Genomic DNA, 144179 nt, shown 5'->3' with positions numbered 1-144179 from the left:
GATGTATGGGTTTGATCCCCATTGTCCATCCATTTTTCTGAACCATTTTGTGGTAAGTACCCAAAAATGAAGTAGATCAAAGGCTCAAGTGGACCACAAAGTGGGGATTAAAAGCCTACCATTATAAACTTTTTGGAAGTTGCAAAAGTTTTAAATCAAACTGATATTTGTGTTGTCCCTTCATGACCATATGAACAATTTGTATTGCAAACATCAAGGTGGCCCTAAGAAATGTTTCAATGGTGGGTGTCGTTATCACCATTGCTTCCTATGTTTGGTCCACTTGAGCTTTGGATCTGCCTCATTTCTTAGCTCATACCTTGAAATGATCTAGAAAGATGGATGGCTGGTATGGATAAAGTCCATACATTATGGTGGGCCCCACATAGTCATTCCCTACATGGGTTATTGTCTAAGGTGAGACTAGGACGCAACTCACTTCCCCACCAGTGCAAGCCGGGGCTAAAAAATCATGAAAAATAATGGCATATTTGGATATCGCCGAATAAGTTACTCTTGTCTACTTACATCAATAGATAAATAACTTATTTGAGATAAGTGAATTTGGTTTATGATTAGTTATAAGTAACTTTTTATTTAAACTTATTAAATTACTTCAGCTAATTTTATAGCTTTTACACTTTTCAAAAGTTATTAAGTGGAGAATTATGACGGATGAAAGAGAGGAGAAGCTGATAAGTACATTGAAAATTAAGATAAACTAGTTAAGGCATAAGTAGCTTATCTTAAGTAACTTATGTTGTATTTTAAGTTATTTAAAAATAATTTAGTGTTTCAAAATATCCGTTGGGACAGGCCATGGCAGTGGCCATAGGTGTGCACGTGCCCTACGGATGTGTCTTTTCACTTAAGTCTGAAAGGTTGCATCCTTTCATATTTTTTTTTGAAAAATTGTCTTTTGAAGCCTAAGTGTTGCACCAATTGGGTTTAAATTCAATAGTCACAACCCTTTGTGAAAGGGTGTCGCTACACCCTTAAGGGTGTCTTCACGGAGTCTATAAATAGACTTCTGATTTTAAGTTTTAGAATGGATTAGAAAATTAGTTTTCTCTTTAAAAATTTTGTTTAAATATTTTCTAGTTCGGGTTAAAACTACAAGTGGTTCGAGCCTATGTACAGTGAATGTACCACTGGGACCGGGTCATAGTCGTTGTATCCTATAGGTCGATTGCTCTGGAAACCTGTTGCACTTAGGACGCTGTTCAAGGGGAGCAAATTCGATTTCAAGTCGAGAGACTCACGTCACGCCTCGACTTCTATAAACCAATAAATTTTCTCTTTTTCTCAATTTAAATTTATTTTATTTAAATAGTTTTTCAAACTTCATATCCCAACAATCTTGAAATCGAATATGTTTGAAAATCTATTTAAGAATTACGGTTGCATCTATCTGCTTGGAATAACTCAAAATGAAACCACACCAACCCGATTTGTGAGCCATGACCCATATAATATAGAGTTGTCATATCCCACCTAATGGTCAAGATCTTGTAGATACTTGCTATGTAAGTTCTTTAGACTACATGTACAAAAGTGAACGTATGTATTGACTGAGAACGGTTAGAGTACTTTAGATCTTGATATATATAAATGAGAATGGTTAGACTATATATGATCAAACATATAAGAGGCCTGAATTCCTGAACAATTGGCCGGCTTCGTTGTAACCCCTATTAGCATAAAGTATGATCCTCAAGTTGTCAGATGGGTCAGGCTAAGGCCATCTTGGGTACTAGAGTTATAACTTACATATGATCTTTATGTCCCAAACACAAGTCATTCTATCACACACATGTAAAATCCAAAAAATCTATAGTGCCTACCTCTTAGATAATGTCAGGCCCTGTTTACATGTAAGAAAGCCTGCATTTAGTAGGTTTTCTCAAAATCATGATATGACATTAATAAGTGTTTCTTTTTAGATCTCAAAATTTGTAATTTATTTTCTCATAGCTTGAGCCAAAAGTAACTTTTAGATGAAAATAAATTAAATTGTTGAACCATACTAAGTAGGATATACACTAAATTCAATATCCATGTACAATGAAGATCAACCTAAAATGAATTTCAAAATGGGATTTTGTGTTGGGATTTCTATAATATTAAGAATTCTTCTTTGTAGACCACCATGCATGGTTAAAGAAAAAATTTTGAAAAGAAAAATGTGAAAGAAACTCGAGAATGCAATCTTCCAAAATGGGCCTGATAGGTCGATACTATGGGCACTATCCCATAAGTCTGCTAGTTGCTCACATGCGGATGGATAATATTCATTGTACAGTCAAACGGATGAATGATCTAAATTCGTCACGTACGTGCCATAAATAGAATTCTTGGTATTGGCGAATGTAGTTGTTAATTATGTGCATTCCCGTCATTTTCAAGTTGGTGCAACCCTTAAGAAGGGTTCTAAAAAGGAGTATCTGCTGGTTATCACCATTTTATCTGAACTTGATATGTTGCATGAGAGCAAACGACATTCCGATGACCCTTAATCTAGTCCACTGATCTGATGGACCTTACATGGGAACAAAATCGTCAAATATGGAAGGAGTTGAATGTCCCAATAACGAGATTTCTTAGACAATCTCATTAAATAAATAAATAAAAAGGTGGTGAGACTCAAATCCAAAGGGGTGTAAATGAAAAAAAAAAACAAGTAATAATGAACTGATAATCTAACCACTTATTCAGTGGGAATAAAGTGGATAGTTAGAATCATCTATCCTAATTGTTGTTTATTCTCTTGTGAGTTTGCTCTCCTAGGCAACCTTTTAATACTTTAACAAAGCACTGTGGTTCATACACATGCCATTTATAATTCTATATGATATATTTCTTTGGATAATCTAATCCGGGCCCAATTTTGATGATCAAGACTATTCAACTAATGTGCTGGACCATGTACAATATGTGTCACCAAAAATATTCTTCCATTGGACAATTTCACATGTCCAACTTATGAACTGTAAGTGGATGATTACTGTCTACTTTATAACAAAAAATTTTGGTAAGATATTTGATGGCGACTAATGGTGGGTGACACAAAGGTGCATGGTCTGAATCGTGAAAAGATGGAGCCTATATATTATTAGTGCTAGATCAAATATAACTTGTCATTTTCATCAAGTGCATGTTAAGGAGTTGATTTTTGTGTGATTGATGTGCATAAAATGAATAGTTATATTGATGTTAATCTTTAAAAATGCAGTAAAATGCACAGTTATACATTAAAGTGTCACTGCACACGTTTGTAACATGAGTAACTCATTAGTGGGTCCTTGTTTGTATTTATAGTGACCTAAAAATTAAGTTATAATGTGGACCAACTATTGGTATAAATGACCTTTATGATAATGAGTACACACAAGGAATAAATGAGTATATTATATTGAACTTGATCAGATTAATGACCAAGTCTATTAAACCATGGGCTCACTTATCACTATGTATTTATAGACAACACATAATATTTATTTTATGTCATTGCATGTATCTTGTGGTCTTTAATCCATCCTATGTGGGTTGATGATTGATATGTTCAAGTCTTGTATTCATGTGTTACATGTATAAAATATATTATTCTCATTATAATATGAAACATCAAACAATATATGACTCTTGATACATAAACACTCAGAAATTGTACATATGTGGAAAAGATCTCATTTATAAAGATTTTAAATTGTGGGGGTTATGTACTTAGATTCACTACAATGTTCCAAAGTTATAAATTCATACAAATATTATATTGGCCCATGTGGGATTATTGGGCTGGTGTATTTTTAAAATATTACCTTTTGCAAACCCGGTAGATGAAATGTCTAGATCTTGCATGTGCGTTACATTTATGAATATTAAGTACTTGATAACTCACATTATATGAATGTTTGTCTCTTTAGAGTTTCACTTACCATAAAGCAAATGGTGACTTGAGTTTCTCAAGTGAACTAGTAGTGAATGTGCCTTCATTCAAAGTTAATTTTGACTTACATTTTATTATATAGAAAGTAATATAGAATATTGGGTCTAATAACAGACGGACCATCGGCACATATCACTTAACTGTTTGACACACTTATCGATGTTTTTCTATAAATGGTTCATATTATTAATCTTAAACATAAAGTTGTTGATAGGGTGACGAGTGCACATGCCTAACTTATGAGACGAGTTACATTCACCATTGGCATCGTTTACCATATTTTCTAAACAAAATGTTATTTTCATCCAATCATTTGTCAACGTAGGACACGTGTTAGATCTAGTTAATTCATATGATAGTTCCTACGAAAGATTTTCTTAACTCTTGGTTAATAGATATATCAGGTGGGCCATAAATATATCTATCGAGGCTAAATATGAAATTGTGGGGGTGTACTTGGATGCATCTAGATAAACCACTTAACCTATGAAGTATAAGTTTAGTCAATAAGTATTTGATAAATGGGTTCACATAAAATTTAAGATTTGCACTTAGGAAACTATATGTTAAATGTTATGGATCAATATGCACATGTTTTATATTGATATGTACATCTTTGAGAGAAGGTGTCTGGAATTAAACATATTACATGTTTTAATAATTAAATTGGTAGCCATCAAATAAATGGTTAGCAAGAATATTGCTAGCAGTTTGAATTCATAAGATGATTGTTGGATCAATGAAATTTTTAGTCTATATTCTATTTTCATTGAAAATTAGATTTTGACATTTGAGATTGGTATTCATATGAGAATATAAGTTCATTTGATGAACTATGTTGTTTTACCATCAACAAATGTATCTAATGGGCAAATTTATGCACCTATGGAGCCCATTATTCAATTCATCGATCAAGATACTTGATAATGAACTTGGACATTTCTCTTCCATATCCAGTTGCCAAATATCCATTGATTATATTGAATTCTAATCACTAATTGATAAATTGCCTAACATTTCATGTGTTAGGAAACATGTGATAACATGATAATGTTGCAATATGATTACATGAAAGTTATATTTTGTTTTAGTTGTCATATGTCTATACATGATAGATTACTCTAGACTCTTTGTACTGTAGATACAATAAGTTCTACCAGTTCGTTGAATGGTGGGCTAGTGAAGTTGGTTGAATAATAAAAGTACATTAAGGGCTAAGAAAGTTGGTTGTATTTAGAGCTGGTGATACAACAACTATCATAATAAAAGTGATGCTCGATATCTGTTGCTTGATGAAATCGTAATTATTGACTTTATGATATTAGAAATGAGTTCAGTATGCTTCGACTTAAGATATAAATAGTCAAAGATGTTACAACTGACTGCGAAAGACTTGACTGAGGAGCAAAATGAGGAATCCGCCTAAATAGAGACTCGTTTCTAAGTAGCTAATTGGTGAGGCAATAGCTTGCCAATATGATGATCCCTAGCTGATCTAAAAGGATGATTAGTCATAATGGGACTAAGACATGGCCAAACTCGTATAAGAGGTAACAATGGTAAATTTTTCGTAATAAGCGAAAGCCTAACGGATCAATGATGAGTGGAGGTAAAAGGCATACGGGTCATAAATCCTCGGATTAAATGACTATTTAAAAGATTAGTCAATGATACATCGAAGGGAATGAGGCTAAGCCTAATATATAAGCTACCAGTGTTGGTAACCCAACCTATACAAGTAGAGATCCTATGTGATAGGTTCAATGGGTAAACAACAAGACACGAGGTAGACGATTGCACTGATATAAATGAGCCCCTTCTATGGTGTACAGTGCGAGCAGCAATGAAGAATGATGAGTTTTTGAACTCTTAATGAATCCATAGCCATGTATTTGGTGGTGTAGCCAATTGCTGCATACACTTGATGAAATTCACCTATATGGGTGTAAAGGTGGATGCCGCTTCGTATGAGAATCTAAACGAATTCTCTATATCACTTATGAAATCCAGGTAATGGTGCATGACCGAAATGCATCGAACTGCAGAATCACTTATAGTGGAAAAGTTGTGTGAGTGACATGTACTTATGATCTACATCAAAAGGAATCAGGTTCAAGACTATGGTGTCATCTGATTCCTGCAGACCTATTATGCTTACTCTAATGTCGGTTCAAGTCTATGGTGACACCGACACCATTGCATAATTCTTCCATCTTAACCCGAAATGTCAAAAATTTTGAAACATATGGGGGATTGTTGTATTTTAAATTATTTAAAAATAATTTAGTGTTTCAAAATATCCGGTGGGACAGGCCATGGCCGTGGTCATAAGTGTGCACGTCCTACGGATGTGTCTTTTCGCTTTAGTCTGAAAGGTTGCATCCTTTCATATTTTGTTTTGAAAAGTTGTATCTTTTGGAGCCTAAGGGTCGCACCAATTGAGTTTAAACCCAATAGTCATAATTCTTTGTGAAAGGGTGTCTCTACACCCTTAAGGGTGTCTTCACAAAGTCTATAAATAGACTTCTGATTTTAAGTTTTGGAATGGATTAAAAAAATAGTTTTCTCTTTAAAAATTTTATCTAAGTATTTTCTAGTTCGGGTTAAGATTACAAGTGGTTCGAGCCTGTGTACAGTGAGTGCACTGCTGAGACCAGGTCATAGTCGTTATATACTGGAGGTCGATTGCTTTAGAAACCCGTTGCACTTGGGACGCTATCAAAGGGGAGTAAATTCGATTTTAAGCCGAATGACTCATGTCACGCCTCGACTTCTATAAACTGATAAGTTTTCTCTTTTTCTCAATTTAAATTTATTTTATTTAAATAGTTTTTCAAACTCTATATCCCAACAACTTAAGATCTAAACACCCTCAATGACATTATTGTGATATTTTCAAAATATCAATATAGTTTAAAACATTATATCTTATCTCATTATTAAAGCCATCTTACCCAAAAAATAATAAAAAACTTTGAGAATTTGTTATATAAACATTTATTTTATTTTTAAATATATTTATGAATCAAATATAATTATTTTAAATATTTTTATTTACAGGCTTTTTCATATAATTTTCCGAGAAAAACCTGAAAATGAAAAAATCTCCCGAAATTGCTGAGAACGAGATTTGTCACTATGCAAATATGCAGGAGGTTTGCTAAACTGACGTACCTGCATGCAATGGCACCATTGACCCACCAAGACAGATACCCATATGGCAAATGGCTGCAATATCCAGACCATTCACGAGTGGCTCTGGACTTTATTATGTCTTGACCTAGAATCATCAAGTTGGCCAAAATGTTAGAAAACAGGTGTATGGCTTGAAACTCTTTGCCCAAGTTTTAATTGTACATTTTAAAAATATTTTCTGCTTAATCAGTTTCTGGCCATCAGATCATGTTTTTAGTAAATCTACATGGTGAGATCCCCTTGATGAATGGCTTGGATCTTCCACACATATGTCATTCCGGCAAATATGGTACCATGTAGGGTTGTACACCAACCGAGCTAGCTTGGTTAGCTTGCTCAACCCAATTCGACCCAGTTCGAAGCTGAGTTCGAGTTGAGCCGAGCCGAGTTGATTTTTTGAACTTGAAAATGAGTTCGAGTTGAATTCGAGTTGGCCACAGCTCAACTCGACTCGGATCGAATCCGGCTTGAATTAAACTCGGATCAAATCAGTTCAATCACTTGGTTACTTTGATATTGATGTTGCTTACCAGCATTTGATGAAATGACTCAACGAAGTGTGACTGGTGGTGAGGAAGGTATGTATATGAAATAAATACTCCTTTTTCTTAGTTTTTATATTGCTTTCATTCAGTGAGATTTTGAAGGTGCAGTTCAAGTGTTTGTGAAAATGCTACAATGGCAAACTCAGCTCGAATTGGTCGGAGCTGCTGACCAAATCGAGCTGAGCTGGCCAGCTAGGCTCAGTACCGAGTTCAAGCTGATATCAGCTAAGTGGCTGAGCCGGGTCGAGCTGAGGCCAGCTCGACTGGGTTGGACTCGATGTACACCCCTACCGTGCACATGGGCTGATTTGTCCACCCGCCTGGCCATGGTACACTTTCTTCGAGGCTTTAGTATTTAGGTACTGGAATGATCAGATCCGTTCCAACGTATAGCAATATTGAGCTATTTGGGACCCACCCTTAATGATTTAGTTCCATCAAAACCGTCCGTTAGATGTCGTACCTCCATGGTAGATTTATGTTTTGATTCCAGTTTACTCTGTAGCTTGGGTGGGCCACACTAAAAGGTAACAATGTTGGATATTGGGCAGGGTAACGCCCACCCTAGAAATTTTCAGATGGAATAATGGATCCAACTTGTTATTTATATAAAATCCAAACTGTTCATCAGGTGAAAAATACCAGGATAAAGAGAAAAAATGAAATTCAGACCATTAAAAATCTCAATTTAGCCATATACTATTAATATATAGGGTTTAATAGTGAAAGTACATTTCTCCGTATTTGTCTTAAAAGGAAAATTTTAAATATTTAATATTGAAATTACGGTTAAAATTAAAATTAACACTACATTAACGGTTTGGATTTGATATAAACATCAAAGCTAGGTCTCACAAAGCTCGGACGTATGTTAATTAGCATACATCCGAATGTATGTGATCATTCTCAATATATCTATATATATCGTCTTCCCTCCTTTCGTCCTTTTCTTACCTTCGCTCAAACATCTCACACCCAAAAAAAATTCAGTTCTAAACCCTAAACCCTACTTCACTTACACTCCAATGCCCCCAGACGCAGTTATTTTCCTCCCTCCCTTGTACGGACTGTAAATTTCACCCCCTCCTTTTAAAACTCCCACCCCAACTCCCACGGCCCTCCATTTCTAGGGTTTCCACAAAATGTACCTCTACAACCTCACTCTCCAGCAGGCTACCGGCGTCGTATGCGCCACCAACGGCAATTTCGTCGGTGGGAAGTCGCAAGAGATCGTCGTGGCCCGCGGCAAGGTCCTCGATCTCCTCCGTCCAGATGACAGCGGCAAGATCCAGACGATCCTGTCTGTTGATGTCTTCGGCGCCATCCGCTCCCTTGCCCAGTTCCGCCTTACCGGCTCCCAGAAGGACTACATCGTCGTCGGCTCTGACTCTGGTAGGATTATAATTTTGGAATACAACAAGGAAAAAAACGTCTTTAATAAGATCCATCAGGAAACCTTCGGGAAGTCGGGATGCCGTCGGATTGTCCCGGGACAGTACCTGGCCGTCGACCCCAAGGGCCGTGCTGTCATGATCGGTGCCTGTGAGAAGCAGAAGCTCGTCTATGTACTGAACCGTGACACTGCAGCCCGCCTCACTATCTCGTCCCCACTGGAGGCCCACAAGTCCCACACCATCGTGTACTCAATTGCCGGCGTCGACTGTGGGTTCGACAACCCGATATTCGCAGCGATTGAGCTTGACTACTCAGAGGCCGATCAGGACTCAACTGGCCAGGCTGCGAACGAGGCCCAGAAGCACCTCACTTTCTATGAGCTTGATCTGGGTCTCAACCATGTGTCGCGTAAGTGGTCGGAGCCGATTGACAATGGAGCGAACATGCTCGTGACGGTCCCAGGCGGTGGGGATGGGCCCAGTGGGGTTCTTGTCTGCGCTGAGAACTTTGTTATCTACAAGAACCAGGGCCACCCAGATGTCCGTGCTGTCATCCCAAGGAGGGTTGATCTTCCCAATGAACGTGGGGTTCTGATTGTCTCTGCTGCGACTCACAGGCAGAAAACCATGTTCTTCTTTCTACTACAATCTGAGTACGGTGACATATTCAAGGTCACATTAGAACACGAGAATGATCGGGTTTCAGAATTGAAGATAAAGTACTTTGATACAATCCCTGTTACAGCTGCAATGTGTGTCATGAAAACAGGATTCCTATTTGCTGCATCGGAATTTGGGAACCATGCACTGTACCAGTTCAAGGCGATTGGGGATGGGGCCGACATAGAATCCTCCTCTGCCACATTGATGGAGACGGAAGAAGGCTTCCAGCCTGTTTTCTTCCAGCCACGTGGGCTTAAAAATCTGGTCCGGATTGACCAGGTCGAGAGCCTAATGCCCGTCATGGACATGAAAGTCATCAATCTGTTTGAAGAAGAGACGCCACAGATCTTCACACTTTGCGGACGGGGGCCACGTTCATCGTTGCGGATACTGCGGCCTGGCCTGGCGATCAGTGAAATGGCTGTCTCGCAGCTTCCAGGTGTTCCAAGTGCTGTTTGGACAGTGAAGAAAAACGTGAGTGATGAGTTTGATGCTTACATTGTTGTCTCATTTGCAAACGCAACACTTGTGCTTTCGATTGGAGAGACAGTTGAGGAAGTCAGCGACAGCGGGTTCCTTGACACCACCCCGTCGCTTGCAGTCTCTTTGTTAGGCGATGATTCGCTGATGCAGGTCCACCCGAACGGGATCCGCCATATACGAGAGGACGGGCGTATCAACGAGTGGAAGACTCCAGGGAAGAAGACAATTGTGAAGGTGGGGTCGAACAGATTGCAGGTCGTGATTGCTTTGAGTGGGGGCGAGCTCATCTACTTCGAGATGGACATGACGGGCCAGCTGATGGAAGTTGAGAAACATGAGATGCCAGGGGACGTAGCGTGTTTGGACATTGCTCCAGTCCCAGAAGGACGGCAGAGATCACGATTTCTTGCAGTCGGATCGTATGATAACACGATCCGGATTCTGTCATTGGACCCGGATGATTGTATGCAGATTTTGAGTGTGCAGAGTGTGTCGTCGCCACCAGAATCACTCCTCTTGCTTGAATTTCAGGCATCGGTCGGTGGAGAGGATGGCGCTGATCACCCAGCAAGCATTTTTCTCAATGCAGGATTGCAGAATGGGGTCCTTTTCAGGACCGTTGTTGATATGGTAACAGGCCAGCTTTCTGATACTCGTTCTAGGTTCTTGGGTTTGCGGGCCCCAAAGCTGTTCTCTGCAATAGTGAGGGGCCGGCGGGCGATGCTTTGCTTGTCGAGCAGGCCTTGGCTTGGGTATATTCACCAAGGGCATTTCTTACTGACACCACTCTCGTACGAGACACTTGAATATGCTGCATCGTTTTCATCTGACCAGTGTGCAGAAGGTGTGGTCGCTGTTGCGGGGGATGCTCTGCGGGTTTTCACGATTGAACGGTTAGGGGAGACTTTTAATGAGACGGCAATTCCACTGAGGTATACACCGAGGAAGTTTGTGCTTCATCCAAAGCGGAAGCTTTTAGTCATTATAGAGAGCGATCAGGGAGCCTTCACTGCAGAAGAGAGGGAAGCTGCAAGGAAGGAATGCTTGGAAGCTGCCGGGATGGGAGAGAATGGAAATGCGAATGACGAGCAGATGGCGAATGGTGGGGAAGAAGAGGAGAAGGATGATCCTCTTTCAGATGAGCAGTATGGTTATCCGAAGTCTGAGTCATCCAAATGGGTGTCTTGCATTCGAGTCCTTGACCCGAGGTCAGCAAACACTACATGCCTGCTCGAGCTTCAAGAGAATGAGGCGGCTTTTAGTGTATGTATGGTGAATTTTCATGATAAGGAATATGGGACTCTTTTGGCTGTTGGGACGGCGAAGGCATTGCAGTTTTGGCCCAAGAGGAGTTTGTCGGGTGGGTTTATTCATATATATAGGTTTGTGGAGGATGGAAAATCACTTGAGCTTCTGCACAAGACGCCAGTAGAAGGCATCCCACTTGCGTTGTGCCAGTTCCAGGGAAGGTTACTTGCTGGGATTGGACCCATTCTTAGATTATACGATTTGGGGAAGAGGAAATTGCTGAGAAAATGTGAGAATAAGCTCTTCCCTAATACGATTATCTCTATTCACACCTATCGTGACCGGATATATGTTGGCGACATCCAAGAGGTATTTTTTTTTTCTTTCTTTATGCTTTTCTTTTCTGTGGAAATTATCTTCTAATTTCTGTCTGTGCTAAGAGATTTTATTGAAGAAATTTATTCTTCAGAGTAGATATGAGCTCTATGTTATTCTTCAATGCTAGATTTTTTAGTTTTTTATTTTTTATTTTTAATATTCAAATTAGAAATTAATGCCCAACTTAACTGCTAGTACTTATTTTTTAGATTTAGGAGTTCTATGTTATTCTTCAGTGTTAGAAATTATATCCAACTTCTTCTAGTCACAAATTTATATTTTAGTTGTCTTTTATGTTTTGTCAACATTCTTTTTCTTGCCTTTTAGGCTAAAGATATCGTTTACATATGTAGGCAAAAAATTGAATTCATTAATGCCAGTGGATGTCACTGGATCGTTTAGCTAGAGTAGTGATCCTTCCTACTCTCTCTTTTCTTTTTTTTTTTGTTTTGTTTTGTTTCTGAAGATTAATCAAGCTTTTATTAAAGAAAACTCAGAATAGAGATACTGATGGTGAAATCATGCACACCTCCCCACCCTACGCACATATTCAAGGAGGAGGGCCCCACTTTCGATCTGGATCGACGATGACATCTTTGGAGGGCCTTATAGTTAGGGGCTGCGCTATGAAGCTTTGGAGTGGACCCGATCATCACATAGATTCTACCATCGGATCTCATGATCGTGGCTTACTAACTTAGATGATCTAGGATTTTGAGTTTTGACTATTCTCGTTATTAGAAACATCATGAATGGCTTTGATTGCATAGATTAGTTATTATTTTATTTACTTCAGCTTTAAGTATTAGTGTGCGCACATGGCCCAAGGGTAAAATTGTCTTTTGGGGTTTAGAGTTTCCTTATAAATAAGGAACCCCATGTAGGTATTCTCAATGAAGTTTATGAATAAAAATTCTGCGTTTTTTCTTCTTCTCTAGAGTTTCCTTATAAATAAGGAACCCCATGTAGGTATTCTCAATGAAGTTTATGAATAAAAATTTTGCGTTTTTCTTCTTCTCTATCTCTTTGGGTTGAAGAATCAAATTAGGTGCGAAACCCTCCTTTTTTCGAAGGGCTAACTACCATGGTGTGAAGCTACATGCATTTCAAATTATCCCCACTTCTTTACACCCCACGTCTATCATCTTCTACATCCCTTCCATCTTCAGATTCACCCTCTTTAGTATCCAATTTTTATCCTATAATAGTGTACAAACAGATTTTCAGATTCTGGCCCATTTGAGGGGCTGAAACTTCGGAGGAGCACCATGCACAAACCGTGCATTGGATCAACGTGAAATTTGGCATGGAGGCAGTCCTACCTTGGCCGATCCTAGCCTAGGAGTCACTTTCCGACTTTGTGGGCCCCACACACGTGTGGACGAGCGGTCACACGTGCGCCCAGGGCCCGCTGCTGTCCACGCACGTGACTCATCTCAGGTTCAATTTTTTCTCTATTTTCCTCCCCTTTAGGCTTAAATCTAGATCCTTAACCCTAAAGAATCCCAAATCCCAATTATCCCCAAATTTGAGCCCTAGATTTTCCCCCGAATTGAAACATGGTGAATCTCTTGAATTGGGGAACAATCCTTTGAAAGAATGGATGAATCTTACACTCCTTTGGGCTTGTTTGTTGGTTTATAATTTTATTTGATCCAGCCCTAAACTTATGTAGGCTTGGACCCCCATAGATTCCCCTTTTGGAGTATTTGATCGTATGTAGTATGTGGAATTTTGTGATTGTTTAAAATTGGTATAATCTAAAGCTAGAACTCTTGCATATCATATTTAATTTCATGTCATGCATCAGATACAACAGAAAGATTAGCGAGCCCAACACCAACAACTGCAGCCGGCCCATCAGGGATCGATTACCAATTCAAAGATAGTATTACATGGGACTACACGGATCTATGTAGAGCTGGGCAGAATCCGACCCGATCCGAACCGAGCCGAAGGCCTGGATCGGTGCGGATCGAGTAGGACCACTCAGATCCGATCGTACATCGGATCGAGTTCGGATCGTGGTTAATCCGGACCGATCCGATCATATATCGGATCGAGTTCGGATCGAGGTCAATCCGGACCGATCCAATCCGAAATCCGAACGAACCCTAACCCCTCTTTCTCTACCCGAAGGAGGCGCCGCACCCACCCATCTCTCCTCCTTTCTCTCCCGATTTCCCTCTTCTCATTCTTTCTCTTCCGGTGTCCCACATCTCCTTCTTTCTCTCCCTCTCTCTCCCGATCTTGATTCAGTCTAGTCACCGGATAGACTTGACTCGATCCGACTCGATTCGGTTTCCCAGACCGAGTCGGACTCGGTTTAGGTCAGGCTAGCAAGGTTTGGATCGGATCGAGTCAGCCCTGCTGGACTGGGTCCCGGATCGGATCGAGTTCAAGTCAGGTTCTTGAAAAATCGGATTGAGTCGAGTTGGGCCCAATCCGGTCTGACTCGACTCGATGCCCACCTCTAGATCTATGATCAAACACTGTCAGGGATTGACGAGACAGTCCTTTTGCCATCTCATCAGCCATCACATTTGCATCTCTACCCACATGTGGGAAGAAGATGAGAGTATTTTTTTCCCTTGGGCATCTTGACCCTCTAACTTTGCTCCAAATCCTCTATTTATGCTCCTCCATAGATGACGAAAAGTTATCTTGTACTCAAGCTCTTTACCTTGGTCGGGTCTCATTCTTGTTCTAGTCCAGGTGTCCTCTATCAATTCCCATCTCGTTCATGTCCGTCCTCACCAATCTATAGCCACAACTCCTTCGTAGCCATATGTAACCCCTTCGTTGACATCTCAATCTCCAATTTCCATATAATAAAAAAAACTATATCCATATTCTGCACATGAAACCCATATTTCAGTATTAGTCAGGAAGCCCTTTGCTGAGCTCTGTTTACTCTTCTTTTCTGGACTCAGAGAACATTGGGGCCCCATTTTTTATGAATGAAATGAATTTTATTAAAAAACCAACAACATTTCAGCAGAAGCAGATTACATACCAAGCACATCAAGCTGGGAAATGAGAACAACAAAAACTCAGAATGCCACCCCTGATATGCATTCACTGGCTGTCTTCAAATTGAAATATGATACTGGTAGCACCTCTCTTTGCATAGTCATCTGCCTCACCATTTGCCTTTCTTAGAAACTGAGAGAGACACCTAGTGATTTTCTTAGAGATCATTGACTGATTTCTTCCCTTAGATCCGTTATGGGAATTACTTGGACTTGGCTCATGTAATGACATTCCAAGAGTCCCCTCCAATGATTACTTGGAACAGTGGAAGATCTACGACTTTCCCTAACTGCCTGAAGAAGGGCTGCCGTCTCCGTGAGATTAGTCTTTAATTCCAATCAGCCTGTTCAAAGTAGCCAAAACAGTTCTGTTGCTATCCTGAGCAATGCCACCTATGTCTGCAGGTCCTGTGTTCCCAAGTGAGCACCCATTAAAGTTAATTTTTGCACTGCCGATGGAGGAGCAGATGGTGCAAGAGTAGAGTGCTTCTGCCTTCAGGATTCAGAAATCTTAAAATCTCCTCCCAATTTACATGTAACAACATCTGAGGCTCAACATCTAAAGTCAACATTGGCCAAATCATTATTAGTCTGAAAATCTTTTTTTACAATGGCTGCCACCCCCATGAACCATGCCTTTGAAAATCCTCCCATTATGCTTCAGCCACATTGACCATAACACCACCTGACCTATGTTGTTCCAAAGAATTATGCCTAGTTTCACTTGAAGGTCCAGTTGACCAGCCCTATCAATTAAGTCACTCACTGTCTTCAGTAACACCCATTTGATTCCAAACTTTCCATTCACTGCTGCTCATATTTCCCAAACAATCGGACTCTGAATGAAAAAGTGGTTTGCACACTCGTTGTTAGCACATCGCGTTGGGCTAGTGTTACCTATAAATGTGGCAGAGGTCCCAAAGTGTCCAGCACGGCAAAATTTTAAAAAATGTGGGCACAGGGACACTTCTGTACACAAATAAATAATAAAGTAAATAAAACAATAAAAACATTAAAGCCCAAGGAAATTGGAAAGAATGTTCACGTAGTTCCAATAGAGACAAACTACTAGTTCAAACTAACAAATAATTGATTAACAAAACATTAAATGGAGGGAGGGTTGCCTAAACCCTTCCTAAGCTAACTGAGGCATGTGCCATTGGCCTGGCTTCAACCCTGGTGATGTTACAACCAAGGCACGTCAATTGCTGGTTGAAAACTATTTCCAAATCCCTCTTTGGCCTAGGTCCAGCCTTGTGCTATCGAGAATTTCTGGAAGGCCCCTCCTCTAATCCAGGGTAAGGCCCTGTAAAAAAGGGTGACTGAGTGACGCCATTGGAATCACTATTGGGATTCATTAAAAAAAAAGATTGAAAATAGTTTTAAAAAACATAGATTAAGAAAGGTTTTTTACCCTCCTTTTTGTTCTTGAAAATGGTGGTGGCGACCCTATATAGGAACCTACCTCGTCGATCCAAGTCGTCTGTGGCGTTGATTAAGCTTCTCCATCTTTCTCGATCATGATATTTGTGTTGGCCTTACTTGGGTTTGCGTTGAATTGTGGGGAGTGGAAGGGGATGTGATGTTTTTGTGGGGTTTCGAGTGTCTTCTTTGATAGATGCTTTTATCTAGCACCTAATCCTTGATAAGCATTGGAAGTTGGGGCATCACAAGGAGGGCTCAACTAACTTGTTGATGAGGCAGATTAGTTCATCCTTAGTCACTTTGCGTTTGTGCATTGCCATGCTTTTCCATCCTACTACATGGGGACTGTAGGTCTTGTTAGTCTTTTGGGTTAAGGTTTCTAGGTTAGACTTTTTTTAGAGTCAGTGTGGAAGACACTGGTCAGCGGACCGTAAAAAAAGGCATTGGTCAGCAGGCATATGTGACAATTGACTCTACGTGGTAAGACTTGTTGTATGAAGGGACTTGATTCCCCTCGGATCTTTTGCTTGGCTCCAAATCCTTTCGTGTTGGTGGCAGTGTGTTTTTCTTGTCTTGGTGCTACAACTTTGGTTTTTTTTTTTTTTTTTTTTGTGATTTCTCACTTCTTAACTGGTCGAAACACCAAATTGATATATGACTTGTAATGTTTTTATGGATGGTTATGATCATATTGACTTATATGTATTATGGAATGATGTTTAGAAATGAAAATATCTTTTTTCGTTAGTCTGCAATATCAAAGGCCACTTTTTAAAAGGAAAATTTCTTAAAAGACAAAAAAAAAAGAAAAGAAAGGAATAAGAATCCTTTAACACTATCATAACATGGTATTACTTGGTGCACATTGATGGCAAACGGAAGTTTTTTTTTTTCTTTTTAAATTTTTAAATTCAAATTTATTTATATTTTTCTTTTATATATTTTTAATTTTTTAAGAAAATTATAAAAAATCTTATGATTTACGATATGATTCCACTCGTACCACGATTTGCGATACGATAATGATTTTGACAACATTAGGTATGCCTTACTATATTTAAATTATGCAATCCTGCCTTTCCATTCCTCTCCTCGTGTGCCTACTGTCATTACCCAAATATCCCATGCAGGTCCAAGGGATGGGTCAACAAATCTTAATCATTGGATATTCATCAAGAGTAATTTAAAACAAATCAACGGTTAGTATTAACATTCAACAATTGGAAAACTTTGATTAGTGGTGAGAAAACATTAGATGCATTGGCCATCTATGAAAACATTTGATAGACGGTCCAAACCACAAGATTAGTCCGATAAACATGTCCTAGGCAAACAAGTGGATCCCTTTTTGAATCATGTAACTGGACCCTGATGTATGCACCTAGCTCCACCCATATGTCGGCCACCAATGTAACCTCATAAAAGCACATTACACTAAGACCTTGAACTCCTCACACGTCCGCAAGTCTAAGAATTAGTCAAAGCTAGTACATACACAAGTCAATCTAATTCAAGTATGACGGTCTCTTGATCTAGAGATTTGAAGCGATTCACCAATGTGAGCATCCAATGGTTATAATAACAAGAGCCACATCCATGAATGCTCGCACTCCCATGTGGGGTAGGGCAAAAGACACTAACTCATCATTGGGCCCGATGGTGGAGACCTCCCATCCCGCCTCGTCGTAGGTCCCCTCACACAGGATGACCACACCACAGTTTTGTACTACAACCTGCTAGGTGGTCATGGTCAAATAGGGTACTAAGTTCCATGGCCCACAACTCTCCCTTGGCCTGTGGCCGTTGTGTCTAATTTCAAGTTCCCAAGGTCAACAACAAGAATCTGCCCCTTTCTTCATTGATAAAATCAGCATTGTCGAATCTGCCCCTTTACTTCATGTCCTTGTTCAAATGCCCGGTCTCAATTCTATCAACTCTTGATAGATTAAGAAGAGATTTTTTGTGGCATGGTAAGGAGGAAAAAAATTTCATTTGGTAGAATGGAAAGAGGTGTGCAAGCATGTTCAAGAAGGTGGTGCAGGGGTCAGAGAGCTCAAAAGTATGAATTGGGCCCTCCTAAGGAAATGGATATGGAGACTCGGAACAGAGAATGAGACTCTGTGTAACTCGCTTATTAAGTGCAAGTATGGCAGCTTAGAGGGAGGCTGGTGGATAAAGGAATCCTCAATCTATAAAGCTTCAGCACTTTGGAAAGGTGTTCTATCTTCTAAGAGGGAGGTTCTTGAAGGTATCGGTGTTGTTATAGGAAAAGATGATAACACTCGCTTCTGGGAAGACTTGGGCGGGGGAATTAACTTTAAAAGAAGACTTTCCAAGCATCTTTCGCCTTGTTCCGAATCGATCCATTTTGGTTGCTGACTGTTACTCTATTATTGGGGACAAAATTGTTTGGAATCCCATTTGCAGAAGAAATCTCCATGATTGGGAGATCGAAAAATATGCGGCTCTTCAAGGTCGTATCATCAGTTGCAAGCCCGATAAGGTGAGTAAAGACATCCTAGTATGGAGACTCGACAGATCGAGTACTTTCTCGGTTAAGTCCTTATATAGTTGTATTGGCAGGAATCCCTCCCCCTTGGAAGAAGTGATGACAGATCAAAGGTGGAAATATAAAGTCCCTCCAAAGATAGCAATGTTCGGCTGGTTAGTTGGTAAGAAGAAAGTTTTGGCTGTCAATATCTTGAGGAAAAGGGGAATGATAATTACAAATATCTGTCTTTGTTGCATGGCTGATGAAGAATCGGTGGACCACTCATTCGTTCACTGTCCCTTCATTAACCAGGTGTGGATAGCTATCCTAAACTCCTTCGATATCTCATGGTCCTTCCCTGATTCAATTGATCGTCTGCTCAAAGCCTGGCATGGGTCTAAGATTGGCAAACAAAGAACCATGGTTTGGAGAATGTCTCTATTGGCTGTTTGGTGGTCGGTGTGGGAAGAAAGGAACGTGGGATGCTTCAATGGTATTTCCAACTCGGTGGGATCAATAGTCCAAAAAGTGCAACAGTATTTAGTCGAGTCGGCTTCTAATACTGTTAACTTAAAGGGCTGTAATCTGTCTTGTTTTGGAGGTTAATCATCTCACTATCTCAGTAGGTTGATCCCCTCTTTGGTTTCCTTTCTTTTTAATAAAAGTTATCGTTATCTCTAAAAAAAAGGTCAACAGCAAGAATCTCTCCTTAACCCATATAGATATCACATTTGATAAAGTTGCACACACATTAATGAGGCAAATGAATGAATCACACTTATTAAATGAGGCCCAAAACATAAGCATTGGTTTTCCAAACCACAACACTAACACACTGACTATAGCTCACATAATTTAGAGGGAGAAGAGGGAGAGGAGCTCGAAATAATAGGTGAGAGAATGTTATCAACTGGGTGAGGGAAGGTCAACTCCCTAGGAGGCTTTTCCCAATCCTTGAAGAAGCTAGAGACCTGAGTAAGTGTTTGGATGTCTCATTCTCTCACATCCAGTGTTTTGCAGATGACAAAGCCGATGAGTGTCCAGTAGATCTCGTCTGTTCCTGTGTCCATTTGCGTCTCTTTTGATCATTGTGCCGGATCTTGCAAACTGTTTTTTTGGTTGATTTTAATAAAATTTCACCATTCTTCAAAAGAAAAAAAGAAGAAGATAAAAAACATCGTCTTCATTGCCATCATAGCCTTCTCCCATCTATTTGGGATTTGCTTTACTTTTTCTCATGATTGTTTGGTAGAAGTTCAACAACTGGCTGCCTAGCTAGCATCAAACCTCCTTTACCCAGGCTGGGGAGTAGCGGGGGAGTCGTTACTAGGCACGATTTACCTAAAAATGTTGCCTTATTTGATAAGATTGGATTTTTTTAGAAGAATAAAAAGGTTTAGAAGTCCATAGAATGGTTAAATATTTCATCATAAAACTAAACAAAATATTGTGTTATGGGATACCGACATTCGTATCCATAATCTATACTTTTGAGAAATGGAGAGTTGGGTTGTTGATCTAATGTCCATGACCTTAAGTATTCGTATACGGGGATCATAGAGTGGTAGCTCAATGGGCTTTCAATGTTGGGTGGCAGTGGGCTAAGCTTGTATAGACATTCAGGGTTTGGGTCCAGCCCATGCATGAACTTCTAGCTTGTGGCCTGAGCTTGGGCCTAGGCTTTGAGGTCCGTTGAACACACACACACGTGTGTTTGTATTTTTCATCACTAAGTATTAAAAAAAAAAATGATCATAAATGACTAGAATGTCCTCATCTTTCCCCTTATTAATTATTTGTTAATAGTAAGGGTTTTTTTTTTTTTTTTTTACTACAATGTACATATGTGTAATTTAAGAAACCATAACCTTCCATCCATGTCTCCTTTCTCCTCCTCCCAAACCTCTGAAAGATGTCGTCTCTTCTTTCACTGACCAAAGAAATCCAAATGTCCGATCTTCACTTGATAGACGTTGGATCTAATTAAAAAATCTGTCTTCTTCACTGGAAACCTAGATACTAGGAACATCGGAGTTGGTTGGGCCGTCATTCACATATTGCCTGTGGGTCACGCTTGTGCTCAAGTTTTGATCTGAGTATTGACTTGATCAGTCTTGGGCATGAGTTTAGCCTGATTAGTAATCTGAACAGGCTTGGGTATTAGCCTGATTTCGCTTTGACCTGGCTTGTTGTCACTGCTATCACAACACATTCCTTGTGATATAGAGCCAATCAAAACTACTAGCACGAAGTGACCAATTGGTGGCTATGCACTCTGTCACTCACTCTAAAATGATGGTTGCATCCCTTGCAAGTATCCATTGTTTTAGACCCCTTTGTCTCTCTCTGTTTTTTTTAATTTTTAATTTTTAATTTTTTTAAAAAAATTAAGATAATGATTTCATAATGCAAGGGCATTTTCACACTGGGCTCGAGTGGGGTGGCTTGTGGGATGCAGGGGCACACTCGAGGTGGGTGGCCCGCATAACCCATGGATTTGGGGCCCATGTGAGGTGGGTGGCTCGTATAGGGTGGAACCCATGGATTTGGGGCCCCCGAGAGGGCGGAACCCATGGACTTGGGGCCCATGAGGACGGTTCGACCGAGGACTTAACCCATGGATTTGGGGCCTGGGCTATGAGATAAAGGGATTAATTCACCATGCTCTATTAGTTCGAGCTTTTAGAGCAAGTGGTTAATTGTCCTGCATCATTTCATTTGTAGAAGTGAAAAGTGTACATCTAGATGAGGGGAGACTAGATGGGGGAGAATATGCTTGACTATGTTCTTGATAAGCCTTGTAGAGGAATCTTCTTGAAGGTTATGATCTTTTGAAGGATGGGTTGTTAGAAATACTTACAGAGGCAATTTTTGTAGGATGCATAGCGGTCCAAAGAGGGCTTTTCCTTATAGAAAGGTAAAAAGAAATATTTGAGCATGTGGCACGGATATCTTCACCTAGGCATAGATGGTGGTAACATTTTCAAAAGAGGAGGGAAAATCTATGGATGTTGAATGGAATAGTTTATTGGCATTTATAGGAAGGTTTGGGTCTTAAAAGAGAGCCATAGGATAGCAGTTGTTTCCTTTCTTTTTCAAAGGGTGTTTGTAATTGCCCCTCTTTGTTGCTTGTTGTGTGTAAAAAAGATTAAAAAAATAGTTAAATCGGGTTCCGATTGTAAAGTAGGGTGATAAAATGCCACAATTTACCTATATTTTGCCCCCTTTAGGTGCCCCATGGGCAACATGGGACAGCTAAGAAGATTGGTGCAAAGATAAAGAAAATTGTGTAAAGCAAAATGTGAGAGGAAAAAGGAACAATCCGGAGGTTTCTGTTAATGAGGCATGCATGTTGATACAAAAAGTTTCATAGGTGAGAGCTGTTATGGAATTATCTCGAGCTATGACAGTTTGCATTAAAGATTGACAGTTGAGTCGAGCCTAGTAGGCAATACACAGTGAAGATTGTATTGCACCATTTGAAGAGAATCTTGTGATCAATCATGAGACATGATGCATCCAGGTCATCTGATCATCAGATCAAAGCCTAAATTGATTGTTATTGATGCCTGATTGTGTGGTCATGTCAATCCAAGGGTTTGAATTATAGATTTGACCTAGATAAGGAGCAACTAAATATTCAAACATCATATTAGGCCCATCCTATCATTTTGGTTAGAGGCTAGGCTTCCAACCGTCCAGTTGAAGATCTAGACAACAGCAAGCGTTTGATCAAATTGATTGATGATTTAGGCTAGGTTAAGGACCCAATGATAGATCCGAGACCATTCAATTGTCTAATTAGACAATGATTGACAAATCCAATCAAGAATTTTTAAGTTGTAATTGGTTGGACTGTGGGGGCTCATTGGTCCAATCGTACAAATGTGCCTAACACACCAACCCTACAACCACTTTGGAGGGTTTATGTTGTACATATGTTGATTGTAAATAAAATAGATTTTTGCCATAGTAGACCCATGGTTTGCTTGAAACACCAAACTATACCCCATTTTCAAATGTTTATTTTTTTGGACCTCTGACAACTTTTAGACCTTTTTGGTCGAAAATGTCCTTTCGTCTATCCCAACACTTGTAAAGGTGGTTGCGTGTGGAGAATGTTCGTGGGGCCCACATCTATGTTTGATGTTGACCGTTGAAACTTCCCTTTGGTCCACTGCTGGAGTCATCCATCCTGTTCATAAGGTCACATGGTCTGGATGAGGGGAATACAAATTTCAGCTTAATCTAAACACCTTGTTACCTTATAAGTTCTAAACGGTGGATATTTAATCTCCACTATTTCTTAAGGTATGGTCCACCTGTGAGTAGTATACCTTTCATTCTTTGGCTCATGCCCTGCCCTTAAACGCCGAAATGGATGGATGTGTGGATAAGATACGAACCTTACGATGGGCCCCATAGACAATGACCTAAGGCCATTTAATAGACCCCACATACCAACCGCGACCAGTAAAACGTGACTACCGCGATCCCTTCCACTTGAAAACTGCTATCCCTAAAACGACTCAACTATGACCCCTACTAAGTCCAAATTGCAATCCCTAAATTGACATAACTGTGACCCTTACTACATGCAAACTGCAATCCCTAAAATGACCCAACTGCGACCCCCATATAGGGGTCACGATTCTAACTTAGTAGGGGTCGCAGTTGGGTCGTTTTAGGAATCACATTTTGCATGTGGAATAGATTGCAGTTGTCACATTTTAGGGGTCGTGTTTCTCACGTTTTAGAAGTTGCAGTTGGTATGTGGGGTCTACTATATGGTCTTGGATCACCGTTTGTGGGGCCTATCTAGAGGCTCATGTCCTATCTATGTCGTCCATTCATTTTCGCTTTTAAGGTTAGGGCATGTGTCAAAGAACAATAGGTATTCAACTCACAGGTGGACCGCACATTAAGAAACAGTGGGGATTGAACATCTACCGTTTAAAACTTATGGGGCAACAATGTATGTGGATCAAGCTGAAATTTGTTTATTCCGCCCGTCCAGACTCGTGTGACCTTATGAATGGGCCGAATGGCTCCAGCAGTGGACCGAAGGGAGGTTTCAATAGTGCACATCAAATATAGATGTGGGCCCCCCAAACATTCTCCGCATGCAACCGCCTTTATGGGCGTTGGGATATATGCAATGACATTTTTGTCCAAAAAAGCTGTCAGAGGGCCCAAAAAAAACAAACATTTGAAAATGGGGTTTAGTTTGTTGTTTAATGCATACCTTGGATTTACTTTGGTAAAAATCCCTAAATAAACCTCAACTAGTTTACATGACCCCCAACATTTATATGATTGATGTATGCGGAATTCTAGTTAGATTTGGACTCTTTATTTTTTATTTCCTTGTTTGGTTCTCATCGGTGTATTTGTTTACATAATTCAAAATGTGGACATGGAAAATTCCCATGGAATCCTCATGAAATGAAACTGTGGAAATCAACAATAGTTCCGTTGTCTAGTTTGAAGTGTTATTTTTCTATTGAAATGTTAAAAAGGTCAACGGACAAACAATGGAGGCTATCTCTTCTAAACATGGAAATCTACATTTAAGATGTTTTCTTAGGGCTCGTTTGGGAGCTTGGAAGTGGATGTAAATGGTAAATGGAATTGGAGGTAAATGAATTGGGAGTAAGTGGCTTACTCAATTGTGTTTGGATGGGGTAGATGAAATGCATTTGAAATCCAAATATTCTGTTTGGACGGGAGTAAATAGAAGGAATTAGAATGCATTTGAATTTTTCAATATATTCACAAGAATATATGTGATATCCCAAATTAGCTTTAATATCATAAATTAGTGTACTTATGTGATATTTAATATAATGATTGTAATAAGCCCATTGAAATATATACATTAGCTAAAAATGAGGAAATTTCGAGCCTCGGGTAAGCCACAAATGTAAGGATCACAAATAATCAACTTGCTAATGTTTTTAAACATCCATTTAGATGGCCAACCTTTGGACGGTTTGGATCACTCTATTGGAGTGATTTTAGTGATTGAGCCGATAATGGGATTGTTTTGGAGTATCATCAACATGTCATGTGTGTGGCGGATATGTATGTAGCGGCAATGTTTTAAATATTGATGATATCGGCTGATGTTTCCCACGATATATCTTGTATCCCACCTGTGCGATACGAAATGCAAATGTAGTGCCGTTATATCCCACATGTTCGATCCGGTGAGCATTTTCAATTTTTGATCCACTTTTTTTTTGGGTTAAAATTATGTTAAATCAATGTTAAAAGGTTATAAATCCATTGGCTCTTCATGTTTTGCATGAAAAATCATGGAGTTGGAGCTTTGATTTCGATATCCATTGGTTATTCACGTTCTCCATTTTTTATTTTTTTATTTTTGGTCGAAATTTTACTTCAACCTGCTATCAATTGAGACTAATTTTGAAGTATTTGATGAAATGATCATCATATACACTCTAATTTCAAAATTTGAGTGTGGGTGGTTCGATTTGGGAAACATTGGAGAAAATTCAAAAAATTTCTATTTTCTACCAAATTGTCTGCATTGTTGCACTCCAAAACATGAAATCAAGCATGTATGAGGGTTGATCTACTGATTTGTTAAGTCCCTGCCAATTTTTTAAAAATAAAAATAATTTTTTGATTAAAAAGTAATTGAAATTATTAAATATTATTTATTTTTTTCGAAATTTCCCTTCAACCAACTGTCAATTGAGACTAATTTCAAAGTATTTAGGAGTGTTTGATGAAATGATCATCACATACACTTTAAATATTGTGCATTCAATTTGAATATAGTTGCATTAGTTCAGTTAGACAACGCATTGCTTAAGTCCATATACAAAGGAAACCTATTATGTGCACTTCTTTTTTGAGATGTTATGATTTAAAAGTGTGTATTATGGTCTTTTTTAACAATCCCTGAAGTTTCATTGAAAAATTCAACCATTTTCCCAATGTTGCCCAAAAAGTGCGATAAATTACCCGATACAAATGATATATCTCGTGCGATAACTGATATGTATCTGTATCCCAAGGATGCGATACGTAACGCAATACTGATATTTCGAACATTGTGTAGTGGCACCTTTATTTACTCGTGTGACTCTTCAAGGGAGCTCAAAAAGGGATTTCGCCCCATTTACTTCCAAATCCTCTCTCATAGAGACTATTTCATTTACATGCCTATTTACTCACATTTCACTTCATTTACACCCATCCAAACGCACCTCAAATGCTATTTACCTCCATTTACTCCTAATTCCCCCCATTTACTCCCAACCAAACGGCCACGTGAAATGGTCTTTCTTTTTTTTGGAGGAAATTCTAGGAAGGAAATCGTTGCCCCCCTCTTTTAGTTTCTCAAATAGAGGAAACAGTCACATCTGGGATTTCATACAGTTTTTCATAGTTTTCTCTCTAAACAAAGAGGTGCTGGATTATTTTAGGGGAATTTGTTCTGGGCCAATAGAGTATTGGAATAGAGATCTTGCAGTGCTTCTTCTTTCTAGAAGCTTCTTGGGAGGGATTGCAGCCTATGAATAGTCCTATTCTGCCATGCATAGGGACCATGCTTGATACGATGGATTAAATGAAATTTATTTTTTTAGTTTCATGTGACATGTTTCTAGCCTAGGAGAGTGATTCTTTTAGAATCTAGTGGTGCGATCCTTGTAGATCCCTTTAGTTGCACTTCTTAGGGTTTTTCTCTATGTTGTCACTCATCTATTCTTTTTCCCTTTATTTCCAGAGACATTTGTATATTCCCCCCTCATGTTTTGATATTCGTAGTAGGTTCCCCTGATATATGATGACATTTGTAAATACACTTTTGCCATTGGCCCATGACCTGTTGTTAACAGCTATTGCCTGCGTGTTTATTGCCATTAATTTTTAGAAGGCAATAACTAAAATGCACTCAATTATCCTCCAGCTATCTTTATTTGAAACTGTATCTAGTGAAAGATACCTCAAATGAGGGGGTGGCACATGTGTCCAACTTCTATGCATACAAAACCACATGTAGGAGATTGGGGCCATTCATCAGGTGGGATACATTGTGAACATGCCTTAGACCTAAAATAATATTGGTCCAATGGTCAAACATGTCAAAATTTTGTGAGAAAAATGGGCTTCCTTGTTGTGGAGTCACACCGAGCCAAGCCGAACTCGAGCTGAGGTAGGCTGCTGGCTGAACCGAGCCGAGCTGTGCCAAGCTTACCTTGGTTTGGCTCGGTGTCCAGCTATTGTATTGGGGATGGATGCCCAGCTATTGTATTGGGGATGGATGCCTTAGTTTATCTTCTTTCTCATTTTTTGGTATTATTTGGATCAGGATTTATACACGCATTATATGTATTTAACTAAATATTATGCATTCCAATATATCTTTTGGAATCATCATATAACTGTACTGAAATATCAGCATTCAATGATGGGTGACCAGAGTATCATCTGTTGGCTCTGCCTTGTTTGCCCTCACACTTCCCTTAAAAAAAAAAAAAAAAACAACGCGGTTGAGACTTTGGGGCCTGGGACTTGGGCATGACTGCAATTTTCTCCTCTGGCAGAATTGTAAGGATAGTTCTCCATGTTTAGATTGGAGGCTCAGTAGGGCCTGTTTGGATTGGAAGAATCATCGGTAAATGAATCGATTCTGTAATCATTTTAACTTTATGTCGAATAATCTCGACTCTGAATGTTGACCAAGGCCAACTTAAATACAGCTAATGCTGGCTGTTTCATGATAAAGTTATCCCTTATAAAGTGCACTACTCTTTTATTTTCAATTATCATAAGCAGTATCAAGTACTTATTTGGAGTGTAATACACAGATGCAGCATTGTCTTCACTCTCTTAATCGATGATTTAGGTTGGGTTGGCATTGCACGTATCTATAGTTCTATTCATTTAAAGGGAGTTATTTGATACACCGGCTGTGTATGATGCTGGATACGCAGGCACTTAGAAATTGTACACATGGCATGCACTTGTGTAAATTAAACTGACTAAATTGTAGAAACCACTGTCACTAAGTCATGATCCCCAAATCATATTGGTTGAACAATCCTAACCTCTGATTAACCATTAGATATTTTCATTTTTAACCGTCCAATAAATGTCCCTCAATCCGATAGCCAGATAAAAGTAATTTTAATATTTGGTTCATGATGCATGTAAGTTGGGAGCCACAATTTGGTTTTAATTTGACTTGTATGCCACGTATGCAATTTCTAGGTAATTCCTAAAGTGCCTGGGTATCATCCATCACACTCTGCTAGAGTATAAAGTTTTTCTCTTCATTTAATCTCCTTATTTTTATGTTCATGTTGCTGACTTTTATGTATTGGTGACTCTTTCCAGTCATTCCATTATTGCAAGTATAGGCGAGATGAAAACCAGCTGTATATATTCGCAGATGACTCCGTGCCCAGATGGCTCACAGCATCATACCACATAGATTTTGACACCATGGCAGGTGCAGACAAGTTTGGGAATGTGTACTTTGTGCGGCTGCCGCAGGATGTGTCAGATGAGATCGAAGAGGATCCAACAGGCGGTAAGATAAAGTGGGAGCAGGGGAAGCTGAATGGTGCTCCGAATAAGGTAGAGGAGATTGTGCAATTCCATGTGGGTGACGTCGTTACCTGCTTGCAGAAGGCATCGCTCATACCGGGAGGCGGTGAGTGCATCATTTACGGGACTGTGATGGGAAGCTTGGGGGCGTTGCTTGCTTTCACCTCCAGGGAGGATGTTGATTTCTTTTCGCATTTGGAGATGCATATGAGGCAGGAGCACCCCCCTTTGTGCGGAAGGGACCACATGGCCTACAGATCTGCTTATTTTCCGGTCAAGGTAATCTGCAATGTTCAACTCCTTGCCCTGTGGTCATATGCACGTGAATTGCATTTCCACCAACCACTAGGATATGCACAAGTCACAACACCATCGACCACACGGCACTAAAAAATTACTGTCAATATCTCACGGTTATCTCGTATCTGGAGATGGATATCCAGATGTCTTAGAAATGGCTGATGGTATTTTGCAGAGATTCTTCTCCATGGGCCATCGTCCTTCTTCCTTGGTTTCTGGGTATATAGTTTGTATTTGAAAATGTTGTCTGAGGAAGATCCTGAGTTCCTATTTATGGGGCCCTTGATTTGGTGATCCATACTCATCTGATGGGTCCCATGTGTTGCTGACCGAATGCTTGATTTGATGTGCCCCATGGTTGGACCATGCAACTATAACAATTATAAAAGTCCCCATGTCATGACAACATTAACCTTTTGATCCTTGTTGAAAAATATTATATATTTAATCCATTGGTTGCCTGCAAATATATGACTTAAGAAAGAGGAAAGCTTTGATACTCTGGCAGTGAGCGATGTCTGATATGAAGGCACAAAGAAATTGTGCATATGTCACGCAATTAATTCAAACTGAAGTAGTCAAATTATGGGTCCCAGTTTAGCTCTATCATCGGTGAAAAAAGTAATTTGATCATATAACTATTGGATTGGTAGACATTTATTGGACAGTTGAAATGATAATTAAAAAAAATCCAAGTCTTATATCAGCGGAGAAGTATCAAAGAATCAGGGGTTAGGATTTATTTAACCAATCTTTTGACTAAGTTATAACACGTTTCACCATTTAAACTGTTTATTTTGAGTTAATATATGCCACATGTAAAGTTTCTGAATGCTTGTGTATGAAGCATCCTGTGCAGCCAGAGTCTCAAACAAAGTCCCGGTTAAGAAATAAATACGTCCAAATGGTGAACAGAGTGTTCATGAGGCTATATTGTTCATTCTCCGTGGGCCTGTCAAATCAACAGTCTGGATCATCAAACTTGGGCCATTAGGAGCTCAGAGCCTAAGGGGCTGTTTGGTAGTAACAAAAGTTGGTTCCTGGACCGTTCTATAGGGAAGAACTTGGGCATTTGTTGAGAGATATCCCAGCTAGAATCTCGAGCAAACCGGGGACAGCTGGTATCTCCTTTTGAGTTAGCCAAGTCTCTCTCCGTAAGGAGTAGGTTCCTAGTAAACCCGGACAACATTCTCTCCTTCTCTCTTTCCCTCCTTCCATATGCCTATGTGTGGTGCCATCTGATCCATCAATCACATTTCATTTGTAACTTTAGGCCCTTAGTCACATATCAGACCCATTCACAGCTTCTGTTGGTCACACACTAGGCAACGGTGCAGATGGAAACACACACCACTGTGGGTGGAGCCCTCAAGACTGTCTAAATATCAAATCCAACCCATTAATCAGTTCCATCAGGGTGAAAGATATACCGGATATTTTGATGATTGAAAACTCAGGTGGGCCACAACACCCATTTATTATTATTATTATTATTATTTTATTTATTATTATTTTATTTTAATAAAAACTGCTGCGAAGGCTTCTCATTAACAAAAGGGAGCCAGATACACATTTCAGGAGCCCCTAGGAATAAAATCTCCCAGGGGTGCCTATCATATAGAAGAGAACAAGAAAAAAGACACTATACAAAAATTAAAAAACTGAGACGGAGCCAGATACACATTTCAGGAGCCCCTAGGAATAAAATCTCCCACAACACCCAATTTACCTGTGATTTTACATAATTTTTTCTCCTATTGTATTGCCCAATCGACCTTTCTTCTTAGATTATTGTTATTTATTTTTATTTTTGTACAGTGGATATAAAGGGAGAAACCTGATGGCCCCCTAGGGCTTTGACTGTTTTGAAAGTGAAAATAAGATCTAGATAGGCATTGCCTGCTTAATAAAATTTTTGCCTTTAAAAAAAGAAAAAAGAAAATATCTAGATAGGCACACTAGACAGGTTTAAACTTTCAACAAACAGCAAGGCCTGATTAAGACAGCATTGGCCTAGCCAGACCACCTAGACAGGCTATCCAGTATTGAACTAATGTTGCCACCAAGCTGTCCTTTAGTCACTCGGCATAATCTGTTGCTTAGGATAAGATAATTCTGGGGGTCCATGAACCAGTTCATCAAGAATTTTTTTAGTGTAGCTCTTTCACTTTAATGCTTGAACTGATCTTGGCATTGTGGAATGATTTATCAGGATGTGATCGATGGCGATCTTTGTGAACAGTTCCCAACCTTGCCGCCTGATTTGCAGAGGAAGATTGCGGATGAACTGGATAGAACTCCTGGTGAGATATTGAAGAAACTAGAAGATGTCAGGAATAAGATTATCTAAGGAGCATTTCATTCAGGCCTAACTAACTGTGGCGTTGTAGTTCAGGTAAGAGTACTGCTCACCATAGAAGCATACATTTCACTACTGTTGTTGAATCTTTGATTATGAGCAGTTCTGTTGAGGAGAGATCCCGGTCTGGTGTTATTTGTCAGCCCCTCATTGTAATACATGTTTTGAGCTTGTCTTATGCGGAGGTAAAGAGAAGTTTCGCGGACATAGTTCCCAGATTGTGAATGAGAAAAATGTTTGTACTTTCGTAGGTGAATATGATTCTCAAATGTCACATTCTCAAATGTCCCTTGCGTGGTTTAGATGAGAGGGGTCTTGCTTCAAGTTGGCATTGGAACGACCAGAAGCAACGATGGTACTGTGCTGTTGGTGGTACTCACGTGGTGTGTATGATGACCGACCTGTCCAAAAGTGAGCTTGGCCGTGACGTGCATGTTGCTCATTGATCATGGGCCACAGCATACTATGTACAACCACCCAAAAAACCCCCGCAGAGAAGTGGTGGGATCCATGTATTTTTATATTGTAGTCAGTCTAAAAGATGTTTCCCACCCTGCTGATGCGACATCCTAGAAATTAGGTCATTTTTTAATTTTTTATTTTGAAATGTGTTTGTTCATTCCTACTGATCTTATCATATTAATTTCTAATTTCTGATCTACCGTCCTGGAGGTCATTCTCAAATCATTCATCAGTTGGGACCCACCTTGAATTTGGTGGCGGTTGTGCATTTTTCATTGGTTTATATAGTGTGGTCCACCTGATAACTGGATGGCCCTGGTTTTTGGGGTGTCTTGTCATCATGGTGGGGAGTGCTTTTTGGACGGTTGGATGCTGTTAGCTCTTCACGTGGGTTTGACAGCAGCCGGGTTATGACCGACTTTTTGTTGGTGAACTGTGTGCTTATTGGGTGTGGGATCGATAGATTCCTGATTTTTGGAAGAATCAGAATATCAATGTATTGTGATTTACACCCTACTGGAGAAGTATGGACAGGGACCTGAAAGGAGGCAGCGTTGAGCGATCCTGTCTATGGTGAGGCCCATCCGGTCAGCAAGTAGCAGCCCAAAACGGACTATACTCGCCTGTAACCTACTAACCCAGGTTTAAAGGAAGTTCCTGACCTCAAGATCTGTGGGGCATGCTGTCATGTTTGTGTTATACCCATTCCATCTATACATTTCGACAGCTCATTTCGGACATGAGCTCCAACAAGTGGGAGATACAAAACTAAAGTTGGCCACACCACGGTAAACAGTGGAGATGGAAATCCTGGAGCCCACTGCAATGTTCATATGCTATCCAACCTGTTCATAAGGTGATTTGCACTGGGATGAAGGGGAAAGCACAAATGTCAGCTTGATTTGAAACTTCTATGGCCCGGAGAATTTTCAAGGGTGGGTGTTTGATCCCCATTGTTTCTTGTGGTGTGGCCCACATGAGTTTCGGATCTCCCCCATGTCCAAAAACAAGCGGGTGAAATGAATGGACGGAGTATATATAACACATGCATCAGGGTGGGTCCCATCTTGCTTGGGTTTATATGGAATTTTGCACAAATGCTGTGGTTGGTCTCACCATCCCACAGCTTGGGGCCGGGGTTATTGGGAAATCGCTGCCCTCCAAAACATCGGAGTAGTCCACTCCACTAAATGTGGACTGTCATTGTACTTTCTATAAGTGGGCTCCCAAAGCAAGTGCTGCTGTTGTTCCTGTGCAATCAGTGCCTGAATATCATCCATCATTCTGCCAGATTCCTATATGGATATACTGATTTACTTCATGTGACTAATAAATGGAATTCAATTTGTAGTGCATCCAAATGCACCGAGCTGAAAATTAAAGAAAGGAACACTTATTTTCCGAACAAAGTATGCAAAATTTTAATGCATATGATGAAGAGAAGCCAAAACCAAAGAACCATTATGACTACCATAAGACTAGATCAAAGCATAATTCTAAAAGCTCAGTGACTCGATTCAAAACTCAGTGAGTCAACTCGGCTAGATCTTGAGGCACCACTGATCATGTGATTTGGTGGCCGAGTATTTTATGTTAACAGTTAAGAGAAGCTCATGAGTTTCTTGCCCACAAGCGTACCTTAGGAAGCAAAGGTCTATGCACTTGTTTATTTGACAAGAAATGCTTACACTCTAACTGTATGTCCAAGTAGTTGGTATGGGGGGGCAATCATGGTGTTTGCATGCCATCACAGCCTTCCACCATGGTACCCTTTCATGAAAATGGAATGTTCCAAAAATAAGGTTGATCCAACCATTAGATGAGACCTACCTAAACATGACATCACATTTTTAAAGTGGGACCATCTACTTTACAACCATTTTTGACACACTCACGTCGATCAATAGGATGTTGCCACATGTTGGCAATATGTGCCTAATAATGATAAAATTGTGCTTGTGTTTGAGGATTTCTTTAGCCCCTTATCCTTTGACGACATGCCGACTGCCAAAATTAAAGTACCATAGATTCGTACACACGTCTTAAGAGGAGACGAATCGAAGAATGACACATAGCCCTAATTCGTGGGCACATGGTTGAGATAGTGTGATCATCAAGTCTATAAAAAGCCCACTGAGGTAGGAATCCTATCATGTATCCATATATGCTTAGTAAGACTGTCTCTCACAATCCTTCCACAATGGGAGATCTTCTCATATACGCCCGGTGCTCATGCAATGATTATGAAAATTCAAGAATCAGACCAACATCGGAGTGAATAGGAACCAATGGAATGAGTCTCGATTCGAATCTAGCGAGATTGGTCCCATTAGATCTATAGATCGTCATGCTCACGATATGAGAGATCTGAAAGTAGTTTGGATTATGACCAAACCGAATGAGCTAGATCCTAAAGATCCATATATCTCTGCAACCATGCTGGCGATCTGAAAACAGTTTCTAATTCCTGAAGATCTCTTGGCTAGGCATGTATGATAAGAGAACATTTGAGCACCGTGGCTGCTAAGAATCCTACATCGGAAAGGAAACCTAATGAGGGTTTTGCCGCCTTCAGAATTTATAAAAGGAGAATATGGTGAAGAGCTTCAGGCCCATGCTAAATATAATCAGTTAACACAACACACTACGTTGTCTTTATTTATTTATTTTATCTTAGCTTAGTTTTTAGTCTCTTTGCTTATGTCTAGTCATGCCGCAGAACATTTGAGGTTTAGATTAGTATAGATCACTACTGTCCAATGCAATTACTTCAGTACCTTAGGAGTTGGATAAATATCTGCAACCTTTTGTTGTCAGATCATAATCAATCGAGTCTCACTTGGAAGATCCAACACTCTGGTCATATCTTGCGTACGATGCCTGCTTCTATCCCTTAACTTGCTGCCTTCTCGCTATTTCATTCGATTGTGGTGGACATTGCGTTCCCGAGGTAAGGTCAAATTGAGATTTCATGGTGGGGGAGAGTAGCTCCTTAATACGAGGAGTTTCAAGTAACCATTTGCTTAGATCATTTGTCTACACAGGTGACTCAGACACTTATCTCTTATTTTGTTTTTATTATTAGTTTATTTATTTATTTGTTGATTATACCGAGCATCAATTACAAATCAATAAAATCTGCATTGTTTTGCCCCTTTGGCTGAATCTTTTCATATTCGTTCCATTGTGAAATACATTAGCTACAATTACTAGTGAAAGAACAAGTCCTCACGACACGAGTAAAAAAGAATCCACTAGAAAGGATTAACTCGTACCATTATGCAAATTGCCTGGTTGCTATTATAACCGGTGGTTGAGAGGGCAGCATAGTCTTATAATTCAATCTTAAACAGTCCATCATGGCACAGGGGCACCCGTGTTCAATCAAACTTAACTCGAGTATGATTTTGGTATGCTCGCACTTTCCTAAATGCACACATTAACTGAACACAAGCCCTCACTAACATGCATGGCCCCATGCTTGATCAAATTGCACAAACGCCATCTTTTTAGATGAGGTTAGACTTTGAAGAGAGATGGAGGGAGAAGATGTTGTTACACGTAATTTTAAGGTGCATAAGAGGAAAGGAAGAGAGAACATTACCAAAATAATTTGAAATGTGAAAGATTTATCTTTGCTTTTACTAATACTTTGGTCCACTCGAGTTTTAAATCTTTTTTATTTTTGCTTTGAAGTCTTAAAATAAGCTGCACAAAACAAATGTATATAGTGGATTCTACAAAGTCATCATGGAAATTCAAATTGCCTTTGTTGTATGAGCTCTTTAAGAGGACATTATCAAGTGGGAGCGAGTTGCTTGTATCTTTAACTCAGGCGGGTTAAGGGTCAACCCTGTTGGCACTTCAGTTTGTTTTCTGTCATGTATAATGTATGCGGGCATGCAAGAATTGATAAAGCGGCTCAATCCAAACTGATCAACTTCAACCCAAGCGTCAAAATAAGCAAATACATCCAATATGAACGTATATGACCAAATTATGAGAAAATCGGTCGCTTACTTAGCTACTTGCATAATTTTATAACAATCATGCGATAATCGGAGGGTTGGGTTTTTCCTCTGAAGATGGGTTGCTTTATGCCTTCCATGGGAAAGAAATTTCAGAATATTAATGCAATCAAACAAAAGGAAGAACTCACAATCAGTCACTAAGAATAATGATAAGAATGTGTCTCTTGAAAGAACTGCGTTATATTGAATAGAGAACATATCCAACGTATGAGCTTAGATTTAAATTACAACTAAATATTATAGCTAAGAATTATTGTTACTATTAAGATAAGTTGAGATAAAGTAAATTGATAGACTTGATTGATTATTTTTTTGTTTGAATTGTGTGTTTTTAATATATTCCGCTCTGTTATTTATAGAGTTCTGTTACAACTTGTTCTTCTAGATTCATTTTCAATTACTGTAACGGCTATAACAATCAAAAAGCTTTTCTCTAGATTCTTCTTTGATTACGTTTCTCATCTGCAACTATTCCTCGCATGTCGCCCAAGCTTTGTTCCTCTTGGTCGCCTTTTGTACCTCGAACTAATCGACCACGGTTCTCTTTTTGCTCGTTAGATTTTTGAGTAACTCGATTATATCACTTCGTCGACTATTCACTGACATGTAAAATTGAATTTACTCCGGCTACAATTCTGTAAAAAGTGTTCCAAGTATCATGAAGATCTTTTCATCCATCTCTTATTTCTCATACAATGCCACATGTCGCTCTTCTATTAGCTTTTTCAGAATGATTTGAAATAAGATACAACATTGCCCCCAACGTCGCTTCGCCTTTGGAAAAAAATGTGAAAGTGATGTTGCTCCATTGTCTAATGCAATAAATGCAATCGGCCATTGTTTCACGTGTTATCTCCTCATTGATTTTACCTAACTGAAGTCATTCCGAAAGATATCCTTTGTCTCACCCTTTTGAGTTGTTCATGTGATACGTCGTATAAAATTATATCGCACGAGTCATGATTATCCTTTCATTAAAGCGCACATATTGCGGCCGACACATAAACAAGACTCTAAGTCGGTGCGCTTCTTACTTTACCTTTGCTTCTTCTTTCTTACATTGAGACCCCTCTTTTCAATTTCTCCTCTCAATGACTACATCTTCTTCTTCATCTGCTTCAACTTTCCATTTAGAATCATTTATTAAAGATCTGGATGTTCTGTCGTCGGGAGTAGTCAACGACCTCCAACACTCTAATCGAACAAAAAAAAGGCACTATTGACACTCTGTCTAACCTTTCACCCTATAGTCACTTACGAATAATTGCGTGAGATCGAACCAATATTCCTAAAGTATCCCAATAAAGTGCTTCTAGTTCAATCCAACAACTTCCTGGATCCTTTCAACGTGTTTAAATCTCTGCGAGTATGACTGAAATTGATGAACGGCTAGGCCAACTAGCTCACACGCATTAAAGCACAACATGGTGATACATGAGGGAAAACGTGAATTTATTAATGCATCAAAATCTCCTTGCATGAATATCCTACTAACACATTCCTGCTTGGAGCCCCGTCAACTTTCTAGAATCGATTGACCAATACATTCCATTTTGGATGTAACACAATAAGTCCAACAGCCATGAATGTATATGCATTCAATCACCTTTTGTCCTTTGGTGAGCCTATTTATTTAGACTTTGCATTAAAGAATCAACATCCCTTTACTTTTTTAGACAAAACGAAAAAGGCATTTTCTATTTTCATGGCTCTACAACTATCTGTCATATGACCAATTTTGTTCATTGCACATTCCTTGTAATTACTCTAACCATCGCTTTGCGTGATCTTTCCATATCTTTTATAAGACATGACTTTAAAAATCAACCATTTATTGAAATTTTCACTATTTTATCTTTGATATCACAAAGTATATAAGTCCCATCATGGAGAGCTTTTATCACTATATATATATATATATATATATATATATATATATATATATATATATACACACACACACACATACATTTCCCTCTCATTTTTGGGATCAAGCTCTAAAATGATTTGTAAATATCTTTGTGACCTTATATCTTTGTGACCTTATGTACAGGTTGGATGACAAATAAATATCACTGTGGCTCTACGAAGATTTCAACGATGAAGGTAATTATCCCTCTAGTGTAGTCCACTTGAATTTTGGATATACTTCAATTTTGAGCTCATTCTCTAGAATGATATGCAAGAACGGATGGACGTCGTGGATAACACACATACATCCAGTGGTCAAAATGGTCAGGCCATTTAACTCATTTGGTGGACCACACTGGTCAAAATAAATGAACGGCTAAGAAAATCACTCCAGCCATCTGTTTTTTCTGTATATCGTGGTCCAATCGAGCAGGCGAACATCTTGATTTTTGAGCCAGAAGATCTGTTAACGGATTGGCTACTGAACCTGCCACTAGCCAATGTCTAGTGGTCGGTGCTCTGTGGGCCTCACCATGATGTATGTGTTTCATCCATGCCGTTCACCCATTCTTCCAGATCATTTTATGGCATTATCTCAAAAATGAGTTTGATCCAAATATTAACTGGACCACACGGTGTTGATTGAACGCCTACAACTAAAAACTTCTTGAGGGCACACAAGTTTTGCATCAATCTGATATATATTTTTTCCCTTCATCCAAGTCTGTATGACCTAATCAACAGGTTAGATGTCAAATAACCATTACAGTGGGCCCTAGGAGGTTTTTAATGGTGGACATTCAATCACTACTGTTTTCCCACGGTGTGGTCCACCTGATATTTATATCCACCTCATTTTTGGGTTCAAACCCTAAAATTATCTTTCAAAATGGATGGACCGCGTGGATAAAACACATACATCATGGTGGGGTCCACATAGCACCGACCACTAGCCACCTGGCTGTGGCAGCGTCACTAGCCAAACCTCGTCTGTCCACTGGACAACAGGACCCACCTGAATCTAAGCGGATTGGCTGGGGTACCTCACACCAGCTATATAGCTGCTGTATTGACGTCAGCAAGTTCTGTGGGTCTGATCATGAGGTATGTGTTATATCCAAACCGTCCATTCATTTGGTGAGCTCGTCATAAGGCTTGAGATGAAACATAATAAAGATCTAACTATCAAGTGGACCACACTGCAAAAAGCAGCTTGGGATTGAAAGTCTACCATTGAAACCATTTTTGGGGTCACAGAAGTTTTGGATCAACATGCAATTTGTTTTTCCTCTTCATTAAGGTCTTTTTGACCTTATGAACAGATTGGATGGAAAATAAACGTTATGGTGGGCCCTACAAATTGTTTAACAGTGAAAATCATTATCTCCACTGTTATTTGTGGTGTGGTCCAGATGATCTGTGGATATGATTATTTTTTTGTATAATGCTCTAAAATGATCTCTAAAAATAGATGAACGGTGTAGATATAATAAATACATCACTGTGGGGCCATCTAACTTTGATCTCCTTTGAACCGTTCTTACAACTCGGAGCTCGAGGAGCGTCAGTGCTCGTCCTCGCACGACACGCACCTACAGCAGCTATATAGCTGGTGTGTGGGACACCAGCCAATCCGCTTCCGGTTGTATGTGGTTCATCACACCGTCCACTGGATGGTGTGGCGCACTGTGATGTATGTGTGTGTCCACGCTGTCTACTGGACATCAGTACCCTCCGTAATGTATGTATATTCACGGTCCATCATGATGTATGTGATTTATTCAAGTTGTTAATTGGACAGCAGACCCACCATGGTGTATGTCACATCTCCACCGTCCATTGGACATCGAATCCTATAGTAATGTTTATTTGCTACCTGACTTGCTGATAAGGTCACATGGACCAGGATGAAGGAAAAACACTAGTATTGGCTTGATCCAAAACTCATGTGGGGCCCACCATTGGTGGAGCCCATCTGATGTATGTGTCTGCCTTATATTTTACGAGTCCGGATCCTCTGTTATTTGGTCAACAGAGATTTCCTGATACCCTAATCCTCATTGGTCCACGTCACTACTCACTAAAAAAATAAAAATAAAATAAAAAAAGCTTCGGACCCTAAACCATTAGGGTAACAGGAAATCCCTATTGCCCAGATAACAGAGGATCGCGACTCATATTTTACTCACGTACTATAATAATTCTGACAAAACTGACGGACATAGCTCTATGTAACTGGGCTTACAACCAACCTGAGCTTCCCGTAAGAAGGACAATATTCTCATTAACCTCAAGATAGAGCTCTTTGGGCCCACCACGAAGTTTGTGTTATATCCACTCCATTTACTCATTTTTGTAATTCTTATTTTAAGACATGAGGAAAATGAAAGAGATCTAAAACTCAATTGGACCACGCTATAAAAATAGTGTGGATGGAAATGTCCGTCATTGATACCTTACTGGTCCCACTTAACGTTTATATGTCATCCAACCTGATAATAAGGGAGCTGCCATTGGGATGAAGAGAAAATACAAATATTAATTTCAAAACTTCTGCATTGGGGATGTTTCAAGGGTGGGGCATTTAAATTTCACTTTTTCCAGTGGTGTTACTCACTTGAGTTACAGATCTCTCTCATGTTAGGTCACACAGAGAGCTGGGCATCAAGTCGAGTTGGACCAAGTTAGGGTAGACCTGATCTGACCCAGTTTTGAAATAGATCTTACTCTAACTCAACCCAACTCAATATTGAGTCGGGATGCTTGACCCAATCCGAGTCTGGGTTTTGCCTGGACTAACTTGGACTGAGTTTGACCCGATCACATGAACTGAGTTGGGTTGAGTTGATTTTTATTTATTTATTTATTTATTATTATTATTATTATTATTATTATTATTTAGGGTTTAGGGTTTAAAAATGGTTGAGCTTGAACCAGCCCGGACGCACCACAACTATCCTAGACGCACCACAGTCAACTCGGACACACCACAACTAGCCCGAACACACCTAAGCCAGCTCAATTTATTCATTAGACCTCAATTTTACAAAACCCTTAAATTATAATACCCTAACATAATATACTTCATAAGAATAGATGAAAATCATAAAATAGAAGTCTTCTCCAATGCAAAATTACCTTGATTAGTAGATTTGGAGAGTTGGGTGGTTGTCAAAAATCAGTGGCGAGCGGGTGGGCCTGGTAAGTGCAGACGAGCTGCTCAGTCGAGACTAGTAGCTAAGCTAGTAGCTGTCAAGTTGGAAACGTCGGGTGCGGGAGATGAGGGAGGGAGTGGAGGAGAGACAAGAGGCGGAGGGTGGCCTGGTAGTGGTGGGGTGGCTATTGGGCTTGGGAGAAGAGGGAGGGAGCTGCGGATAGGTTAGATTAAATTTTTATATATTTTTAATACCTACACTACCCGAATCCGAGTTGAGTCGAGTCGAGTTTCGAATCGAATCGAGTTAGTACCGAATTGGATTTCGAGTCGAGTCAAGTCGAGTTATTAGGTGGCTCAAACTCAACTTGGCTTGAGTTCGGATTGAGCGAAGTCTACTCAATTCGGGTTGAGTTGGGTCTGAACGAGTCAAACAAGTCAAGTTTGCCAAATCGTCTCATCTCGTGCCCAGCTCTAGCCACATGTCATAGAATTGATATAACACAAGCATCATGGTGTCCCATAGAGCTTAGGGTTGTTGGGGCATGGCTTTGTTGTGAGGCCATTACAATTTATGTACCTTATATCTATGCCATCCATTGGTTTTGAAAACTAATTTTAAGGCATGATCACCACAATGAAGTAAATCTCAGGGACTATAATACAGGAAATAGTGGTAATTGAACATTAAAAATTTCTCATGGGCCACAAAAAGTTTTGGATCAAGTTGATATTTGTATGGTCTCCTCATCCAGGTCTTTGTGAAGTTGGATAGCAAATAAACATTCCAGTAGCTCGCATAAAATTTTAACGGTGGGATTCAATCACTACTGTTTCATGTGGTGAGGTCCTCCTAAGATTTGTATCTTCCCCAATTTTGGGATCATATTCTAAAATTAGCTTTCAAAATGGCTGGACGGTGTGGATGTAAGCCACGTACATCATAGTCGGCCATCCCCCCATGTGTTTGGCACCCTGGATTGTGAATCAACTTTAATACAAAAGTATCTATGCATTGGTATATTTATGGGGGTTTGAATTTAATTACTAAATCAACTTTAATATCTTTAATTAGTGAGATATATAATTTTTGACACAATGGTTGTGATAAGCCCACTGAAATATATGCTTTGCCCGAAAATGATGAAATTTCAAGTCTAAGATGGGCAACAAGCACAAGATCATGTTTGAGTAACTAACCAACAATTTTTAATCATTAATTTACATGGAAAAGATTTAGACGGTGCTGATTTACATGGACAATGTTTGGAAAGTGCTTATCATCATTAGTACAGCGACACACACGTTACACCTGCAACTATTGAAATAATTTTAGGTGTAATCCAAGCTCTTTGTATTTCAAACCCCTTGAACAGGCGATTTGAAACCGGAGCGTTTGGTGCATGTATTAGATGGAATTAGGTGGGATGGAATTACATTTGTTCTCGTGCCAATTACAACCAATGTTTCGGTAGGATGAAAAAAGCTCGGAATTAGATTAGATGAATTGCATTGGGTCCCATGCCAATTCTACTCAATGTAAGCAAGTTGTGTAGGTATCACCATAATGTGTGGACTATATCCACACCACCCACCCATTTTTTTAAGATCATTTTAGAGCATGGGCCAAAAATCAAGTAGATCTAAAGCTCAAGTGGACCCCACCAAAGAAAGCAACGGGAATTGAATACCTACCGTTGAAAACTTCTTTGGGGCCACATAAATTTTGGATCTGCCTCATTTTTAGCCCATGCATAAAATGAAGTTACAAAACAGATGAACGGTTTGGATATAAAGATATACAATGTACCACCGTATTACAAGCATGAAATTAAGCTTACCCCACGGTGACAGGGACAATCCCTCCCCATACGTAATAATTATGTTTTTTGAATCCCATCCCACCCAATCCTTACCACGCCAAACACCCCCTCGAATCCACGCTGCCAAACGACCCTTGGCCCGGCCGTGATCCGGCCCGTGACGCTTTTGCCTTTGATTTTCATTAATCGCGGAGACCAATTCGCTGTCTCCACAAAAAACCTCCCGCTCTGAGCTTCGCTAGAGCTTTAATGGCGGATCATCTGCAACGATTCTCGTTTATTTCTTCCCATCAGATCCTTTAATGGCGTCTCGTCGATCGATTCTCTTCTTCTCATTCTTCCTTCTCCTATCTCAGAGTTTCGTCGCTCCGATTCTTGCCAGATCGAACGGAGGAGAAGAAGAGGAGTTCTGGGAGGAGTTGCTTTTGAGGCCTTTGCCAGATCGGAAGGTCTTAGCTCACTTCCATCTCGAGAGCACATCTCCCCCCACCAACACCTATGGGCCCCACCACCGGATCTTCCCCAAGGCCGTTTATCAGTTGGTATGGCCCGCTTGCCACTTCATAAACTGAAAACTAGGGTTTTTGTCTTTCTCTAGGGTTTGAGTCTGGAGCTTTCATCTAACAAATTAGGGCTTTCTTCTTCTTCTGGTCTTTCTAATATTTGACTATGGATGGTATTACGATTGGAGAGGACGAGGTTTAGGGATTATGGAGTCAGAGACTCGGGAGTTGAGTCAACTCAGCCAACAATTACACGAGTTGCTACAGTACCTCATTGGTGCAAACTGATGAGGCCCAGCATCGAAATTCATGGGTCCCATCTTTTCTGCCAATGAGAGACGATATGGTATGTCCAATTTATCTGGTGGCCCACCAGCGATGAATGAGAGATTGCTGACAGAACAGAGTACTGATTCAAGTACTAAATTTGTAGTCCTTGCGAGCTCCATCGAGCAGGTGGTCCGCTCACCGTGATTGTAACTGATGGGGTCCGCTGTTGATTGCTCAGATTGCTTGACTGGACAGCCCTAACCATCCATTGATGCACTTTTGCTTCTTATAGATGAATCGACAGGATTTTAAGCTTAGACAGTTCCTTTTAAGATTATGATGTTGGATTCTGGAGTTTGAGTTGACTCAGCTGACTGTTGAATGAGATGCTGGAGTGCCTCATTGGTGTAAATTGATGGGCCCAGCATCGAAATCTGTGGCCCCCATCTTTTCTGCCAGTGGGGATGTTACTACAGGACCAAATTATATATGGTGGCCAATGACAGGAAATGTGCAATTAGCGTATGGAGTACTGATTTAAATACTAGATTGCAGTCCTTGGGAGCTCCCATTGTGCAGGTGGTCCACTCTCTGTGATTGTAAATAATGGTTCCACTGTTGGTGGCTCAGATCGCCCAACTGGGCAGCCCTAACTAACCAGTTCTTGCATTTTTACCTTTTCTATGTGAATCAGTGGCATTTTAAGTTTAGACTGTCCTTTTTTAAGATGGTGGTTTTGGACTGGGAGTTGAGTTGACCCTGCTAACCGTGAGATGCTGGAGTGCCTCATTGGTGGAAATTGGAGCCAGCATTGAAATGCATGGGCCCCATCGTTTCTTCCAATTGGAAATGCTTCTGTGGGAGCAAATTATTTGGTGGTCCACAGACAGTAACAGGGAGATTAGCTACAGGGTACTGATTTAAGCATGAAATTGCTGTGCTTGGGAGGTCCACTCTCTGTGAGTGTAACTGGTGGGATCCACTGTTGATGGCTCGGATCACCCAATTGGACAGCCCTAACCATCCAGCTGATCCATTTTTGTCTGTTGATTATGAACCGTCAGAATTTTAAGTTTAAACCAACTCTCTGCTGGCATTGGTGGACAGCGCCCGCCATGGGCCTCCCACAGTAGTGCCCATTGGTCTCTGGATGAATGGTTCTGATTACTGATGGTGGGCTATACATTTCAAGAAGAGGATTGGATATGAAGAACATTGCCTGCACGTATAGTTTTTAGTTACCATACTATTTCCATCAATTTGATATTTCAGGGTGATGCTGCTTAACGAGCATGTCCACTCATCACATTGTCTTATGATAATTAGATGGTGTTTTATATAAAAGGCCCAACATCGTTCAAATTATTGATATTCTTAGGTGGCCCCTGCACCTCCCTAATTGGGCGGTTTCCACTCCTGGTCACAGGCTAATCGTGATCAAATGGCAATAACAAGCATGTAAATTGATTATTCAGTACGTCTTTAAGGATGATCTGATATTCTTGGGATAGAATCGGTTTCATCTGTATGTTTCAATTGTATTATTATGTAAATTTTGTTGGTTATGATGTTTAATCAGGTCCATAAATTTCGAGTTCGGGAAATGGAGTTGTCATTCACACAAGGTCGTTGGAACTATGAGCGCTGGGGTGGGTTTGACCCCATGCCAAGCAGCAACGCCAAGCCCCCTGGCGTTGAGCTTTGGGCCATCTTTGACGTCCCACTTGATCAGGTAGATGCAACCTGGAAGAATCTGACTCATGCTCTTTCGGGTCTTTTCTGCGCTTCTATCAATTTCCTAGAGTCTTCTACTGCTTATTCTGCTCCAGATTGGGGTTTCCAATCACATTCGGGCAATTTGAGATATGGTGCATTGCCCCGAGAAGCCGTCTGCACTGAGAATCTCACTCCATGGTTGAAGCTGCTTCCTTGTAGAGACAAAGCTGGGCTTGCTGCGATAATGGACAGGTCATCTATCTACAGAGGATACTATCATTCACAACGATTGCGATTGATTTCGACCGAATTTGGTCTGGAAGAGGGAGTGGGTGGAGGCATTGTACTTGAACAGACGCTGACTGTTGTGCTCCAACCCAGTGTCCGAAGAACCGTGACAGCTTATTCTAGTGAGAGATCTTTGCAGCCAAGTTGGTCCCTTAGTTCATTGTTTGGAAGGAAGGTGACTGGACCGTGTGTTATTGCAAAGTCTAGCAGTGTATTTCTTGAACTAGAGAGGGGCTTAGTCATGGAACTAGAGAAGATGGGAATGGAGAATGGAAGATTTGAAGCCGATCCAAGCTTTGAATTACCTGCTATTCCGGACAAGCTGATTAGAGAAGTGGAGAACTTGCATGGTCAAAGCTCTTCTATTATTTATGAGTTCTCTGTTGACAATTACAGCAGTCATAAGCCTCTTGATATGGGTATTACATGGAAGCTTCCTGTAATGTGGTCATGCCTTCAAGCACCATTCCATGTGAGCAGGTTTTTAATGGGAAGTGGGAATGAAAGGGGTTCGATAGCTCTTTCTCTGAAGCCTACACAGTTACATGGTGGGTTATTGGATGGTGAGATTGCATCTCCAATGTCAAATGGGGATGGGTGTACAGTACGAGCTGTCATTTTCCAGGTTGTGCCCTGGTATGTTAAAGTTTATTACCACACTCTACAAATGTTTATAGATGGACAGCCCCAGGCAGTCTCAGATGTGGTTGAAAAGATGCATGTCTCACCCTCAGAAGATAAAGTTTCGCCTGGAGTGATGGAAATGGTACTTAGAATCCCTTGTGACATGCAGTCAGCTGCACTAACTATAGATTTTGATAAGGTACTCTCTAGGCATAGCTTAGTTATTATTTATTCTCGTTTTTCTCCTTATAAATACTTAACTGCAGATGTTGGAAAATATCTGGCAAATATTTACTACAAGAAATCATATCTAGTGTGCATTCAATACTGTTTATTAAATGGTCTGACTCTATAACTGATTAGCTTGGTGAACATGTCCAATCCAAACTGACTGGCTGAAAGGCCAGCTCATTGCAGGCCGATGTGAAAAGTCCCTGGAGTCGTTTGTTTTTTACCTGTTTGGATTTATTTTTTTTCTGAGTTGTTGCTGAACTTTTCTTTAACTGTCAGAAAATAGATGATGAATTGGATAGTTATGAACAACCAATTGTGTGATTTTTGGGCAATAGCTTATCCACACGTTAGCTGAGGTGATGCAGGATATGAAATTTAATATGGAATGCAAGAGATCAAGCTTGAGATCATACCACTTTTAAACAGTCACAAAAATTCCACATCCTACATATTATCAAACATTCAAAAAGGGAAATCTATGGGGGTCCAAGCCTACACAACTTTAGGACTGGATCAAATAAAATTATAAGCCAAACAAGCCCAAAGGAGTGTAAGAATCATCCATTCTTGCAAAAGATTGTTCCCAACTCAAGAGATTCACTAAGTTTTAATTTGGGGGAAAATCTAGGGTTTGAAAATTGGGGATAATTGGGAATTGGGACTCTTTAGGGTTAGGGATTTGGATTAAGGGGTTTTTTTATTAAGGGATTTTTTTAGTCAAAAGAGAATGAAATATAGGAAAAAGAGAACCTGGGATGAGCCACACACATTAGACAGCAGATGGACCTGGACGCACCCGCGTGACAGGTCGTCTGCACGTGTGTGGGGCCCACAAAGTTGGAAACCGACTTCTAGGCTGGGATCAGCCAAGGATGGGCTTCCTCCATACCAAGTTTCACATCGATCCGTCACAAGGTATGTGTGTAGTACTCCGCCGAAGTTTCAGCCCTTCATATGGGCCAGAATCTGAAAATCTGTTTGTGCACTGCTGCAGGAAAAAACTTAGATACGAAAGTGGGTGAATCTAAAGGTGGAAGGGGTGTGGAGGGTGATGGATGTGGTGCGTAAGAAGGTGGAGATGATTTGGAGTGGATGTGGCTTCGCACCACGGTAGTTAGTCCTTCGAGGAAGGGAGGGCTTCACACTCAATTCAATTCTTCAACCCAAGGAGAGAGATAGAGAGAGAGGAAGAAACGCATGAATTTTTATTCATAAAATATCATTCCCATACCTATATGAGATTGCTATATTTATAAGAAAACCCTAAACCCAAAAAAGACAGAATTACCCTTGCGCCATGTGCGCGCACTAATACCAAAGCTAAAGAAAATAAATACCAATCTAAGCAATCAAAGCCGTTCATGAAGTTTCTAATAACAAAAATAGGCAAAACTCAAAATCCTAGATCATCTAAAGTAGTGGGCCACGATCATGAGATCCGATGGTAGAATCTCTATGATGATTGGGTCCACTCCAATGTTCCATAATGCAGCCCCCTAATTATGAGGCCCTCCAAAGATGTCGTCGTCGATCCAAATTGAAAGCAAGCCCTGCCTCCTACTCCAATACGTGCGTAGAGGGGGCGTGTGTATGATGTCCCCATCATGAGGCCACAAACACAGATCTGTGCTGGTCCACATGCAGGCACATGTCAATATGATGCAATTGTGCAGATCCAGAGCTTTCTATCAGGTGGCTCACATTGTTCGGATTGTTTCACTCACTCGGCTGGCCACAGCAAACACAACAAATTAATGTGTATAAAAAGTTGTTTTAATTTTCTGTTAATCTTGCACAATGTGGTCCACCTTAGGAGTTAAAATGGCTTGATTTTTGAGCTCGAAGATCTAATTGTTCCACCTGATGGAAAGCTTGGATTTCTCAAACGTTTGCTGTGTAAGCAGGTTTGGTTGTGTGTGATGGCTGTGGATGGGCAGAGTTCCACATACCTGTGGGCTAAGCAGACCTCCCTCTTCCAATATGGTCCACTAGTTTGTTCAGGTCATTTCCCAAAGTCTACCAGTCGAAGGTTAGTTTTCATACCATTTAGCAAATAGGCATTGGGAGCATACTGGATTCCAAACCTTTTTGAAAATAATTAATATCAAGTTTAGGTTGTTGTTAAAAAAACAGGTGTTAAGTTGAATATATTCCCAAAGGACGTTTTCAAAAAGAATATATATTCCCAAATGTGGGCTGGATGATAAGTGAAGAATTTCCTGCTTTCTGCTGCATAAATCTCTAATCTGTTTTTCCCTAATACTGATAGTAAAAGCATAATTTAAAGAGAAATGTTTTGGTGTTTGACGTGACCAGAGACTGAAGATGTGGGTAGTTGGATATGAGGTATATGGTCCAATCATTAAGTATGACCACTTTGAACATGCCTGGCCCATAAAACTAGCCAATCCACTCATCGAGTGGGTTGCACTTGTATCATGAAAATGGACAGTTAGAAAATAACCAACAACCTATATTCAATGTACACGTGTCCCACCTGTTGAGTGGACCAGTCTGGATCTCCCAATAGGGCACTCATGCTGAACCCACCTGGTCTGTGTTATGGATCACATAATTGCCATGTGGGCACATGTTCCGTGATTCACCTCTTCAACCCCTTGCATGAATCATCTCAGCATTTCTCATAATGTAAATGAAACTACTTTAAGGCCCTAGGTCATCATTAAAATCCCATGAATGAGGAAATTATAATAAAGTCATCTTCATTGGTTCTGTATATCTGAGCCCTCTGCTGGAACATATCAATCCCTTTGCCTTCAATCCGAAGAGAAGAAGAAGCCTTACTCTGTTAGGATGACATTTTCTTGTGAGATCCAAGCCATATGCAAACTTCATACTCACATTCTCACTTTTGTTTTCACAACTTAGCCTCCCTGCACATACGGATTGTGGTGAACTTCATTCAATCCAGTTCTTGTTCGATTGAAAATTTGAAATGATATGAGTGGGATCCTCTTTTGGATTCATGTTTTACTGAATCTCTGTATTGTTACAGGGTTTTCTACACATTGATGAATATCCACCAGATGCTAATCAGGGATTTGACATTCCTTCTGCTGTAATCAGCTTTCCTGACTTCCAATCAACCAAACATTTTCTTGAGGAGAACTCTAGCAAGTCACTGATGTTATTAAAATTTCAGGTATGACTTCCAGCATGTTGGTTCCATGAGCATGCATTGCAGATTCATGTCTAGAAAGTAGACTCCATTGGAATGCTGACATCTACCTCTTATGAGTTCCGTGACTTCCTCGTCGCTGCTGATCTCTTCTTTCTTGAAATTCTTGTTCTTCTCCAGGAAAACAATCTTGTGCGTTCCTACACAGAAGTACTGCTTGTGCCTTTGACCACACCTGATTTTAGCATGCCTTACAATGTCATCACATTCACGTGCACTGTTTTGGCCTTATATTTTGGGTCTCTGCTCAATGTTTTACGGAGGCGAGTTGGTGAGGAGGAAAGATTCTTTAAAAGCAAAGGTATGCCTTCTATGCTTCTTTTCCTCTCTCATCTGCTTATATGTGGAGAAGGTGAATATTCATCACATTACAATCGTCAAATAAGATTCATCCAAGTCAGAACTCCCCTTAAAGTCTCAAACATCACATCCTGCTTTGCTTTTTAGTCTGATCCTTCAATTTGTTAAGTAAATAAGATTCCAAACAATTTTCAGCCTTTAAAAATGACAGTAACTCCTCATTAAAGTGCACACTAAAATTTCGGAATATTTGAATCTGGTACTTTAAACTGTGATTCAATGACAGTAACTCCTAATTAATAGATGAAGATCGTTGTTAGATTTAGTAGCAAGACTAGGCACATATGTAGACCTCATCCTGATGCAGGACATGGAAAATTAAATATGATATGCAAGATTTCAGGCTTAGATCCTACCAATTCAAAAACAATCACACAAATTCCATGTCCCACATGAAAATCCAAACATTCAATTAAAAAGGGGAATCCATGTGGGTCCAAGCCGACACAGGCTAGGACTGGACCAATAAAAATTATAAACCAAACGATGTCAAAGGAAAATAAAATCAACTACTCATGCATAAAAATCAGTCCCTAATCCAAGGGATTCCCTAATTTCAATTCAGGGAACCCTAAGGTGATAAAAAGGGGCAAATCAATTAGGGATCATGTAATCTAGGGTTAGGATTCATGAAAAACGGCTATGAGAGAATAAAAGAGGATAAAAACCCGAGCCAAAAGATGATCCCGCGTGTGGACAGCAACAATGGCTCAGACGGACGTGCGTATGATCCCGGCCGCACGTATGTGGGGCCCACTATTCAGAAAAAGGCCACCTTAGCCCTGGTCGGCCAGGGATGGACTCCAAAACTCCCAAATCTCAGCTCGATCCGATGTATGGTTTGTGCGTGGTGCTCCGCCAAAGTTTCAGCTCGCTTGCGGGCTGAAATCTGGAAACCTGCTGTAATGAAGAAATCTGATGCAACAAAAGGACAAATTCGAAATACGGATGGTAGGGGAAGATGGAAAATAAAAAAGATGATGGAAGATGGGGGTGAATTGGGATCGATGTGGCTTCGCACCACAGTAGTTAGCCCTTCGAAAAGGGAGGGTTTCGCACCCACTTTTGAATTCTTCCACAACTCACGAAGAGAGCAGAAAAATAAAGCAGAAATTTTTTTATTAACTTCAATGAATGAAAAGAACTACAAGGGGTGCCTATTTATAGGGAGAACCCTATACCTACAAACTCGCACCATGTGCGACACCTATTACTTGGCGATGAAGTAAACTAAAATAAAAACTAAATAAGGAAATCTAAAGCGTTCACGATGTTCTAAATAATAACAATAAGCAAAACCTAAAATATAAAATCAATCCGACAAGTGGGCCACGATCATGAGATCCCATGGTGGGCTTTTCTTGACTATCGGGCCACTTTTCTGAACAAAAACTTGACTTCTAGTTAGGAGGCCCTCCCTGGATGTCGTCATCTAGCCAGATCGATGGTGGGGTCCTCCTTCTACGTACGTACGTGCGTAGGGGAGGCGGCGTGAGTGCGCGTGTGCGCGTGATGTCTCCATCAATTCTCCCCGGTTGCAAAGATTTCGCCACTAGCGAAATAAAACTCCTGAACCGCTCCAGGATGTCAGGATCAAGTCTCTGAAGCTCCTCCTCAGTGAGCCACGTGCTATCTGAAGCTGGGCGTGACTTCCATTTAACCACTTACTTCTGAGACCCGCCGTCCAATGTTGAAACTATCTGATGGTCCAAGATATTCTCTATTTCCTTTTTGGGTGTGTGAAGGTTAGGCATGAGAGATAGAAGCTGGGAAAATGAGTCGGGAAGGATAGGTATGGGAGGTAGAGGCTGGAAAGATGGGTCGGGACGGGTAGGTATGAGAGGTAGAGGCTGGGAACATGGGTCGGGACAGGTAGGTATAGGACGTAGAGGCTGAAAAAATGGGTTGAAAAGGGCAAATATGGGAGGTAGAGGCTGGGAAAATGGGTCGGAATTGGTAGGTATGGGACGTAGAGGCTGGGAAAATGGGTCGGGAAGAGTAGGTATGGGAGGTAGAGGCTGGGAAGAAAGGTTAGAAAAAATAGATATGGGAGGTAGAGGCTGGAAAAATGGGTTGGGAAGGGGCCATGGTTCAAAGGAAAAATATGGAGAATCAGGATGGGTGGACGAAGGGCCGGACAAAGTATCAGTGGTCCCCTGAAAAGTAACTAAATCCTCCACATCGGATGTGAAACTAATTCCCATGGAAGGTGGAAGATCTACCTCATACACATTGATACCGTTTCGTTTTATAATTTTGACGGGTCTAGCGCTACACGTGTGTAACTTACGAACGGCCCTCGAAGGATACCGCTCGGGCCTGATGCAAACCATCACAGAGTCCCCAATATTGAATCCTTTGAAACATTTATATTGGTCTGTAGAAAATGTGCAATGTGCATTATTAGTCATGATCTTTTGCCTGATTTCTCAATGCCATGAATGAATGTGATGCACAAAAGACTGCAGACTCTGACAGCCTATGGGACAGTGACATAGGGACAATATCAATAAGTTTCCTAGGTTTATAATCAGTAACGACTTCACGAGGACTTAGACTTGTGGACCTATCGACAAAATTATTCAACGTAAACTCGGTTGTAGGTATCAGGATGTCCCATGTTCTGGTATACTCTATATCCCTCCTAGGGGACTCATCCGGTAGATCATTAGGACAAACATCACGAAACTCATCCACTACCAGAATGACCTCAGTGGGTAACTCTACACTAACATCTGGTGCACTCTCTCCAGTCACAAGGTTGCACATGTTATACCCCTCAAAATAGTGATCTTGATGTCCCTCATGGGGTGGGTACACGGGTGCACGCCCATGACTGATTTCTTGGCCAACTCCATTCATTGGTCTATTCTTCAGGCCACCCGCCTGAGATTGGACATCTACCCCAATGGTGGGGTTTGTCCTGGCGATGGTCTTTAGTCGGGCAATGCGTTCATCAAGCTGCTCAAAGCATTAGTCCATTTCCAAGCGCTTAATCATAAACTCCAACTTTTGGGACAACTTGTTTAATGACTCTTGCAATTGTTCCATGTTTAGTGTAAGGTGCCAACCAAAATTCAGCAATATAGTTGTCAAAATATAAGAGAGATTTTTTATTTTTTATTTTTTTATTTTTTTTAAAGAATCGACCTAGTTTCTAAAAAACGAAAAAGGAAAGTTTCTAAAGAAACAAATTAGGAAAGCTTCTTTGAAAAAAAAAAAAAACAAATTAAAAAAGTTTCTAAAAAAAAAAAAAAACCTAGTTTCTAAGGAAAAAGAAAAAAAGGAAAGTTGCTAAAAATAGAAAGTAAGTTAGTTTCTAAAAAAGAAAAAGGAAAGTAAATTAGTTTCTAAAAAAGAAAAAGGAAAGGAAATTAGTTTCTAAAAATAAATTAAGAAAGTTTCTAAAAACTTAGTTTATTAAAAAACAGAAAAGGAAAGTTTCTAGACCTAGAAATAGAAAACTAAGTTAATTTTTAAAATAATTCAAATAAGGGGATAACAGAAAATTTCAGCAGCTTATTTCAGGGTTTATGGACCTCTAAACAGCCATATATGATGAGAATTGATGTGTAATGGACATAAACAACCAAACCCTAAACATGTAATGAATTCCCCTACAAGAACCCTAGGCTTTGATACCAAATTTGATGCAGGACATGGAAAATTAAATATAATATGCAAGATTTCAGGCTTAGATCCTACCAATTCAGAAACAATCACACAAATTTCATGTCCCACATGAAAATCCAAACATTCAATTAAAAAGGGGAATCTATGCGGGTCCAAGCCGACACAGGCTAGGACTGGACCAATAAAAATTATAAACCAAACGATGTCAAAGGGAAATAAAATCAACTACTCATGCATAAAAATCAGTCCCTAATCCAAGGGATTCCCTAATTTCAATTCAGGGATCCCTAAGGTGATAAAAATGGGCAAATCAATTAGGGATCATGTAAGCTAGGGTTAGGATTCATGAAAAACGGCTATGAGAGGATAAAAGTGGATAAAAACCCGAGCCAAAAGATGATCCCGCGTGTGGACAGCAACAATGCCCTAGACGAACGTGCGTGTGATCCTGGCCGCACATGTGTGGGGCCCACTATTCAGAAAAAGGTCACCTTGGCCCTGGTCGGCCAGGGATAGACTCCAAAACCTCCAAATCTCAGTTCGATCCGATGTACGGTTTGTGCGTGGTGCTCCGCCGAAGTTTCAACTCGCCTGCGGGCCGAAATCTGGAAACCTGCTGTAATAAAGAAATCTAATGCAACAAAAGGACAAATTTAAAGTACGGATGGTGGGGGAAGATGGAAAAAAAAAAAGATGATGGAAGATGGGGGTGAATTGGGATCGATGTGGCTTCGCACCACAGTAGTTAGCCCTTCGAAAAGGGAGGGCTTCGCACCCAATTTTGAATTCTTCCACAACTCACGAAGAGAGCAGAAAAATAAAGCAGGAATTTTTTTATTAACTTCAATGAATGAAAAGAACTACAAGGGGTGCCTATTTATAGGGAAAACCCTATACCCAAAAACTTGCACCATGTGCGACACCTATTACTTGGCGATGAAGTAAACTAAAATAAAAATCAGACAAAGAAATCTAAATCGTTTACGATGTTCTAAATAATAACAATAAGCAAAACCTAAAATATAAAACCAATCCGACGAGTGAGTCACGATCATGAGATCCCATGGTGGGCTTTTCTTGACTATCGGGCCACTTTTCTGAACCAAAACTTGACTTCTAGTTAGCAGGCCCTCCCTGGACGTCGTCATCGAACCAGATCGATGGTGGGGTCCTCCTTCTACGTATGTGCGTGCGTAGGGGAGGCGGCGTGAGTACGCGTGTGCGCGTGATGTCCCCATCACATCCTCTGCCATTGTTCTCATCACAAGGTTGATGACTCTACCCTAGAGGCAGATGGAAATCCCATTCTTTTTATTTTTGTCTTTTATTATTATTATTATTATTTTGTTCTTTGTTTCTGTAACTAACTGTAATTCTATTAGAAGAGATATAAAGGAATACGAATCATATTGGCCGTAGGTTGACAACAAGTTACCCTCTTGCTGCTTCTCTAGGTAGAGATTCAACGATTTCCGTTTGAAAGGATAATGATAAGTCATTAAACTAGAGGAGGAGGAGAGAATTCCCAATATAGAGAAGTGGGTGCTGCGCCCCGGATCTTGCCAGATCAAAACCCAGAGGATTTGAGCTTCTGGATGGAGTAAACAAAATGTTTAGCCCCCTTGCCAAAAGTCTCGTCTCTTTAAAAATAAAAGAGATTCTGCAAGAGTCTAATCTCTTGATAGAGATTCAGCCATCTCATTTCCGTCTCCAGGGAAATGAGTAAAAGATATGTTTAAACCAACATAATTTCTGGATTTCACTGAAGATCGGAGTAAATCTCAATGACTCTCTTGGTTGCTGAAGAAACCTATTGATAAGACATAACAGATCCTAGGCAGAGAATGGTGAATACACAAAGGCTTTGACAAAACGTTCTCACCTCCACTTCTGTAGTCTGTGATCCCCAACAACCTGTTCTCTGCCACACAATTGTTCAATACACAATAACCACAAAGTCCTGAGAACTTGCACCATGTCATTAAGTCAATGCTGCTCGCCACCTATATAACTTGTGATCTCAATCAGGAACTAGTGTTTCATCAGCCTATCATATGCTACTATGGCGCAAAAGCATATCTCCAAAGCCCTGTGACAGGCACCCAAAATAAAAAATCAAAATCAAAATCAAAATCAAAAATCAAAAAGCTTCCAACAGAAGATGCATTCTGCACCCAACTTGCTGTCTATATCTCCAAAATGGATGTGAAAATGCATCTTGAACTTATTGGATGCAAGTCTTCCATTGCATTTTGGATTTCTAAATCTGGTTTATTCAAGTAAAGATGCTATTTTTAGCATTCTCTAGAATTTGACATGCTTGTTTTGTATTGCAAACTTCTGACTTGTTCTTGCTCCACGTTATCTTTACCTCCAACTGTTTTGGATGTGTACCCAAATAGCAAATGTTTTCAATATTTCAGTAGAATAGGTAGTTTTACAATCAGCTGTGCACATTTGGGATGGGGTGGATATAGGAGAGCACATTAGGTGGTGGGTATTCTTTTTCAACATCTCCACCCCAAATCAAATATCAGGAATCAACCTGGATATGTATTTGGAATTTATATGAGGAAACTCCCTGAATTCCTAACAGAACAGAGAATCATCTGTTCTGCGAGAATATTCAAGCCACTTGTGATTTGTGGTAGATCCAAATACACCCTAAATCATCGATAAAAATCATTGAAGGGCATTTATTTCTAACTTGCAGCTGCCATGAGGCCTGGGCTGATCCCGCAGCTCCTGTCCAAGCTGTCTGCCAAGCTAAGAGGAAGGCCACAGGAACCGCCCCTGCTGTCACCGTCATCATCATCTATCTTCAGCCCTAAGCTATTATTCAAAGTCATATTAGTAGCTGCAGTTGCAGTCGGTTGGCATTATTATTCGAACGAATGATCATTGATGCTAATTTGGCAAGGCATATCCTTTTCTTGTACAATGAAATTTTGTAATTTTCCATAGATGGTTAGAAATGGATGTCCGGTGAAATACAATGAACGGCGCAGAAACAAGTTATATGCAATTTCCTCCCGTGCACTGCAAACATCTCTGATAATCGGGACTGTGTTCTTGTGGGCCATCGCAATCGATAAACCGTTTCAGGCCAATTCGGGCCAAGTCCCCTCTATTCTCAGTATTGACTAGTGGGTGCCTAACTGGATTGGAACTCAGTCCAGACTCCAGAGTTGACTCAGACTGGTCATCAATCCTTGTGACCACATGTTCATGTTGCTCGTGGGTCCCAGTGCACAATTCATGATTTTCTACATTGGTGATGTGGATTTCTGGTTTCTAGCATATGGTTGTCTTCTTAGCCTTTTGTTGGTGGTCCAAAAGATCAGGCTTGTCAGATTGGCGAAAAAATGTCCGAAAGATGTACTGCTAAAACTTGGCAAATGGTCCACATTCAGAGCACGTGTGGTCCCGATGATTTCCAGAATGGTCTCTTATTTTTAGGCCATGCATATACCAAGCGGGGCCCACATGATGAACTGTCCAGATCTCATACATATATGCCATGTTGGCACGCAGGAGAGTAACCATCGGAATGGCAGGCCACCTACGTCAGCAGCCATCACAATCACGGTGGGTATGTAATATCCTTAACGAATCAGAGGTAACGGTGGGTCCCATTTTTTGGTGTGGACCAGATCACCTTTCAGCTGATGCGATTTGCGATGGGAACCTAGGTGGGGCCCACCGTGATGTTTATGAGAGTTCCACCCTGTCCATCCGTTTTGCAAGCTCATGTGACAAAAAATGAGCTGGATCCAGGACTCAAGTGGGCCACACGAGAGGGAAAACTGGGGAAAGAAATGCCTACCGTTGAAACCTTCTTGGGCTCCACCTTGATGTTTATATGACATTTATACCATTTATAATGTCATTCCCACTGGATTAACTGAAAACACAAAACAACATAACATGATACAAAACTTTTGTGGCCTATGAATGTTTCAACGGTAGTTGTTCAATCCCCACTGTTTGTTTCCTTTCGTGTGTCCCACTTGAGTCTTGGGTCTGACTCATTTTTGTCGCATTTTCTCACAAATATTATGGTGGAACCCACCTAGGTTTCAAGCGCAGGAAGAAGGTTTTTGCTTGAAATTCACTTCTCCTTTTTAGGGCCATAAATGGGTCAGTGGACCGTTGGGTACCTAGAACCAACCCATTTAGACCTGACCCGTTTGTTAAATGGTATGAGCTTGGGCCTAACAACAGACTCAATGGCTAAACGAGTTTGGATTTGATTTCATTTATATTAGGCGTGAATCTATTTAGTAAATGAGTGGGACTGGTTTATATTGCAAGGGACACATATAAACCTAAACTCGTCTAGATCCGGTTTTCAATCCGCTAAAAATGTTTATATAACTTGAACATTTCATGGAGACCATACACCATGGCCAAAGTGGAGCAACTGACCAAGTAAAGATTATAATCTCTATCATTCTGATCTTTGTCCGTGTCATTATTTGCATTTTTGTTATTATGAAAGGTTGTTATTTTTAATTTTAATTTTTAATTTTTAATTGACATAAATTAATTTTGTTATAAAATTAAGGTAACTCAAACCCGTTAAACCCGACCAAATCTATTAGACTTGTTTATAAGTGTGTCTGGTTCACGGTCTGGATATCCCTTAACCAGAGATCCGTTAAACCCGACCCATTTATAAATGAATTTGGGTGGATCTTTTTCTAGCAGACCCAGATCCATTTATAAATTAGTCTGATGAGGTTAGCTAAAACTCGTCCATTTAGTAAAATGGGTTTGATCCTAAAATTTGGACCAGACCCATTTAGTAATGGAGGAGTCTAGCTTTGGCTAAACCTACCCCAAGCCTGACCATTTACAGCCCCGCCCCCTTTCAGCAGCTTAATGCAGTTGATCATGTCCATGCTATGCCGTGGAAACTGCCATGGATTAGACCTCCCCCTCTCTTACAATCCTAGCCATCCTAGCCAAATTGAGTGATTTGGATCGCCGGATGGAATATTTATAGTAATCTGATATCCACCATACCCACAACTATATAAATGGCGTGGATTAACAGGTGGGCCCTACACGTAAGGCATACTTGCTTTCAAACCCGTGGCCTTTTCGTAATAAAATCCATCAATAATGAGGGCGCGGATTAGGTGAAGTCGGAGGCGGTTTGGCTTGTGACCCTGATGTCAAAGCTCTGTGGCCCTCACCATCATGCATATGTTTTATCCATCCGGTCCATCCATTTTTCGAGATCATTTTAGGGCATGAGTCCAAAATATAGGAAGATCCAAATCTTAGGTGGACCACACCATAGAAACAGTAGGGATTGAATGTCCACGCTTAAAATATTCCTAGAGACTGTTTATTTGCCATCCAACCTATTGATAAGGTCACACAGACCTGGATGAAGGGGAAAAACAAATATCTGCTTGATAAAAAACTTCTCTGGCCAAGTTTTCAATGGTAAGCATTCAATCTCCACTGTTTCCAGTGGTGTGGTCTTGAGATTCGGATCTGCCTCATTTTTTGCATAATGCCATAAAATTATCTGAAAAAATGGACGGACGGCGTGGATTGAACACGTACATCATGTTGGGGTCAGAGAGCTTTGACACTAGCCAGCTTGTTGGTGTTGGGGTCACTAACCAAACCGCGTCAGGACTCAGGAGAGGTAAGGTAACAACATGCTGGAAGAGGCCCCTGAAAGTAGGGCCCAACTTGATCTCTATGTTTAATATCCATGCCGTTTATCCGTTATTAAATCTCATTTTAGGACACCATCCCAAAAACGTATCAGATCCATAATTCATTTGGACCACACCACAGGAAACAGTGGTGATTGATCATTAAAAACCTTTTATGGTCCACGAAAGTAATGGATCAAGCTGATATATATGTTTTCCCTTCATCCAATTATGTGTGACCTTATCAACAGGTTGTATGATAAATAAAGATTACGGTGGGCCTTAGGAAGTTTTTAATGGTGGGCATTCAATCAACATTGTTTCCTGTGGTGTGGTCCACCTGATATTTGGATTTTCTTAATTTTTGGGTTGGTTCTCTAAAATGAGATGAAATAACGGATGGACGGAATGGATGTGAAACGTATAAATCAAAGTGGGCCCACTTTCAGGGGCATCATGCAGCAAGCTGGTACTCCGAACTCGCGTAATCCGCCACAAATCAATAGATTTCTTTACCCTCCAAAACTACCGGCCTTTTGAATTCCCAACCAGAGGCCGGACTAACGGCCAATATGCGATCCCCTTCCTTCAAACCCACCCTTCCCAGAAAACCACCCTTTTCCACCCAAACCACCATACAAAACCACTCCGATGTCTGTTCCCCTTCTCCAGAAACGCGCTTTATCTCTCTCATCCATGTCTCCGAAACCACTTGCCATCTCAAACAGACCCATGCCCAGATCACCCTACATGGCCTCTCCCAGAACAGCCATGTCATCACCCAGCTCATCTCGACCTGCTCTCTCTTCAAGTCGATTGACTATGCCCTCTCGATCTTCCGCCATTCCCGTGAGCCCAATCTCTTCATCTTCAATTCGTTGATCCGGGCACTTTCTGATAACGCCTGTTTTGCGGGCTCGATTTCCCATTTTTCCCTCATGCTACGGTTAAGCATCCGTCCTGACCGCCTCACCTTCCCCTTCGTACTCAAATCTGCTGCGTCGTTGTCTGAATATGGCCTTGGTGGGGCCCTCCATGCCAGTATCGTTAGGCTTGGACTTGAGCTCGACTCCTTTGTCCGGACTTCATTGGCAAATATGTATGTGAAATTCGGGTTCTTGGATCACGCACTGCAGTTGTTCGAGGAAACTCCTGATAGAAATAAGGCTGAGAATGTGCTGTTGTGGAACGTTTTAATTAATGGGTGTTGTAAGGTTGGGGATTTGGAAATGGCGAGCAAGCTTTTTGAGGCAATGCCAGATAGGAGGAGCATCGGTTCTTGGAATAGTTTGATTAATGGATTTTTGCAGAAAGGTGATGTGGAGAGGGCAATGGTGCTTTTTGATCGCATGCCAGAGAAGAATGTGATTTCTTGGACAACAATGGTTGCTGGGTTTTCACAAAATGGAGACTATCAACGGGCTTTAAGTACTTTCTATAGGATGTTGGACGAGGGTGTGAAACCTAATGATTATACAGTGATTTCCGCACTATCGGCATGCGCGAGGATTGGAGCTTTAGATGCTGGGATTCAGATTCATGAATATGTTTTGGGTAATGGATTTCGGATAAACAGAGATCTTGGAAATGCTTTGGTTGATATGTATTCAAAGTGTGGAGAGATTGAGTGTGCCAGTCGGGTTTTCTGTCAGATAAAAGAGAAGGATCTTCTTACTTGGAGTGTCATGATATCTGGGTGGGCCACTCATGGATGTTGCGGGGAGGCCCTCCGATGTTTTGAAGAAATGAAATCTGCAGGTATGAGCTCTACATTGAAGCAATGCCTTCATAATGAAATTTTAATTGATCTCTTCTATGCTACCCATGTGAGTCTACTCCCACTCTGCAACATGTGCTAATGTAGAGAGTCTTAGCAAGATCTGGGATGTGCACTTGGTTGGCGCCACCATGTTCTCTGGCTTGGGAACAGGCCATTCCACTCATCAGGCAAGCCATGTGCGGCGGACCATGTATATGTCAAATGTGGACCATTGGTCAATCTTTTAATCCTCATGTCTTAATGCACATATGGCCCACTGGATGACTGTATCAGCATAATTTTTGGGTCAGGGTGCATACTCGGCAGGGCCCACCTTTGAACAGCCTGGATTTTGTGCACCGAATTGACACATGTTAGAAGGGTAGGGTCCAAACCCTACATTCATGAGCCACCATTGCTTTTCTTGTGCCCCATACATTCTTAAGGAGATGAAATCTGCCTATTTTTGCAGGTATATATCCAGATGAGGTTGTGTTTCTGGCAGTCTTGATGGCATGCTCGCACTCTGGCCTGGTTGATCAAGGGCTGCATGTCTTCAATAGCATGTGTTTTGATTACTCAATCACACCAACAGTGAAGCATTACACGTGCATTGTGGATCTATTTGTTCGGGCGGGCCACCTAGAAGAGGCCCTCAAATTCATTGAAAGCATGCCGATCGAACCCGATTTCGTGATATGGGGCACACTCTTCTGCGCATGCCGAGCTCATAAGAATATCGAAATGGCAGAATTAGCATCAAAGAGGCTCTTACAGCTCGAACCTAAGCATCCAGGCAGCTATGTTTTTCTCTCCAACATCTACGCTGGGGCGAAGAGATGGGAAGATGTCGAGAAGGTGAGAAATGCAATGAAAATTAGGGGTATAGATAAGCCTCCTGGGTGGAGTTTCATTGAGGTTGGAGGCCATGTGCATCGTTTTACAGCGAGTGATCAGGCCCACACATGTGCTGAAGAAATATACCGGAAGTTAGGGGAGATCACTGCATGTGCGAGGGCCCAAGGGTACATGCCTGATACCGATTGGGTGCTTCATAATATTGAGGAAGAGGAGAAAGAAGATGCATTAGGAAGTCATAGCGAGAAGTTGGCGCTCGCATTTGGGCTGGTTAGCACTTCGAGTCCGGCGGTTATTAGGATTGTGAAGAATCTAAGAGTGTGTGGAGATTGCCATTCACTGATGAAACATGTAAGCAAGATCAGTCAGAGGGATATTGTGTTGAGAGACATAAAGCGGTTCCATCATTTCAAGGACGGGGCTTGCACATGCATGGATTATTGGTGATCATGATGCTTATGCAGGTCACACATGTTGAGATCGTTACATCAGCTCAGGATTTTTTTTAACCTATATTTATACCAGAGGAAAAGAATTCAGTCATCAGATTGCAATGCTAAAAAGGCACCATTGATTTGGTTCAAATGACCATTGGATTTCAGGATCAATACCATCTCAATGCATGCACTATCCTACAATTGCAACGTGGTACTTTTCAGCACCCCATTTTTGCATCTCTTAAGATTCGGGAAACATCTGTCTAGACCAAGATCCACCTGAAGAGTTATTCATAGCCAAATTCGATAAAAATGTCGAAATACTCAGCCAACGACTTGCATGCTTTGGAAGAATGCCCCCAAAAACCTCCTGGCTTGGAAGGTACCTAGCAGCCAATATTAGGACCTTTTCCATTTGAATGTGGACTGTTGTTGTATTTCTAATTTTAGCCATCTATCTGTAGGCCACAAATCAAAATTACAAGATTGTCCTACCAAGGAAATTCTTGAGGCATTGCCCATCCATTGCAGACAACAAACTAACAGTCTGGATAACCATGGGTCCGCTTGTGAAATTGAAAACCTATGTATACTGCAGAAAAATGCGGGCCATGCATCATATAATTTCCCACTGTAGTTACCTCCCTTACATTCCTCCAAATTGGCTCCAAATTGCAATTACATATTTCCCTTTCAAACAAATACCTGCAATTTGGAGGTGCTACTTCAGTCCGGACACAAAGAATCATTGAAATATGTCATTTCTACTTGAGGGCTATTTTGGATGGGAGAATACCGCATCATTCCATTATCTTTTCTCCCAGCATAGCATTTATTGTGGTATTCCAGGAAAACTCCTCTCCTAAGACCAACATATTGTGATATTTGGGGTATGAGATTTTGCTAGAATACATCCCAATGCATTTCAATTGAATAAATCAGGACTTTAGCAGTAGAATCGGGGACCTTTTCAACGATTCATACCATTTATATGATGGGCCACACCTTGGATAGAGGATATATCAAAAAACTATCAGATTGGATTTTGATCCCATAGCCAAAGAATACAAGAAAACAAAAAGATACAAAAAAGAATGCTACAACTCTAGCCAACTATCTGGGAAATGAGCAATTTCATTTGAAGCAGCCGTCCAATTCATCACATGCAATTTAGCCCTATTGAAAACCTCCTGCATTTCCCCCGCCTAAGTTACAGATGCATTTAAAGAACAGTTTGAGGATCCAGAGGACAAGATGCCTTACATAAGAGTAGCGGAGTTATTGGAGCTAAATTGATATACAGATTTATTCTTATGTTTTAGTAGAACCATTGGTATTTTAAGAGTTTATTTTGTAACAAGTCTCCAACTAAGTAGTCAAGTTTAGTTGATTTTATGATGATTGGAACTCTATATACAAAGTTCAGTTTATTTTACTTGTGTGTGATAAATACCCATGCGAACGTAAACATGATGTTGAATACTCGAAAGTATCCACATGTACTTTCACTAACACCTGAAATTTCAGAGATAAGAGTGCAAACTCAAGCTACAAAATTCAAAGTGCTACACAATGTGAGACCCAACATGTAAACAATTTGAATCATTGAAAAGATGAACCCCAGTTCCAAAGTCTAAAGTTCCTCTACTTGAATATCATCTTCTTGCAATTAATAGTGGGGCATGAATACCTTGGTGTTCTGTCTCCACATAAACAGACTCGAAACCAGACGTTCGCAATTCAATTCGCTTGTCATCCAACCTCAAACTCAACAATTTTGCATTACCCAACCGTCTAGAACAAGACAGACACTTCGATTAGGTTGGCCCACCATATTATTGCTCTGATCATCACATATGCTTTAATAGATTTTACAGACCATATACAATGATGTTGTACCATACATTGAAAACCATAACCTTATATCAATCTTCCATCATTAGCTTATAAAATTCCTTCATATGATCAGAAGGTAGTTCCAAGCACACATTAATCCCTCCCTCATCTTTCTCCCCTGGCAATAGAAATACCAGGCCTGGCTTCATTTCAGCTAGGGTAACACATCTAACTGGGCCCCACCCAAATTGAGCCGTCTCCAATCCAAGCTTCCACCAAGCCACCACTGAGAAGCTATCAACCGTACAAGGCACCCCTTTATGCACTTCAAGCCAATCAATACCTGATTTCACATATCCATCATCCAACCTTTCTAGCCCTTCTTGAATTTTCCCCACAAGAACAGAAGCCCTGCTCGTCTTCAGCTCGTGCGTGCTCGCACGTGCAAACCCTGGTATGACTGCATTGCCTGCGAACCCATCTGGCACGTGTGGGACCACCCTTTTGCGTACATCCACGGGGAACAACATGGTAGATATCCGGTCATCAGGTAACCCTGTTGCAATGGTTCTTGCCTTCCAGATGTTTGCTGCAAGGACACTGAATGTGGTGCAATTCATTAGTGGGTTGTCTTCGAGGACTTCAGTCTTCAGGCGGGCAATTCTCTCCGGCGACATGTAGATTACGCAGGTTGTGTCGGACCGGGGCTGCTTGATGGCATGACTACACATGCCAGGAGCAGAGAATATGGAATCCGGATGAATGAGATTGGAATACTCCAAGTGGCTGTGGGTGATTTTCGGTGGAATCCGTGCACTGAAGACCGTTCGATCAAGGTTTGGAGTGACGATGAGACCTTCGCCGCGCGTGAAGGAAGCCAGGTTGGCTTGGAATTCTTGGCTAGACACACCGTCGAAGAGGCAGTGGCTGGTTCGAGATGCAAGTGCAAGACCTCCGCATTGGAACCGGGTCAGCTGCATCAAGGAATTTGACCGTTAGTTTCCCGCTTCAAATTCGGTTTGAATTTTTTTAAATTCCCAAAAGTGTCATGGTCTGGCCCAGCACGGTCTGGCCTGAGTCCAACCAAGAATGGATGGCTGAGAGAAAAACTAAAATGCTTGGGTGACTCAGCATCCGAAGGCCTGAGCCCACCGTGATGTTTGTGAGAAATCTACCCCATCCATCCGTTTTGTGAGCTCATTTTAGGACTTGAGACCAAAAATGAGAAGGATCCAAGACTCAATTGGGCCTCACTAAAGGAAAAGGTGGGTAGGAAAATTCCTACCGTTGAAACCGCCCTGGGGTCGATGGTGATGTTTAAATGCCATCCATACCGTTCATAACGTCATTCCTACTGGGAAGAACTGAAAACACAAATATTATACTGATTCAAAACTTCGATGGGCCACATATTTTAACCGTTTACGTTCAATCCTCACCTTTTCGGCCCACTTGAGGATTGGATCCTGCTTATTTTTGTCCTCATGTCCTAAAATGATCTCACAAAACGGATGGACGGGGTGGATTTCTCACAAACATCACGGTGGGCCCCACCCAAGTTCCTAGCGCAAGAACTTCATGTGAAAGCCAGGTGGCGCAACTTTTGCTTTCCTGGATGAAACGATTTCATATGAATGAGATCTATCCCGTCCATCAGGTGGGCCATCATGTATTTGGACAGGGCTTGAAAATCAGGCCAATTCAAAACTCAGAAGGGGGAACCGGTGGAAACAGGTGAGATGTGGACTCCCTCCATTAAAATCGTCCAATTTGTGGGGGGTCCACTTTGGTTTATATATGCCATCTTCTCTATTCATGCGCCCAGTAACTATGAAGGGAAGCCCTGAAATCAGAACATTCCAAGACTCGTGTGAGGGCCACACCACGTGAATTTAGAGGTCTTAGGGATGATTTTACACCATTCCTTGGTGTGGCCCACCCAGGTATTGGATTGGACTGATTTTTAGGATCTATGGTGAATATGTGGTGTAGAACCTGATGAACGGCGTGGATCTGATGCATGTTCCTCCCAACTATATCTCAGTTAGTGCAAGTCACGCGAGAGAGAGGTCTTGGCTATTCGTGTTTTTAGGTGCGAGAAATCAGAATTTCCAAACATTTATTTTTGTCTACCAGAGAACTCAGATCTCAGACACGTGTGCCATATGGGTACGTGTTTTTTTTACAATGGATGGAGAGGGCTCTACCCACGTGTGGGCTTAAGCGCATCAGAAGATGATGGTACAACGCGAATATGAAGAAGTTTGTATTGATGTGTGAACATTCAAGTATGGGGAGTGAACACGTACGTTCAAACATGTGGTGATTGCCATAAGTTTGTACTGTGTGGGGGCCACTGTGATGTGTGAGTGCCATCCAACCCGTGTTAGGCCTAGATCACAGAATCCAACCTCATTCATACCTTAGATGGAAACAGTGGGGGATAATATGGAAAGGGATGCCCATTATAGAAACTTCAAGATGGTACGTGGGGTCTGTCCACCCTGTTTTGTATATGCATGCATCACAGTCATCAGGTGAGCCCAACAGAGACAGAGAGAGAGATGCTCACACAATTAATTGTAGAGAGAGAGAGAGAGAGATGCTGACACAATTAATTGTACATACAACTGGTTTGCCTACTTTGAGGAGTAATTAATGTTAATAAATTTAATGGTGAAAGACTTATTTAAAGAAACTTTGCAAAATAAGTTAGACTAGTTGGATGTACAAATAGTTGTGTGTGACCATTCTTCACACACACACACACACACACACACACACACACATATATATATATATATATATATATATATAATGTCCAAAAATAAGGCAGATTTAAATTAACGGTGGACCACACCATAGGAAACAATGGTGATTAAATGGCCACTATTAAAAACTTTTCAGGGCTACCAAAGTTTTGGTTTGTTTTTCCTTCATCCAAGTATCCAAGTATGTGCGACCTAATCAAAGGATTGAATGTCTTGATCTAAAACCTTGGTAGCTGAAAAAGTAGATAGAAAGTGCGGATAAAACACATGAATCATGATCGTCCACAAAGCTTTTCCAGCACTATACAGTACTTCTGCCTAAGGCATAAAAATAGGCTTCGATCATACTATCTGAATAGTTTAGAGAAATATCCACCCTTAATTTTTAAGGGCCCGTCATCTAATTATACAAAATTTACTCCAACCATTAAATGTCATACTAAAATATAGGACTGGAGCTCAAAGATGAAAGGTTAAAGTTTAGAGGGTGAGATTTACCCTATATATACTCTATCTAATTATGTGATCCACTTGAATTACTGATGGGACTGATTTTTAAGCCTTGGGCCTAACATGGGGCTATGCGGACCATTATTCCTACTATTTTATTATTTATCACCGATGACAACATTAATTATTCACCACGTACCAAAGTGCTGGTGTGGTCCTTATTACTCTGTTAAGTGCTTGGGACATCTGATCCCTATCACTTAGTGCAAAAATCAATACTTTTTACTTAGTAAGTAGGCTAGGTCATAAAAAAACAGTGCATAGTCATTGATAAACAACAAAATATAAATGTAGCTCACTCTACAATTGGATATAACTAGTTTCACAAGAAATTCCTTATGATGGAAGCAAACCTATTGGATCAGTTCGGGCCTATTTGGATACCACCAAATAAGTTACTTTTTAATATCCTTTTAAGTCATTAAATGGGTGTTTGGATTGTAAGTTACTTAAGGTGCTTATGCCTCAAGTAGTTTATATTGATTTCTATTTAATAAGCTAAATTGATTAAGTACTTATAAGTAAAAAAGCTACTTATTATTGATCTTAAATCAAATTTATTTAAAATAAGTTACCACTGTAAGTAGAAAAAGTAATTTATTTGGTAGTTTCTAAATCGGGTTAAATTACTTTTTCACTTAAGTTAGTTTAATAAACATGATTGCAAAAGTAATTTATGCTCTCTCTCTCTCAAAGGAGGCCCCATATGATGGACTATCCACATTAAAGGTGGGGCTCACATGATGGATGGTCCACATCAAAGGTGGGCCATACATGATGGATCACCCATGTTAATGTGGGCCCACATAATGGATGGTCCACATCGAAAGTTGGCCGCTAATGATAATAAGTCACATTCAAAATAGCCAGGTATGACAAACAACTCACTTAAAAGGCAAGGCCCACAATGGATAGTCCACATCAAAGGTGAGAACCACATGAAGGGCAATAGATGATGGATGGCCCCACATGATTGACAATACACATTAAAGGTTAGCCTTTAAAGATAAATGGCCCACATCCAAGGTGAGCCCCCATATGATGGGCAACTCGCATTGAAAGTGGGGCCCACATGATGGACAGTCCACATCAAAGGTGGGCTCCACGTGATGGGCAATTAGTTATGCTGGGCCCCACATGATAGATGATGCACATCAAGGTGGATCCCACATGATGGACGGTCCACATCAAAGGTGGGCTCCGCATGATGGGTGGTGGATATTGAAGGTAGGTCCCACATGATAGACAACAACATTGATGGTAGGCCCCACATGATGGATGGCCAACATCAAAGGTGGGCTCCACATGATGCATGGTGGATATTGAAGTTAGGTCCCACATGATGGACAATAACATTGATGGTAGGCCCCACAAGATGGATGGCCAACATCAAAGGTGAGCTCCACATAATGCATGGTGGATATTGAAGGTAGGTCCCACATGATGGACAATAACATTGATGGTAGGCCCCACATGATGGATGGCCAACATCAAAAGTGAGCTCCACATGATGAATGGTGGGTATTGAAGGTAGGTCCCACATGATGGACAATAACATTGATGGTATGCCCCACATGATGGATGACCAGCATCAAAGGTGGGCCTTGCATGGTAGATGGTGCACATTAAAGGTTAGCCCCTAATGGTAAATGGCCCACATCCAAAGTGGGGCCCGCATGGTGGACAACCCACACAATGAACGGTCCACATCAAAGGTTATCCCTACAAGATGGACAAAGGATGCGAGGAGACCAAATAAATTTGTGGGATAAACAATTAAGTTTGTTGAAAACCAAACATGCTTTTCTACTTCTTAGCCCAAGCATACCTATCTATTTAATAAGTAGAAACCAAGATAGGTGTGGCATAAGTAGGTTATCCAAAATGATTTATGATCTAAATGCCCCATGGTTAGACTTAGATTTTTTAAGAGAGAAGGTTTTGCATCCAACTTGTGGGATCACAAGTTACGGCTCACCAAGATAAATTCATGCAACGTCCAGCCCTTCCAATACATTAGGCCCTGCCATGAGGATAACCTCGGCCAATAGTCAGCCCTAACTGCTCATGAAATCAGTGTGGAAAAAAAAAAATTCTAGCCATTGATAGATAACAAACTATAAGTGTGGTCCACTCAATGAGAAAATGTGGCTGATGTTTGCATCATATCAATCCTTATGAAGGGACCATCATATTGGATGGGTTCGATTTCACACGCTCATGGAAAGTCGGAAGTTAGCCCTAGGGTGGATCATAGGCCAAGCTTAGTTGGACTCGGGACCTCACACGTGCGGAAGCAGATTTCATGTGACCTGTGTGGGGCCCACAGAGATGGGCGTGATAAATTCATTCGGTCCATCTGTTTTAGAAGACCACAATAGGATAAGATGCTAAAAATCAGGCAGACCCACAAGTGGCCACACCAAGGAACATAAACATCCACCGTTGAAACCTTCATGTAGCTGACCATGATATTTATATGCCATCCAAACCGATCATAAGGTTATTTCCACTCAGATAAACTGTAGGAACAAAAATCATCCTGATACAAAACTTATGTCACCCCGGGCGTTCAATCCCCACTATTTCATTTGATATGGCCCACATGATTTTTTTAGATCTACCTGAGTTTTATAACCCTGTTCTATTGTGGTCCTTCAAAACAGATGAACGGAGTGGATTTATCAAGGACATCTCTGTGGGCCCCACATAGACCAAGTCATAGGTATATATCTATACCTACATCTACACAGGCACCTATATATATATATATATATATATATATATATATATATATATATATATATATATATATATATATAGGTTCTATACACTCGATCATATTATACTTTCCTTAAGGTCGAGTGCTGACAGTACGTTATTCATTGGATGGTGAAAATTTTAAACAAATCAAGAAATTTTATAGAGAAATTGAATAAACAAAACCAGTGTAACGGGTTATTAAAATATCCCTCAACCTCTCTCTCATGCTTATTTTATGCCAAAAACCTTGCATTAGAAACTTATATGGAGCTTACCGTGGTCCTTTTTTTTTCTCTCTCTCTTTTTGAGAACTCCACCCCGTCCATCCATTTTTCCATATCATTTTAGGACAAGAGGCCAAAAATGAGCCGGATCCAAGACTCAAGTGGGCCGAAAACGTGAGGATTGAACATCCATAGTTGAAATATTCGTGGGGCCACAGAAGTTTTAAATTATGATAATATTTTTGTTTTCAGTTCATCTCAGTAGGAATATTGTTATGAACGGTATGGATGCAATTGAAACATCACTTTTGACCTAGGGAGGTTTCAATCGTAGAAATTTTTCTACCCACCTTTTCCTTTAGTGCGGCTCACTTGAGTCTTGGATCCGGCTCATTTTTGTCCCCGTGTCCTAAAATGATCTCCAAAAATTGATGGATGGGATGGATTTCTCACAAACACTACGGTTGTCCGTAGCGGAAAACAGTGTAACCCTAACACTCCAGAGAATTTCTCAATGACAGAATTTCAGTTCCCACTGATTCTATCCACTTCATGTGCAATCGCGGATTCGAAGCGGATTGCGTAGTGAATAACTCAGTACCATTAGCATACTGAATAAACTCTGTGGGTCCGCCGTTATTTATTTAGTTTATCCACTCCGTTCATCTGTGTTAACAGATAAGTTTAGGTCTTGAGAACAAAAAGAAAGTATATACAAAGCATAAGTGGACCACACCACAGTAAATAGTGTGATTAAACCTCTACCATTGAAAACATCTTGGAGGCCATAGAAGTTTTGGATCAAGCTGATGTTTGTGTTTTACCTTCATCCATGTCTTTTTTATATTATTAACAAGTTGGATGGAAAATAAACATTAATGTTGGCCCTATGAAGGTTTCAACGGTGGAAATCATTATTCCACACTATTTCCTGTGGCATAGTCCACTTGAGCTTTGGATTTACTATAATTTTGGGATCAACCCCTAAAATTAGCAGGAAAATTGGATGGACGGTGCGGATAAACCACATACATTCATAGTGGGCCCAACTGAGTTTACTCAGTACGATAAAAGCGTACCTGAGTAACTCAGTACGCAATCCGATTTCTGCGGATTAGCTATGACATGTTGAGCGAGACACGCTGCTGAAGTGATGTTCCATGGTGTATATTTTGTATCCACACCTTCCATCCATTTGGAGAGATCATTTTAGGGCAATATCCAAAGAATGAGTTGAATCCAAAGCTCCAGTAGACCCCAGCACAGAAAAGAGTGGGGACAGTGACCCCCACCATTAAAATCTTCTAAAGGCCACGAAAGTTTTAGATCAAGCTAATATTTGTGTTCTCTCTTATTTCATGTCTTCTTTTAACTTTTGAACAGGTTGGATTTCAAATAAACATTATGGTGGCCTTGGGATAGTTTCAACGGTGGGAATCACTCTCCCCACTATTTTCTGTAGTGGGGTCCACTATAGATTTTTATCTTCCTCATTCTTTGTCTCATGCCCTCAAATTATATCTTAAAATGGATAGCCGATGTGGATACAACATATACATCATAGTGGGGGCCACAAAACTTGGTGACGTAACTTCAGTAGCCGACTTGCTACTCAACCTGTCATGGACGCAGATTGCGTCCTACCCCCGCCCGTCTCTAGCCCCGAACGGGCAGTTCTATAGGCGGGCCCACTGTGATGTATCCATTTATCCAAGCCGTTCAACCCTTTTCTAAGATCATTCTAACGCATTAACACAAAAATGAGGCAAATCCAACACTCAAATGGACCACACCACATAAGACTCTTGCATCAATTAGCCTTTAATGTTTGGTGCATTTAATGCAACCAAGCTTATTATTTGGTGTGGTCCACTTGAGCATCTCATTTTTGTGTTAATGCGTTAATATGATCTTAGAAAATGGATGAATAGATTGGATAAACGGATACATCACAGTGGGGCCGCCTACAGAACTGCCTATTCGGGGCTAGAGAGGAGGTGGGGTAGGACGCAATCCACGTCCACCTCGCAGTATCTAATACACCTACATCCACTTCCTTTATGAACGCTATCTAATCCACCTACATTCACTTCCTTTATGAACACGCGTACTACTCCATTTGGGCAGGGCTTTGTGGGGCCCAACGTGATCAAAGTGTTTTATCTACTCCGTTCAAAGATTTTCTCATATCATTTTAATATATGAACCAAAAAATGAAGCAGGTCCAAGGCTTAAGTGGACTACAAGGTGGGGATTGAACGTCCACCATTAAAAACTTATTGCGAGCTGGAAAAGTTTCGGATCAAGTTGATATTTGTGTTTTCAATTCATCCACGTCTACATGACCTTATGAATAGGTTGGATGGTAAAACAACATAATACTGGCGCTTAGAAAGGTTTCAACGGTGAGTGTCATTATCAGTACAATCTCCTTTATTATGGTCCAATGGAGCTATAAACCTACCTCATTTTTAGGATAATAACTTAAAACGATATGAGAAAATCTTTTAATGGTGTGGATAAAACACTTACATCACGGTGGGCCCCACAGAACCCTGCTCGTTTGGACGACGCAATCCGTGTCCTATTAAAAGTTGCAATGTACTCCAACGCTGGCTAGACGCAAATTAACTACGACAGGTTACATCACCAGACCCACCATGATATGTGTTATATCCATACTGTCCATTCACTCGGAGATATCAATTTAAGGCATGAGACAAAGAATGAGTCAGATCCAAAGCTGGAATGTGCCCACCACAGAAAACAATGGATAAAGTGATGCCCACCATTAAAATTTTCTAAGGGACACCAAAGTTTTCGATCAAGCTGAAATTTGTGTTTTCCGTTCTTTCATGCATGTCTTGATTTATGAATAAGTTTGATCTAGGATAAACATCATAGTGGGCCTTAGGAAGGTTTCAATAGTGGGGGCAAGGCTTTCCCAGAAAATACGCATGAGAGAGGTAAATGGATATTTTAATAACTTGTTTTACCAGTTTTGTTTATCCAGTTTTCCTGTAAAACCTCCTCATTTGTTTAAAATTTTCACCAACACTCGACCTTATGGAAGGTATAATACGGTCGAGCGTACGATACCTTTTCACATATATATATATATATATATATATATATAGGTACGTAGACACGTTCCTCTGTGTATTATGCATGGGCATATGTGTTTATGTGTATACGTATACATATAGAAAACAACACATAGGAGAGCTCTGTGGGCCCCACCATAATGTATATCAAACATCCACACCATTGATAAGCTGCACGCTTTCATGTTTGCCATGGGCCTAAAAATCAGGTTGAGACATGACTTAGAGGGCCATACCATAGGCATTATTTCAAGTGCTTTTAGATATTTTAGCCATGATTTCACATGATTGGTGTGGCTTACCTCTGAATTCTGAATGCACTGATTCTTGGGACATCCCACGACTTAGAGAGGACCCACCAATGCATGGTGTGGATGTCCGACACGTGGGACCTGTAGAACTCGACCTCATGAGAGCTTCTCATAAGGTCAAACTCACAGAACCTTTTATCATGTATATGTGTGTGTGCGCGCGCGCGCGCGCGTGTCTATGCACGTGTGTGCGTGCCCATGCGTGTAGATGTGTACGTGTGCATGTATATAGGTTTTAGACGTCATTTGGATGATTCCTGAGATGTACCGTGAGTCTGAGCAAATGCACGGTTAGGATTCTTCGTACAAATCACGAGTCTTGTCTTACCTTTGTTCTGGATGGGATGCACCCTTCGATATTGGGCCACTCAGGTGGACCATACCATAAGGAACGGTTGGGAGGGGACGCCCAAACAATAAAATCCTCTCATATTTTTTGTAGACCCATCCACATATGCATATTCCATCCAATCCCTTCATCAGACGATAGATGAAGGGAGACACAATGAATAAGCCCATTCCAAGACTCAACTGGGCCACGCCAACTGGACTAAATTGGATTTATCCATGATTTATGTAGTTCACCTAAGTTTTGGGTCAGCCCAATTTTCAGCCTTTTAAGTGAACTAGAGCCAACACACACGATGAACGGAGTGGATTCTTGACACATTATGGTGGGGCCCACTTTGATCTACATTCAACGCACTGGCTAATCCTTAACAAAAAAAAAAAAAACTTCTCATGGTAGTATGGATTAGAGCAGTTTTCACCTGGAAAGACATGAGCGGCTGATCTCGGAGTTCTGGTCCTTCATCTTGCAAGAACTTTAGTAGGTCCTTGTAAGTGGGCTTGGGTGTCCTCAGCTGGCCCATCAGGTCCATCTCATTAGTGGTTGACGCCGCAACAACGATCATCCCGGCATCATTACAGTCAATATCTAGCCGGCTATTCTCCTTAGACAATTCGAGCCGTCCGGCCACAAAGTTATAGGAAACAAGGAGCCGGCGAAGTGAGCTACATAAGTTATGAAACACATCGGAGAATGTAAGGTGGGCTGGTGGTGGCCCGAAGAACGTTATGGTCTCCAGATATGTGATGAGTGTGAGGTCTATGTTAGATAGGAAGAGATGCCAACGTTTCGTCGGTGTAGCCGGGATGATTATGACCTTTTCTACCAGTGTTACAGGCTCCATATCTTCCGATTGTGTGTGGTGCAGCTTATAAGCCCGCCTAAGGTGGGCTTTAAAGACGATGAATGTATCATGTGGGTGGTTGTGTTTGGAGAGAATTTAAGAAATTTTTAGAAGTGCATTTATTTCTATGTCTAGATAAAGGATAGTGGAGAGTAACTTGAAAAGAAAGGAGATTGATATTTCATGAAATTACTTTGATTTGTTGTACAAGCCCAACGTTTCGTCGGTGTAGCCGGGATGATTATGACCTTTTCTACCAGTGTTACAGGCTCCATATCTTCCGATTGTGTGTGGTGCAGCTTATAGGCCGCCGAAGGTGGGCTTTGAAGACAATGAATGTATCATGTGGGTGGTTGTGTTTGGAGAGAATTTAAGAAATTTTTAGAAGTGCATTTATTTCTATGTCTAGATAAAGGATAGTGGAGAGTAACTTGAAAAGAAAGGAGATTGATATTTCATGAAATTACTTTGATTTGTTGTACAAGCCCAATGGGCTTTTATAGGCCCATGTTGGACTCGTTGTTGACCTCAGCTATGGCCCACTGTATATTTTTAAAAAAAAACGACAGTCGATCAGTGTCGTTTAGTGCAGTGTGACATAATGGGCCTTCTAGATCATGAATCGAACAGTTCTCGTCGGATTTTGGATGGCCCAAAAGGTCAGATATCTATAGTGAACTGACTCACGATGATGATGGTGTGTTGGAAGAAAGGCCCACCAATCTTGATCATCAAATCATAGAAGAAAAAAAAACATTCTAAAAGTGGGCTTCGCCAGTTCTTATGGTCATGATCTGCTGTCCCAAGATGCGTGGGCCCCACTTGGCCATGATCAGGAACTTGTGTCGCTGGGCTTTTTTGGTAGAATTTCATGGATGGGATTGGGCTTAAATCATAAAACTCCCATCAGACATTGGGCCATCACAGGCCCATCAACATCACTACTTTGAAAGGGCAGATTGAACATGTTCGGTTCCTATCAACATAGGCAGTTTGGGAAGAATTGGACACAAATAAAGTACTACCGTAAGTAGATGGGACATATGCGGTTGGGGATGGATAGAAGCATTTATCACTTCCCTAACATTAGTCAATTCTGGGAATGAGTGTTCACACGTGGGAAGTTTGGTGAAGTAGTTTTATACACGTGGTGACGTGGGACACGTGTGGTCCCAAACCATTCATGGGTTAATTAGCATGGTCCTTGTGCAACTGTATGCAACTAATCTATTGCAATTGGATAGGCATGGACCATAGCTGTTGGATCCAAACCGTTTATAAGATGGGTCTCATGGTGAATAAAGTACTTTTCGATCAGAATACTTTAGTACTTTGATTATTGGGATTTTTTTATATAACCACCTGGCTTTGGGTGCATGACGAGAAAAGCGCCTATCTGTTAGATGTACAATTGAAAAACTGCATAATTTGACTATAAGTTACATATTTTTATTAAAATGAATTATTAGGAGCTAAAAAGACAATCTTATCTCTTTTTCAGTTATATCCATTGTTTATTAACTTGGTTAATTAAAGTTTTGTAGGGCTTATTACTATGTTTTTGTGATATCCACTCCATTCATTAGCTTCATGAGCTCAAGATAGGACATGAGCCCAAAATCTAGGTGGATTCAAAACTCAGATGAACCACAAGGCAAGAAACAATGGGACTGGATGCATACCAACGAAACTTACGTAGGACTCACCTAAGTTTGAAATGATCTTTGTATTTGAGTTTTCACTTCAACCCTGTAAACATCACACTCTGAATGGGTGATAGAACATAGAGATGTTAGTGGGTCAAAAAATAAACGTATCAACCATCCTGCACCGTTTCTTTTGGAGAGGCCCACTAATTTTTGATCTACTTAGATTTTGGGCTCACGCCCGATGGTGAGTTAGCTAAACTAATATATAGAGTAAATGTCACAAAGTCATTATATTAAATCTCACAAAAATATTAACAAAGTCAATTCTTTAATAAATAAGGAAATAGAAGTGTAGTCAGCAAATGAGTGGATAGGGCTGATTTTTGCACAAGCAAATGAGTCTTTTTTTTAGTTGTTGAGCATAATAATGATTTATACAGCCGTTGGCCATAAAGCATCTCATGTAGCTGGAGGGTCCATGGACTTATCTAGAAAGGCAAGGGCATTAAATAATTGTATAGCTTGCGAGGCCTCAGAAAGTCAATGTCAACAAGAAGTAGAGATCCTTTATGAGGCATGGAGCTTCCTAACTGCCAACTCGGCTGAGGTGTCATTAGCAAATTACTCAAATTACTTGGGACATACACAATACGCACCGAAAATAAACATGTTCGGTTGGCTTTTTATCATTCTCTAGACAAGTTACATTTTAGGTAGTGACAAAAGTCATTAATTACATTTTTAAGAAAAATAAAAGGTAAAATCAGAGTAGAGTATTCTATTACATGATAACTTTGATACACAATATGAATAAAAAAAAAGGCCTGGATTATTTTACTTTTTCCTATTGTATGCGGCCGTCTCTTTGGCCATTTCTAAGTGGGCCACTGATTCGAAGGTCTAGGACTGCCCAATCCTGAAGAATTTGAGGCAGCCACATTTTATCATTGTAGTTTGTCAAATCAATGGTTTAGATCTCTGAATATAAACCCACATCGAAAGGCTAGTCCGTTGTATGATATGCTATGTACAATGAGCTTTACACGAAATGAGTTAGCTCGGCTAACTTGGTCAACTCCACTCAGAAAAGGTTGATTCGACTTGGCTTGAAACTGAATTCGAGTCAAGTTGAGTTGATTTTTTTAGCTTGAAAAAATTTGGAGCCAATTCTGAGCTAGATTGAGCCCGACTTGATTCGGCTTAGAACCTGACTCAAACTTGACTCGCTTCCAATCATTTCGCCTAAGATTAGGTTCACTTGATGTAAATATTTTGTGTGTGTGTATATATATATATATATATATATATATATATATATATATATATTAAAACTTAAACTCAAATTCAGCTCGCACGCTCGAATTTGAACTCAACTAGAGCTTGCCTGAACCGCGAGCCGAGCTGACGCAGCCAATGTAACTCTTTTTTTTTTTCTTTTTTTTTTTACACACTCCCATACACCCCACACACTCACGCTAGTGGAATTTCACCACCTATGGGGACTCAAACCCTTGACCAGGAGTTGAAACTCCTGAGAGTCTACCACCCGAGCAAGAGTAAGGACCCTGCGGCCAATGTAATTCGAGGACCAAGCCGAGTTCAAGCTGGGTAGCCTGTAGCCGAGCTGGGCCAAGCTCGACTTGGTTCAGCTCATGTACATCTCTATCTATACATAGCAATCCTTCAAAAACAGCATTGATCAAGCAACCCTAACTGTCCGAATAATAGCCATCAAATGGATGGTTGGAGGTAAAAAATAGTAAGCTGTCCAAATTTAAAGGGAATAGTAGACTGTTAATATGATCTTCTCATTGTGATTTTTGTGTTATGCTACTCCACAGTTGGGTTAGCGATTTTGATGGTTTGGATTGCCCATGCAACTATGACATGCGTATGTTGGAGGGCCGTAGATTGCATTGTGAACCTTCCAATACCTACCTCCGTGGTGGCAGGATTCTGTGAGGCCCACCTGTGATATATATGCTTTATCCACGCCATGCATCCGCTTTTCCAGTTAATTTTAGACCATGACCCCAAAATTGAAGCATATACAAAGCTCAAGTGGACCACATCACAGGAAATGGTGGAGACAATGACATCCACCATTGAAACCCTCTTAGGGCACAGAGTGATGCCTATTTGTTAGTTTACCTGTTCATAAGTTCACATAGATTGGAATGAAAAAAAAAAAAAAGCAAATATCAGCTTGATCCAAAACCTCAGTTGCCCAATAGGTTTCCACTGAAGGCATTCAATCCCCACTGTTTCTTATGGCATGGTCCACTTGAGCTTTAGATATGTTAAATTTTAAGCTTCTGGCTTTAAAAAAGCTACAAAAATGGACAAAACACATACTTTATGGTGTGCTCCATGGAGTCCTAGCGGAGACTGATGTTGGCAGGTCACCATACAATCCGGATCCATCAAGGGAAACCGCATTGCTTGACAGATTGCAGGGTGGAGATCTAAATCTCAAGTGTACCACACCATAGAAAGCAGTAAGGATTGAATTCTTACTATTGAAAACTCATTAGGAATAGAGAAGTTTTTAATTAAGATATTTGTGAAAACTCATTAGGAATAGAGAAGTTTTTAATTAAGATATTTGTGTTTTTACTTTATCTAAGTCCTTATGAACTTATAAAAAGGTTGGATGGCAAATAAACATAATGGTGCCCTAGAAATCTTAGAAGCAAGTTGGATGACAAATAACCTTAGAAAGGATTCAACCGTTGGTGTTACTGTCCCTGCTTTCTGCCGTGTTGTCTACTTGAACTTTGGATATGTTTCATTTTTAGACACATACTGCAAAATGCATGGACTGCGCACGTATACGAAGTTTGCTACGTGTGTGGAGCCCGTGCGGGGCTGCGCCAATATTTAAATGGTGCAAAACTAACACAGGAATCATGCACTTCATAACTTGAAGTTTGCTACGGGTGCGGAGCCCTATCCATCTCCACAGCACACGAGTTGAAGTGACAGGTATGACAGATCCAAGTCTCTTGAGCTGGCGGACAACGCTGTGTAAATCGTGTGGCCCAAAAATCAAGTAGTTCAATTGATCGCATGGGCCATGGCATGTGAAACTACCTGAGAGGGATAAAAAAGGGCTTGTTACATATAAAATTCCAGCCTTTTAGAAAATAGCCAAATAACCTTGACCTTATGTATTCCAAATCAACCCCTATGTTTTCCAACCTTAAAAAAATAAATAAATAAATAAATCCATGCTATCAAAAACTGCTATTGTATGATCACAAGAGGGCGTTTGGATAGTTGAGTTACTTTAGATGAGCTAGTCACGAGAAGCTTAGCTTAGTTTCAACTTATTCGGCAAATGTATGGGTTTGGTAAATTATACATTTATGGGCCAAAAAGTAGAAAAGCTCATTTGCTTTCCAACATTATAAGTATTTAGTCTTCAAGCCTGTTTGGTCCCCCTCATATCCATCATGTGGAGCCAACCCTTTAATGTGGACCATTCATAGTTAGGAGCCGGCATTTAATATGCATCGTCTATTATATAGGGCCCGCCTTTCATACTAGTCATCCATCATATGGGGCCCACCATCAATGTTATTTTCCATCATGTGGAGAGCACCTTTGATGTGGACCATCCTTCATGTGGGCCCACGTACGATGTGGACTGTCCATCATGCAAGGCCCACCTTGGATATGGGTCATTCATCATTAAGGCCGACCTTCGATGTGGACCGTCCATCATGCGGGGCCCACCTTGGTGTGGATCATCCATCATGTGGGGCCCACTACTATTAATTGTCCATCATGTGGAGCCCAATTTTGATGTGGATTGTCCATCATGTCCGCCCCACCTTCAATGTGGGTTGCCCATGGAGCTCACCTTGGATGTAGGCCAGTCATCATTAGGGGCTGACCTTTGATGTGTACCGTCATCATGCGGAGCCACCTCGATGTGGGTCATCCCTCATGTAAGGCCTAGCTTCAATGTCCATTGCCTATCATGTGGAGCTCACCTTTGATGTAGACCATCCATCATTTGGGCCCCCCCTTTAAAGTGGGTCATCCATCACTAAGGACTAGCCTTCTGATGTGGACCATCCATTATGTGGGCCCATGTTAATATGGATAATCCATTATGCACGGACCACCTTTTGGCACGGACCATCCATTGTGTGGGCCCCACCTTCAATGTAGACAGTCCAAAAGCATATTGTGTACTAAGTAACTCTGTGGGGTTCACCGTGATTTATGTAGTTTATCCACTCCCTCCATCAATTTTACCAGATAATTTTAGGGCTTTAGCCTAAAAATAAAGCATATCCGGAGCTCAAGTAGACCACACCACAGAAACAGTGTGAATTAAATATCTAATGTTGAAATTTTCATAGGGCCACATAAGTGTTGGATCAAGCTGATATTTGTATTTTCTCTGCATCCATGTCCGTGTGATCCTATGGTGAAAATCATTATTCTCACTGTTTCCTGTGGTGTAGTCCACTTAAGCTCTGGATATGCTTCAATTTTGGGCTCAGCCCTAAAATAAGCTGGAAAAACAGATGGACGGCATGGATAAACCACATACATCCATGGTGGGCCCAACAGAATTTACTTGGTACAAAAAAAAAAAAACTAATCAAGTAACTCAGTACCCAATCTGATTTCGGACGGTCCATCGTATGGGGCTCTCCTTTGGTGTGGACAGAGAGAGAGAGGTGAAAAGTTAAAAGGCTAAATAAATAACTACATAAAACTTATGAAGATAAGTACTACAAGCATGCAAGTTTTGTGATCATGTTTTACCAAACTTACTCAAGCGAAAAATAATAATAAAATAATAAATATAGGTAAGAGAATTTTGATTTTAAAGTTTAATATATATACATATATATAACCAAACTTATCTCAGGTAAAATACTTATCTACGGCTGTAAGTAGAAAAAGTAACTTGTTTGGTGGAATTCAAACAGACTCACTTGACATAAGTTAAAAAGTAACCTATTTTGTGACCGGCCTTAAAAGAAACTTAGGGGATAAGTAGCTTTAAGCACATAAGTTACTATTGCAATCATGACTTAACATAATTTAAAATGTAACTTATTTACACATTCACATGAGGGCACACGCATGTATGAGATCCAATCCGTCCATGAGATTAGAAATAATCTATAGATCTTTTGCTTGCTGCTAATGGTCGCTTGCTACTGAAGGGTATGGAGGAGTTTTATCTAATCCTGCCCAAGTGGGGCCTATCTTTTTTGGTTAATCTAATCCATTGATTTAATAGGCCCTTATCTATTGATTTAGCAGGACTCGTAATGAACTAGGCCCTTATCTATTGATTTAGGACTCATAATGAACAAGGCCAGTCGTAACTTGCGACCACGCAACTCGGTCTGCCCCCAAACTTCAACCATGTTCAAAAGCACCACTCTCTTCTTAAAACTCAAGAAGAGATAGCCATTTCCAGAACCCATGTTACAAATAACACAGCAATGGGTTCTTATGTCGAGGTTGGAAAAACAATAACCCTTTTTGTAAATATTCAAACTACAAGTTGTACCTGGCAGTAAAATTTCAGCAACAGAAGATTTCAAGTTGTTGTATAATGGTGGAACGGACAGAATAGAAAAGGAACTGCCAATTCGTTCTTCTTCTTTTTCACATGGTTTTATTGCTAGACAACAACTTGAAATCTGATGTCGTTGTAATCACTGCAGCCCATCAAAAGTGTTTTCACCATGATTTTTATTTTGCTTGATGATCAGAGAGAAACCAATTTTGCAAGCAGAAAAGCTAAAGTCCGCATCAGCCCAAAATATTCAATCAGTTCAAAAGGTAAATCTCCACTAGCAACAGGTCCAACGAAGTTAGTGCTATATATAGAGAACACAAGATGATACATGACTTTCTTCTCCAAATTGGTTTTTTAAAAATGGTTACAAAAGGTTTTCTATTTCTATATTACATATTGTGTTTCAAAGCATACATCAGTACCACATTCATCCCTCAGGAACCCAATTTCCCCAATTTCCGATTTATAACCACTCAACAATGCTCCGAATCCCAAAGAATACCCAACTCAGTTACAGCAGACAGCTCATCCTTTCATCTCTCATTCGTCTGGTAAAAAACTGCTTTCCCGGGTGGAGAAAAGAAAAAAGAAACAAGAAAACAAAACCCCACCAACCGCACAATTAAACCTCTTTTGTTACTCCGCGGTGCCAGTTGAATTTGATGGATTCTCAGATTCTGAATCCTCGCTTTCCTCAACCTGCAAGCGGCTGTTCAGAACTTCAAGGACATTCTCCGGCGGACACTTGTCAGCAGGGTTCCGTGGTGAGGTCTGGCAGAAACACTCAGGCCACGAGTTCGTGTAGAATGACTCGGGCCGGACACGCTCATGGGCCCCACCAAATATGGTGTTTGACATGACTTTCCGGATGGCTTCCTCGAATCCGGCCGTCCGGCCTTTCTCACGATCTATGAAGATAGGGGCAAGAGCTTTTCTATTGGGTTGAATCGTAGTCCGGAAGCCATAGTACAGGCGGTGGCCCATGAGGTTGTTGGCAAAGTTGCTTGGGCCGTCGTATGTCGGCATGAAAATGTCTGCAAGGAGACACACCATGTAGTCCACTGCAGCACCAACCAGGCCACGGGTATTGTCAGCTATCTCTTCGGCAGGGCCCACTGTGTTGTGGTTCTCCAGGTGAGGAAACATAGCTCGAAACGGCTTCATAAAACGTTCCCCACCAAACAATTCACCAGCAGCTAGATATATACGTGTGGAATTGTCAAATCCCATGGCTCGCAAGATAAGACCTACCTGCAAAGTAAGAAAAGGCGATGTTATCTACCATTTCCTTGGTCATGTTTACATGCAATCCTGTTATTGATAAAAGAAAAAGGAAAGAGCAAACAATCAGGGAACTGTCAAGATTTCCAATATAAGGAATTGCTTTGATCATTTCCTCTCCAGTATTTCCCACTCCAAATTGCCAAAGCTTTAAAACTAGCATTGCAGCTTGAAGATATCATAAGCATCAAGTCCGTTGATAACAAGACATGCAGACATGTAACAATATATACCATTAATATATATTATGAATATTCTCCTTTATAATTCAGTTCCATGTAGACTTAGGGACACAAAAATCCTCAGGCCTGTTTGGAGCAGTGGAATCCTGACAGCAACGAATTTTTCGTCCAAAGGATTCAAATCCCAAAAGGTTTGATATTTGCTCTCTAGAACATCCCAGGCCAAAGTAGAAACATATTTAAACAGAACCTTTTCCCCAAGTTCCTATCCAATTTAAGCCACACTGCATACAAACAGGCCCTTACATAGTTTGGGTTGTTCGCAACAAAACCTTGTTCTGCTGGGAATTAATGATTCTAACTTCAAGAGTTCCCAAATGTTGTACATAGGATCACCATCAATGTTCCAAGCAAGCCCATCAGGATTCCAGGCTGAATCTACTCCCTAGTAGACTTGGGCCTCAGCCTGATTTTCAGATCAGATAAATGAATGGATGTGGCTCAGGCCCAACTTTTCTATTGAGACCTGGACCAAGCATGGGCCAGGCCTGTTCATTGCTGTCATGGACTGGGCAGACCTATTTCAGGCTGTCAGCATGAATTTCAGGCCTCAAAAAGTAGACAGACTGACCCCGTTCCAGCGTCGGCCCGAACCCATTGACATTCCTAATCCCTGTGCATGACATCAACATGCTTGACTTCAATTCAACTCATGCTTTACAATGGAGGTGCAGATAAGAAGATGCATACTAATAGACCTTTTTTTTAACTTGAAAGCATACTTATAAAATACACACCACATACCAAGGGGGGTCCTTGCTTCCCAATGCCCAGGCACACAATTCCCTGTGGGGAACCTTAATTGAGATAGAGATAGGAAGCTTATAGAGGTTGTTATGTACAGTGAGCTTTCTCTTGCTATTAGAGAATCAGTGCGCACTGTACACAACAACCTCCATAAGCTTTGACTGGTCCAGAGAAAGTCAGCACCACAGCACCCTCCTCACCCAGAATCAAACCACCCATCCCTCTGAATGGAGACGCCTCCACTAGCAATCTCCAGCCTATGGCAATTATGGTATTAAAAAAGGGTATGTAAACAGCCATAACGCAATGGCAATGGTGGGAACTGTTACGTGATACAGGGCTAGAACAGCCGTTCTGGGGACCAAAAAAAAAAAAAAAAAAGGCCCGTAATGGGCCAATACAGTTTCTTCCTATAGGGCCTTGTTTGGATTCATGGAAAGGAAATAAAACATTGTTTCTCATGAAACTCACTTTCCCTTGTTTGACAAGCCTTACTCTGCAGGAATTTGGGGGAGACATCATTTCCAACTTTTTTTCTTGGAAAATAAACAAATTTATTTTCTCATCTCCACCCCTAAAAAAGGCATTTTCCCATGATGGAAGGAAAATGGGTTTCTCAAGGACTAAGCCCAAATGTGCCACCATCCATCTTCAATTACTTCACATGTGCCACATGTGCCAATGTGCCAAATGAGCCGTTGTCCATCTTCAGTTATTCCCAATAAGGGTTGAATCGCATCAAATTGCAAATCGTAAAGCGTGAGATTTTTTATGATTTATTTGAAAATTGAAGAAACTCTGAAAAATATAAATAAATCGGGAAAAATAAATAAATACTCATCAGTCATCCATTTCCCATCCATATGCACCATCAAACCTTCGTATAATGATAGCGTTAGATGATTCTGGTCTTACCTTTATTTTTTGTCATTCAAGAAATCTACCTTAAGAAATATAAAAGAATCCTTCAATAATTCATGTTAGTTTTACCTTTCTTGAGCATAGAATCACATTGGAAAAGCGGCATTTGGTTACATAGACTAGCGCGCGCGTGCGCGCCAGGGGGGAGGGGGGATTGACTTTTAACCATCATTACCATTTACCACAATATATATAGCTCAACATGATAACAGCCATCTATAAAAACATTACAGATACTGTTCCAGCCAATTAAGAAGTAAAGAAATCATAAGAAAATGGAAAACAATTTAACATTGAAGAGAATATCCATCATGCAAATTCTTAAAAAGAACATAATTAAATAATTGACCCCCTTCTATATGATTCTTAAAGCCCCCACCAATTTAAAAACATAAAATGAAATCCAAGTAAAGCTTAAAACAGAAGAGAACAAGTACAATTTGAATTGTAAATCGGGATTTAAATCATAAATTATAGGATCCGAAACATAGAATCATAGGATTCATTTAAATAAATGGATTTAGGGAAGGATTCAAATCATTTTGCTTAAGATTCGACTCAAAATGTAAATCGTAGGATTTTGACAACATTGATTAGGTCCCACCCGTGCCACTATGCCATGTGTGCCACCATCCACATTCAATTTATTTTTTTTTGAAAGGTGATCCACCTTCTATTGTGTCCCACATGCATGCCACATGTCACTATCCATCTTCTCTTACGCCCCACATGTGCAAATGTGCCCCAAGTACCACCATCCATCTTATATTGCGCCTCACATGTGCAAAGCGCTCCACATGCGCACATGCGCCATATGCCATTGTCCATCTTCAATCACTCCAGATATGCCACATGCCAATAGTGCCAATGTGCCCAACTGCTGCCATCTAACTTCAAGTGCCCATGTGTCAAATGTGCCAATGCGTGTCTTGTGCCATGTGCCACCGTTCAACTTCAAGCACCTCACATGTACCATGTGTGACACAATTCAACTTCCAAGTGTCCATATATCCCATGTATCCCACATGTGCCACTAATCTATCCATCTCCAAGCATGCCACATGTGCTAATCTGGCACATGCCAGTGACTACCCTAGAATTTTTTTACAATACCTTTTTTTTTGGCCAAATAACAAATTTGAAAATAGATCTTTAATTTTTAGGAAAATCTTGTTGAAAAAAGGAAAACAATGTTTCCTTCCCACGATTTCTTGGAAATAAGGTTTCCCAAGAAATACCATTTCCTTTCCTAATGTTTTCCATGAATCCAAGCAGACCCTTAAAAGAAATTTTTTACTGTTATGGGGGCCATAACATCTGTTACAACCTGTATTGTAACAGCCATAAGGCTAGCCCTTATGGCCACCATAACAGTTATTGAATACCCTGATGCGAATGATAAGTCCTTTTTTGGGACCCTTGATATAATCACTACCATCACCAACCCACTATTTACTCCACCCAATCTAAGATTCTTTGCAATTGGCATATGCTAAGTGTATCCTGCTGCCCAGAGAACCCTATTGTCAATGATTTTTTTAAAATAATAATTAATAAATAAATAAATAAAAACTCCTCTGTTGCTTCAAGCCCTTCAAAGATACAGCTGTTTCTCTCAATCCTTATCTCCCAGCAGAAAGAGAGGCATTAAAGACCACAAAAAGCTTACCTCTGCCCCTGAACTGCCACCCCTCCCAACAAATCAACTCACCACTACACTTGTCTTTAGGGACCCAATCTACACCAAAGGATGAAAGAACCTTGGACCAAATTATGGATGTGATGGGGCATGTCAAAAATAGGTGGGACAGTGATTCTTCATGCTGTTTACACATCACACATCTATTTGGGAAACTGAAACCATCCCTTTGTAGCTGAACTTGAGTCAGAATTGCTTCTTTCACCACTGTTCACATGAAAGTTGTAATTCTAGGAGAGACTGCTGAGTTCAATAAATTCATTGAGAAAGAACTTGATTGAACTTGGTTTTCTTTATGGAAGGATTTTTCTGAAAATTTTATGGAAGAAGACTGCTTCCAAATTTGTGTGTCCTCTTCATTTGAAAAAACTTGAAACTGCCTTAAGATGATGACTACATTCAAATTTCTTCTAAATCTGTTGTCCTAAATCAATTTCCCATTGTCAGAGTAGATTAATCTTCTTAGATCGGGAATCTTCTATATTTGTTAAGAGGTGTATCAATTGAGATCTCTCATCTCTTCTATATATTCCAGTTATTCTCAATGAAATAAACAAGGTTACAGTTTCCGCAATGTGGTCTCCTGTCTTTTCTTCTTTTTTTTGAAGTAACTGGGTTATATTGAGAGAAGAAAAAAGGAAAACAACGAAGGCTGCTGAGATAGCAGGGAAAAAAACTGAAGAAAGGAAACTAGAAGCCTAAAAAAGTAAAATCACTGCCAGAGAGGATAGGAACATTCAAAGCCCATTCGATTAAAAGATTTTTTGCTTTCGACCCCACATTCGTTGCTGAAGCCTGCGTATTGTTGAAGCATCGCTCATTTCTTTCCTTCCAAACGGACCACCAGATAGTGAGGATGGCCATTTTCCAAACCTTGGATATCACCTTCCCCAACATGAACCCCTGCCAATAAGCGAGAAGAGAGGGAGCTGAAGAGGGCACACAACCAACGACACTGAAGCGAGAGAAGAAATCCTGACGAATCTGAGAAACGAACGGGCAGTGAACGAGAAGGTGGTCGACCAACTCCTCATTGTCCATACAACACAAACAGATGTTGGCAAGTTGCACCTCTCTCCTCTTGAGATTGTCCACAGTGAGAATCCGATTTCTAGAAGCTAGCCAACCAAAGCATAAGAATTTTGGGGGGTGGTATTTTCATATGAAAGGGGAGGCCATCGAATCTTGGATATGGCTCTGGGCCAATATAGAGTAGAGGGATCTGACAGAGAATCTGGAGGATTTGTCTTTGGGCCAAATGATTTTATCGGGTTCAGACGAGGATAGGTTGGCCGTGGAGATGCAGGAGAGGAGGTTGGCATACTGGGTCACCTCCTAATCATGGAGGTTTCTGCGACACCTGATGTCCCAAACAATTCCAGAGTCGTCGATGGAGTAAAAACTATTAATAGGCCTGTTTATAGAATCGACCAGGTTGTAGATTGAAGGGAAACTTTCCTTCAAGGGCCTGTCTCCAATCCACTGGTCCTCCCAGAATCTTAACGCCACTCCATTCCCAACTTGGAAAGCGATGTTATCAGTGATCGGCTTTTTATGACGAAGGATGCCTTTCCAAATGGGAGAAGCTCTATAAGCTGAGGAATCTCGTCCACCAACCGCCCGGAGATGAACCATATTTTCCTTTGATAATAAGATTCCATAGAGCTTCCAGTTTTGAGCCTAGTCTCCAGGTCCACTTCCCCAGCAAGGCCTTGTTCATGACCTTTAAATTTATGACACTAGCACCTCCATTTCTGAAATGTTTGCAAACTTCTTGTTATTCCAATAGATGGAACTTCTTCTTGTTTTCCTTGCCAGTCCACAGAAAATCTCTCCTTAGATTGTCAATCCTACGCAACATCGCAGGCGGGCAGATGAAGAGCGAGAAAAAATAAATAGGAATGTTAGACATCGCGGCCTTGATGAGCAATTCCCCCCCCCAATAGACAGGTAGTTGCACTTCCATCTGGCGAGCACCCTCTGAAATTTTTCGATCACCCTATCTCACATGGATATCGGCAGAGGGCCAACAGCCAGTGGAAGACCCACGAAGAAGGTAGGAAGAGAGGTGGTGGAGCACCCCAAAATCTGAGCGAAGGAATTGAGCTCCAGATCAAGAACGTTGATCCCAAAAACTTTGGATTTGCCCATGTTTATGCGCAGACCAGAGACCGCCTCGAAGCATCTGAAAGTGGTGTGAAGGTTAAAGATAGCCTCCGGATCCGCTTCGCAAGTAATCAAAGTGTCGTCTGCGAATTGAATATGCGTGATCAGGTTTTGGACCCCGAGCATCGAGACTCCCGAAAATAATTTAACACTTTGGCCCCTCAACATCATCTGGGAAAACGCTTCAGCAACTATCAGAAATAAGAACGGAGATAAAGGGTCACCCTGTCGGATGCCCCTCGTGCTGGTGAAGAAACCATTTGGGGTACCGTTGAGCAGCACCGAGAAACGAGGAGATTCGATACACGCCCTCATCCAGGACCTCCATTTCTCCCTAAAGCCCATACGATAAAGCATGTATTGCAGAAAATCCCAATCGACGTGATCGTAGTCTTTTTCTATGTCGAGCTTGCAGAAAACCACTTTGACTGCCTTGTAGCAAAAATGGAGGATTTCGTTTGCAATTAACGCTCCGTCTATGATCTGTCGGCCTTTGATAAAGGCGTTTTGATGCTTCGATATGAGCATGTCCATAACCGAACCCAGCCGAAGGGAGAGAACTTTCGCCAAGATTTTATACGGGCCCCCTATAAGGCTGATAGGCCTGAACTTTGAAAAGGAATTTGCACCTTGAACTTTTGGAATTAAAGCAATGAACGATGCTCCAATGCCTTGAGATAGCTTTCCCCTTGCATGGAATTCGGAGAAGAAATTCATAATGTCCGTCTAAATAGGGTCCCAGAAAGCTTTGAAAAAGCACATTGGAAATCCATCAGGCCCCGGGGCCTTTTCACCATCCATGTCATCAATGGCTGCTTTGACTTCCTCAACCTAGAAAGGTGCTTCCAAACTATCCGCTTCCGAAGAAAGAAGAGAGCGGAAATGGATCCCATCCAGTTTGGGTCTGGCCCATCCTTCGAAAGTAAGGAAAGATTTGAAATGGATCGCCGCCTCTTCGATTTCCCTTTTGTCTTCAATCTGCCTTCCATTGACAGCGATGTTGTGGATAGCTTTTGATCGACTTTTCATGTTAGCAATGCTGTGAAAGTATTCGGTATTCCTGTCGCCCTTGGAAATCCATTTAGCTCTGGACTTTATCTTCCAAGAAATTTCGTCTTCGAGAGCTCTCGAGGATATCGATTGGATGATCTGGAAGCGACGAGCCAAGACCTCCAGAGGAATATCATCGCCATCATTACTAGAGTCGATCTGTTGAAGCTCATTCAGCAAAGCCTCAGATTCGCAGTCTCTGGTCCGAAGATCGTCTTTCTTCCACTCCTTCAAATTTTCCTTCAGAAGGCGGAGTTTGCACATAAGCTTATGACCAGCATACCCTTCGGAAGGATAGGAATTCCACCAGTCCACAACCTTCTGATGGAATCCCTCTATCTGAAGCCACGCCGGATTGAACTTGAATGGTTTGGGCCCCCAGTCCGTGTTGATCACTGATAGGAGAATGGGGCAATGATCCGAGGTCGCTCTTGGCAGGGCGATCTGAACCGATGACGGAAACTGGCTGATCTAGTCCGTTGAGATGAGAAACCTGTCTAATCTCGATTGGATTTGGGCCTTTTGGCCGTTGGTCCAGGTGAATTTTGCACCGGATAGGGGAAGATCAACCAGTTCCTAAGCTTGGATCCAGTTGGAGAACGAGTGCATAGATGAAGTTGATTGCCTGTTACGAGAATGCTCCTAAGGGAAACGAACCACGTTGAAGTCGCCCACAAAATAGCAAGGCCATGAGAAAGACTGTCTAATGGCAGTTAGTTCCTCCCAGAAATTGGACCTAAGAGAAGCGTCCGTAGGACCATAAACTGCAATAACGATACCACAGAAAGGAGAGAACTTATCTTGGAGAATGACAGCTTTCGAGAATACCCCGGACAGGGATAACTGGATGTCCCATTTGGAAGATTTCCAGCCAATAAGAATGCCTCCTGAGGATCCCAGAGAATCAAGTGCAACGAAACTAGCGTCCTGAGCGTCCCATATCGTGTTCAGAAGGCGCTGCGAGAAGGATGAGACTTTAGTTTCCTGAAGGCAGATAACGCCCGGATCCCTTCTCCTGATAGAACTTTTGATCAAGCTCCGCTTCTGCTTGGAGCCAACTCCCCTCACGTTCCAAGACAGAACTTTCATTTGGCAACCGAACTGCCCTGGGTACCCCTTCTACCGTGTCTGGATGATGAGCCTGATGTGATCGAAGGGGAAGATTGGAGGCGGAGGAGCTCTCTGTTGCTGGTTGAATGAGGCACTTGTCTGACGAGAGTTTTCGGGAAAGGGAGAGGTCTACCCCTGTTTTCGATAAATTGGAAAAGTTTCGTGTAATCTTCATCCCGATTGCCAAATGAGAGGCCCAACGATCTTCCCACATTCCCCACCGCATCTCTAATCCATTTTTTATGGTGAATTTTCTTGTATAATTGATCTTTGTTCTCTCCCTCGGAGGCAACCACCGATAGATCTACTTGTTGGCTGTGAGGGAGGGCGGGGCACATCTGGAGTGGTGCAACTGAGCTCGCTTCCGAAGGGTCTTCCTCTTGGAAGAGGGTGATAGGGCCAATATCAGCCCAATCGTTGGACAGGGAAAGGGTAGGGGAGGACAGTAAGGATGGGAGAGAGTGGGATTCAGATCTGAAAAATTCGAACAAATCCTCTTACGAGAAATCATACTCTAAAGCGGGTATGGGTTGGTTGCGAGCTGGGGGAAGGGTGTAGGGAGAAATCGGGTGATGAGAAGAGGAAGGTTAATCGAGATCACGGGCAGGGCGAGTAGAATACAGGGGGGAAGGGTTAAGGAGAACTAAATCGGATACCTTCAAAAAACCCCATTTGCTCGGGGACAGACGGATATGGGCTAAGAAAGAACCCGCCTCAACTGACCCAACGTCAATGAGGGATGTGAGCCTGGGAGACGAGGGGTGCTCTACCACGTGTAACGTGTCTGAGATGGTGGGCAAACGTTCGGATAGCACGTGTCGAGATCCCTTCGACCTATTGACGTCTCCATTGAAATTAGATGGCTGATTAGAGGAGGGGGTGGTACGTGGCAGCACCAGAGCCCTTTGATGAGATAGTTGGTCCGTTTGCCGAGGCGACGACGTAGCCACCAGGACACGTGGAGAGAGAAGGATGGGCGCGGATCTCTTTGCGCCGCCTGACGAGATGTCGTCAGACGAAAGAGACGCTAAAGGGAATGGGGGGTCGCCACATGTTAAGTGAAAAGGCGTTTCACTGCTCCAGAGTACAGTCGCAGCAGAGGCGCTGACAGGCCGAAAATCTGGTGGTCCACTGGAGTATGCAGGTGGAGCACCTTCGCTCTACATTAATGGCTACCTGAGCATCGTCGGTGGCCGTTTTGATTCCCTAGCTCTCCAAACTTCCCCCCATCTGGGATACGAAGATGTCGGAGTGTCTCTCTAGACTGGGAGAAAAATGGAGCAGTTGTCAATCTTCACGTTGATATGAGCCGGGAGGGGAGTTCCCTTCTTCCTTCTCACCCTAGCGCGGATGACTCCCAACTCCGTCCCGAGACTGGTTTTCGGGTCGAGTCCCAAAAGGAACCCCACTTTGGATGTGGCTTTGATAAAGAATTCGCCGTACCAACATTCAAGAGGGATATCCCAGATAAGGATCCATATGTTTTCCTTGCCAAACATAGAGAATTCTTCCCATGGAAGAATTTGTAAGATCGGACCATCAGGCATCAACAATCAATCGGTCCGCCATCAACGGAGAGATCTGAGCCGGCCAGATTTGAACCCATAAAATATCTTGTCCTAAAGGTTTGAATTCGGACAAACCTAGTTTGGCCCCAGAACGATGTTGAATCCATTCTTTAACCTCTAGAATGGATGCACCTTCTACTGTTTTGATCACCACCAATCTTGTCAGTTCTTCTCGCTTCTTCTCAAAAGTCCCTTGATCAACAAAGATGACACAGTCGGACTGCTGATCATCAGTGTGCTCGTCATTGTCAGAGGGAGGATGGTTTTTCTTAGATCCATCCGATTCGTGAGATGCTGGAATAATCTCCGTAGGATCTTGTAGCAGAGCATCTCTGAAAGAGCGCACCTTAGAAAGAGGGAGAGGTCTATAGACGTTGGCAGAGACCAGAGGCTTGTGGTGAGTTGATTTCGACACTCCCTGAGAGGGACGTAGCTGGGAGTAAGTGGCAGATAGGGATTCTGGTCCGTAGCGAGCCCTCTGAACTAACATTTTCTTCCCGTCGTAGCTCACTCCATCCAACATGGCCACCGCCCTGGCCAGTTCCACCTCGCTACCCATCCGAATTAACGAGAAGCCCCTCAAAGCGCCAGTTTCCTTGTCTCTGGGCATGATTACGTCCATTACTGCACCAGCATAGCCAAAAACTCTCTCAAGGTCGAGAGGAACCCATCCATGGGGGTACCCTTTAACAAAAAGGGTCGGGTAGGATGCGTATTTCCGGTGACCCGCAATCCCGGATCGTCTATTCTTGTTCCTAGACTGCACCTGTCTCCATTCATGATCGTCGCCTTCCTCAGCCATGCACCAAATTAGACTTCAGATATGTGGTCTCCTGTCTTAACATGGTATCAGAGCCAGACAGTCTCTTCCGTCTTTCTTCCAGCACCACTGCCGGACCCATCGCATTGGTGGGTCCCACCAATGTAGAATCTGACGTCACTGCATTTCCGTTTTCAATACCTGCATCTCCATTTTCAATACTTGGCATCTGCATCCCTGCACGGAACCCACCATAGTCGCCAGATCTTCCTGCACCCTCTTATTCCGTCCTATTGCAGACCGTATCTTGTGCCATTGCCACTACTAGAGATGAACAGCAGAGCTGCAATCACATCCGGCATCTTCACCGATTTGCAGCAACAGCACACCGAAAACCCATCTGAAATTACCAAGATCCACCAGATCTAACCAAGCTGCCCCTGATTTGACTGTCTCCCTCTCCATCTTTGGGACCTCTGCCAGTGGATTGGTCGACACCCATGTGGATTTGCCACTGCTTTCCCAGCCAAGGGCATCCACAGATGGGAAAGATTCCTTTTTTCAACCAAGTGCCGCTGCCAAATGACTCGCCTGCGATTCAAGGGTATTTACTCCTGCAAGTAAGCTCTTTCTCAGATTCACTTTTAGTCCGGATACAGCTTCAGAGCTCCTTTAGATTCCTTTCAGATTTTTCAAATGAGATTTCTTCGCACCGCACACAATTAGGGTGGCATCAGCGAACTGAAGGTGGGGGATGGAGAATGCAGCACTAACTGCAAAACCTTTGATTAGGCCCAGCTCTTCTGCCTTTAACAGCATGCAACTTAACCTTTCAACAACTATTGCAAAAAGGAACGAAGAGAACGGGTCTCCCCATCTTAGGCATCTAGAACTAGAGAAGAACCCTGTCAGGGAACCATTAACCAGTGCCCCCAAAAAAAAGCAGAAGAGATGCATTCTTTAATCCAGCCACACCATTTTTGCCCAAACCCCTTCTTATCGAGCATGAAGATGAGGAAACCCCAATCAACAAGGTCGAAGGCTTTTTCCAAATCTATTTTACACACCAAAGCTTTCTTCTTCTTTTAATCGAAAGGATGCATTCATTCGCACTAGGATACCATCAAGGATTGGCCTGTCATATGTAAAAGCTTCCTGATAAGGCGAAATGGTTTGTGTCATAATCAGCTTCAGCCATTCAGCAAAGACCTTCGCAATGATTTTGTAAATGGTCCTAGAAGGCTAATGGCTCTGAATTCAATTAGACGTTCAGCTCCCGAACCATTGGCAGCAGACAGGTGAAGGAAGCACCCGTACCTTTGCTGAACTTTGCTCTGTTGTGAAATCCTACATAGACTTCCATTAAGTCTTTTTTAATGAAGTTCCAACATTGATGAAGGAAACCCGTGGAAAGCCATCCAGACTGGAAGATTTCTCCGCACCTATGACCTTGATCAAAGCATAAATTTCCTCCTCGTAGAACTCCTTTTCCAAAGCTGTCACATCGTCAGACTGCCTGGAATGTGATTCCTTCGAGCACAGGTTTTTTAATACTGTCTCCTCCTTATAAAGCTTCTTAAAGCAGTCCACTGCTTCTTTGGTTTTATCTTAGTTCTCAGTAATGACGCACCACGCACCAACAGCCTGGAGATGGTGTTTTTCCTTTTTCCTCCATTTTGCGAAAGAAACCAGTATTTCAATTGCTTGCTTTGAGCTTCACTACTTTGATTTTATCTTTATTCTCAGTAATGACGCACCATCCACCAACAACCTGGAGATGGTGTTTTTCCTTTTTCCTCCGTTAGCAATTTTGTGAAAGAAACCAGTATTTCAATCGCCTGCTTTGAGCCACGTTGCCTTCAACCTCAAGCACCATGTAATTTCCTCGCAAAGAGTGATCTCAGCAAGGTCTCTGTGGAATGTAATTCTCAGCCCTTTCTCACTAGGAGAGAGATCCCCTTTGATTTCTTTGTTGTCATGCACATGAATCAACTCTTCAATCTCCTCCTGTCTTGCTGCTTCCACTTTATTCATAACCACACTCCATTCTTTTAATTTGTATTTGAAAAAATGCAGCTTTTTTAGCAGATCCAAAACTGCCCATCCTTGGACAGGACAGCTTTTCAGCCAAGCCTCCACCATTGAGCTGAAATTGTGATACCATAACCACTTATTTTCAAATCCAAGAGGCTACGGCTCATGCTTCGTTTCCTCTGTCAGAAAGAGGAGGTGCCAATGGTCCAAAGCAGGGCTTTAAAACTGTTTCTTGCCTTGAAAAGGGAAGCCTCCTTTCACATTCTCCGTCAATCAGAAATCTATCTAATCTACTCAAGATCGGGGAGTCTTGATTGTTTGACCATGCGAAAAGGTGATCAGAGCTTGGAAGGTTGACCAGATTACATAAATTAACGAATTCAATAATTGCACCAAATTCACACACCCAAAAAAATGAAAAGAAAAAAAAAAAAAAAAATTTGCAATAAACATCCTTCAATCATTCTCAGAATGCTGTCTTGAGATTCTTCTCAGTGGGCAAGTATACATTGGAAATTCTCCATTCTGAAACATCTTCAATGTCCTGCAGCTTGACTGAAACAGAAAATCTGCATGCAAATGTGTCTATGCATCTGAATTTACTACTGCCATTGCACAAAATCTGGGTTTTAAGTTTGTCTAAGTGGGGACCACAGTTCGGTGACAGTAACTAATGGTCAACATGACCCAAAAAAGATGGCCATGGCCCAAAATTCCCCCAGATTGGAAGATCCTTGCAACCAGTCTTGGTTCTTTGTTCAGTTGAACACGGACCTGCTGCCATATTTCTCCTATTAACCATATACTTTGCAGGCAACAATTTTCAAGACAAGGATTGTCCTAATGAGAAGATCATGGGGCATTGTCCATCCATAGTGGGGCCAACAAGACAAATGACTTGGATCACTAAACTATAGGACCACTTATTCAAACTAAAACCAGATTATATTGTGCATGTAATCAGGTTGAGGACCACATAATGTCTCCCACAACAATGACAGTAATTGTAGCAATTTTTATCGATCATGTTAAGAGTTTATAACCTTCTTTACCTGAAGTCGCTAATAGAGTAAACTGTAAACGGTAATGGGATTAATATGTACTGCAATAGAAAGAGGACAATTGGAGGGAAATATTTACCTCTTCTGGAGTTAAGGGGCATTTTCCAATGGCTCTCCTTTCGTTGTACACAAGTTCTTTCTTTGCAAAATTTTCCTCCCGGTATTTCTTCAGTATTTTCTGTTCTTGAGGGGTAAATATGTCTAGGCACCTGAAAATTTTCATATTAAATTTATAAAACCAAACGAAAACATCCGCTTACTATCAGTTCAACCCAACTACTACTTTTCACGTCATTGTTTAAATGCTCAGTAAATTTCACGTCATTTTTTAAATGCTCAGGAAGTATGATTCTCCATATCGAGAAGCTGGAAGAGATTTTCATTCATTTGGTGAATTGGAAGGAAGTATGCAATCCTTAGGAAGAAGGCAGCTGAGGCATAAAAGACCAACTATGAATTGGGCTCTCCTTTTGGAAATGAAGACTCCTTTTGGAGACAACTAAAAGCAGAGGAAATGGTTAATCACATATTTATTCACTGTGAAGTTGCTCCTATCATGTGGATGAGGGTTCTAAGCTTCTTGGAAATGCACCGGGTTATACCAGAATCCGTGTGCAGACCTATTCCAAACATGGAGGGGGATCACATTTGATAAAAGGAAAGCAATCATGTGGTGTTTGTTGATCCTAGTGACACTTTGGTCTACATGGAATGACTTTGATCTTAGTGAAATGACAGGACTTTGAACAACAAAGCAGAATCAGGTAACACGGAACATGGTGTTTAAAATGGTAAAACGAAAATTGCTACTTTGGGCTCTCAGGTTCCCCTTCTTCAATGGCTGTGAAACGGATGATAAAGAGGCTCTCTTCAGAGTCAGTAACTAGTCCTGGTCGAAGTGTATTGATAATGATTCCTTGTCGATCCTGCCTCTAGGCTTGCTGTAGATATTTGTTTTTTCGCATTTTTTTCTAATAAATATCATCAACATTCAAAAAAGTCTAAAATTAGATAAAATGGAAGGTTGTGGTTGAAATAGGCTTGGTTTACAAAATGCTTTGAGAGAGGTTTTTGAAGAGTGTTTTTCTTATATCTGATTTTTAGACTTATAAACCTCTTGGAATATTGAAAAGTTGCCATGAAGCTCACCAATTTTCAACTTATCTCTATCTCCATCTGGTTACTTGGTTCTCTTTGGTTTGTCTACATCGGAAAGATAAATTGCATAAGACTTTATTTACACATGAACTTCCTTACTCTCTTCCAACTTCACATTGCTGAGTGAAAAAAAATGTTTTGAGGGACATGGAGAAAAAGAAAAGGAAAAATAAAAAGAAAATAAGACAGCATTCCGAGCAGTTGGAACTTCTTAACGGATGTATTATAGAATCATTATATAGAGGGAAAAAAGGAAAGAAAGAAAGCCCAATGGCCAATATGATAAGGTGTCATTAATAATCCAAGATTATGTCTCATCACGTACAATAAACAGTTAGGATGCAGGAGCAGGAGGGTGAGTCCAAAGCATGATTCGAAGCAGGAGCAACATCTGGGTAGAACAATAGACGATTCGCGCAACTAAAGTCCAACCGTTTTTGGTTAATATTAACCAAGAAGCATCTTCATTTGTCACTCTCTTCTTTTAAGATGCCATAGCTTATTTTGAACTTGGATTAATCTAATGGCTAGATATCTTATTTCAATGGGATACCACCGACTCCTCTTATGCTTCTATGGACCTAAACAACTAATGCATTAGCTGGTATGATCCACCAAGCTTTTTTCCCAACAACAGCTATGCAATTATATTGGGCCCAGTTTTACTACCAACCATTGTACAATAACACCACATATGAAAGATACGCATCTTGTTGAACTTTTCAATCACAGCTGGGCCACACATGTACAGTGGTTATAGGTCGATGGATTCATGGGCCAGGATATTCATTGCCATACAGGTTTCTTCCCAGCCATCGTTTTCTGCATACTAGTGTAACCCGCCTGATGAGTAAATTGGCCTGAATTATGGGCAAGGGTGTGATCCCTCATCACTGTCTAACTTTTGGCACATGCCACACCCATGTATACCATGTTGGCACGTGTTCATTCAATCTCCTTGTGTATGACTATAGCATTCTCATGGGCATCAGTAGAAATAGACAATAATGTTTGTTATATGAACTTAGAAAGTAATCATGATATTCTAGCAATTGATTGATGATTATCAAGATGTTAGAGACACCATTAAACCTCAGACGTACCAATACAGCAGGGAACCTCAACAAAGATAAGCAGTTGCATCTGAAACTCCAGAAAGTCTGAGCTAGAATAGGAAAAAGTCTTGAATCGCAGCAGTAGGGAAAATGTATGTATCAAACAATATCCTCTTAAAACTCTATCAAGATTTATGTGACCAAGTAGGACCTAAACAGCTGTGGGTGAACTCACTTAGATATGAACCCCCTTGTAGTAAAAGATAGCATGGAGGACAGAAATACAGAGACTGAGATTGCACAGTAGATTGCTCAGAAATATTTCTAAAAGCAAACGCTCTTCCAATATTAGCCGTATAAAGTAATGGAACACATGAAAACTATACTACTGGCCTTTTACCCCTCGAGATGTATAAATCTCAGCTGTAGATGAATGAGAAAAGACTTTTTTTCAGACAAGCAATAGTATCATCCAGCTCCTCAATTCCACCTTTACAGACAAAATGTATTTTACAGAAATGATGAGTTAAAAGCATATCTTACCCAGCAAACGCAAGCATGTCCATCTCGAACCGAAGGTGTATTGCCATAAAGTGACCCTGCGCACGAAGCTTACTAACTATCGCATTACTTAGCTTCATAATGTGTGGCTTAAACCTAAGTGCGTGGTAATTCACTCGGCATCTCAGCCTCTGGTATTCAGGGTTATCAATCTCTTCTGCCAAACGATGTGAAAAGGGAGTGAGGTAAATGGCACCATGCTCCTTCATCTTCTCCAATGCAACCGTGGTATACCAACTGGGAGGAGCATCTCTAGGGGGACGAAGCTGAAAAGAAATGCAGTAAAATTAAATTAGTTAATGAATTTTTGGAAGCCTGAAATGAAATGTGTAAACTTCATGGATGAGATTATACGAGCGTCTCACCTGAAAAGCTTTCATCTTCTTGGTCTTACCACGTTCATGAATCTCAGGAATACTTTCAACAATCCGTACATCATACCTCAGTGACTTGATGAAATGCTCAACATCATACACACCACGAAAACCACTGATTAAATGATAAGACATTATTACTCTAGTTAGTCTAGCAATACAATCAAATTGGGTCATATGGAAACAAGAAAGACAACTCAGAATTGAAAAATAAAAATAAAATCAGTAGGCACGGGTTTCTGCAAGATGTGCGAGACAGGAACGTGTAAAATTGTATCCATGTAAACAAAGGTGGCAAGAATCCACTATTTTTCAGTTGTAGCAGGAAAACTGTAATTCAAAGAGTGATTTCAAATGCAGATGAACATTTTGTGCAGCATCCACCCAAGATTTCTATATCAGCCCAAACTAAAGAATCTGATGGACAAAAGGCTAACAATTAAGGGTAGCTTGATGCTTTGAATGGACACTGAATGCTTGAGATTAATCAAGCAGTACCCAGTATTTGGCAAAGAAATTTATGCTTCAAAAATGGCATACTTGGGACATCAAGTAGCAACAGGTTTCTTGGTTGCATCAGCATGCGTATCTAAAGTAGATAGCCAAGTTATAATCAAGGAAACAACATGAAGGAGAGAAATAAGCACACCATGGTAAAAGCATTACAAAACAGAGCAACATATTGGTGGTTAACTCAACACACCACTTGAAGATTAGGAAGATAACGAAAGCAGAAATACAACTATATGAAGGAACGAGTTTTTTCATTTTTCAACCAAATGATTTAGAGCCCTAGAAAAGGAAACGCAGTAACGAAAAAGTCATACAGTTTTTTTTTAATGTGAAGGCGGTTAGGTGAGACATCCACGTCCCCGGAGGGAAGCTAAGCCACAAGATCATGAAGCATAGGCTTCCAATACGCCTTCCTAATTTCCTATTTTTTATTTAAAATATGAAAGGAAAAGTAGATAAAATTTAAGAACATATCATATGAATTATCACTGTGTATTACATTTAACTGTTAAAATAATATTAACATGATAGAAATGCATATCCAAAATGTGAATAGAAGAATATTTTATGGAGTGTGTTACTTCGCCATCACGTGGGGGCTTTAGAAGGAAAGAAATAGAAGGATATTCGACGATAAAGAAGCACTGGCCAATGATCATGGATTGGGTTCCAGCTTGTCGGAATTTTCCAGAATATTAAATGAGATTGCACATGATTGGACTAGATTGTTGTCTGAGGAGATGAATGAGACAGAGATGGCTAAGATAATGTGGGAGCTGTCCAAAGCTGGGTTTCTAAAGCCAACTTGGCAGGTTGGTCTCATTGTACCCAGAAAGGGCAGGCATCAGAGGAGCTCTGGTGAGATCATTTGGCTTTCTTTTGGACCATGTCAGCTAAAAGGATCCAACCGAGTTATGCTTGCAGTGCTTTTTGAGAGACTGCGTCTGATCAATCCCTATCTGTATGGAAAAATCATCATAGAACGAAACTAATGCAAGGTGGGTTCATGCCCAGATATCGTCATCTTCTAAGGAACGGTGGAGATGATCCTTATAGTCAGGAGATAAAAAGATATAGCGTTGCTTTAGTAGCAAGTTGTTCTTTGATTCAGAAAGGCGTTAAGAGTCGTTTGCAGGGGAGAGACAAGAAGGTCACTCACTATCAACCAATAGAAGTCCCTTGTGTCGCAATTCAGAAAAACAATAACATGTAACCAACAAAATAAAAGGTTACAGAAACATTAAACAGTTAGGAAAAGAAAATAAAAATCTATGGGGCTCATTCAGCTATTGCATATAACAAAGAGGTAGAAGAAATTGAAGGACTCTCTAACGGAGTTAAAGTACCTCTAAAATATGTTTTATTTCCTGGTAGCTGTTAAAGGTGAGGTTTGCTTGTTTACAATTGCAGATTTGAGAGGGTGAACATTTGTCCACATTCTTTATTTCCTGCATGTTAATGCCTTTATTTAGTGGTGATTTCTTTTGGGCTACAAACTGGTACATAAGCTTTCAGTTTTCAGAAAACTAGTTGTCTTTCCATCCTAGTTTTGCACTAATATGGTAATTTTGTGCACCTTTATCACAAATATGATAATTTTGTATACCTTTAGTTTGATGTCCTTTTTTTTTTTTTTTGAAGATTGAGAATTTTATTAAGCAATGTTGTATGATTTTTGAAACAATGTAGAGGAGATTGTCAACTGTAACACCATCAACTAATACACGTGGTTCAAACTTCAACCTAAAATTAAACATAGAAAATATGTGTATCATAATTGCCTTTATTTCTAGTTTCATTTTTCAGGAGTTGCAGGCTAAAACATGTTTGATGCAAACTTAAAACTCCACATCAACAAAGTCAAGGAGAAATGGATATACAGCCTTTTCAATTACCAGATCCATAACAAGTCTCAGGCACTGTTTGATAATTGCAAGGAAAATAATTCAAACTGAGTATTAAAATAAAGTAACAGTTACATGAAAAAAACGCAGAAATGGATACCTCTCATCATGCCAAAAGGAATTCGTATCCAATTCGGGCAGCACAAGTGTTGCATTCATGATTCGAGCAGCAAGAACCGCATTACATATCTAAAAGATCAAGGGAAGAGTTTAACATCTCACATTACATATGCATGAACTACTCTGCATTTTCCTAAATAATAAAGCAGTACGCATCATTGGGAAGAAACTATAAACTTCTCCAAACATTATTAACGTCCATTTGAGAAGAAGATTTAATTTCATGGTGACGTGAAATTTTTTTTTATGACCAAGATATAAGAAAGGAGAAGTGAGTAATAAGGTCCAAGGTTTCATTACTAGATCATCATCCTCAGAAGCCAAAGCATGTATGGATCTGGTAAACACCTGTGCAAAAGTTATTTTTCATGGTCGCAATCTAGGTTCACTTATATAAATCAACAAGAATGGTTATTGAAATTGCAAGCCCAGATACAAGCCCATTAGACAGAGATCTAACATAGGGAATGACAAGAGTGTCACTTACTGTTTACCCTATCCTAATGTATCCTTTTGGTTATCGTTATTCCTAATAAAGTTAAGGTTACTTTTCCATCCCTCCATCCATGCATCCATGCACACAAACATACATACATACACGTGTTGCTCATAGAATTAGAGCTGGGTGGATGAATTGGAGATGCACCTCTTTAGAGTTTTATGCGATCATCACATACCAATCAAACGGAAGGGGATATTTTATAGGCAGCTATAAGACCAGCAATGCTTTATGAGACAGAATGGCAAGCAATCAAGGAACAACACGTCCACAGAATGAGCGTAGCTGAAATGAAGATGTTGAGATGGATGGGTGACAAGACGAGGAAGGGCAGAATTAGAAATGAATGAATTCGAGCATACTTACAAGTAGCCTCAACAGGCAATAAGAAGAAGGAGAGTAGACTGAGATGGTTTGGCCATGTGCATCAGATACCAAGAATTGCACCAATTAGGAGTGACTAGAGTTGGTTCAAGTAGAAGGCTATAAAAGGGAAAGGGGAAGTCCCATAAGGACATGAGTGGAGGTATTATGGAAATATTTGATCACCTATGGTTATATTGGGATTCGATCCTTGATAGTGGAATGGTAGAACAAGATTAGTGTAGCCACCCCAATTAGTTGGGACAAGGCTTAGATGCTGATGATGATGATGCATATGCATACATGTGGGTGGGTGGGTGCCTGCGTGTCTGCATGTGCATGCATGCAAGCACACGTGGAGGGAGGTCAATCCTCTTGTTGAACAGCTCCATGATACTCAACAAGACGTGCATCAGGTTATTTCATTCAACGGATGTCAATCCATAATCCCTCCAAAAACCACCACCAGCAAGATTCAAAACCATCACAAACATGGCTGTGAATATCTTTCAGGTAGCATGTAGGCACATCTTTTTCTATCGATCAACAAGAACATCATTGGACTGTGAACCAAGACAAAGCTCTTCTTTTTTTTAGAACTTCGACATAAAGCTGTGTAAAATGGAGAGAGAAAAACAGAAGATTGATTCTTTAATAAAACTCTAAAGGTCCAACATCTTAGTCAGCCAACATATCAGCCACAAGTAGCCTCCCTAAATACATATAGCAACTGAAAATTCCCTAATCAACGATTAAAAGGCAACCACCTGACTGGTTGATTCAATTTTCATATGACCTGACTGACTCAAGGATTTTTATTTTTATTTTTTTTGTGTTGAGAAGTAACAGTAACTTTATTAGAAGCCTGCAAAAGCAGGAAAAGAATACAAACAGAAAAGAGGGCAAAAACAAAAAAGGATCAGCCAGGAAGGCCTAAACAAAAACAGCCCAGCTCGAAACAAGCCCCGAGATTTTGCTAATAACCTCCTCTACAGTCTCATTGATGTTCCTAAGCAATGCCTATTTCTCGCTCCCCAAATGGCCCATAGAACCACCATAAACTCCAGGTTGCTCTCCCCGCTTTGCCGCTTCCACCTTCATGCTAGACCCAGAGAAGTTCCTCAATTGACTTAGGCAACACCCAACTGGAACAAAATAATTTGATGAAGCGATTCCAAATCTGGTGAGCGAACATGCAATGGATGAACAAGTGATCAATCAACTCCTTGTCATTCATGCACATGAGGTATATATTGGGAAGGATCAGCGCTCTCCTTTGAAGATTATCTATTGTAAGAACTCTCTTTCTTTTTTGAAATTTTTTTTTTACACACGCACACACTCACGCTAGTGGAATTTCACCACCTATGGGTACTCGAACCCTTGACCAGTGGTGGAATGGAATACGCCCCCTAAGGAGGGGCTCCATAAAACCAGTGGTGGAATGGAATACGTGGGCCATCATGGCAAGGCATGTTGGATATGAGCTCGAAAAGAAACCTGACGGAGAACTTCCCAGAAGCATTCAGCGACAAACAGCCGAGTCACCTGAATGGGCCGCTGGAATGACCCTCTACAAGGTTTGGAGCATCAAAGCGAACTCACCAATCTCGGCCTCGGACAAATTCCTACGAACCGGAAGAGTCCAAGCTATCGTATCCCCGACAACATCAAAGCAATCAGCCACCGAAACTTGACTATCCAGGGCAAGGCGAACCACGAGTGGGAAGAGATACTGAAGTGCTCTATCCCTACACCACACATCGAGCCAAAGACAAATGCGCCGCCCCTTGTCAAGAACGAAGCATAAACCCTTGCTCACCAAGTGCATGGTTTCCAACACAGTTTTCCAAAGAGAAGATGCTCTGTAAAGAGAAGAAGGCTTCACGAAACAATTGCCCTGAAGAGTACCATACTTGGAGGCCACTACCTCCCTCCAAAGTCTCCCTTCTTCAGTAGTGAATCTCCAAATCCACTTCCCAAGAAGGTACTTGTTCACAACACCCAGAGGCCTAATGCCAGCCCCTCCCACCTCATACGGCCTACACACATCTTCCCATCTAATCAGATGGAACTTCCAACTATCACTGGCGCCCTTCCACAGGAAGTCTCTCCTCATCTTCTCAAGCCTAGCCAAAACCGAATTGGGACACTTGAACAAGGATATAAAAGAGAGAGGCATATTGAAGAAGGTTGCCTTTATGAGAATAAGACACCCACCTAAGGATAAATAACGGCACTTCCACAAAGCCAAAATCATCTCGATCCTTTCAAAAACCCGGTCCCAAAGGTGACTGGCTCAAGGATTATAAATGCCAATACAATATTGTTGATGCCAAAAGCATTGCCTTAGTGCCTTGGCAACTAGAAATGTCGAAAACCTTGTGCCCGTGCCAAGTAACATCATCATCATCATCATTTTAGCATTTCCCCAACCTTTCTCTTCTACTAAGGCTCAAGAACCAACAATGATAGAGTTCACATTTATGATCAGCAAAAGTTTTACTATACTAGTCAATGTCTAAGTTAAATAACTCCCATAAAAGCTTCGATGGATACAACCTCAAGAGGAGAACCAATAAAACTGGATGCCCCTTCCAAGGCCAGAAATCATCGCAAATTTGGAATCAATATGGCAAGTGGAAAGAAGATGACACCTAATTTGGAATCAGTGGATTCCTTTGAGCCAGGTTTATACATATCCCAAGTTGATCTAACAACTCTTTAGTGGATAATGCAAAAAACAAAAAAACAAAAAAATTATTCAAGAGGAGAGAGATTGCACGGGGGTGATCTAAGGTGGCATCCTTCATTTGGTTGGTCGGGCGGAAGCACATCCTAACCATAGAGAATATTCAGAAAAGACCTATACTTCTCCCCAATATTTGTCTTTTATGCATGGGCGATGCAGAGATGATAGATCATCTATTCATACATTGCTCCTTTTGTGCGGCTAGTGAGGATCACTTTCCTAAAGACCTTTGGCATCGATTGGGTGATGCCACAATCAGTTGTCAAATTGCTATGGATGTGGCACAGTGTTTTACTTGCTAAGTACAAGTTAGCAACTTGGCGAATAGTCATACTTGCAGTGCTTTGGAATATTTGGGAGGAATGTAATAGGCAATGTATTGCAGCTAAGTATGGATCTTCCCCTATGGGTTGGTGGATTAAAGATTCTTCCATGTATTGCGTCCCTTTCTTTAGGAAAGCAGTTCCTCAGGTTGCCCCTAAGGTGTTTGATGGTTTCAGTTTCACTATGGGGGAAGGGGATCAGGGTTAGACATTTGGTGCAAAGATTCTTCGCTCTAACCGTCTTTCTCGGTTTTGGCTAATCTTTGCCTGGTGGCCGATTTTTTTGTTGCCATTTGTGCCTCTAGTTTGAATTACAGGAGTGTTTGGGTTCCCCCCGTCGACGGGATTTATATGACTCTAAATTCGATGACTTGCTCTTCTTTCTCGTTTACAGGGTATCTCGATCTCTCCAAGTGTGGAAGACTCTCATTTGGCATTTTGGTAAATCTAGCATAGTCTCAATCTAGTCCTCATACCTGTGAATATCTCAATCCAAGCATGGGGGGAAGCACATCAAACTGTTACTGTTTGGATTTATGGGGCTCCCCAAAAATCGTCGCATTTGTCTGGTTTGCTAGGAGGAGCAGGATCCTGATTATTGATAATATTTCGTAAAAGATACACAGTGCTTCCAAATGCTTCCTCCTATGTCTGAGCACTGAAGAGATTGTGGATCACCTCTTCATTCATTGCTTTTTCTCCGGAGTGTTGTGGCCCGATATCCTCCGGTCCTCAAGTGTCTCATAAGTGATGTCATGTTCGATTGAATGTCTGTTCCAATCAAGGGGTTGTTTTGGTATTCCCAGACGAAGGCTTGCCTTGCCATAATTTGGTCGATCTAGTTGGAAAGAAACAATCATGTAATCAGAGTGGATTAGTGGGTTGGGGTTCTAAATCGAGTCTTTATGTATATCTCTGACTGGGTGCTAATGCGAGGGCATTTTCACACCGGGCTCGAGTGGGGTGGCTTGTGGGATGCAGGGGCACAATTCGGGGTGGGTGGCCCGTAGAACCCATGGATTTGGGGCCCGCAAGGAGGGTTCGACCGAGGACCTAACCCATGGATTTGGGGCCTGGGCTATAAGATAAAGGGATTAATTTGCAATGCTCTACCAGTTCGAGCTTTTAGAGCATGTGGTTAATTGTCCTGCAGCAAATTGGTATCAAAGTGGGAGGTCTCATGTTCGAGACTTCTCACCGGATGTAATTAATGTGGAGCATTTCACACCGAGCTCGAGTGGGGTGGCCTATGGGATGCAGGGGCACACTCGGGGTGGGTAGCCCACAGAACCCATGGATTTGGGGTCCGTGTGAAATGGGTGGCTCGTGTGAGGCGGAGCCCATGGATTTGGGGCCCACGAGGGGACGGAACCCATGGATTTGGGGCCCACGAGGGGGGGTGATACAGGACAATTGACCACTTGCTCTAAAAGCTCGAACTATTAGAGTATGGTGAATCAATCCATTTATCTCATAGCCCAAGCCCCACATCTCATGGGTTAGGACATCGGTCGAACCCCCCTCGTGGGCCCCAAATCACATGGGTACCACCTCACACGAGCCACCCGAATCACACGGGTGGGGCCCGCCTCTCACGAGCCACCCACCTTACACGGGCTGCCCACCCCGAGTGTGCCCTTGCATCCCAGGGGCAACCCACTCAAGCCCAATGTGAAAATGCCCCTACATTAATCACCCCCTGTGAGGAGTCTCGAACACAAGACCAACCTAGCTCTGATACCAATTTGATGTAGGACAATTAACCACTTGCTCTAAAAGCTCGAACTGTTAGAGTATGGCAAATCAATCCCTTTATCTCATAGCTCAGGCTCCGCATCTCATAGGTTAAGACCTCGGTCGAACCCCCCTCGTGGGTCCCAAATCACATGGGTACTGCCTCACATGAGCCACCCAAATCACATGGGTGGGGCCCGCCTCTCACGAGCCACCCGCCTCATACCGGCTGCCCACCCCGAGTGTGCCCCTGCATCCCACAGGCAACCCCACTCAAGCCCGGTGTGAAAGTGCCACTGCATTAGGGCAGAACCCATGGATTTGGGGCCCACAAGGAGGGTTCGACCGAGAACCTAACCCATGGATTTGGGGCCTGGGCTATGAGATAAATAGATTAATTCGCCATGCTCTATCAGTTCGAGCCTTTAGAGCAAGTGGTTAATTGTCCTGCATTAGGTGCCTTGAGTTCTTTGTGATTTTGGGGCTAGGTTTTCTAGGTGGTTGTTGTATTTTCTCTTCCTTGTTCTTGTTTTGTGGGTTATTTTCCCTTGTTTGTTTATGTTTTTTTCTTTTCTTCTGTTGGGCTTTGGCCTTAATAAAAGTGCGTCATCTTTTATAACATTTCCGATATCCTTTCAAAAAAAAATCTTCAGTTTCATATTAAGGTTATGAAATGGTCAAGAAAGAGGATTTATTTTCCACCACTATCCAACAGAAAGTCACAATCTGAGGGGGAACAGATTTCCCAATATAAGTAAAAGGAGGGTCTTTCTCGCCTTTCTTAATGAAAGTGGAGAAGAAAACCTTAGTGGATAAATCTCTTAGAAGACCCTCTCCATATTATTCTCAATTTCTAAGAGGAAAAGTGAACTGCTGGTAAGAGTGCACTGAATGATTTCATATGTCTTGAGATTTCTTAGTAAGGTAACATTCCACATGAGCTTCCCGCTAATGAACTCATGCAAGTCCTTAATACTAGCTTTTTTCAATCAAGCCACCCTAAAAAGAAAGAAGTGGCCTGTTTGGATTGTGAAAAAAGAAAAGAAAACTCTTGTTTTGACCATTCACATTGCTTCGATAGCAAAAGAACTAGAAATAGCAATCATTAGCCTTTTCCATAGTCAAATTCTCACATAGAAGCTACGAAGTGACCATTGTGAGAGGAATAGGAGATCGCTATTTACTATCCAAACAAGACCCCTCAAAACAAAATACACAGGGGGTTGTCCCACCCCTTTTTCCTTCACACAAATCTAGTTCCTTCATTGAGAAGTTTCCTTTCAGTTTGTAGAGGCCCCTGGACTATATTTCGCCAAAGCATGACCCATGAGAACTTCTCCCTTTTCACCCAAGTCCAAACTGCCATCTTTATCACCATACCTAAGTATTCAGCAAAGTTGAAACACGTTGCTCAGAGAACTTGATGCAGGGACATGTGATAACCTAACCCCAGATGCATGTACAATCAGGTTAAAGAATATTCAAATAAATACACCAATCAACTAACTGTTTCCAATCAAAGGGATTAGGTGAATCTCAACACAAAGATGAGGTTATTCCGTCAGGATCATGCCCCTTAGCATAAGACCACATAAACAGTAAAAAGGGAAGACCTCGAGATATGAGGATATCCCAGATCTAGCATAAGTCAATCCGCGAGTAAGCTTGGATCTGATTCTACTGACTAACCATCCATCTTTTTCGTTCGAACTAGAAAAGAGTATTCAGAGAAAAACGAAAGAAGTGAAGGATGAGGAGTTTGAGATGAAAAATGTATAGGTCCTTTGCGTCAAAAGAAAAGAAGGATGATGATTCTTACCTTTTCCTACACCTCGAAAATCTTAGAAAAAGGAAAACCCGAAATCGGGGTGCAATCCTCAACACCCAAGGGTCAATCCTAAGACTCTAATCTCTTAAATAAAGAGGAAGAAAATAGACGAATCTTTATTCATTCAATAATAATGAAAATAGGGTTCCTCACAACGTATATATAAGCTATGGAAGAAGTAAAAGTTCACTAAAGCCCCTGGAAACAAGAAAAATAACAAAAGACGAAAAATAAAGAAAGTTGCAATAAAGCCCCTGAAACAAGAAAATAACAAAAAAGTTCAAAACTAAAACACCCATGTGGTATGGTGTAAAATCCGACTAATGGATCTATGGTCGGGGCGAACACCCGTTTGATAGGGTGTGAAATCCGACCCATGGATCTATAGTCGAGGTGCGGTCATGCCGCTCTTGCACTCGTAGCGCGTCAAAAAGTGGGTCCAATGGACCCGTCATCCATCCACATCAAATCCTCCGCTCTGGTACTCTATCGGCGACGCCTCCTCCTCTAGTAAACTCTAAAGGGCGCGCCACTGATGTCCACATCAGAACTTCTATTCCAATCTCCTCCATATTATGCAAGGGTTTGGGCTTAAGTTCCATTTAGGAAATATTTAGACAATCACAATATAGATTGTTGATTGTACAGTCTCCCACAAAATGAGTGTTGCATTCCCAAATCACTTGCTACTTTGTTTCCGCACATCAAGTTCATCTTCTCTTCTATAGTGTGAATGCATGACCTCATTGATGCAAAATTAAGTTTATTTTTGAAAGCTATTGGGCGATACATGCCTTTCATTGATTCATTCTTTTTCAATATTGCCAATCAATAACTTAAGTCGGTTCCTTCCTTATCATCTGAATTTCTTGGACTAGCCCTAGCAAGTAGCAACCATTAACCTCTCATGTGATTTTTTTCCTTTTTAAGGATGACCTCTCATGTGTTTTTTAATACCAAAACAAAAGATGTGCCATTGAATCAATTGTGCCAAAAGGAATTAGTGGTAGAATCCCTTACGAAAAAGTTTTTAGAGTGTAATTGAATGAGTTCATCTCAATTATTCTGATATATTTTGGTTTAAAGTGAAACATCCTTCTAGGAAACTAAAAGTAAAAAATGATGCCATACCCTAAGGTTTGAGACAAGAAAATAAACAATTACAAGTTGAAAGTCTTCATAAAGTTTGTGCCTCTTATGAGGTAACAAGGGCAGAAATGTAAATTAGGAAAGAAAATTTCTACAAAAATATACTTTGTAAATAAAAAGGTAACACATACTGCAGTGCGTTGTTGATTTAGGCCACCATTACAACGAACCCTTAAATAACCATTGCTCTCAGTTGGAGGAGCTGTCACATGGAAACAAAAAATAAAGATCTTGAGATCAATAACTGCTGTTATGGTAATACTCCAAACTAGATTTAAGCGTGGAGCACATTTTCAAAGGCGTGGTGGCAAGTCGGTTCTGAGCCAGGCAAGACCAGCCCTGGCCCAACCAGAGTACTAGTCGCCCAAAGAGTCATGCCCGGCCTGGCCCATCTAGTAACTGGGCCTTTTCCTTGAAGCCAAGGCCACCCATTAACATCATAAATGGACCTGTTATCAGGTTTGGGTCAAGCATTGGTAGAAAATGCCGCAAAAGTTGGGTCTGGACATGATCCAATAATTAATTGGTCTTCAAAATCAGGCCTACAAGCGACCCATGTGCCGCTATTAAAGGGCCAAGCCCAATCCCATATGAGGATGGCTGTGACCCAAAACCCGACAGGCCAGCCCCGCCTGCTGCCACCGCTACATTTTGATAATGAAACAATGAAATTAATTGCTTAACAAGACATTGAGTGAAAATTGGTCAATGAAAGCCACGAAAATCACATACGGAGCCAGTCAGATCGGGGAGCAGAGGACGGCCTCCAACCGGCAGAAGCAGCCGTTCCCCAAAGCTCATCCAATTTGATCTGCTTGAATATTGCCAAGAGAAGTGAAACAACAAAGCTCATAATGTAAGTTACAAATCGATCTGCTTCAATCTTAGTGGTGTGATTAAACATCAGGCCCAAGCATACAAGAATCATCACCAAAAAAGAAGAACAGACACTAAACCCTAGATATCAACCAAAGCCCCGAGGTAGCACGGCGACATACCAAAGAAAAGGTGGGGAAACGAAATGGAAATGGATATAGAAAGAAAGAGGATAGACGTGATCCAACCTCCGATCGAATCGCCGTTCGGTTTCCCTTCATTGAAGAAAACGTCAAAATGGTGCAGAAGAAGAGGACGAAGATTGCAACGGACAACCGTCCGGCCAGCCCCCACATTCGACTGCTCAGATGCCTCAGCTGCCGATGACCGCGCCTTCCCAAGAAATCCCCAGGTCTGGAAAGAGAGATTACAGAAGAAGAATAAAACTGAGAGGCACTATTTAAACTCACCATTCTTGATAAATCCACCCCTTCTTCCTAATTCTGAAATGCAACACTACAACCCTGTAGTATTGTATTGCCAAAAGTAACAAAATGGAGGGGGATCTATCAAACAGCGGGGGTGCAGAAATGAAATCTTTGAATCAGATTTTGCCGAGAGATGAAGAGAGAGATCCTCTTTACCGCCTCATTTTGATCGGTTTCCGATCCAACGGCTGGAAATTTAGGTTCCAGAGGATCAGAAGATATACAGATCCAATGGATGAGAACTTTTCATGGTTCGGAAATTTCCAGATCTGGCGGAGAGAGAGAGAGAGAGAGAGCGAGAGAGCGAGTGAGAGGTGAGGCTGTGACAGTGATATAGCTCCTTCCTAGTTCGGGGGAAGAGGCTTGAAAGACGAGATGCAGCTTGGGACGCGAATTGCCTGTCCCTCGCCAACCCGAAGTTCCCGTAACGGAAGCTATGTGGGTCCCACCTAGATATCTCCAGGAAATCCAAACCGTCCATCAGTTTCAGAAGCTCACGATAAAATATCAATTCAAAAATGAGGTAGATACAAAACTCAAGTGAATCACGACACAGAAAACAGTAGGGAATGAACATTGACAATTGAAATCTTCATGGGCCACCAAAGTTTCCGATCAGCCTAATATATGTATTTTCATTTCATCCTAGTTAGAATATACGTATGAACGGTTTGGATTGAATAAAAACACAATGGTGGTTCCGGGAAGATTTCAATGGTGACCGTTTCCATTCTCGCTTTTTTCTGTCGCATGGCCCACCTCAGTTTTGGATCTACTTAATTTTTTGGGATCATGTCCTTTTGTTAGCCCAAAAAATTGATGAACGGAGTGGATTTAATCACGCATATCTGGGTGGGCCTGGCATAGCTTACGCCTACAGGAAGTTGCTGTTGGCGGGGCACAGGCACTTCGCGTAATGCAGGTAGTGCTCGCGCCACTGCATTCGTCCGCTTACTCTCTTTGGCGCTATCATTTGTTCGGAAACGGATTGGCTACTCCCCCAATGGCTGATGGTCGGTGCTTTGTGGGCCCCACCGTGATGTATATATTTCATCCATGCCGTTCATCTATTTTTAAAGATCATTTTACGTTATAAGACAAAAAATAAGATATATTCCAATCTCAATTGGACCATATTACAGGAAACAGTGTTGAATGAGCATCGACCATTAGAAACATTTTGGGGGCCATAAAAGTTTTGGATCAAGCTGATTTTTGTTTTTTACCTTCAAATGGGCCTGTATGGCTTAATCAACGTATTGGATGTCAAATAAACAGTACACTGAGCCTTAGGAGGATTTTAACGGTGGATATCCAATCACTATTGTTTTCATGTGGTGTGATCCTAATGAGATTTATATCCCTCTAATTTTTTAAATAAAAAGCTAAAATTATCTGTAAAAATGGATGAACGGAATGGATGAAACACGAACATCACGGTTGGGCCCACTGAGCACCGACCACCAGCCACGGGGCTGGTGCGGAGTAGCCAATCCGTTCCCCATTTGTTCAAGAGTTGTTATAGGACTCTTTACGCCACCTGTCACGGACGCGGCTTCGGTCGGTGGATTCCAGCTGGGCCCACCGTGATGTATGATCCCTGACTGTGAGGCCCTCCATGATGTATCTGTCTTATATCCACACCGTCCGTCCATTTAGACAGCTTATTTTACGGCATGAAGCTTATCTTACGGCATGAATCAAAAAATGAAGTATATCCAAATCCCCGGTGGACCACACCACACAAAACAATAGTGATTAAATAAACGGTCACCATTAAAAACTTCTTGATGACCCCCAAAGTTTAGAATCAATTGGATATTTGCATGGTGCCTTCATCGAAGACTGGGTGACCTTATCAATTGGTTGGATGTCAAAACATCCCAGTAATCAAGGATCCTTGCTCTTGCTCGGTTGGCAGGCTCTTGGGAGTTTCATAGGTGGTGAAAGCCCTATACGGCGTGAGTGGGGGGGTGTGTGTGCGTGTGGAAAGAAAAAAAAATTCATTCCATTAGCCCCAAAAAGTTTTATTGGTGGCCATTTAATTCTTGCGGTGTGGTCCACATGAGATTTGGATCTTTTTAATTTTTGATATCATACTTTTTAAGCCGTTAAAACAGATGAACGGTGTAGATATAAGGCATATATCATAGTGTCACCCACAGTCAGGGATCCACCCACACGGATCCATGGAAGCTGCCGTGGCATCCACTCAATCATCGCACCTAGCTACCAGTAGATTCAAAATTCGAGTGGCTATATCACATGAAATAGTTGGATCCCACTGACTACCGTTCAAACCTTCGTGGGCCATCCAGTCCGTTAATAAGTCAATTCCCACCTAGATTGACAAAAACACAAATATCCACCGTCTATGATTATAAACCCCTCTCCTCTTAGTGTAAGTACCTCCCCTAAGGTAATTGGTCGGGCTGCTGGACCCACCTTAAAGTACGAAGCAGGGCCACTAAAGGCCATGGCTTGAAATCTAGGCAAGCTGGTCTGGGGCCAATCATGCATACACTGGCTCACTGGGCCCATTTACGGCCTGCTGCGTGCTATGTATTCCATGGGCATTAGTAACTTAGCCTAAGGGTCTGTTTGGGCGGTGGGATTAGAAGGGATTAAGTGGGATGGGATTCATCTGGTCCCGTGCCAATTCCACTCGATGTTTGGGAAAAATGGAAAAGCTTGGAATTACATTAAATAGAATTGCATTGGATCCCGTGCCAATTTCACTCAATGTTAGCAAGTTGTTGTAGGTCCCACCATGATGTGTGGGCTATATCCACACCGTCCACCCATTTATCTAAATTATTTTAGAGCATGGGCCAAAAAATCAAGTAAATCTAATGCTCAAGTGGACCCCACCATAGAAAGCAACAGGGATTGAATACTTACCGTTGAAAAATTCTTTGGGGCTACGTAAGTTTTGGATCTACCTCATTTTTAGGCCCATGCCATAAAATGAGGTTACAAAACAAATAAACAGTTTAGATATAACACACGTTTGTTATTCTCAATAATTTCAAATGATGGTGGGTATATCCATTCAATGTACCCCGGTATTATCAACAAAGCAGGCATTACTCTTATCCCATGGCACCGGGGGACAATCCCTGCCATGGGTAATAATTATGTTTTTTGAATCCCATCCCACTTAATCCGTTCTAATCCCACCGCCCAAACAGACCCTGAGATATACGGACGCGGCTTAGGACTCTCTAGCCAGGGCAGTGCTGTGGGCGGGCCTACTATGATTTATCTGTTTATCTACGCGGTTCATCCCTTCTCTCATATCTTTTTAAGGTATTTGCACAGATAAGAGGCAGATCCAATGCTTAGTGAAACACACCCCATATGACTCCGTTCATACTTTGTGTATTTAATGCAGCCAAGATTATTATTTGGTGTGGCCCATTTGAGTGTTGGATCGGCCTCTTTTTTGTGTACATGCCTTAAAATGATCTTAGAGAAGAGATGAATGGCGTAGATAAATAGATAAATCATAGTGAGCCTGACCACAGAACTGCCCGTACGTAGCAGGGTAGGACGCAATCCGCGTCCAAGATTTGCGCACCAGTGCACAGAAAAACAAGAGGAATTTGATGCTTGAGCAGTCTGGTGAATGATATATATGCATGAATTTTCCAAATTGCGGACGCCATTATATGTAAGTGTATTATATTGATGGATGTATTTAAGTCGGTACACATGGTGGATTCTTAGGTGGGGCATGTGCTTAGTTTGTGAATACCTTAATTGACACAATTGTGTTGCAGAAAAATTAAGGCATTTTGGAAGTGTGGTAATTCATAAATATACCGTCTGTAATTGTACACAGTGAATAAGAACAGTTGAATAAATATCCATCTTATAAAATAAATTTACACTTCCGATATTGGTCATCTACGCATCTATTAAGCAGTTTGCTACCTTACATATAAGACTCATTATTCGTGTAATTTGGGATTTTCATTTTGGTTAAGCTGTTAAAGAAGCCTTTACTTGAGAAGGTGCTCTCAGCTAATGAATATAGCTTATTATAGTGTTTTTCAGTTATGGTATATAATTAGCTTATGCACTAATGAAGATCTTTATATTGGAATTCTTTTTCTATCATTTTTTTTGCCATATTCTTAATTACGAGTTAATTATGTTGTAATAGATGTCTTAAATCGAGATTGTTGTTGTGCTTGTCGATGCCATCAACGGACTGTTCGATGTCACTTTCGATGACATCGAACGGTGATCGATCCCATTGAGATTTTTCAAAATTTCTCCAGTTGGTCACTGACCTATATGGGCATTTTTTTCGATGCCATCGAAGAGTGTCTGAATGCACATTCGATGACATCGAACATGACTCGATGCAATCGAAAATTTTTGAAAAATTGGGGCTTTGTCTCTGAACAGTTTGGGTGTTAATTCAATGCTATGGACCCGGCTTCGATATCATCGAAGGATAAGTTTTAATGACGTCAAAGGGCATTCGATGACATCGAACTGTATAGTAAAGAGTTGCGTATTTGCGGGATTTTATTTCTTATTTCGGTTGTGCTTCTTTCAAAGGCTATATATAGGAGTGCAATCAGAATTGGGAGGGTATTGAGGTATTCTAAGGGTTTCTAAATCGTCTTAGGATTTCAAAAGAGTGTAGCAATGGTGAGATTCAATTTTGCTTTCATAGCGATCATTCGTCGCTTTATACCGTGGTTTTTTCCCGCAAGGGTTTTTCTACATTAAATATTTGCGTACTTCTCCTTTTTGCTTGGTGCTTTTGGATTGTTATCCTAGATTCATCTTTATGTACTTCCGTGGTTTCTACAACAAATTACATTTGTAACTCAAATGGAAACCAAGCATTTTCTAGTTCAGAACTGCTAAATCTCGTCTCAATCATCATTTGTCGAGATTCATTAGAGTAAGTTCGGTTGCTTGGACATGACAAATGTCTTCCTTATCTTGTTCCTTTATTGTCTTGAATCCGACAACCTCCATGTCAAGTGTTCTTTATTAAAATCATCCTCCCAAAAGCATTTGTCTCTTTGTTGTAATTTACATCTTCTCGTGACGAGCACTCACCTCATTTTGGAAGTTAAGATATTTCAGTGCCTCGTGGTCTAAGTATATAATGATTTCCTGATGTATTAGGTAATGCCTCTAATGTCATAGTGCCCGAGCCATTGCATAAAACTCGAGACCATATGCAATGCAGTATTATCAAAATCACGATACGAATTATACAATTTATATCGTATCGCATGGTTGTACTATTTGAATTGTACACCCAAATAAATAATCTTAAATAATCCTATGATTATTGTATGGATCATATAAAATAATACAATTATCATGTCAAATTGTACAATTATCGTAGACTATGTAAATGGGCCAACAATTAATAAAAAAATCAATATTTTTTTTTTTTCAATTATGATTTTTTTCTTATAAAACATGAAAAAAAAATGTATTGATATTAAATCTACATTCATTTTTCTTTTGAGAAAGAGAAAGGAAATGAGATATTTTGGAAATTTTGATATTCAATGACACGAATATAAAGAAATCAATATATATTTTTATTCACTCAATAAAATCAAATATCTTTTTCTCTAATGTGATTTTACATCCAATAAAGTACAAAAGAACATAATTATTAAAGAATTATTGAATGTTTCTTAAAGCACGAATAAATTTTTTAAAAAAAGAAGAATAAAAAGAAGATAATAAAAGAAAATGACAGGAATCTTATTATCATGATAAATAATCCATGTACATTTATCCAATTGATAACATCACAACAATTGATTTTTAAGTATATGTTGATGGGAAATGGATGATTGATGAGTTTTCAATCTTTTCTAATTTACTTAAATATATATATATATATATATATATATTTCATGATTTACATTTCGACACGATTGTACCGCCGTTCGACCAGATCTTCGTTATTGTATTTTAATTATCTGACCTTGAGCAATCCTTCTGGTTGGGATCATGTTCCATTGGTCGGTCCTTGTTTGGTTACAAGGACAATTGTTCTTATTAGGTTAGGGACAGTTGGGCGGGAATTACTTGTCATTAGTAAATTTTAGTATAAATACAATGAATTGATTATTATTATTTATTTATTTTTAAGAGATAACATAAACTTTATTATAAACTCGTCAAAAGTAGGAAAAGAATTAAGCAACAAAATAAATAATTAACAAAAAGGATTAGTCGAGATGGGTTTAACATATATAGCCAAGTTCAAAATGGGCACTCTGATTAAAGAGATAACCTCCTTCGTGCTCTCACTGATATTCATAAAGCAAAACCCATTTCTCAATCCGCAAATGGACCATATAACTGCTATGATAAATAGCCTCCACCAAGCTCTCCCAGTTTTGCCACTCCCAGATCCATGTCAAGCCCATAAAAGGCCCTTTATTAACTTAAGCATTGACGCAGGGGTGGTCGTAGTGAGGTCGATCCCCATCTTCCTTGAACGATAAGCACCTTGAATCCACAAGGTTCTCATGAATCTATAAAAGAAGAATTTCGAATCCACAAGAGAAATAAAGGAATTTTGAGAAATGGTATTAAAAGTCCTTAACATAATCGAATTTGCATCCTTCAATAACCTTAAACAAACCGTAAGATGTAATTAGAAAAGACCCAAATAAAAAAAAAACTAAAACTGAAAAATGCACAAATTTACACATTATGTTAATAATCATAAGAGCGCAAAAAATATCCAAAGACTAAATCCATAAAATCAAATTTCTTTCAATCGATTGACATGACTCATCAATTGATCGAACTAAACAAAAAAAGTATCCAATGAGCTTTTCATCTAAATTTGATTTTACATCGATCAATTGACTCGATTGATCTGTACATCGATCGATCAATCGATTGACTCGATTGGTCTGCTCAATCGACCTTGTTCGATTGATTGAACTATGCTAAAATTTGTTGATTTTCTTCTGGACTTCTTCTGGTCCATTTGTGATAGGCACGTGCTTGCTTTACGTCCAATATTAGATCCCCATCACTTGAGGAAAAAAAAAAACTCGTCATCGAGTTGTTCTCTGGTTCCGGCTCATGATGCTCATACAGATATGTCACATTAAATGTTCTTGTGATCCCCACGTCGTTAGGAAGATCAACAACATAAGCATTGTCACTGATCCTGCGAAGGATAAGTACTGGTTTGATCTTCTTATTCCTCAGCTTGTTGTATGTTCGGGTTGGAAATCTCTAATTGCGTAGTTGAACCATAACGTTGTCGCCCGCATTAAACACTTTCATATGTCGATATGTGTCAGTCATTTCCTTGTACTTATTGTTGGATGCCTTTAACTACGCATGTACATCAGCGTGTACACTTACAATTCGGTCTGTCATGTGTTATGCAGCAACGCTCACACCTGGTAACTTGGGCAATGGAACCAAATGAAGAGTATGTTTAGGCACTCGTCTGTACACAAGTTCAAACGGGAACTTGCTAGTGGAATGGTTATGCATATTGTTGAATGCAAATTCCGCTTGAGCCAAGGTAAGATCACGTTGTTTGGGCTTATCACATGACATGCATCGTATAAGGTTCACAAGTGTATGATTCACCATCTCAGTTTGCCCCATATGCATGCGGATGATACGCCTTGTTAAACTGAACTTGGTATCAAATCGCCTTTACAAATCCTCCAAAAGTGACCGATAAACTCAGTGTCACGATATTAGGTGATACATTCTAAGATTCCATGTAGCTGAATAACCTCTCGTAAGAACAAAATTGTAACATGTGTAGCATCGAGAGTAATATTGCATGGTATGAAATCAGTCATCTTAAAAAATTTGTCAATCACGACAAATACATAGTCCATTCCATGCTGGGTTCGTGGGAGACCTAGCACGAAGTTCATGGACAAATCCTCCCAAGAGCCATTGGGAACATGCAATGGAGTGTATTGGCCTGCGTTTTGTAACCACCCCTTGGATGCTTGACATGTATGGAATTGCTGCATCAGTTTTCACACATCTTGTTTCAGTTGTGGCCAATAGTAATGTTTCTCAGAAAGAGTGATTGTCATGTCTCACCCGTCCACCTTCATAGGGGCGAGTATATTTTTTCAGCCATCATTTACGAAAATATATACGTTGTTTTATCCTTTATGAGTGGAGCCACGATATGATTGCCAAGTCTAACCGAGTAATATGTGACAGGCCTCCATGACAACAACATTGTAAACTACCTATTCATTATAATATTTACCAATTGAAAGAGATAATGCATTGTTCAGTTACATTTGTCTCATTACCTTCTTAATCTAACTAATCGTGTATAGGGAGTGATGTCTTTCTGTTTTCAGCTGCAACTTCTCCACCATGACTTTGAAGATAATGTGTCGCGCTGCTCCCATTGTTTATGAACACAACACGAACTTTTTAATTCATCGCACACCTTGCTCAAAAGATGTTATGTTGTTGCAGGTGTACCACCTTTTTTGGAAAATACAATATTTGTCTCACTATTAGGGGCTCACCGTGATCTTGTGGAACCCAATACGCTTCATCTAATTCATTCTCCACGGCATGATCCACTTCATCAATATCCGGTCTTCCTCTATGTTTTCAACGCTTCAATGATTAATGACAAGATTAGTCACTTAGTTGTTGGGGACAAATGTTTTATAGGAGACCCAGTTAGCCACATCGATAACAATGGTCTGGCCTTGGCCGACCATAAGAGTTTGGGATCCTACTCGGACTGACAACAGTGATCGCAGCCCTTCGAGGGTCTTACTTGCCCGCTTCCAACTATCGGTTCGCAGGTGTTAGAGGTTGAGGGCGTCCCCTATAGGTTCTTTTCCCTTGGCCCGTGGTGCTCCCTGCGAAGGACCGCAGTGGCTACCCTATTAGCAGGGTAAGCCCAGTGTGTTGGATTATGACGCAGGGGAGGACGTGAGGTCGAGCACCGTCTTCCTCAAGAGGATAACTATTCCGAATCCACGGAACTTCTCTGGACTCCTCACAGAGACTTCTCGAATCCACGAGGAAAGAAAGCACAAAATATAAATAAATTCTAATAAATTCGAAATTGATTGATGAATAATTGATAAATCTCTAATGTGTCTCCTTACACCATTAATATAGGAAAAAAAATAAACTAAAATTCGTAATTATCAAAAATAGCAAAATTCTAACTCCAATAAAAATCATAATTCTAATAAAACTCTTCTAAGGCCTAATTTCTAAAAATAAAAATTGCAAATAAACTTTCTCTAGAAGAGTCCTAGTATAACTAAAAGTTATTTCTAAAAGGAAAGAAAATCTAAAACTCTAAAAATATTTAAAAAATCGGAATTACTAAAAATAGTAAAATTTTTCTAAAAATTCGTTTTTGAGCTGAAAGCACGTCTTTTCTGACGAAACGGACAGATGCGACCCACTCTATGGGACGGTTCACCTCGGATGGCCTATTTCAGTAAAGATTGATAGGTTGTGCACCCCGTAACGATACCCGGATCAAAAGTTATAGTCAATTCACGGTCCATCTTCTTTTGACTCAACTATGTTAGGAACATGTCTGTGACAGGTTCTACATCAGACCCCTCCACTTGAAAAAAACTCGTCCTCGAGTTACGCAAGAGACTTGACACATGAGTCTGAGATAACTTCTGACGCCGATGTTCATTAAACTTTTTTTCGTACTTGTCATTAAGCTTTTGAGCCGATACGATACATATACTCATGCTTTCCTTGACTTGACTAATATCGATTAATTCCTTCACATCTGTCTTCAAGATTTCATATTTTTTCTGATAATGTGGGCATTTAGGCAGACTTGCCCCTGCGATGGGATCAACGTGATTTTGCATATCTTGTATGGGAGGTAATTTATTAGGGAGTTCATCGAGCACAACCCCCTTGAACTCCTGCGATACTGGTTCCAAATCCTCTAGGATATTCACAAGCTCCACATATTTTTTCTCTTCAACTACTGTATATATGTCTCCCGTTTCCTCAATTTGTTTAACAAAGGCCTGTTCAGTCATGAGAGATTGTCCTTCCACTTTAGAAGTCTTGAGTTGGCTCACCGTTCCCATAGGGGTCACATGTTTTCCACTGATGAATCCTGTGGTTTGTTGCAACTCCGTTTTGACTCGGTCACCTCCCGTCGACAAATAATAGGATTTCTCTGTATAACCCTTTAATGATTGATTATTTTGCCAATAATTTTGATTTTGTTAGAATAATACCTGATCGTAATTGGTAGGGAAGAATCGCATGCACAATAACTTCTTCATCCGCGACCACATGCGGATTGGCGCCTTCATCCGTCTCGTTCACTCGAGTTGAAGTTGTTCCCACCAATCTGAAGCTCTGCCCGTCAACTTGTAGGCCACGAGTTTAACTTTCTTTTCTTCCATTATGTTCATGTAGTCGAAGAAACGTTCGACTTTAAGCAACCAATCGAGAAAGTCCTTGAAGTAGAGTTGACCATTCAAACTAGGAAGATCGACTTTCATCTTGAATTCTTGATCCATCCGATCCACCTGATCAATGGCTCGTCTAAGATGCTGTAAAATCATGTCGCTAGATCCCACTTTATTAGGAGGGATCCTGTGGTTCACTGATAGCGTCGTCCTACGATCAATATGATTACTAATTCTAGCAATTGTTGATAGTGGATCACCACCATGAACACGGAGCTGCCCTAGGGCCTCCGCCAAACGATCCGCCATGCGATCAATGGAAGCCTGCAGCCCTTGCATGGCTTGCCGATTCTCTCGCCGTGCTGCTTCGAAAGCTGTCGCCGTTAAAGGTAAATTCCCTAGAACACCGCTCATGGGATTGTTGCCCGACCCGTCGTTAGAAGCCATCAATCCAAGGAGAAACCTCGCTTTGATACCAAACTAACGCAGGGAAGGACGTGAGGTCGAGCACCGTCTTCCTCAAGAGGATAACTATTCCGAATCCACGGAACTTCTCTGGACTCCTCACAGAGACTTCTCGAATCCACGAGGAAAGAAAGCACAAAATAGAAATAAATTCTAATAAATTCGAAATTGATTGATGAATAATTGATAAATCTCTAATGTGTCTCCTTACACCATTAATATAGGAAAAAAAATAAACAAAAATTCGTAATTATCAAAAATAGCAAAATTCTAACTCTAATAAAAATCCTAATTCTAATAAAACTCTTCTAAGGCCTGATTTCTAAAAATAAAAATTGCAAATAAACTTTCTCTAGAAGAGTCCTAGTATAACTAAAAGTTATTTTTAAAAGGAAAGAAAATCTAAAACTCTAAAAATATTTAAAAAATCGGAATTACTAAAAATAGTAAAATTTTTCTAAAAATTCGTTTTTGAGCTGAAAGCGCGCCTTTTCTGACGAAACGGACAGATGCGACCCACTCTATGGGTCGGTTCACCTCGGATGGCCCATTTCAGTAAAGATTGATAGGTTGTGCGCCCCGTAACGATACCCGGATCAAAAGTCATAGTCAATTCACGGTCCATCTTCTTTTGACTCAACCATGTTAGGAACATGTCTATGACAGGTTCTACATCAATTGCTCAAGCTGCGCCTCTGCTCGGGTGGCTAGTTTAATTACATCATTCATAGTCTAAATGAGCTACATTTGAACCCAATCATGAATCGTAATATGCAACCCGCCATTGAATTGGGCGACTTATTGCAATTCAATATCGACTAAATCATTCAACGTCGTCAAACGTATAACTCTTCTGCATAATATCTCACCATTCGACTACCCTGCCGACAATTTTAGTATTGTTGGAAAGATACCTCATCATATTCATTGGGAGGAATCGCGCGCGCATTAGTTGTTTCATCCGCTGCCACGTGTGGATTGATGCATTCACCTGTCTCGTCTGTGCGAGCTAAAGTTGCTCCCATCAAGCCGAAGCATCACCCTTCAACCTGTAAGCCACTAATTTAATCCTATTCTCTTAAAGAATTTCCATGTAGTTGAAGAAACGATCGACTTTAAGCAGCCAATCAAGAAAGTCCTTGATGTGGAATTGGCTATTGAAAGCGTGAAAGATTGATTTTCATTATGAACTCTTGATTGGTCCAATGCACTCAATCATCACCTTGACCGGGGTATCAGAGGATCATGTCATCGATCACCTCGTTGTTGGATCCCACCTCATCAGGCATGATCGTACGATTCCTCGCGGGAATCATCCCGCGATCGGTCTGGTTGTGAATTCCAATACCCATGGGAGGAAAATTATTGCCACAAATATGAAGCCGCCCTAGAGCTTTTGTCATGTGGTCGAGAGCAACTTGCAGTACTTACATGACTTGCTAATTCTCTCATTGCGCCATCTCGAAAGTTATCGCTGTAAATGGATAATTCCCTGGGGCACCGTCCATGGGATTATTGCCTGATCTATTGTTAAAAGACATTGATTCGAGGAGAAACCTCGCTGTAATACCAAGCTGACGCAAGGGTAGGCATGATGATGTTGATCACCGTCATCGTCAAATGATGAGTACCTTTAATACACAAGGTTCTCTTGAATCCATAAGAGAAGAGTCTTGATTTCACGAGAGAAATAAAGGAAATTTGAGAAATATTATTAAAAGTCCATAAAATAATCGACTTTGCATCCTTATATAACCGTAAACAGACCTTAAGAAGTAATTAGAGAAGACTCAAAAAAATAAGGAAACAAAAACTGAAAAAGAGCAAAATTCTGCATTCTGTCAGTCGATCGACCGATAAATCAAAATGGCGCAAAAATGTCCAGAGACTAAATCCACAAAATCGAATTTGTTTCGATCGATCGACCCGACATGTCGATCGATCAAACTAAGCAAAAAAATGTCCAGTAAATTTTTTTATTTAAAATTGAATTTCCATCGATCAATTGATCAATCCGATTGATTAACTCGATTGGTCTACTCATTCGACCTCGTTTGATTATCAAATTATTCTGAATTTCGTTGATTTCCATGTTAGACTTCCTCTAATCCATTTGTGATAGGCACGTGCTTCATGTCCTACATCGGGCATCACCCAACCGAAGCAAAGTATTCTAAGTAGTTCCAAACTTAGAGGCACAAGGGCAATAAATCAATGAGCGGTCAATCAACTCCTTGTCATTCACGCACATGAGGCATATATTGGAGAGAATTAAAACTCTTGTTTGGAGATTATCTATCATACGAATCCTCTTCTCACCCACAACCCAAACAAAAGCCATCACCCAAAGATGAGCTCCATAAAACCAATGGTGGAATGGGAGGGGTGGACCATCATGTTAGGGTAAGTTTGAAATCAGCCGCAAGAGAGACTTAACAAGGAACTTCCTAGAAGCACTCCACAAAATGCAATGAACTATACTTTATAAAAAAAATGCAATAGGGGTTTATGCAATCATTGAAATGCAAAGATGCTACTAGGAAATTCATTTGTACATAGTATAGATGCCAATACTCGTAACATTTTTGTAAGCTCGTTAAGCAACAATTAATGACATAAATAATGAATTAAATTCATATTGATGCTAATGCCAATGGAATTAATAGATAACTTTGCTTATCCTACACACATATACAACATAAACCATTCAAAATTTCAAACATCGAGGTCAGAGAGTTTTGTTAATCCCACGCACCCGTACAACATTACCCATCTACACACCAACCCTGTGTGCCAAACCATAGGCGTGCGAGATGCAAACTATCAAACAGATAAATCCAACCAAGCAAATGCCTTGACCAAAAATCAGGCTTGTCCATTGATCACCTGGCCAGAGTTTTCAAAAGCCATGAATGGCTCAAAATTTTATTTTTAGCCAAGTTTTTTTGAAGCCGTCTTTTTATTTATAGCATATTGCCCAGTTTGATGAGGGGACTAGCCCGATTTGTGGGCAAGGGCATCCACATGGTGGGTCCCACCTGATGGATGGCTTGGATCTAAAAAATGTGTAAAATGTAGGCAGACAAGGGACATCTAGATGGGCTTTCAATGGAAACATCCACTGTTGAAACCTTCCTGGAGCTAGCCCCATGGTGTTTATATGCCTTCCAAACTTACCATTTAAATCAATTGTACGAACAAATATCATCCTGATAGAGAACTTCTGTGACCCGTTCAATCCCCACCATTTTCATGTGCTATGACATGTCCCACATGAGTTTTGGATATGTTTGTTTTTTAGATTCATATTGGATTGTTGTCTTTAAAAACAAATGGATGAAGTGGATTTGTCATGGACATCTCTGTGGCCCCACATAGTCCCAGTATGGCTATATATTTGTGTTCCGTGGCATGTGAAAGCCGCTCTCTTACAGTTTAATGTTTTTAATGTGGACCATTGAGTTATTTCTTCTCAACTGCCGACTCCTCTGCCGCCAATTTAAGGGTTAATTAAGACTTACCATATTGGATATCTTTTTGGTGTATGGGCCAACCGCTGTGGGCCGCGGCACATGAACGGTTCAGGTCAATTTGTTGTGGTGTCTATGATGCAAGAAAGGATGTGAGGTCGAGCACCATCTTTTCCTCAAGAGGATAATTGTTCCGAATCTACATTACTTCTCTGGACTCGTCACAAAGACTCCTCGAATCTGTGAGGAGAAAAAGCAAGCAAAATAGAAATAAATTTTATAAAATTCGTAATTTGATTGATCTCCTAATAAATAAGTTTACACCCATTTAAATAGGGATACTAAGCCATGAAAGAAGCTTCGGAATTAAACTATAACTAAAACTTACAAAAATTGTGACTGTCCATAAATAGTACTTTTACTATTTATAGACGGTCTACTAGCATACATGGTTTTTGGCAAAAAATAGTAAGTGTCTTATTTGGTTGCACCATGATGTTTTCCTAACTCTTCTAAGCACTTTTCATGTTGCATGCAACTCCTAAAGCCCAATGGATGAAGAGTTATAACCAAACTAAAACTTACTATAAATAGTAAAAACAAAATTAAAATAGGATTTCGACCATCGATTTGGTGGTATTTCGCAAATTAGGCTTGGGCAACCTGGCCTCACAGGGTTGGGTGGCTAAAGTAGCTCATCCTACCACAAGATCATATATAACACGTCTGATAGCTCATTCCGGTTTGCAAGATACGTTCATTTTAAGTTCTAACAGTCTGGATCATTTCTGTCATTGACCGGGCCTTTTTTGATCCATCTTAGCCATGAAATTGTCTGCGGCCCTCTCTACATCAGCCTAGCATGTTCATACTGAAAACCCAAACTTACAATCTATAGTATTAGGTGATGGGGCTACCCATCTGAAACGTTCAGAGTGGGAAGTAGCTGATTAGATACATCTACTGTATCACAAGATAAAGCCATTTTTTTCTGGCCAATGAGTCTCGTGTTTCTCCTAACAATTAGATGGATTTGAATCTTTGCCAAGGTGGCATGCCATTGACGATTTCGAGGCAACTCGACTTGGTGATTTGGACGGAAACTTGAAATTCGACTAGCCTTGACTCGGACCAAGGCACTTGCCTGGCTATAAAGCTCTTTTAATTTGAAAGTAAAAATATACATGGGCTAGATCTGTGCTCTATATCTTTCAAAGAAACAAGGGCACTTAATCAACTAACTGTGAGACCGAGTCTGGGTCGAGTTGACCCAACTCGAACAAACACAAGTTTTTGTGTTTTTAATTTTAAATTGTTCTTATGTAGTGGATGTGTTTAGGGTTCCTATACTTTCATGGAACATATGAGCCATCATTGGTGTGGAACATATGTGGTGTATGATGAGGATCTTATGGTGAAAATGACCATATCCTGTGTTTTGATTAGGGCTGTACACGAACCGAGTTAGCTCAGTTAGCTTGCTCGACTCGACTCGAAAAAGCTTGATTTGACTCGGTTCGAAACTGAGTTCAAGCCGAGTCGAGTTGATTTTTTGAGCTTGGAAAAATTTCGAGCTGAGTTCAAGCTTGCTAGAGCTTGACTTGCCTCGGATCGAACCCAACTCGAATCGAACCAGTTCCGTGACTTGGTTACTCTGATATTGATGTTGCTCACCAAGTGTTTGATGAAATGACTCAACGAAGCGTGGCTGGTGGCAAATACCATTTTTTCTTGATTTTTACGTTGCTTAGAAGGTGTTTGATGAAATACCTATAAAACAACTGCTGCTGTTTTACATACAGTGAGATTTTGAAGGCGCAGTCCATATGCCTTCAATCCATATGTTTGTGAAAATGCTGCATAGGTGAACTTAACTCGATCTTGCCTTGAACTCGGTTCAAACTGGCTCGAGCCGTTGATCGGATTGAGCTGAACTAGCTAATCAGGCTCGAGGACCGAGCCGAGCTAAGCTTGAGCTGGGATTAGTAAGTGGCCGAGCCGAGTCAAGTTGTGCCTAACTCGTCTCGGTTCGACTCGTGTTCACCTCTAGTTTTGATCATAAGTTATTTAAGTTGCTTATGCTTCAAGTAGCTTATTTAGTTTTTACTTATTAGATAGATAAGTATGTTTGGTAAACAACACATTTATCGGATTCTCCTCTCTTCCATATCTTCTGATGAAAAGTACAAAAACTAAAAAATTTAAGTGATTTTAAGTAAAATAGTTACTTATAACTAACTATAAACCAAACTTATCTTAAATAAGTTACTTATCTATTACTGTAAGTAGAAAAGTAACTTATTTGGTGGTATCCAAACAGGCCCGAAGAATCAGGCAAGCCCACCTATCATGTGAAGTGCCATTGTATACGCACAACGTGCAAGCGATGTGATGGCAAGGCCTCCATGGCACCTCCTTAGTTAAATTTTTTTTTTTTTAAAAAACTATCCAAAGTTCTCTGACCTTTTCTTCATGAGTGAGGGGATGGAATGAATATCATTAAAAACTTCCTAAAGGCTACGAAATATCAAGCTAATATCTGTAATTTTTCTTCATCCATATTTGTGCGACTTTAATAAGTTAGTGCAAGTATATTTGAATATTGAATATACCTTAATTTTAGGCCATGCACTAAAATCATATAGAACATATATATACATGATGGGATAGCATGTTTCTTATAACCTTCTTAGGTGTCAAAGGGGCTCCTTTATCGAGTTAAGATCCAGTAAAAAGTCAACATTTTACATTGGTAAGTATTAATTGCTAAACTCAGTCAAACTATACATAAATACTGCAGCGTAGTCAGTCATCCAATACTCAGGTGGTCCACCATAGGGAGGAGCATAAATGCATAAAACCTTTTAGTTCGCATGATGGGGTCCACTTTGTTATGAAATAGCCTGTTCTTTGGGGTGTCCTGAGAATAAAATAAACGGATTGGATGGAATATACAGACAAAGGTGGGACCTCAAATACTAAGTGCCCACGCCCCAACCTTTCCTAATGGTGTGGCCCACCTGATCATCAGATGAGCCTGAGATTTTGACCCCGAGGTGAACATGAGGAGGCACATCTGCTGAACAGGATCTCATTCATAATCCTCCCTCTATATTATTATTATAGATTGTTATAAATTATTGCGCAGTCAAAATAGTTAGATTCGGGCTTCTCATGGGAATTCAATTGTTTAAACAACCTTTGCATCCAAGCTTGAAGAAGAAACACGGAAAATATATAGTGGTTATGTTTTATGAATGCAATTGCTGTGGTGTTTGCACGTGAAATTTGGAGAACAAACGGGTCTTAATTTGAACATATAAGTAACTTGTTATGTGGCCCACAAGATGGACAGATTCATCTAATACAGCACTATTATGTTATTCGCGAGACACGCAATACCATATTTCAGATCCTACGGCCATAGCATACGATATTTGGATGGTTAATTAGAATCATGAGTAAGTTCTAATTTAATTCCCATATTTATTTATTAAGCAAGCTTTGGTTAACTCATATTAGGACATGATTCAAAGAATAAAATGTAGCAAAATCTTAGGTGGACCACACCATAGTGTGATTGACCATTAAATGCTTCATGTGTGCCATAGAAGTTTTGGATAAAGCTGAAATCTGTGTGGCCCCTTCATCATAATTGTTGCGACCTTATCAATGTGTTGGATGGCAAATAAACATTATGGTGGCTCCAATTAGTTTTTAATAGCCTGTATTCAATCACAAAGTTTCATGTGCTGTGGTTCACTTAAGATTTAGATATACTTCATAATTTAAATTTATTTTAAAAATTTTACCGTGGCCTGAGATGAGTTGTTTAAACAGATGGACATATGGATGTAAGGAATATATATTCATGATGGCCCCACAGCCGGAGATCCTTAGGATGCGGATTAGCTACTGACAGATTGAGTAGCCAGACTCACTATTGAAGTGATGTCACCTAGTTCTGTGGGTCCCACCATGATGTATGTGTTGTAACCACACCATCCATCCAGTTGGACATATCTTTTAAGGCATGATCCAAAGAATGAGTCAGATCCAAAGCTCGAGCGGACCCCACCAAAGAAAACCGTGTAGAGAGTGACACCCACCCTTATAAACTTTCAAGGGCACAAAAGTTTTTTTATCAAGCTGGTATTTGTTTTTTCCTGTCTTTAATGCCTGTTTTAAGCTATTAACAGGTTGAATCTCAAATAAACATCAACATGGTCCTTAGGAAGGTTTCAACGGTGGGTGTCACTCTCTCCATTATTCTCTTCGGTGGGTCCACTATGCATTTGAATCTACCTCATTTTTTGGATCATGCCCTCAAATGATATCTCCAAATGGATGGGCGGTGTGGATCCAACACATGCATCGTGGTGGGATCCATGGAACTTGGTAAGGTCACTTCAGTAGCTTGTCAACCGGCCAGTAGCCCATCCGCGTCCGATATCCTAACCCTGGGAGGCGGATTTCATGCAAAAGTAAGTCCCTACGCGGGACTCAGGTGGGGCAGACTATGATGTTTGTGAGAAATCCACCTGTCCATCCGTTTTTTTAGTTCATTTTAAGAAACTATGGCAAAAATGAACAAGATCCAATGCTCAAGTGGGCTGAAAACATGATAATTGAACATCCACAATTGTAATATTCGTGGGGCTAAGGAAGTTTTGAATCATTCTAATATTTTTGTTTTAAGTTAATCCCAGTAGAAATGACTTTATGAACGGTATGGATTAAATGTAAGCATCACCGTTGATCTGGGAGGTTTCAACGGTGGGAATTTCCCTAATCACCTTTTTCCTTTAGTACGGCCTACTTGAGTCTTGGATCCTACTTACATTTGGTTTCACGTCATAATATGAGCTAGTGGATTCCACACAAACATCACGGCGGGCCCCACTTTGGTTTCCAGGAAATCCGCGTCCCTAACCCTGTGGATCATGGATCTCTGAATCCAAGAAATCGGCGGGAAAGGATTGGCTACTCCCCCTGCCATCAGCCCTGTGGCCGGTAGTCGGTGCTCTGTGGCCCCACCATAATATATGTGTTTCATCCATTCCATTCATCCATTGTTAAAGATAGTTTTAGGGCCTGATACCAATATTGAGAGGGATATAAATCTCACTTGGACCACACCACAGGAAAAAAATAGTGATTGGATATCCACCATTAAAATCCTCTTAAGGCCCACTGTACTGTTTATTTGACATCCAATCTGTTAATTAGGTCACAGATGAAGGGAAAAACAAATATTAACTTGACTCAAAACTTTTATGGACCCCAAAAGGTTTTGATGGTGGACGCTCATTTGACACTGTTTCGTGTAATGTGATCCAATTGAGATTGGAATATATCTCAGTTTTGGTATCACGTGATAAAATGATATGGAGAAATTGATGGACGGCATCGGTGAAACACATAAATCATGTTGGGGCCCATAGAGCACCGAGCACCAGCCATTGGCTGGTGGCAGGGGGAGTAGCCAATCCGCGTCCGAAAGCGGCCGCCTGCAATGGGTGGACCGGATCTCACACCGACATGGCAGACTCGAAGTATCTTTGTTAAACTGATCATGATGTATATGTTTTATCCACACCGTCAATTCATTGTTTCAGCTCTTTTCAAGAGATGGACCGAAATCTTAGTTAGATTCAATTTCAGGTGGACCACACCACGAGAAATAATGACGATTAAGGGCCTACTGTTAAAAGATTCCTGTGGCCACAAAAGTTTTGGATCAATCCGATATTTGTTTTTTTCCTTCATCCATGTCTATGTGTCTTAATCAACGGGTTGGATGGCAAATAAATATTAAAGTGAGCTTAGGAAGTTTTTAATGGTAGGCATTCAATCGCAATTGTTTTCTGTGGTGTGGCCTACATGAGATTGATATGTAGCCAAAAAATTTCAAAGTTCCCTAAAATGATCTGTAAAAATAGATGGACAGTGTGGATAAAGCACATAGATCATGGTGGGCCCACAGAGCTTTATAAGCACTGAAGTCGGCATTGGAGCGGTTACCACCGAATCCGATTCCAACGTGTACACGCACGCAACTTGCGTATCTGGTATATATAATGCCCCGTTCAGACTCGCAATCTTACACCTCGCTTCTTTAGTCTCCACGGCTGAGATAACAGTTGGAAAAAAAACCCTAGCTTCCTCTTCTCTTGCATACCGCCCTCATCTTCCGGGATCTTCTCTCAAGTCCTTGAAGAAAAGGTGAATTTTTAATCCAAGCGCTAATTTCCATCTCTAGATTCGTTTTCTTTGAGCGATTTTCGACAGATAGGTCTGAATGTCGTTTTGTCGTCATGATTTTCACTTTTGTTTTAAGGTTATATGGTGTTTTTGATGCGCTTAGATGGAGATTCCTTTGATTTTGATAGATCGATCTGTTGGCGAGATGATCTAGGGTTTGGTGTTTGGTTGTCAGCATATTGCATGGATTTGGCTTGATGTTTGTTATAGGCTTTGATTTTTGGATTGATATGAAGTTTTCTCTGTTAGATGATTGGTTTTGTATGTTGTATGTAGCTTTTTATGGTAGATTTGATGTTCCGTTTTAGATGAAATTAGTAGACTGTATTTGTTTTTGATTGGAGGTAATCTGTTTGCACGGTAGTTTTCTTTAACCTTGATTTAGGAAATTATTAAGCTCTCGCCATTGAAATACATATGATTCTGCTCAATATCTATTTGAATGGATATTTTCTGAATCACTTCTGTAAGTAGATATGTATTTGCCATGGTAATGAAAATTCTGCATCGATTCTGGATGCTGTTGGATTTGTAGCCTTTTGTTGTTGATTTTGATGTTCTGATTTTGATGAAATCAGTAGACCATGCATTTGTTTCTGATAAGAGGTAATCCGTTTGAATAGTAGTTTTTTAAAAAAAATACTTGATTAGGGAATTATTAAGTTCTCGCCATTGAAATACGTATGATTCTGCTCGATATCTTTTTGAATGGAAATTTTCTGAATTGTTTCTGCAAGTAGATGTGTTTTTGCTATGGTAATGAAACTTCTGCATGAGTCTGGATGCTGTTTGGATTTGAAACCATGCAACGTTGTGAGGCACTGAGGCAGTAGTTGATTGAATGCTCTTCTTTGTCTTCTCTCTTTCTTAGATACTTGTGATGTAGTTTTCATATCACCATGCCAATTTTTTTCTTTGCACATTATTACCCTTTTTATGAATAACAAAGGATTTTATCGAAGAAATAAACAGAAAAAAGGATGCAACAGGAAAAAACTAAGAAACACAGAACAGGGGCCTACATAACGTGAGTCGAAAAAAAGAAAAGAAAAGAAAAGAAAGTCATTGACTCTCAGCTAGTGCATCTGACTAGCTCCTTAGCTAGTGCATATTCCTTGAAATTGCCCTCTTAAAGGACATGAGAAAAGGAAGCTGGGAGCTTGGCATTGAGCTTAGTAACTGTCTAGCACACTTTCTAATTTCCGAGGGTCAAGGTTAGATAGGATCCATTTGATCGAATTTCTGGAGCAAGGTATTCCGTAATGGTAATGGTGGTTGTAATGGTCAGCACTATTTTTTTTTTTGAAGACACAGGGTGTCCCCACCTTTTTTTGAAGTGAGACTAATCCCTGCGGATACATGCAATCCACAACCACGTGTATCGGGTAAAGCCAAGGAGGGGAATCGAACCCTTACCTATAGGAAGCAAACCTACGGTGAAGACCATTTGCCCAAACCTCGTTGGGTAACGGTCACCACTGTTACTTTGACCATACAGGCAATGGCCGTTACAACTCTTGTACTGGCCGTTTTGGTCTCTTTTTATTTATTAAAAAATCCCAAAAAACCTGGATCAGCCTCTTCATGGACTGTAGTGGCCTTTACGGGGGTGTAATGGGCCATTACGGGGGCTATAACGGCCTTTACGGGGCATTTTTTTCGTAAAGCCTGTTACTGCCTTTACGACCCTGTAACGTGTACCGGTTGCCATTGTTATCTTTATGTAATGGCCGTTACGGCACACCATGTTTTGGAGTCACCTTCAATTGCTACAGGGTTGAAATTATGGAGAATTGTTGAATTTAGGCCTTGAAGCAAGGGTCAACCTTAGCAAAGTTGGGAGTCCTTGACTCCCAGTGGGCCTGAGTATTCCGTCACCATTGCGTGTAGTCATTGCAACACACCCCCCATTCAACACACCCTCGATACCTGCACCACTTGGAAGCTGTCCCTCGGTTGCTGAGAGGGCAATCATCATTGGTAACCTTATCAGCTGCTTGTTTGCCCCGATGCACGAGTGTAGAGCTAGCTGAATGTTTGAAGCTGGTATTAGTATAAAACTGAATGGGGCTTCTGGTCCCAATTGATAGTCATGTAGAATTGTCATTATATTACATGAGTTGTCTGGGTTGTTCTGATGCTACAATGACTTAGTTGGCCTTACCATTTGTCACATATCTTTGTATGCCTTTGATGCCATGGCCGTGTTTCAGATTGTGGCAAGGGTGTCCATTGTTTCTCAACAACAATACATTATGGATGTGCCTTCGCACGCATGAAACAGTTACACCTCTTTTGGAGGCTTTGCTGGATAGGTGTTTCTGATGAAAAACTCACATAACTGTCCAAGATACATGTTCCCACGGGGCAATCAAGGAATCTTCTAAAATAAGGGTACCTAAGAGCACCGAAAGATTTGTGAATTGCTAGCTTACTTTTTCTTGGGAATTTAAGTGAATAATCTATTAAAGCTGTTGATTTGAATTTTGAAGTGGAAAAATAGTGTTTGCTCATGCTTTTGGAGGAGAATTGGAACTGATCTTTCCCATATGGAATCAACTTCTTCTCAATTTCACTCACCAATACATAGCAGAGTTGCTCTATGATGGACCTTGATCGTGTTTCCAAGAATAAGATAGAAATACATTATAAATATCGTGAAATGTGAGTGCATGTTTTTGGGTATATGTTGACATTATGTGGCTTCTTTTCTTGATGGATAATCTGAGGACTTCTATTAAAGGCAGAAAAGGAAAAAGAAACTACAAATACGAAATAGAGCTAGACATAAAGCTCTGCGGAGACATAAAAAGACAATAGATGAAAAATAGTGGAACTCAAACCAAGTGACCAACCCATGACACAGAGGCAGACAATGGGGACAATTAGTGTTTAAGTATCGATGATATTGACCGATATATCCCATGATATATCTTGTATCCCACTTGTGTGATATGAAACCCACTATTATTGGTGGGATATATCCCACATGTTCGATCTGGTGAGCATTTTTTATTTTCAATATTTTTTTCTCCAAATCATGTTAAATCAGTGTTAAATTATTACAACTCCATGATTTTTCATGCTTAGGATTATGAGCTTCAATTTCAAGATTTGGAAGAGATGGGCCGAGTTGTGGAAAATTTAATTTAATTTTTTTTTTCAATTTCTCGCAAATCGGTTATAATCCGTGTCCAAATATAAAATCAAACATGTATGTAACATGATTTAGTGATTCTTCTTTTGCTTTTTAATGTATTACTTGTGTTTTCACACATCTTCTTACATTTATAAATTATATGAATAGGCTTAGAATATACTTGCATCAATTCAATTAGACAACGCATAAATTAGGACCCCATACAAAGAAAACCCATAATGTGCACTTGTTTTTTGTAATGTTTTGGTTTATAAATGCCTATTGATGTCTTTTTTAACAATCACTGAACTTTCATTGAAAAATTCAACCAATTTCCCAATTTTCCCCATGTTTCCAACAACAACGATACATTACGCAGTACAATTGATATATCCTATGCGAGAACTGATATGTATATGTATTCCAAGGGTGTGATATGTAACGCCATACCGATTTTCGAACATTTGGGAAATTATCTTTTGCCTAGAATTATGAGCCTCTTATTGTTCACACCTAATTTGTCTAAGGAAACATCAACCATCCTCATCGTTATGTTCTCTATTAACCTGCAAGAAATCATTTAGTGATTAATGCACTGGTCGAATGCTTCCTTGATCAAATCAATGACCCACCACATAATTGATCTCGTTCGTACCCACACAATAACATTGGAAGAATCACCCTCAATGATTCCTGGAAAGAAATTGAAGCTTACAAACCATAGAATAAGATGCATGGTAGATTTTAGGATTTCAGTTGACCTGTTCTTGTTTGTTTTTTTTTTTTTTTAAAGGATATTTGTTTGCTTTGTTTAAGTCATGCAATGGCAAAAATTCCCTTACTAAAAGACTTGGTAACTTGAGGGTAGGGGGTGTGTTATCTTTTCATCTTATTAGGGCATCTCTTGTTAAGGAGCTGATATGAAGGCGCTATGCTTCGATGCATGGCATTATTATGCTTTTGGAATAAGATTTTTTTTTTTTTTTTGGGAGCTTGACAATCTTGCTTCGAAGAAGAGGAGGGGGGACACTGAAGATGTGATCTCTAATTCTTTACTAGAGGGTTGTAGCCTTGTAGGTTCTTCTATACTCGTATTCTTGTTCTTTGATCCCTAGTTCAGGACCAGAGGACTGTTGAGTTTGCTCACAGTTTATCGTTCGCAATCTCTTGCATTTGGCTAGAGGATTGTTGGGTCCGTTCCCACAATCTCTTTCTTCTTTCTTTGATCTCTTGCTTCTCCTTTTAGGGTTTGCATTATAGATGTATTTTCTTGTGTTATGTTTTCCTGCTTTGCTTTTATTCTTTTCTTTTTTCCTCCCCAAGACCCATCCTCAACCCATCGAACCCACACAAAAGAAACAAAAAAGCAACCCAACCATGCGACTCCCTGAAATTCCAGAGTTGTGTTCAGATGTGCCCGAAATTTCCAACACAAAAGAGAGAAAAAAAAGAAACCAACCATGCGTATCTGTGTTTGGATGTGCCCAAGATTTCAGGTCTGCATTTAGATCAGCCCAAAGTTTTAGATACGCTTTCTCTGCCTCGATATTTCAGTTCTGCCCGAGATTTCCAACCAGTGTTCAAATCAGCCCAAGATTTTAGATATGCATTCAGACCTTCCCAAAAATTTAGATTTGCTCAGCCTTGCTGTCAGCCCTGCTTGAAATTTCAAATCTGCCCTGAGGTTTTAGATCTGTGTTTTTGTGTGATCTCAACTGCAAATTGGTGTTCTGTGTTTTCAATGGTCAAGATCTGTCTCAGGACTGAACAGGATTTCAGTCCTGCATTTTACATGATCTCAACCACGCACTGGTCGTACATGTTTGATTAGTGGTCAGATCTTCCCAGAGCCACACATCTATGTTGAGTCAGACATCTGCTTTCCATTGTTTCTAATTATGTGGTTCATGTGATGAGCTGACCAACCAGATTTTTGTGCCACGTTATCCTCATGGTGGGATCCACTGTTTTCATGGTATGGGTGCCCTACATAAGTGGCATGTTAGCGGGAAAGATGGCACATCACCAGAGTTGGTGGCCTTGTTGTCCTGTTAGGTGATCATTTCTCCCAATTCCAATTCAATCATATGGTTTTTTAACATGGTGCAAATATTCATTGTTTTTAGAGGTAAACAAAGAAGGGACATTCTTTTTTTTTTTTCTCTCTCTCTCTCTCTCTCTCTTCATAAATCCCTTTCTTCATGGTATTTTTAAAAAGGAATGACTTTTTGATGCTGCATTTGGCTTATAGCTATTTCAGTGCTGAGAAAAAAGTAATTTGCTAGAATTTCTACTATTGCTAGAATTTTAAAAATTTGTGAATTGGGCCCTTTCATGTTGTGTCAGAAAGAGGAGCTCTTTTGTACTGTTGGCATGATAACTAATTTGGAATTTTGGGATTTCTACTCTTAGTATGGTTTTGTTTTCAATATTTGCAAGATATGGCTCAAGTGTAGTTTGCAAGTATCATCCCTGATTGTTTTACTCCATTGCTTGTGTATTTTTCTTGGTCCTCTGCATGTCTTGTTGGAATTGATAATTAAGTTTTTGGATGATTAAAGACAAACACATATTTATAACTATGCCACATTAGTTTGCTCATTAATCTTCCAAGTTAAAGATATGCACAAAAGATTCGATGCAAGTTCTCATGTAACTGAAGCTCTTTGGAATCTCCTAGCTTAAACAGTTGTCCTCTTGAGGTATTTTCATTCCTCTTGAATGCACTCTTTTGTCTCTCTGTTTGTCTTGATGTGGTTGTTTATTTATCCCTAGGACTGCTTCCTCCCTTTGGTTGGTGATAAAATAATTTTCCTTGCCTTCCGAAAAGGTTCATTTGATGAGTATACTATGCTGGCTTTTGCTATATGGCATCATGATGCACACTACTTAATGAATGGCTTGGACGGTAGTTTTTATGTCGTCCTTGCATTCTATCAAAACTCGGCACAAACACGCCATCTTTCTCATAGTAACTATAGGACACTTGACTGAGGGTTTGACAAGGATTTGCCGGTTCTTAGTTCTTATCAGTGTGGCTCATGGTCAATAATTTAGATAATTGATTTCTTGCTTATCATCATGTATGGATAATGCCTCGGAAATCTCTTCGACGGGACAATTGTAATGTAACCCTTCGATTTGGTGGCTATTATAGAAGGATATTCAAATCATGGAGCCTGTAGCTCAATGGTAGACGGGGCGTGTTTTTAGCATTGAGGTCTTGGGTTCGAGCCCAACTTACCTATTAAAAAAAAATCCTTGGGAGTATCTTACATATGTGGTCCATCCACGGTGAAATGCAACGAATGGATGATTTGTGTTAGCATTCTATAGGCCTACTTGTTTGAACTCACAACTGACTACAGGTACAAGGCCCTGTGTTAAGCATCATTCTAGTTGTCGACTGATATTTTCTAGTGAGGAATTATATGACAAGTGGCACACATCCTTGCGTAGTATACATGTTTAAAATTATAATAAGCGGGGCCTAAGAATTGTCAATCTAGACAACTAATTCATTGTGTCCCACCATACACGAACCATGCCTCATTTTTTTTTTTTTTTTGTAATAGGAATATCATAGCATTCCTAGTTGTGGCCAGGCCAGAACATATACAGCAATCGTTGACATTCAACAGAAAGGAGTGAGACTTAGCATTTAGCAGCCAGGATCCTCAATCTGAGATATTTTTGGGACATACATCGTTCACTTTTGGATTCAACATACCGATGATATGAATTATTGAACCATTTACCCACTTGATAGGATTCAGAACAATACCTCTTTATTGTTGCTGAAATATTAATGAAAAGAAACATTAATGCAAGTTTGACACACATCATTGTCATTTTAACCATAAACTTAAATGATTGACTTTTTGACATGGGCATTCTAACCATAAACTTGAATGATTGACTTATTGGTTTAGTGTTTAAAAGCAAGTATATTTAAAATCTTGGTGTTTATCTTTAAGTAGATGATCAAGAATTGCATATCTTTAGTTACAGTATAAATATTGGTGTATGTCTATAATTTTCCTTTAAACTTTCTTGTTCAATTTGTATCCGAGCTAATGAAATCAAATAATTAATGCCTTGTGTATTTATAATGCTTGCTTGTGTAAATTCGAAGATGCCTATTTGGTTAAATTTCATAATGCACCATAAATGCTCGCTTTAATTAACAACGTCTAAAATTATCATTCCTGGTTGTTTTACTCAATCTTGTCTATTTATTCGTCCCGCGCATGTCTTGTTGGAATTGGTAATCTCTTATGTTTGATTTGTGTTGGTAGGTGATGAAAATCCAAGAATGAGTGCCTTTTATAGTTTATAATTCATTACATGCATTTCAGACCTGCTTAAATTTGACCATGTATTTAAATGGCTGCTTGATTTAATTGCATTTTTTTGTTTTTGTTTTTGTTTTTTTGTTTTAGAGGTGGGTTCATCTTTTGGTTCTTTAGATCATTCATTCTAGAGATTCCGCTTATGGGTTGATTGGTGGTGTTTTTCTTCTAAACCTGAATGGCCTAGACTACTTGATTGGTGATGCCTATTTGGTTAAATTACGTAATGCACCATAAATGCTCGCTTTAATTAACGTCGTCTAAAATTATCATTCCTGGTTGTTTTACTCAATCTTGTCTATTTATTCGTCCCGCGCATGTCTCGTTGGAATTGGTAATCTCTTATGTTTGATTTGTGTTGGTAGGTGATGAAAATCCAAGAATGAGTGCCTTTTATAGTTTATAATTCATTACATGCATTTCAGACAAGCTTAATTTTGACCATGTATTTAAATGGCTGCTTGATTTAATTGCATTTTTTTGTTTTTGTTTTTTTTTTTTTTGGTTTTAGAGGTGGGTTCATCTTTTGGTTCTTTAGATCATTCATTCTAGAGATTCCGCTTATGGGTTGATTGGTGGTGTTTTTCTTCTAAACCTGAATGGCCTAGACTACTTGATCATAGCCCAAATTATATGGATTGATGATGCATAACAAGTAACCACTTGCTTTAAAAGCTTGAACCAATAGAGCATGGCGAATCAATCCTTTTATCTCATAGCCTAGACCCCACATCCCATGTGTTAGGACCTCGGCCGAACCTCCCTTGTGGGCCCCGCTTCACATGGGTTCCGCTTCACACGAGCCACTCGCTTCACATGGATGGGGCCCGCCTCACACGGGTTGCCGCACCCCGAATGTGCCCCTTCATCTCACAGGCAACCCCACTCGAGCCTGATGTGAAAATGCCCTTGCATTAATCACTCCCAGCGAGGAGTCTCGAACACGAGACCTCCCGCTCTGATACTACTTTGATGCAGGACAATTAACTACTTCCTCTAAAAGCTTGAATTGATAGAGCATGGTGAATCAATTCTTTTATCTCATAGCTCATGCCTCTCATCCCATGGGTTAGGACCTCGGCTGAACCCCCATCGTGGGCCCCACTTCACACAGGTGGGGCCCGTCTCACACAAGCCACCCACCTCACATGGGCCGCCCCACCCTGAGTGTGCCCCTGCATCCCACAGGCAACCTTACTTGAGCCCGGTGTGAAAATGTCCCTGCATTAATTGGGTGTTCTCACATGTCACAACCTTCTCTATATCCTTATTGGCCCTAAGTGCCAAATTGATAGTTCAATTGGTGCTCATTGCACACACACAACAAGGTAATTATAGTAGTGCTCCTCTAGGGAAGAGGAGGTTCCAGGGTGCCATAATCAAATGGGCTTTGTGGGCTTCTAGGAGAGGCTAGGCTATCGTCAGCATCTCCATCATACATGATGCATAACGTAGTCAAACCATTAACTTGGTGTAGTCCATGTTTAGGGGTCTTGTCTCAACAGTCATAGGCCTTTGACCAATGATACCTATATTGCCAAATCCCCTACATTTTCCGTCCTGAGTCAAGTGATTAGGATTATGGGTCATTTATGATTTGGATCCCTATTTTTACCAATTTTAAATTTGGTTCAATACTCGTGTTGATGAAGTTGTAAGTAGAATTTTTGTGGGCTTGGCATAGAGGCGCAGTGGGTAAATCTTGGAGAGTAGTTTGGGGGCTTGTTGCGATTTTTTTTTTTTTTTTTTGGTTTTTGGAAGGATCGGAACAATCAATGTTTTCAAAACAAGGGTTCTTCTACTGAAGAGGTCATCTGTTTAGTGAAAATTGTTGTTTTGGAATGGCCTTCTTATGCATAAGCAACAAATTCCGCCCGTCTTTCTTCTTGGTTTTTGCGATAGTGTCGAGCTGTATTCTTTCCTCTCCTTTTGGCTAGTATCTTAGTAAAAATTTCAGTTTTTTCTCTCAGAAAAAATTAGAATTATATCTGTTGGGTAGAGACAAAGCCCCAATCATGAATGACTTATCTCTGCCATTTTTTCCATGTTTTTGGGAGTTATGAAGGTTGACTTGGTCAATTTTTCAGTTGATTTCTTTGTTAGTGGTTGGTTTTTGTTGCAGCTAGCTGTTGTGTTCATATTATCCCCCCAAAAGGAGCAAACTGTTTGTGGGACTCTAGACTAATTTGCCTAATTGCCCATATAAGATCCTAGGAAAAATCCTGGCTTTTAAACTCTTTAAGTCCTAGCGAAGGTTATCTCTATAACATCCAGGGGGCTTTTGTTGTTGGTAGACAATATTAATAGTGCATGAATGTATTGACTCACGACACACTGAAGTTAAAAAAGGACACCATATGCAAGCTTGATATTGAGAAAGCCTACAATCATGTGGTTTGGTATTGAGATTTTCTCGACCAAATGTTGAAGTGGTTGGGATGTGTGTAGAAATGGAGGAGGTGGATCCAAGCTTGCTTTCGTTCGACCAAGTTCTTTGTTTTGATTAATGGGTTTCCTAGAGGTTTCTTTAAAGCATGAAGGTGCTTCGTTAGGAGGACTCACTTTCTCCTTCTCATTTGTAGTGGTAGTGGAAGCTTTTTAGCAAAATGCTGAATATAGAGGTCAAGCGTCTCATCAGTGGGTTTAGGGTGGAGAATGTGGGGCTTCAATGTCCATCTCTATTTTGTTGATGGCACGATTATTTTTTGCAATGGTAATAGGATTTGCTTCTGGGAGGATGTGTGGTTAAGAATGGGGTTGGTGGCTTAGGGAGTCTTCCTTATATTGGGTCTCTGGGCTTTGGAGGGTGGTTGTTATATTGAAGGCCAAATTCAAAGAAGGGCTTAGATTCTCTCTAGGTGACAGAGGATTTGCTTATGGGAGGATGTGTGGTTAGGAGAGGGATTGCTTCTTGCCCTTTCCAAGGGTTGTTAGACTAGCTCCAAAAGCGAGCATTCCTACTGTTTATTGCTTCCCTCTTTTGGGTGATGACGTGGTTTGGCTTCCTCCCTATCGAATGAATTTATCGGATGTAAGTCGATGATTTTAATTGGCTTTCGGCACGTCTGCATGGCATCTATCTTAATCTAGGTGAGAGGGATGAGGTGGTTTGGAAAGAGGATACTTCAGTTACTTTTTCTACAGGATGGTACTACAGTTTTGATCATTACATGTTGTTTGAGTTAGGACGCTTGAATCGTGGTCCCTATACATGGTTATTAAGTCGGATATGGAAACCTACGGTGTGGAGACTCTGAAGGGGAGAAGTGTGATGGATAGCCTTCTCCAACCCTCTTTTCTTATAAATCTATGTCTTGGTCCCCTCACCAATGCAAATAGAAAACCATAATCCCATTTATAGGTTTTCATAAGGGTATATAAGGTACGGAAGATCAAGTATTTTTATTGGTGACTTTACGGCATTGTGGATGTTTTCCTAACAATGTATATGTTTAAGATTACAATATGAATTTCCATTATTGATGCATAGATGATCTATTTATTCCGCATTTAGATTACAATTGGTATCAGAGCTGACTATGCATTTATCTTGGGAATTGTTTTTTGAATTTGAAGAGATTGGATCTTCCCCACCTCGAGCATGATCGAAACCCTTTCTAGTGATGTCAGATTTTGACGGTGATTTCAACCCTAATTAGTATTTCGGGCAGTTGTCGTAGGTTTTTTTTATATTTAAATATCATATTCAGAGATTAAAAAAAAACACCATCGCACATTTAACAACCAAGATGACAATGGGTTTTTTGCCATCACTGATCGAAGGCGGCCATCACTTATGGTGTTGAATGGCTGTTGTTCATGGCATTGTTAGCTGTTTGCATAACCCTAACCAACGCAGGAGCCCTCATCCGCCATGGCCG

General features: G+C 40.6%; 6 protein-coding genes across 10 annotated transcripts in view; 4 read left to right on the top strand and 2 right to left on the bottom strand.

Annotated features, from left to right (window-relative positions):
* The first annotated feature begins 8624 nt into the window (after positions 1 to 8624).
* Positions 8625 to 31300, top strand: LOC131239559 (spliceosome-associated protein 130 A). The gene is made up of 3 exons (XM_058237323.1): positions 8625 to 11843; positions 28173 to 28664; positions 30898 to 31300. Exons 1-3 carry the CDS (start codon positions 8829 to 8831, stop codon positions 31033 to 31035), a joined length of 3645 nt encoding a protein of 1214 aa, XP_058093306.1. The 5' UTR covers positions 8625 to 8828; the 3' UTR covers positions 31036 to 31300.
* Positions 31301 to 42526: 11226 nt separating this feature from the next.
* LOC131239558 (uncharacterized) lies at positions 42527 to 56272 on the top strand. Of its 3 annotated transcripts, none has more exons than XR_009168269.1 (5): positions 42528 to 42967; positions 44778 to 46025; positions 47965 to 48089; positions 49077 to 49223; positions 49380 to 49518. XR_009168269.1 is itself a non-coding variant. In XM_058237321.1 (5 exons), the coding sequence occupies exons 1-5, from the start codon at positions 42728 to 42730 to the stop codon at positions 56148 to 56150; spliced, it is 2001 nt and encodes a 666-aa protein (XP_058093304.1). In that variant the 5' UTR covers positions 42534 to 42727; the 3' UTR covers positions 56151 to 56272. The 3 variants fall into 3 exon arrangements, 2 of the variants coding, with proteins under 2 accessions (XP_058093305.1, XP_058093304.1); XM_058237321.1 differs by lacking the exon at positions 47965 to 48089 and adding an exon at positions 55966 to 56272 and having other exon boundaries at positions 42534 to 42967; positions 49380 to 49560; XM_058237322.1 differs by lacking the exon at positions 49380 to 49518 and having other exon boundaries at positions 42527 to 42967; positions 49077 to 49224.
* A 3000-nt stretch (positions 56273 to 59272) lies between these two features.
* Positions 59273 to 62191, top strand: LOC131239556 (pentatricopeptide repeat-containing protein At1g04840). The gene is made up of 2 exons (XM_058237319.1): positions 59273 to 60688; positions 61162 to 62191. Exons 1-2 carry the CDS (start codon positions 59503 to 59505, stop codon positions 61992 to 61994), a joined length of 2019 nt encoding a protein of 672 aa, XP_058093302.1. The 5' UTR covers positions 59273 to 59502; the 3' UTR covers positions 61995 to 62191.
* A 1336-nt stretch (positions 62192 to 63527) lies between these two features.
* LOC131239557 (acyltransferase GLAUCE-like) lies at positions 63528 to 74740 on the bottom strand. Its single transcript, XM_058237320.1, has 2 exons — positions 74274 to 74740; positions 63528 to 64794 (listed from the first exon to the last, which is right to left on the bottom strand). Exons 1-2 carry the CDS (start codon positions 74694 to 74696, stop codon positions 63910 to 63912), a joined length of 1308 nt encoding a protein of 435 aa, XP_058093303.1. The 5' UTR covers positions 74697 to 74740; the 3' UTR covers positions 63528 to 63909.
* A 7421-nt stretch (positions 74741 to 82161) lies between these two features.
* On the bottom strand, positions 82162 to 112561 carry LOC131239555 (O-fucosyltransferase 1). 2 transcript variants are annotated; one of them, XM_058237317.1, is made up of 9 exons: positions 112335 to 112561; positions 111939 to 112104; positions 111607 to 111688; positions 111006 to 111076; positions 102207 to 102295; positions 99681 to 99804; positions 99298 to 99581; positions 96621 to 96750; positions 82162 to 83153 (listed from the first exon to the last, which is right to left on the bottom strand). In XM_058237317.1, exons 1-9 carry the CDS (start codon positions 112340 to 112342, stop codon positions 82539 to 82541), a joined length of 1569 nt encoding a protein of 522 aa, XP_058093300.1. In that variant the 5' UTR covers positions 112343 to 112561; the 3' UTR covers positions 82162 to 82538. The 2 variants fall into 2 exon arrangements, with proteins under 2 accessions (XP_058093300.1, XP_058093301.1); XM_058237318.1 differs by having other exon boundaries at positions 111607 to 111685; positions 112335 to 112543.
* Positions 112562 to 132614: 20053 nt separating this feature from the next.
* The window catches only part of LOC131239554 (eukaryotic peptide chain release factor subunit 1-3), an 18395-nt gene continuing 6830 nt past the window's right edge, over positions 132615 to 144179 (top strand). Inside the window, exon 1 of one of the 2 annotated variants that reach the window (XM_058237314.1) lies at positions 132615 to 132768. The gene's annotated coding sequence lies outside the window, so the exon portion shown is untranslated. Of the gene's footprint in view, positions 132839 to 144179 lie in introns of both variants that reach the window. The other variant, XM_058237315.1, reaches the window with a different exon arrangement.

Source organism: Magnolia sinica, chromosome 3 (assembly GCF_029962835.1).
Source record: "Magnolia sinica isolate HGM2019 chromosome 3, MsV1, whole genome shotgun sequence".
Classification (NCBI taxonomy): Eukaryota; Viridiplantae; Streptophyta; class Magnoliopsida; order Magnoliales; family Magnoliaceae; genus Magnolia; species Magnolia sinica.
This window is presented reverse-complemented; position numbering and strand designations above follow the sequence as displayed.

Excerpts from the sequence above, each read along its gene's own strand:
- LOC131239559 (XM_058237323.1), top strand. The coding sequence starts at position 8,829 with ATGTACCTCTACAACCTCACTCTCCAGCAGGCTACCGGCGTCGTATGC. Across the intron at positions 11,844-28,172 it reads ATGTTGGCGACATCCAAGAG|TCATTCCATTATTGCAAGTA; the intron begins GTATTTTTTTTT and ends GACTCTTTCCAG. Across the intron at positions 28,665-30,897 it reads CTGCTTATTTTCCGGTCAAG|GATGTGATCGATGGCGATCT; the intron begins GTAATCTGCAAT and ends ATGATTTATCAG.
- LOC131239558 (XM_058237321.1), top strand. The coding sequence starts at position 42,728 with ATGGCGTCTCGTCGATCGATTCTCTTCTTCTCATTCTTCCTTCTCCTA. Across the intron at positions 42,968-44,777 it reads CCAAGGCCGTTTATCAGTTG|GTCCATAAATTTCGAGTTCG; the intron begins GTATGGCCCGCT and ends ATGTTTAATCAG. Across the intron at positions 49,224-49,379 it reads TGATGTTATTAAAATTTCAG|GAAAACAATCTTGTGCGTTC; the intron begins GTATGACTTCCA and ends GTTCTTCTCCAG.
- LOC131239556 (XM_058237319.1), top strand. The coding sequence starts at position 59,503 with ATGCGATCCCCTTCCTTCAAACCCACCCTTCCCAGAAAACCACCCTTT. Across the intron at positions 60,689-61,161 it reads TGAAGAAATGAAATCTGCAG|GTATATATCCAGATGAGGTT; the intron begins GTATGAGCTCTA and ends CTATTTTTGCAG.
- LOC131239557 (XM_058237320.1), bottom strand. The coding sequence starts at position 74,696 with ATGGAGCCTGTAACACTGGTAGAAAAGGTCATAATCATCCCGGCTACA. Across the intron at positions 64,795-74,273 it reads AGCCGCTCATGTCTTTCCAG|CTGACCCGGTTCCAATGCGG; the intron begins GTGAAAACTGCT and ends TCCTTGATGCAG.
- LOC131239555 (XM_058237317.1), bottom strand. Across the intron at positions 111,077-111,606 it reads TCCCCGATCTGACTGGCTCC|CTCCTCCAACTGAGAGCAAT; the intron begins GTATGTGATTTT and ends TCCATGTGACAG. Across the intron at positions 99,582-99,680 it reads AGAAGATGAAAGCTTTTCAG|CTTCGTCCCCCTAGAGATGC; the intron begins GTGAGACGCTCG and ends ATTTCTTTTCAG.